Here is a 144,179-nt window from a genome sequence, read left to right as displayed (position 1 = left end):
GCTTGCCTCGGCCTCCGGACCGCTCCAAGGACCCAGGACTCTGCAGCTCTGTCAACCGGCACCTCCCCGTCTCGTCTGGTCTGGCCTGATGGATCAGCTCCCTGCAAGGAAAAGAAAAGGACTGTCAAATACAGTTCGATGCCCCCTGCTGGACAAAGGTTTCTCTCACAATTGGAGGGAAACCCGAGTCCAAGTGCAACATGAGAGCTGGGAGAAGTGAAAGAAATGGCGGCCTCTAGCGGGGATAGCAGGGTCTGGAGGTCTGGAAGGCAGCCACAAGGCATGGTTGGGGCTGGAGGGGGTGCTGGAGGAGTGGACGGGGCCGTGGAGGCCCTAGCAGGTGGAGCCGTGGAGACCTCGGAGGGCGGAGCTGTAGACAGGACCGGGACCGGGACAGGTGGCAGCCGGGACCAGGACCTCTGGCTGGGCGGTGGCGGTGGCTGCCGGGACCTCTGGCATCACTCCCACAGTGAAGGCTGAGCCACTCAACCGAAGAGCCACGTCAATATACATGACCAGAGTCCAGCTACATTTGCCTTCAGGCAGCAAGAAGGATGTATTTGTTTTAACTTGGTAACAAATAATTATCATCCTATTTAATCTATTTTCTAATGTTTATCAAAAGTTGTTAAATAAATCAAGTAAAACTGATTTCTGTTACATTGTCTCCTTTTATAACAAACTGAAGTTTATATGAATGAGATATGAGGGCTAATTAACACAATGAATAACTTTACCTCCAAAATTGGTTTCTCAGTCACTGTTCTGTTTTTCCCTAAAAAAAATAAAAAAGTAATTATAGTTAATAAAATGACAACATGTTAGCCATTTTCTTTCAAAGATACATAATGTTGTAAGTATGGTTTTCAGGGAAATTATTATTTATATTATGACATTAGATGCTAATGTCAAGCTTTTGTTATCATGTATCATATTGTGTTGAAAAGTATCATAGTGCATTGATAAATAATTAATCATCTGTGGAAGAAAAACAATCTTCAATCAGGTTGGAACGTTAGTTGCAATGCCTTTAATACACGCAGTGTGGAGAGGAACAGTGAATCAAGAAGATCCCAAAGTCGCTCTGCCTTCATTTAAAAGTCAGAGGCTTTTATACACAAAAATCAAAGATCTGGTTACAATCACAAAGTCATTACTATATTATCTTAGAGAGTTAGCTAAGCAGAATATATATCATTATAAGACAGAGTTCATAGGTCAACACATGGATTAGGGAGCAGGCAATTCAATCATACTGTTTGACATTGTCTCCAAGATTCTCATCATAAATAACAAACAGAAAACAAGCTACCTTCTGGCCTGTCCTCCTGGCTTAACCTTATCTTTCTTAAGTATACAAGAGAGTAAAATAGATATGAAGGAAAGAATTTCTAACTTTCCTTCCACACATCTAACTTCTTATAATGTACAAGCAATATTGATTTGATGCTTGCCTCCCTTTTCCTTTCTTCGTTTTTATTGTGGCCTTTTCTTGAGGAACCTTTAAAGTCAGATCTACAGAAGAATTGGCAAAATACTGGTATAAAATTCTGACTATGGAAATTCTTGTTTATAGGTTTCATTTCATAGCAGACTACAGACTGTTGCTGGCATTATGAGGCTGTATTATCCAATGAAACATTACCTTCAATTACTTTTATGGTATACACCACAGATAACCAGGCATCATTCTCAAAGTATTGTATAGCCTTTTCTTGTATGGAACTGTCTAGAATAACACTCTTGAATCTGCTAAGTTTTTCTGGTTGAGTTTCACTTCATCTTCAGAAACAAGTGCCCATCCAGAAAAAGCCATATGCTATTGCAAACCCAGAACATTTAGAAGAAATTTTCCGAATCATTTCTAAACTATAGAAAACATGAGGGCCATCATTACAATACCACTCGTGTTTTTTGTTCTTCTTGAACAGTAGGAAATAGGGATATGTGTTTAACTTTAATAAAATTGCTGAAATATTAATTGTATTCCTTTTAAAAACAGAGGAAAGAATTAACAGTTCGTCCATACATAGATGTACACCACCATCTGCCATTATAATTGTTTTTGGAAGATGTGTCACTTTCGTGTTTTTAATAAAGCAATTAGAGTCTGAATTTCCACACTGCAAGCATTTTATTTGGGGGGGCATTTCGTAGTTTGACGAAATATATTCTTCAAATCCGTTTTGATTGATGTTTGGAGAGACTACAACTTGTATTGTTGCTTGTTTTGCATGCGCTACAGGTTCATGTTCACATTTCTTGCATTGAATTACATGTAATATCTGTGTGTGAAGCAAATCTTCTGAAAGACATGTTTCGGAGAAATGGCTATCCATGTAATTACATACCATTTCTACCATATTTTCACTGTCTACGTGATTACTAAAAGAGGGCTTAATAAGGTGGGGGGGTTTGGGTGTTTCTCAATCTTTGCAGACAATGTTTCAATTAGTTATTTAGATTCACTGTCGTTGCATGTTCTAATTGGTGTAATATTTCTTTAATTGCTGTAGTACATTTAAGAAAATTTGAAATGAAAGTAAATATGGGTTCTTTGGTATTTACCTCTGTAGTTGCTGCAGTCTCAACTAAAAGAACATCCATATCTTTAGGGAAATTCGTGCCCTCTTCAACTCCATAGGTACCTGTGCCATTTGAAGTTGCAGCTGGAGTAACGCTGCTTAAATCCCCTATTCTCTCCAAGAAGTAAAAAAATTCCAGTTGTTTCTTCTTGATTGCAGTCTGGAGATTCAGGTGTAATGGAGACATCGTTAGCTTTTATTTTATAGTTGTCATTATTAAAGAGAAGCGCAAAATAATGACCACCTATATATGGCGGTACCTCGGTGACAGATTATTGATTTGAGATAATATTCAATTTCAGCACAGTCTTCCGAATCAAATTTTGTATTGCGAGACGCTGAAACTCTAGTTCGCAATACACCTGCATGCTGTGCCCGTGGTAACTGAATTACAATTAAGTCCTGGAATGATTGAAACACTTGTTTTCTAAATAGCGACCCACCGCAGAGAGAACACATATGTGGAGATTGTTCATCGTACAATTTGTCATTTAAAAGTTGGTTTAAAGATGTGGGCACATTACTTAATTGAACAGTAATCAACACACTAAGATTTTGTGATCCTGTTTCAATTTTTTTTACAAACGGTGCACGTGTCTGTATATGTTGTACCAAAACAATTAACTATGTTAAGGGATCTAGTCCAAGATATGAAAGGTAAGATAAAATCAGCCGGATCTTTTTCTCTTTTAAATGCGAGGGATGGAATGGCACTGCTAATCTCTTTTAAAACAGGACCTAATACATCCCGGGTTTGTTGCTACTGTACACAATAAATTCACCAACCCTCTTGGCATACCAGTCCTCTGTGCAATTAATAATTCAGAACGTGCTTTAAATTTCTGGTGTAATATTTTTATAGTCAAGATATATTGCATAACTGAGTTAAACCAACAGTTATTATATTTATTTGAAAATCTGCAAATGTATTTAACCATTCTTAACGTGGATTTAGGCCCAATTTTAGACTCGCATTTGCTGCTTTGTCCATCTGAATCAATTACATTAGTCATAGAATCTTTCTCATTAAGGTTGAACATTTTGGAATTAGTAGAAGGTGGCTTTTGGAAAGAAGGTTTAAGGTTTTTTGGGAGCGGTTTCTTTTTGTTCCACTGTTCTTCTGCTTCCAGTACTATGCGTTTTCTTTTATGCGTTTTTAATCTAATTTTATCACAGAAGTCTCTTTCTCTGGCCTTATAAAGTATGGATAGATTTTTAACACACTCGTCAATTCGAAATTTTTCATTGTTCAAATATAGGACTTTAATATTTTTAAAATTGACTTCACAAAAAGACGTTGTTTTATCCACATAACAGTTCTGCATTCTGTTATATCTGTATCTACCGAAACTGCCAATCAATAAATCAGACCAAATAGGAAGAACTGGAAGGAACAAAGAGAAAAGCTTTTCTAAAAGAATTGTTCCAAAGTAAAAGTACTTTTTATTTTTTGAAAATGATCGAGGAAAGGTGATTTTACTTTCTCATCCTTTATAAAAATGTCATCTAAAATTGAATTCGACTCTGGAGTTGATTGTGGTTTATTTATGTGTTCTACTCTACTTTTAAGTATACCTATGGTTTGATGTACCAGAGTATTATTGTACTTACAACCCAGAATAATGCAGATTTCATAAACAAATGAAGAGACCTCCTCGAGGCTGGTAGAATTAACTAAAATGCTGAATATATACATTCCAACTCTATAGCGCTCATCCTTCCCACTATATTGTTGTATGCATATTTCACTAGCCTGTTTCATTAAGTGACTTTTACAGGATCTAATGATTGTGAATTTAAGATCGTCTTCGTTTGCTGTTCCATTTACAATTTTCCAGCAACGAGCTAGATACCCTTCCATGTTTTCGCCATTGAATACTTTTGCAGATGCTTGCAGCAGCACTGTAGACCTGTCGCTGTTAATTTGCACAGGTAAAGTGTTATGTTGATAATTTTTTCTTTCATGGTCTCTAATAACCCTTAGGAAATGTTCCATTGCACTTTGTGTGTGCTCTTCACTAATCATAAACGCAATGGGGACAGATACATGGGGTGCAACAGGACTACATATTGATATTTCGTAATATAAAATTATTTTTTTTGCGCATTTGGTTTTAATCATTCTACCTGTTGCATCCCAGAAAGCCGGACTTCTACGAGTAATTTCGTGCAAAGCCTATACCCCCTTCTGTAAAACATATTATTTTAAGTGGTACCGGCTGTATAATTTTTATAAAACCCTTAAAGTAAGTGTTGTTTGCATCCTCCTCTTCCATGTTTTTCTGCAGAATCTGTAGTGAAGTAATTTCGTCTGCATGCATGTATGTATTACTAAGGTGCTCTGATTTAATTTTTCCGAACACAGCAGTGTTTGAACCAATGCCTGTTCTGTTATACGCAGCTAACGAGTTGGTGTCCGCGTTTGCTAAACACTCATTATAACATTTATATGACTTATCGAATTGTAATTGTTTACCCAAATTATATATCTCGGTGCTACTGAATGGCCTGGCCTTCAGGGAATGTGAAGAATGTAGTATCGACCCCCTGTATATTATATTAAAATATAATGTTTTGGGATTTTCAAGAGTTATTTGAAAATTCATTGTACACGATTTGTGTGCGCAATAGCCACATATCTTAAGATGCGCTTTGTTACTTACTCTTTTACGCGCGGTGAGGGTTAGATTCCTTAATTTTATTAGCAAATATACCTTCCCACATGTATTTCGGCAGTTTTGGGAATGGTGACATTAAAATAATCTAATGTCGCCTTTTCCGACAAAATGCATTTTAATGTATCTTGGCTGACTACAGGATTTTCATAATCTTGCTCCTCTACTATGTTTGTATCCTCGAGAAAATCATTCCATTCAACATGTTCTCTGTTATCTACAATATCAGTGCTTAAACTAACATCCGATATTTTAGAGGGGGGGTTAAAATAATCATGATCATTATTGACAGAAATAGATTGTGTGTATTCTGAATTGTTGCTAATGGTATCTGTACTGTCGCCTAATTCGGTCCTTGCGATATAATCATCTAGGTTTATATCTGTTTGCACTGCTGTGTTTATAAATTGTTTGCGTTGGGGTACATGTGGGCTTGTCGTGGGAATGATATCTTTGCATGTTTTAATAAACTTAGAAGTACTTTGCGGGTTCTTGTCTACTATAGTAAACCCTGTCTGTGTTGGGTTTATCTGTACTTTACATGTCTCTGAGCTACAAACAAAGCTTGTTGAATCAATACTGCCTGTGACTGGAATACCAGCGCATTCGAAATGGTACTATTGATTACAAATATCACAGGCCTGCATTGCTCTTTTACTTTTATTAGGGGATTTACAAATACAATGCAATTTCTTTTTTTTTTCTGCGGTTGTGTTATCCACCCTTCACTAATTCTTTTCTTATCAAGTTTTCTTTTCATATTTTGATTTGTAGGCCTAATATGTGATTTATCAGAAATATCTACCAAAACTATGTGTATATTGTCATTTTTACATATTTTTTCGTATTAGTTGTTTGATTGACTATTTTAGCTTTATTAATCTCACCTACTAGTGTTTGTATATTATTTCGATCCTCCTTCCAAATTGTAGACAACATAAGTCTACTTTTTCTTGAAGCTGCAGTTTGTGTGTGTGGCCAGTGTAATATTTTTGCAACAGATTGCCAAAAATCTGCATTATTTATAGAATGTGTGGTGGTTTCCTTAACTTGATTTATTGCAACAGCTATTGCTGCATAATCTAATTTGTTTTGTTTTTTGCCTTTCAATTTCTTATGTTTTACGTGTTCAGTATTTTTTGTTTCACTGCCTCCTTTGAGCTTTAGATGTTCAGTTCCACCTGTGTAAACATGTACCTCAGCTTCTGCCCGTCTCCCTCTCTCTCCAGACTGCCTCCCTGCTGCCTCTCCCTCTCTCTCCAGACTGCCTCCCTGCTGCCTCTCCCTCTCTCTCTCCAGACTGCCTCCCTGCTGCCTGTCTCTCTCTCTCTCCAGACTGCCTCCCTGCTGCCTTACCCTCTCCCTCTCCAGACTGCCTCCCTGCTGCGCCAGACTTTCTACTACCTATCTTGGCCCTCACTGCTTTTCTGCTATTCTTCTTTCCTTTCCCGTTTGTCTTTTCCTTCCCTTCTCTGTTCTCAACCTGTCCCTCAACTTGTCTGTATGCCTTAGGGTAGCACACGCAATCTACATCACTGACATGGCACACATGGCCACCACTGACATCCTGTAAGCAGTTGAAAGGCATACGTCTTTAAATGGAAACTATATAGTGTACCACAGTGAAGTGAGATTATGTATATATTTTTAAGATGCAAACATACAGAAGACAATTAAAGTATACAGAAATAGGATTTTTCCAAATATTTTATTGGTAGTATTTTACATGAGCACATGGACACACACTCAACACAAAACTATCATAATATGGTACGGCTTATTAAATGTGACAGTTTAATATATAAATATATCCATACTTACTCTGTAGAGCTCTCGAAACTGCTCAGCTGCAGCCTTCCTGCTGACTCCACGGCTCACGTCAGACCATTTGAATGGATTTTGTCTCTGTGGTAGTGCAGTTGTCCCTATCACCACAACCCGTAGGGTTACACCTGCATGTGCCTTTCTGGGTGCAGCAGGGGGGGTTATGTTCTCCGGTGGAACACAAAGCTGTACATATGCTGCACACCAGATCAGCTGAGCAAAGATGGGCATGCCAACATTATCGCTCAGGTGAACCCCATCAGCACACCACAGATCTGAGTTCCAAGCAGGGAAGTGTTCCACAGTGGAGAGGTACCTCAAACGTATCCACATGAAATCATGACGAATCGAACTGACTATTTATTTTGTGGTAAAATAATAGAGAAATGGGTGACATAATACACAGGATTTCAGATTCCGCAAAGTTGTTTAAATCAGTGTACTACTGTATAGATTACTCTTTCAGTTTCACTTGGTTTTAGTTAGTGTTATCAGGAAAATAAAACATGTATAAATATATTATTTAAAAATACATCTGATTTTCAATAAAAGCAAAGCAAACAATGATGGTAGAGGGTCATTTTCATTACACAAGAACACAGCACCACTCATATTAAGGTTATTACCTTATTCCATCTGCTCTGCACTGAATGGATAAGGCAGGTGAAATCTTTCCCTGCTTCTTCGATGGTATTGCTCTGTGTGATGTTGTTCCCTGGAGCAATAACACACACCAAGTCTGGCTGTTTGACCATGGTGGTATACAGCGCTTCCTGGCGGAGTATCAACGCACAGGCACCTGGAGTGCAGCTGAATCCAAAGTCAAGGTCACTGTCTGGCATCTTGACATGACCATCGACCAGACTCCTCAGGTGGGAATCTCCAATAACCATCACAAACTGAATTGGGAGAAATATTAATTTGTTGTATATGTGTAAATATAAACATTTCATATATACACTCACCTAAAGGATTATTAGGAACACCTGTTCAATTTCTCATTAATGCAATTATCTAACCAATCAATCACAACCATTTCTAGGGTTTACAAAGAATGGTGTGAAAAGGGAAAAACATCCAGTATGCGGCAGTCCTGTGGGGGCGAAAATGCCTTGATGCTAGAGGTCAGAGGAGAATGGGCCGACTGATTCAAGCTCATAGAAGAGCAACTTTGACTGAAATAACCACTCGTTACAACCGAGGTATGCAGCAAAGCATTTGTGAAGCCACAACACGTACAACCTTGAGGCGGATGGGCTACAACAGCAGAAGACCCCACCGGGTACCACTCATCTCCACTACAAATAGGAAAAAGAGGCTACAATTTGCACAAGTTCACCAAAATTGGACAGTTGAAGACTGGAAAAATGTTGCCTGGTCTGATGAGTCTCGATTTCTGTTGAGATTTCTGTTCAGAATGAGAACATGGATCCATCATGCCTTGTTACCACTGTGCAGGCTGGTGGTAGTGGTGTAATGGTGTGGGGGATGTTTTCTTGGCACACTTTAGGCCCCTTAGTGCCAATTGGGCATCGTTTAAATGCCACGGCCTACCTGAGCATTGTTTCTGACCATGTCCTTCCCTTTATGACCACCATGTACCCATCCTCTGATGGCTACTTCCAGCAGGATAATGCACCATGTCACAAAGGTCGAATCATTTCAAATTGGTTTCTTGAACATGACAATGAGTTCACTGTACTAAACTGGCCCCCACAGTCACCAGATCTCAACCCAATAGAGCATCTTTGGGATGTGGTGGAACAGGAGCTTCGTGCCCTGGATGTGCATCCTACAAATCTCCATTAACTGCAAGATGCTTTCCTATCAATATGGGCCAACATTTCTAAAGAATGCTTTCAGCACCTTGTTGAATCAATGCCACGTAGAATTAAGGCAGTTCTGAAGGCGAAAGGGGGTCAAACACAGTATTAGTATGGTGTTCCTAATAATCCTTTAGGTGAGTGTATATATATACAGTGAGGGAAAAAAGTATTTGATCCCCTGCTGATTTTGTACGTTTTCCCACTGACAAAGAAATGATCAGTCTATAATTTTAATGGTAGGTGTATTTTAACAGTTGAGAGACAGAATAACAGCAAAAAAATCCAGAAAAACGCATTTCAAAAAAGTTATACATTGATTTGCATGTTAATGAGTGGAATAAGTATTTGATCCCCTATCAATCAGCAAGATTTCTGGCTCCCAGGTGTCTTTTATACAGGTAACGAGCTGAGATTAGGAGCACTCTCTTAAAGGGAGTGCTCCTAATCTCAGCTCGTTACCTGTATAAAAGACACCTGTCCACAGAAGCAATCAATCAATCAGATTCCAAACTCTCCACTATGGCCAAGACCAAAGAGCTGTCCAAGGATGTCAGGGTCAAGATTGTAGACCTACACAAGGCTGGAATGGGCTACAAGACCATCGCCAAGCAGCTTGGTGAGAAGGTGACAACAATTGGTGCGATTATTCGCAATTGGAAGAAACACAAAATAACTGTCAGCCTCCCTCTGTCTGGGGCTCCATGCAAGATCTCACCTCAATGATCATGAGAATGGTGAGGAATCAGCCCAGAACTACACGGGAGGATCTTGTTAATGATCTCAAGGCAGCTGGGACCAGTCACCAAGAAAACAATTGGTAACACACTACGCCGTGAAGGACTGAAATCCTGCAGCGCCCGCAAGGTCTCTCTGCTCAAGAAAGCACATGTACAGGCCCATCTGAAGTTTGCCAACATCTGAATGATTCGGAGGAGAACTGGGTGTAAGTGTTGTGGTCAGATGAGACCAAAATCAAGCTCTTTGGCATCATCTCAACTCACTGTGTTTGGAGGAGGAGGAATGACCCCAAGAACACCATCCCAACCGTCAAACATGGAGGTAGAAACATTATGCTTTGGGGGTGTTTTTGTGCTAAGGGGACAGGACAACTGCACCGCATCAAAGGGACGATGGACGGGGCCATGTACTGTCAAATCTTCGGTGAGAACCTCCTTCCCTCAGCCAGGGCATTGAAAATGGGTCGTGGATGGGTATTCCAGCATGACAATGACCCAAAACACACAGCCAAGGCAACAAAGGAGTGGCTCAAGAAGAAGCACATTAAGGTCCTGGAGTGGCCTAGCCAGTCTCCAGACCTTAATCCCATAGAAAATCTGTGGAGGGAGCTGAAGGTTCGAGTTGCCAAACGTCAGCCTCGAAACCTTAATGACTTGGAGAGGATATGCAAAGAGGAGTGGGACAAAATCCCTCCTGAAATGTGTGCAAACCTGGTGGCCAACTACAAGAAACATCTGACCTCTTTGATTGCCAGCAAGGGTTTTTCCACCAAGTACTAAGTCGAAGGGGTCAAATACTTATTTCCCTCATTAACATGCAAATCAATTTATAACTTTTTTTAAATTAATCTTTCTGGATTTTTTTGTTGTTATTCTGTCTCTCACTGTTAAAATACACCTACCATTAAAATTATAGACTGATCATTTCTTTGTCAGTGGGCAAACGTACAAAATCAGCAGGGGATTAAATACTTTTTTCCCCCACTGTATATATATATATATATATATATATATATATATATATATATACACTCACCTAAAGGATTATTAGGAACACCTGTTCAATTTCTCATTAATGCAATTATCTAACCAACCAATAACATGGCAGTTGCTTCAATGCATTTAGGGGTGTGGTCCTGGTCAAGACAATCTCCTGAACTCCAAACTGAATGTCTGAATGGGAAAGAAAGGTGATTTAAGCAATTTTGAGCGTGGCATGGTTGTTGGTGCCAGACGGGCCGGTCTGAGTATTTCACAATCTGCTCAGTTACTGGGATTTTCATGCACAACCATTTCTAGGGTTTACAAAGAATGGTGTGAAAAGGGAAAAACATCCAGTATGCGGCAGTCCTGTGGGCGAAAATGCCTTGTTGATGCTAGAGGTCAGAGGAGAATGGGCCGACTGATTCAAGCTGATAGAAGAGCAACTTTGACTGAAATAACCACTCGTTACAACCGAGGTATGCAGCAAAGCATTTGTGAAGCCACAACACGTACAACCTTGAGGCGGATGGGCTACAACAGCAGAAGACCCCACCGGGTACCACTCATCTCCACTACAAATAGGAAAAGGAGGCTACAATTTGCACAAGCTCACCAAAATTGGACAGTTGAAGACTGGAAAAATGTTGCCTGGTCTGATGAGTCTCGATTTCTGTTGAGACATTCAGATGGTAGAGTCAGAATTTGGCGTAAACAGAATGAGAACATGGATCCATCATGCCTTGTTACCACTGTGCAGGCTGGTGGTGGTGGTGTAATGGTGTGGGGGATGTTTTCTTGGCACACTTTAGGCCCCTTAGTGCCAATTGGGCATCGTTTAAATGCCACGGCCTACCTGAGCATTGTTTCTGACCATGTCCTTCCCTTTATGACCACCATGTACCCATCCTCTGATGGCTACTTCCAGCAGGATAATGCACCATGTCACAAAGGTCGAATCATTTCAAATTGGTTTCTTGAACATGACAATGAGTTCACTGTACTAAACTGGCCCCCACAGTCACCAGATCTCAACCCAATAGAGCATCTTTGGGATGTGGTGGAACGGGAGCTTCGTGCCCTGGATGTGCATCCCACAAATCTCCATCAACTGCAAGATGCTATCCTATCAATATGGGCCAACGTTTCTAAAGAATGCTTTCAGCACCTTGTTGAATCAATGCCACGTAGAATTAAGGCAGTTCTGAAGGCGAAAGGGGGTCAAACACAGTATTAGTATGGTGTTCCTAATAATCCTTTAGATGAGTGTATATATATATATATATATATATACACACACACATATATATATATATATATATATATATATATGTGTGTGTGTGTGTGCATGTGTATATGTATATATATGTTTGTAATAAAATGTATGCATAATATTCTTTACAAATCTTTGAAGTCGCTCCCATGTTGTCTGGAATGATGGTCTTATGGAAACGGTTCATGATGGTTCATCTTGGCCACTTGGAGATTCTGTGTCTCATGCCGGTCCCCCAAAATTGCACATCCATTGCTAAAATAAGTATTATTATTATTATTATTATTATTATTATTATTATTATTATTTTAAGACAAATACTGCTTTGAATAAGGAACACCAAAAGAAACAATAACACATGGAATTTATACATTGGTTACTTTGGATACTTTGCGGTTGGTTTTAACTCGAAAATCTCTAAATAAAACATTGTTGCAGAAGGTATACAATTTAACGCTGTTAAATAAATTATGTATTATGCATGACCCGAAATCAAGCAGGCAGGTTTGCGCCGTGTGTCAAAATATGATATAGCCTACTCAGTATAGTCTATGTGTTTGTCCTTGTAAGTTTAATAATAATAATAATAATAATAATAATAATAATAATAATAATAATTGTATTATATATTATTTTAATAGCGAAAATAATAGATAACCTTGGAAAAAAATATAATATGTAGCCTATAATTGTATATTGTTTATTTAATGGAGAGAAACACCTCTACAAATACCTTTACATACATTACAATGATGTATCATGGGATTTGGGAGACAAGTTTGATTCAACATCACTGACGGGAGTTTTGCACAACCTTCACACTTAATTATCCAACAATTAGCCGAAATGTATTGCATATTCTAAAATGCAGGCACGGGCGGGATATCGATAGGAATATAGGCTATAGATACATAACGAGTGAAAATGTATTTTAAATATCTGCACTTTTTTAAGTTCCGAAAGTTGCAGGCTATAACACGTTACATCAATACAAATATATGTATTTATTGTACACATTCCACCATTATTTTATCAACAGCAACATAAAATTATCAATAATATTTATAATCATCATCATACATCATTGCCACAATCTTAACATATCATTTTTAAATATTTACCTGATAGAAAGTGCAATTACCCAATATAAAAACAATGTTAATCTATAGAAATAGAAAAAATAGAAAGTCAATGTAAACGTATGTTAAAATATATAATCGTTATAATAATCGTCAACAAAAAGCTTCTAAAGTCGCTTCTCTGCTCGAAGTCGTGTCTCTGCTGGTCTGAAAGGACTCTTTGAAGAGTGGGAATGAATGGAAGACTATACAGCACTTCTATTACTGTAAAAGCGGATTGATGCGCAGATAACGGACTCGACTTTTATTTTCAAAAAATATCAGCTTCACCGGAAGTTTGTGTTACCACCGGAAGCCACTAACGTTGCTTAATGTTGCTCGGTTCACTATCCTCACCGGGGCAGCTTGTCCGTTAGGTTACCGGATGTTTCTCTCTCCTTGTGACAGACAGACAAGCTGGAGAAGGAACAGGGGGAGGGAGGCGTGTCGACAACTTGTTACTCCAGGGGCACCTCCACACCAATCAGCGCACCAGACCGTTTATCCGTCGGGCGAGGGGGCCCAATCAGCAGGCATGAGCCCGGAGATAGCCGAACTGAACCGAACGCGGCGGGGCTTAACTTGTTGTTGTGAATACGGCTATAACCCTGAGCAAGAGACCGAAAGAAAGAGTCGCCTAAGATTTAAAACACCGATAACTTTCGGTTTGTTATCGCTTTAAAAGTACAAATCTGATTGTTTTGAATTTCTAAAACGTGCCTGACACACAGTTATGATTCGCTTGGCTGTGTTTCTGACGTTGTGCGTCGCTCTTGGCTCCGGTGTTTTCAGGTTAGTTATCGAAACTGTTTTGTTGTTAGATTGATTGATAGATTGATTGTTTATTTATGTATACATGTACTGATTGAGTGACTGTGCAGTATAACCTGAATTTATTATGTTTTTTAATGTGACTGTTTTCTTCATTTTCCTTGTGGACAGTGATTTCTAACACTTATAACGTAGGTATTTTTCTAATTTCTACTGATGTATTGTTACTGCTGGTGGTATCAAATGTTACCCACTGAATCCAAAATAAAACGGCATGTTATTTAATTTATAACAAGTGTTTATTTAATATTATTATTGCGTTGCTCTTGTACGGCGAAAGTTAGGTAGTTTTCCAACTTCCGTTTTTCGGTTTCCTTCTTGTGACAGTGTACTGTATTGCGTCCAGTGTTTGTTAGTGAGTGTGTGTTGTCCCCTCTCTCTGTCTCAGTCTGTGTGTGAAATTGAGGAAGAGATTTTGAACACTGAGCTGAGCAGTCTTTAGTTCAGGGCTGGGCGGTATACTGTAAACAACTATATACCGGTATTCATTTATTGACCGGTTTGGGCTTTTACTATACCTTCATATCGGTATTTTAAAGTTTTCTATGCTAAATTAAATAATTTACTAATTACTGTGTCATTCAGTCATAGCATTCAGGACTTTGTATTGCACTTATGTTGTAAGTCGCCCTGGATAAGGGCGTCTGCCAAGCAATAATAATAATAATAATACCAATAAACTTGATCGCGTTCGCGTATCCCACCGACTGCTTGAGACTGCTCTGACATGAGACGCATCTGATCAAAGAACGCCGATGGTGTTTTTGTGTAAAGCAAATTTCCGCAGATCTACGCAGATCTGCACGGCTCCACAAATGGGATCGGTGGGATCCTGCAGATCTGCGGTACAAGAACGCGACCACCTTTCTTCAACAAACCCTGCAGAAATCGATGACTTAATTTGTTGTTAATTTTTATGTTATTTTAGTTTTTAATAAAAAAATAGAATTGCCAATCATTTAAGTAACAACTTAATTATTGTGCATCACAGATTTACATTTTTTTTAAATAATTGTAATTATTTAATAAAGCATTGCCAATGCTAAAGCGTTGATCTAGAATTCTATATCTATGGTTTTGACAATGCTGTTCGCAGTAGTAGTTTTCATTCAGTTTAACAAGTCCCTCTTGATTTCTGCATAATCTTACTCGCAGCCACAGCTCGCTTCCTGCTGCAGCTTCTCAGAGCTGTGCTGACTGTGCAGATTTCTGTGGGCGGGGCTTAGTGGCGTCACGCAGAAACGCTTAAACAACACGCATCTCTGAGTCTCTGTGCACTACTTGTTTTGGACGAATGCTGCGTTAGCCAAATATCGAAAATAAATTCCATGTGTTCCATGTTGACATAAATAAACAGACTTGATAAATGCACAGTGAAGACGAGATGGAGGAGAGGAGTGTGGCTGAAACTTCACAGCACAGTGACCCCAGTGAATCTGTCCCGAAGGAAGGTGTGTCGTTGATAGAGTGGACGTGATTTGTTTTTAAGACAACTGACACAGAACGGGGAAACGTCATTCAATGCCAGTTGTGTCCTATTACTTTTGCTTTACAAACAGTTTAAAATGGCCATTAAAAATAGTCATACTGTCAAAAATGTGAAAAATACCGCGATACTGTATTTTGGCCATATCGCCCAGCCCTACTTTAGTTCTCCCTCCTTTTTACATTCTGCGATTTAAAAATGTGTTTTCTGTGGAATTCTACGGAAGTGATTAAGATCAGAAAAAAAAGTTTAATGAAATGAACAATTAAAGGCATAAACCAAGACCATGATGGCTGCTTAAAATTGTAGTGTACAATTTCAATGTCTCAAAATGAGCATGCAACATCATGATTGCCAGTTGGAATGACAATGCTAACATTTGTCGTGACAAATCAATATCGAATCAAATTATTTTAAAATGCATACGATTACATTAAGTTTAAGTGCATAAACATAAATTACTTTTAGATTACATTACTGTAAATGAAAAACTAAATATAATTGTCCACTAAAAAGATTTGATTTGTTTTCTAATCAAATTAATTGTCTATTATAAAATACTCAACTATTCTGACTGCACAATAAAAATACAAAAAACATAAGCTACAGTTTATTTCTCCGATATAGGTATTGTGACCATAATGTTTGTAAATGCCGGCATAACTTCAATATAATTTTAATTAGGTGAGACGTAAGCTTTACAAGTCTACACAGCGATGCATGGAATCCGAAATACTTGGCATCAACCGTAACACACTGATAATGATTTAGCTAAGTTAGGAAAGGAAGGAATCGGTTTGCATTTGTTAACGTTAGGTAGCCGGGCACGTTAACTTTTCTCTCTCTCTTCAGAAGCCACCGTTTTATGTATGGTTTTTGTCAAGGTCCTCTGCCGTTTTAAAATTGTTGATTTTCCTTGTGTGGTCAAGGACTTCGTTACATACCTTACAATATAACTTCCAGCCATCCTTCTGAAGATCTGTGTACTCCCTTGAATAAATTAAATCGCATTTCATTTAAACTATTTCGTTTTGTCCCTCCTATGACAGTAATAGCAGATCAAACAATATAAATAATACATGATGCTTACAAGTGAATGAAATGCAAAATGGGTGCTACACACTTTGTATTGCACTTATGTTGTAAGTCGCCCTGGGCGTCTGCAAAGAAATAAACAATAATAATAATAATAATAATCATAATACTTTATGTAATGTTATTGACAGATAGTGGTTATAGGCCATATGGTACCACTTTTTTAACATTTTTCCATGTCTATCATTTCAAAAGTGTCTTATTCTGCAGGAGAAGTCAAATTTGCAGATTTCTGGAGGGACTATCATCTTAATCAATACAGTGGTGTCCAGTCAGTCAGTGTTATGTACTGTAATGTTCAGTCAGTGTCTGTATTAACCTTCTTTCCTCTCTCTCAGGATTCCTCTGTTGAAGACTCGCTCTGTGCGCAGGATGCTGACGGACAGCGGGCTGACCTCAGAGCAGCTGAGGGACCGGGTCAGCAGTAAGCAGGGGCAGGGCGAGGTGTTTTACCACACCACAGCATCACCCCAGCCCCTCCCCATGGAGAGACTGGACAACTTTATGGATGTCAGTATACTTCCTCTCTCCCTCAGGCCCAGTATTATGGGCTATATTAACTCTCCCCTTCTCTCTCCCCCACAGTACTTTGGGCTGATGGAACTGTGTTAACTAACTCTCTCTCTCTCTCTCTCTCTCTCTGTCTCAGGCACAGTACTATGGGCAGGTGGGGCTGGGCTCCCCTGCTCAGAACTTCACGGTGGTGTTTGATACCGGCTCCTCCAACCTGTGGGTCCCATCCATCAAGTGCTCCTTCCTCAACCTGGCCTGCTGTGAGTGCCAACCTAGTGTATGTGTCCCTGTGTACGTGTCCCTCTCCGTGCCTGTCCTGAGTGTCTATCCCTGTCAGGGTTTAATAACCTGCAGTATCAGACAGTGTCTGTGTTAACTGCCCTCTCTCAGGGCTGCACAGGCGCTATGACTCCAGGAAGTCCAGCTCTCATGTTGAAAACGGGACGCAGTTCCACATCCAGTACGGCCGAGGCAGCCTGAGTGGCTTCCTGAGTCAGGACACCCTGACCGTGAGTACAGATGCACAGACTCTCTGACCATAAGGCCTGGTGCGCAGACACCATGGCCGTGAGGACAGACGGCAGCACAGACACGCTGACCTCGAGGACAGACGGACAAACGGACACCCAAACATGCTGACTGTAAGGACAGACGGACGGTGAGATTTGGACAGTGATATTGTTATGTATGTTACTGTTGTGACCCTCTCTCTGTGTCTCAGCTGGCCGGACTGATGGTCAGTGGTCAGTGTTTTGGGGAGGCAGTTAGAGAGCCGGGTGTGGCTTTTGCCTTTGCTCGATTTGACGGTATCCTGGGCCTGGGGTACCCCTCCATCGCCGTTGCTGCAGCAACGCCCCCCTTCGACCTCATCATGGACCAGAAACTGCTGCCTAGCAATGTATTCTCCTTCTACATCAACAGGTGTGTGTGTGTGTGTGTGTGTGTGTGTGTGTGTTCCTGTCTGTGTGTTGGTTGGTTGGTCAGTGTGAATGTACAGTACTGTCCAATCAGTTAATGCAGTGGTTCTCAAACTGTGCACCCCCAGGTGGTACGCCAGACTACCCTGTAATATGTAGTATGTTGTTGCACAGAATTTTTTTAAATTAAAATTATAATAATAAAATCTATGTAAAATTGTTATTTGTAATGTATTGAATTTGTTTAACAAAGCTTGGGTTTTAATATTTTGTATTTTAATTAAGTTTATTACATCTATTAAGTTCCTGTTCGCTACATCGGCCTGCGCGCACTAATATTCAAGTGTTTATACCACTCTCGAACTCAGAGAGACAGTGTAGCCATATCCGCCTGCAGAACGATTTTAAAATGAATACCTCACAAAATCAACTGTATATCATGGCTGAAAGGAAAAGACTCCAAGAGGACTGATCCCAGCTCCGATAGATCAGACACGCACGTTGAGACGGAGGAGGATAATAAATGGACACTAGCTCTGCTGCTGAACCTACAGACTGCTGGTGTTAGCAAGTGTCGGAAAACGGCAACAAGGCAGTAAAATCCGAAATGATCTAAGTTTGGGATTTACTTACACCGGGGAGGAGGAAGAGCCAAGACCACAGTGTGTCGTTTGCTGTGAGATGCTCAGCAATGAGAGCATGAAGCAGCGCATCTGAGGCGGCACTTCATGCGATTTTGAAGGATTTGAGGCTGTTGATTTTTTTCAGAGGAAACTTCAAAGATCTGAAGCAGCGCACGTCCACCATAAGAAACAGTGCTACTGCAGTTTCCAAAGCCCAAGAAACTTCTTACCATGCTAGTCTGCACATTGCTAAAGCAGGTAAGTCCACACTATTGGTGACGAACTTTGTTTACCATTTTGGCAAAAGAGCTGACTCATTATGTGTGGAGAAAAAGCTGCTAAACAGCTCGACCTGGTGCCCCTTTCACTCGCAAAATTATTGCTATGGTACATGATGCCAGAAGTATGCTGATAGAGCGCATTAAGATGAGCAGATGCTTTTCACTACAATTAGATGAGTCTACTGATGTCGCTGATTTGGCCAATTTGTAGGTTTATATTAGATATGAGTTTGAGCGCATGTCCCATGAGGACTTTCTGTTCTGTAAGCCGCTACCAACAAGAACTATACAGGGCAGCATATTTTTCTTCTGAATGAATTAATTCAATCAAAGAGAATGGCATCGACTGGAAAAAATGTCAGAGTTTGTACAAAGCGATGACAGGCCGACAGCGGTGTAGTTGCCTGGATTAGAGAGGTCGCTGTGGATGTGAAGTGGACGCACCGCAGCATGCACTGCGGCCAGGCACTGGCAGTCGGGAACATGCCTGATTTAAAATCTGTGCTAGACTCTGCTGTCAAAGTAGTGAATTTTATCAAAGCCTGACCAATGAATTCACGTCTGTTCAGTGTGCTTTGTAATGAAATGGGCAGTGAACATGCGCATCTTTTGCTGAAAAAGCTCATGAAGTGAGGCTCATGGGGCTCTGCACTCTGAGGTCCAGATGTTTATGCATATCCAGAAATCTCCTTTGGCAAGTCTATTTGATGATCCATTATGGCTGGTACAATTAACCTACCTGGCTGATATATTCTCACGTTTGAATGAGCTGAATATGGGACTGCAAGGGCTCTCTTTAACAATTTTTGATGTGTCTGACAAGATCACTGCTATGAAGTAAAAGCTGCAGCTTTTGTTAATAAAATCAAGGCAGGCAATGTCTCTGCTTTCCCAACTCTGAAGAACCATCTGCACACATGGTGTAGCATTTGATGCTGCAGTTTGTGATGTGATTGTTGTGCAACTTTTGTCATTGGAAGAACAGTTCGAGTATTTTCAAGTAGAGGCCACACCAAAGTGGATCAGGAACCCTTTATTGTTGATGTCACAGGAATACCTGAGGATCTGTCCTGTGCAGGACAAGTTGCTTGAGTTAACATCTGAGGATACTTTAATGTCAGAATTTAAACAACTTGTCACTGTTGAACTTCGGGATCCAAAGGCAGAGTCACTACCCAGCCCTCTCATTAAAGGCTGTGTGGTTTTTGATGCCTTTTGCTACTACCTATCTTTGCGAGAGAGGTTTCTCTGCTCTCCCTGCAATCAAGACAAAGTCTCGCAACAAAATGAATGCTGATCCAGATCTGGGTTTGAAGCTCACTGCCCTTGTCCCTGACATTGCAAGGCTTTCCTCGGGTAAAAGGGCTCACCCCTCTCGCTAAAAGTGCTCAGTGCTATTTTTATTATTTGTGCATGTGCGTGTGTGTGCTCATGTTGGTCATTGAGATTTTCTGTGGTTCCTATGAGAAGGTGACTTGTAGGTGGTACTTGGATGCTTTGGTTTGATCAGGGGTGGTACTTGGTTAAAAAAGAAGTTAATGTATCTTTAACCTCTCTCCCTCTTTCCCTGCAATATGGCAGTGTGGGTGAGCCAGTATGTTTTACTGTATTCCTTCCCCCTCTCTCCCTCTCTCTAAGGGACACTGCGGGATCTGTGGGGGGGGAACTGGTGCTGGGAGGGGTCGACCCAAATTACTACGATGGAGAGCTGCACTACGTCAACGTGACTCGCAAGGCATACTGGCAGATAGCACTGGATGGGTGAGAGAGGCAAGGGGTTGAGGAGTATTAGGGTCTGTGTCTCTTTGTGTCTCTGCAGTCTGTATTAGAGTTTGTGTTGAACTCTGTTTTTCTCCATTAGTGTTTCTGTAGGTAATCAGCTGTCGCTATGCAAAGGTGGTTGCCAAGCAATCGTTGACACAGGAACCTCTCTGATGGTAGGGCCATCCCAGGAGATCAGAGCTCTGCAGAAAGCCATTGGTGCATACCCACTGCTGATGGGAGAGGTGCGTGTGCATCCGTCTGTGTGCGTGTGTGTCAGTCTTTTGTGTAGCATGTATCATATTGTGTAGTGTATGCCTGTGTATAATGCGTCTGCACCTATGTGGTCTCTGACAAATCCATGATTTATTAATCATTGTGTGTGTGTGTGTGTGTGTGTGTGTGTGTGTCTCTCTCTCTCTCTCTCTCTCTCTCTCTCTCTCTCTCTCTCTCTCTCTCTGTGTCTCTGTCTCAGTATCTGATTGACTGTAAGAAGATCCCCTCCCTGCCTGTCATCACCATCACCATTGGAGGGAAGCCGTTCAACCTCACTGGAGAGGATTACATCCTGAAGGTAAGGACTGTGCCAGTCAATGTGACTGTACTATGGTGTCCAATCAGCCAGTCAGTGTGACTAGACTGTGGTGTCCAGCAAGTCAGTACATTATTTTGAGTCTGTCAGTCTCTGTGACAGGAGAAATGTTAATTTTGATTTAGTCATAGTGTTAGTCAAGTTGAGTCCCATTTTAGCACTTTAATTTTAATAAAAATAAAAAAAATCTTTTACCTTTTGTTCGTTTTAGTCAACTAACATTACATTAATCACATTTCAGTCATGCTATTTAATTTATTCATATTGATCAAAACCTGCATACATTTAATTGGTGGTGGTGGGTGCTGATGGATTCTCGACTGAGTTTTACTGCTGATTTATTCTTGTCTCTATTTTCTCAAACACAACTTCCAAAACCTTGTCATCTTCGATTTCATCTTGGATGATTGTAGTCTGCTTTTTGGTGTCATTAACTATAAGGAAAAACAGTTTGTTGATAAACATTTTCATACATTTCATCAACAAAATGAACACTGGCCAGGAGTGTCTCTTGGGTCTGAATTAGTGTCTGAATATTTTTCTCTCTCTCTGTCCAGGAGTCAATTGCGGGGGTGTCTGTGTGTCTGTCTGGCTTTCTGGCAATGGACATCCCACCCCCCGCTGGGCCACTGTGGATTCTGGGATATAATTTCATTGGCCGATACTACACTGTGTTTGACAGGCAGAACGACAGGGTGGGGTTCGCCCCCTCCAAATGATGGACCGGCACACTGACCCCCCCCACCCACTCACTCGCTGTAGAGGATCAAGCTTTAATCTCTCAATGCCCAACCAGCCTCACAACCCAGTACATGAAATCTAATTTACACTGAAATGCTAATGTGTACACACAGGCAGATAGTTATACTCTAGTGATTGGCACTGGGACTTAATTCTGCCTGCTGCTGCTGCTGCCGCTGCTTCCCTGAAAACTTGTGACCGAACCAATGAAGATGATTTAGGGGAAGCTCACTGGCGCTCCTCCTTTGGAGCTGCCAATGTTTGTTAGGGCCGTGCTCCATGCAATGCCTGTGCTGTAACAGAGGGCGCCTGGGTTACCATTGCAATCTGCATACTTGAAATAAATGTGCTTCCTTATCAAGCCCAGTCAGCGGGGGTCTGTGTGCGTCTCTCAAATTCTGATTTAAAGTGCTTTATTGGCATGACCAGGATAAGTATAGCCAAAGCATTAGTAATATGTCAACAGGTCTCTGTGTTTGTGTGTCTGTCTGTCATGCACACACTCATTCACTTGGTAACTTCACTCTCACAATAACAATCAGAATAGCAATTCAATCCATAACAATAAAAGGTGTTATAATTTCACAACTATGAAATAATAAAATCACATATGAGGAACAAGCCAATCACAGTGCAGCATTTCCACACATTCCTATAACATCTAGATGTTGTATAACCTCTAGATCCTGTGCCAAATTATCACTGTTTTAACATTTCAGTTACTTGCTTTTTAATAAATCATTTCATTACTTTTAGCCAGCATAATCACAACACAGATCGGCTATTGTGTGTCTGTTACACAGGGTCCTGGACTGAACCCTTTTTAGACTGGGAGGGGATTTTCAGTCTGCTTTTCCACCACTGTGATCGACTGTGAGGTCTGTTTGTTGGGGGGTGTGTGCTTCAGTGTCTGTCTATGTGCCATAGCAACCATGCTAATCAGTGCTTAATTTGTAAATCGGAAGGTGCAGGAACGCAAAGCGTATATGAGAGCGGAGGGGTGACAAGGCAGGCGCAGGTCCTGGAACCTTGAACAGTGCTGAAAACAACGTGACAACCAGGGGGGTCGGCAGATTGTGAGAGTGGGGGTGGGGTTACGGTCCAAAACTGTGAGAGTTGGGGGAGTGGGGGGAGTGGGGGGAGTAGGGAGTAACGTGAGTTACCGGATCGGCGCAAATAGGTTCCGGAACACAGACATTCAAAACGCGAGAGGACCTGGATCCTGTTCGGGCAGGATCCAGCACAAATTAAGCACTGGTGCTAATAGAAGCTCCAGAGCATTATGACGGGTAGAGGATCCTGGGACCCTGGACAACTCTGTTCACACTGAACACCCTAGCTGAAATGTGGAAATAAATATTTGTGTATTATCTATTTTTAATAATTTGTGTCTTTCTGACTTGGTGCAAATCCAGAATAAAAAACTTTGCCTGGAAAAAACCAAGACAAAGACAATATTCTAGGGACTAGTATTCAGTCTATCTAAAGTACCATTTCTATGAGGGTGATCAATACACATTAGGGCCGGAGAAAGACATTCGTACTGCGGCCTATGGAGCTCCTGATTTTTTCAGATAACTCCGTTTCTTTTCTCAAACTAGTTTCTCTGAGATGAGTTCGCAGTAATTAAGACAAAAATAAATAATAATGTAAGTGGCCAGAAAGAGTCTGAATTGGATGTGACGATATGATGTCACAGTCATAGCATTTCATACACCGCAGACATGACATTTTATACATAGTGAAGTTATTATTCTCGTTTGTGCACCGAAATGTCAACGCATCTCCTCCTACAGTTTTGCACTGATCCACACCAAACTTGGCCGTCTGCAGGCGCTATGTCCCGAATAGTATGCTATTGTTTTTATAGTGGCTGTGTAGTCTACTTTTGGACCTACGTGCCATATGTTGTGAAAGTGAAAGTAGTATATAACTCTCTAACGGCTGTACATACAGTCATAGTACTTATTGAATGCTTATAGGAAACCTTATGTGCTCTATCAGAATAAACCACTCACCATGACCTGTGACCTTCCTGGACTGAGATACAGCATCTAGGATCTGATGCAAGTGTCATCAGATATTGAACATCTCATTACGTCTTCTAGTATGCTTTAATGGCCAAACATACTATTGAACACTAATACGAACTCCTGTATGAAGTTTCCAAAAATGCTATCGGTTTTCTGCTCAGAGCTATGGATCATGGGATATTGCAAGAAAAAAAAAACCTTTGATGGCTTATAACTGCTTTTGTGTGCCAGATGATGGTGTCTATAGAACACGTATAGGAAACCACATAGCCTCTATCCATGGATGTCCTTGAACTTGACCATGACCTCTCTTTCAAGGTCAAACATGAAATTGTAGGATTGTAGTGTGAAAACACTGCAAAAGCCATAATGGGCACCATGCCACATATAAAGCAGGCCAAATGTGTTCTTTTGAAATAAAATTGAATAAATAAATACAATTTAATTGAGGGTTCAAAGTTCAATTGAATGTTATTTTGCCTTGTAACTGATTACAGGGTACAGATACAGTGACATTTATTATTGGACACGTATAGGAAACCATAAGTGGGCTGTCTAAAAATGTCCTTCATTTTGACCTTTGACCTTTTGGTGGAGGTCAAATTCTCATTATGACTGATTATTGCTCAATAACGCCTAATAGAGTGTAGATAGGGTCAATTTCACTATAGAACATGTAAAGGAAACCCTAAGTGGGCTATCTAAAACTGTCCTTGGTTTTGACCTTCGACCTCTCTTTTCAGGTCAAATTCTCATTTTGAGCGATTTTTGCTCTATAACTCCTAACAGAGAGGAGATAGGCCTTTGGTCAATATAGAGCACATATAAGAAGTCATACATGCACCATCTAAAAATGTCCTTCATTGTGGCCTTTCATCTATCTTTCGAAGTCAAAGTCAATACTTCACTGACTCTGAATATAATTTCACCAAGAAGGAATGTTCACAGCTCCAATCTGACTTCAGATTCTAAAAGAGCATCTTTGGTTTAGTTAAGACATTGACTATCACCTTTGTGCTCTGCATAAGACCCACATATCAACAGACCCACAAATTGGCAAACATGACACTAGTAGAGTAGTACCAATGTGAATCAATCCAAGCTGCTACACATCAGAACATGGTTGTCATGACCAATTAAAAATATCATATGTGATGCGACACACTGCAATTGAGATTGCTTTTCACCAATCACAATAACAGCTTTTCTGTCTGTTATTCAAGATTCTGAATGCAATTTAAAAACGTGTCCACATGATGACATCAGTGGTCTACATAAGAAATATCACTTAATGACTCAAATGAGGCTGGTTGCTCCAACCCTAATCAAACACACCTGATCCAGCTAATCAAGGTCTTCAGGATTACTAGAAATTTCCAAGCAGGTGTGAGTTGGAGCTGGTTGGAGCTAAACTCTGCAGAGCTGTGGCCCTCCAGGAATTGAGTTTGAGACCATTGTTTTAAGCATTTTGAAGCCTTTGATACATACTTTACACTTCTTGAATAGCTCGGTTGGGTTCTTGCAAAGAAAGACAGGCAGGCCTTCCAAAGCAGCAGTCCTCCTGTGATTAACAATGTCTGTTGTTTTGAAAAACATACAAAAGAAACAACCAAATAGCCAAAGTATGAAAACTATTTATTATCAGCCAAAGTAACATAGATAAAACCATCAAAACACTGAAATTGAACTTACCCTTTTATCAAGTCTTTCTAGGAGCGCAACCATGTCCTGACCGAAAGCTCCTTTTCTGGCTCTGTAAAGTTTCAGGAGCTTAGGTGTGTACATGTCAATGGCTGCCATGAAGACTCCCAGAAAGTCTTTGTTGGTGATTCGAAAAAATTCCTCACAAATCTGTTCATAACAAACAATTCAATTGTATTGATGAAACTTATAAAAAATAATGAGTACACATTATTTACTGTGATCTGAAAACCTATTAAGAAAGCAAAAAATATATATATAATTTGATATCATTACCTGTTCTTGATAAAAGAGTGCAGGCCACCTCTCCTGAACCTCTACAATCATTGGTTGATCTTGGACCACTTCTTTTCTCCTGAGGGAAAATGTTAGTTAAATTTTTTCACTGATGTTCCTTCTTGCCTTTTTTGTTTCTTCCACCAATAAAAGTCTTTGCTCTTCAAGTGAAGTGTCAGTGTGGTTGCAAGGATGTTCTGGGACATGATTGACTTCTCCACGCTTTGACTTCTTCAGGGTGAAACCATTTCCATCATCTTTTCACTTCCTGTTCACACTAACTTCATTGCAACCTGCCACTCGCAACTTTGCCCGATAATTGTTTAGCTTGTTCTTTATGCTGATCAACCATCCCTCATAACCCTTTCCTTTGCCAGGCTCCTTAAGGCAAGGGCACTTGGAAATCAGTGCAGATGCAATGGATTCAATTTCCTGATTGTCAGGATATGCCTTTATGTCAAAAACAGCCTGCACAATTTTGTCAAGAATCTCAATTTTCATGTCTCTAGTCACATCAATGCCTATTTTACTTTTTTCATACGTCTCATTCCCTCGTCGTAGCATTAGCTCGACATCAAATGAGAGAGTTGGTATGGGGAATGGCAAGGGCCACACTGAGGCAGTGTAAATACCTTTGTACAGAGACTGCGGGGCTGTGGAAGGACCCTTCAGAGTCGAGACTAGCAGTATCAAGAGATGAGACGGATGCTTGGCTGTTGGTTTCATGAAGTGAGGACTTGGACCACTGAATATGCAAGACTGCTCTTTCACTGGGCAGTTCTGAGATCTCAGACAGGTTGCAAAGTGCATACCCAAAATCAGGGTCCTCAAATTGCAGAAAAAACTGTCTTTGTAGTTGCAGCTTGTCTTGAAGAATACTGATGAGAGAGTCCACTGATTCAGGCACTTCAGCAAGCTGGACTCGCCGGGCTTCAGTGGAGGAAATGACGACTCACAGTAGTAAAGCCTGTAAATCAAGCAGAATCCAGTTTCAATTATTTAATTAAAAAATGTAAAATAAATAAATAAACAAACAAACAAAGTTGCCACATACCATTATAGGTGCATTCAGTGCTGCAGATATGTCCTCAGGGTCACAAACACTTTCTCTCTAAAACTGTATGGAATCAAAGGGTGATAATCATTTAAGTCACCAGGATCCAGGACAACCATGTCAGCATAGTTGCTCTCAAAAAGTTCGTAAGATCTCAAATGCTCTATATACCAGGTGGAGAGTCTTTTTGATAAAAAGGACACTTTGGCAGAACAGAGCAACATGCTCTCTATCTTGAAGAACTCAGGCTGTCCATTGCAGTGTCCTGCAGAAATGAGCATGTTCTTAGCATACTGAGTTCCATGCAGACAAACATCTTTGGACAGCGACACAGTGTGCAAATGTGGAAACTTTCTTTGTACAGCACACCTCAGTGTTGCATCCAACAATGATATGCTAACCACATCCACTTTTTCAACATACAACTCTGATTTTAAAAGGCTTTGTGCATCCAAATGATAGGCAATCATCTGCTGATGTTTCATGGAAAGAGTAAGAAGCACATTTTTCATGTTGTGAGTATCACGCACAACCTTCTTAAAGAAAGAGTGCTTAGACTCAAATCGCATAGTCCACAAACTCACTAAAGGTCCAAAACATCTTGTTAGTTCCGGATAGTGTTCGATAAAGTGGTGCTTCGGCTTTAATTTAAAGTCCGGAAAAGTGGAGGTAAGAAGCAAGCGGTGGTCAGCCAATTTAAATGACAGATAACAGAGAGTTTCTTCAGAGAGACTGTTTGACAACACAATTTCAACAATCTCTTTTAGATCCATTAATATATCCCATGACGGCTCATGTTCTGGGATACAATTCCCGATCATGAGAGGAAGTAACCGCAACAAAGTCAAATTTTCATGGCCATTCCCTCCAATTGATCCTTTAGCAAGGCCTGATTTTAGAATCGTCTTTGGTTTGTTGACCTTGTCGAAGTGCTTATAAGGAAATGTTTTAATGGAGTGATTTAGTCCTTCAAGAGTAATGAAACCTTCCGAAATCAAATCTCTGAGGCACAAAGATAATTCCACCGGTATGACCCCTTCAAAGAAATCATGTAAAATGTCTGGGGGAAATCCAGTAACTGGATGAAAGAATCTTAAGTGTTTACTCAATGCAAATTCACTCTTTATACCATTTAAACTATGGAGAATGTCACTCTACTTAAGCTGTTCCACAAACAAATCATGCTGATCAACAGTCCTCAAAGGGAAGTCACTTGCTTTGATAGATGCGATTTGATCACGACTAATCAAATAGAATCGACAGAACTTATCTATATAAAACATTTCCTGGTGGCCTGCAAGACTGTATTGAAACTTTATTTGTGTACAATTATTTATTATTTATTAAATTATTTACTTGGCAAGTATTGTCATGTAATATAAGCGGGATAATATACTGAATTCGCGCTAGGATCCTGATCACTCAATTGAAATGCTTAAAATAAATGATCTAATTTACCATAATCTGTCTAGAGAACTTTAATGAGTTAATCTTTCTCTGACCAGTGACACAAACATAACAAATGTTAGACCACAAGCCGTTTTTTGTGCATTTAGCCTACATAACACATCTTTGTTGATGGCAACTGTGCTTCCATGATATGTCTTTTAATGTATAATTATAATTATGCCAACATATGAGTTAAGACTTAGTTAAAAAAAACTATACATAAATTATCCGCTGTTAAACAATTCTCATTTTTAACCTTACACAATAATTCCTATATCTAATAACACACCGTCAGCTCAGAAATATGCAATTCATTGCATGCATTACATTAAAAATAATTGTAATACTTACCTAAAGCATCAGGAAGAATCAGCATGAGCAAACTCCAACATGGCACCAATAAAATGAGGAGCTAAAGCACAAAATGGAGAAGGAAACCCTGTGCATTCGGCGCAATTTTCTGGCTCATCACGCATGCGCAAACTATTCAGATCTTACCATTCCTGTTCAACATAAAAATGTTTGTCTAGAAAACTTGGACTAACATGTATTTTTATGTAGATTCACAGTTATTCACAATTCCTAATATATGTGACTCAAAAGCACAGTATGCTGGACAAATGGTAATTTCATTTTTTACAGTGCAGGGCAACAGTGAAGTTTTACTAATAATGGATGGGCAAGCAATTCTCACTCAGGAACCCGACGATATCTCAATGGGCTTTGGCCTTCTGTTGGCAATATATTTCATTTTTAATGCGGAATTTGCACGTGGCTTAAAAAACACACTGCTGTTTTTTCAGAAGTTCATTGTAGGAATAGAGTGTAGGATTCCAGCGACTGTTGTAAAAATGGCTAACTTTATTTTGTTTGGACATTAAAAAAGGTGTGTGCTATGAACTAATTAAAAAAAACTTACATCAGTTCCATACATTTATATTTTCATTAGGTATTTTTAAATTGTAAAAAAAAAAAAGGTTAATTTCCAGGGAGGTAACTTTGCCAAAAACCTTTGAATAAAAATATGTCTGCCCTTTTTAATGTATTTTAATTCTCACACACACTCACAACCTCTATGCCTCTATGTCCTATTCCAGGCCATTTTCTGTTCTGATTTCAAAACGCTTATACTTTTGTTTAATAACAAATACATCAAAAGGAAATTCCATGCAAGGGTGCTTCACTCAGATTTATTACTTACATTATTTTAAACATTTTTGAATGTACATGTTACAGCTTTTAAACCTATCAAAATGTGTTCTGTCATGAAAAGTAGTGTTTGTTTATGTACATTTCTGTGAATAAACAGTTACATTTAAACACTAATCCATCGTGCTCGTTTGGTGTCCATTAATAACCAAGTGATCCAAGGATCCTATCCAGTCTATTTTTACATGTTCCCAAATTTTCAGCTTCAACCACATCACTGGGTAGTTTGTTCCAGATTGTGAGAACTCTCTGTGTGAAGAAGTGTCTCCTGTTTTCCATTTTGAATGCCTTGCAGCCCAATTTCCATTTGTGTCTCTGGGTCCGTGTGTCAGTGCCGATCTGGAAAAGCTCCTCTGGTTTGATGTGGTCAATCCCCTTCATGATTTTGAAGACTTGGATCAAGTCCCCACATAGTCTCCTCTGTTCCAGGGGGAAAATGTTCAGTTCCCTCAGTCTCTCTGAGTAGGACATTCCCTTCAAACCTGGAATAAGTCTGGTTGCTCGCCTCTTAACTGCATCTAGAGCAGCGATATCTTTCTTGAAGTGTGGAGCCCAGAACTGTACACAGTATTTGTTGAACCCTTCTCAGAAATAATTGGAAAAGTTGTTGAGATAAAGCAAATAGAAAGTTTATTAACAAGCTAGCTTGGAAGCACCACGTCGGGGAATTCCTTCAGAGAGAACTTAGTTTTTTACAAACATGAGTGAAGCTTTATAAGAAAATGACACAGAATGTTGTGGCAGTTCATCCAATCAAAAGGTGCAAGCCAGAATCCGTTTATGATCTGTCTTCCCGGGGGAAGATATGGGATCCGGGGAGAGGTGACTTTTTTTGATCTGTGCCAGAGGTCCGGTTCCATGGTCATCTTTTAGAACTGTCCCTCAATCATTAACAAAACAGTTCCTGCTAATCTGGGGAAGCAATAAGTCCACAAACAGACTTTTAACAAACAAACAGCTGTGTGCTATCTCTCTGTTTGGGCTTTCCTATTATCATAATAAACAGAAGTCAAAGTGGAGAGAGGAATGTCTAGATCGGGGTAGTCAATTATTTTGTGTCAGGGTCCAAATTTCGTGGTCAAGGTATAGTCAAGGTCCAGACATGGGGGGTCACACCTTATGGCCTTTTCCAACACACACACAATTCTGTGAATTAGTAATTCACCCCATTGCTTATATTTAGTACATTCATTTGACAAAGTACCAAAATAAAATGTATAAATACTTGTATATATTAGTATTAAAACTGTTTCAGACCACTTACATTTTAATTTGTTAAATATTATTTTAGTCATATAGATAAACATAATAGAAGCTTTCAAGCATTTTGTGCCTTATTAGATTCAAGAATTTAAGATTAGTGTTGAAAAATGAGGGCAAAGACGATTGAGTAATTCAGGTGTCAGGGGGGGTCTGGGGGTCCCCCAGAAGATTTTGACAATTGGAGATCTGAACTGCGCAATTCTGAGTCATTTCGAAGTCAAAAAACAGCTCAAAATCTCCACAAAATCAGTCAGATTTGGACTAAAACATATATTTGCTTCACAACCACACATCACCAGTGAAAAACACATATCAACCAACATTATAATTGCAAACTAGACGCGGTTCTGGTGCTGGTCAATCACAGATGTGTTTTGTTGGGTCTCTGTGATTGAAACGGGTGAGGATGCACTATTCTCGATGTGTCGCTGCTAGAAATACGCGTCTTCATTGGAAATCATTTGTTTTCACCCCTGACTTAGGAGTTTCTAGGTGAACACAAGCTGTGGCACCGTGACCCCCCCCGGTCGTGTGTATGCACTTTTATATTTTAGAGGTGAGGCTGACATATGTCCACACGACAAACGATGCACATTTTAGCTGCTTATGTAAAGAAATCAGGAAAACTGAATACCTGTTTTTGTTTTCTGTTTTTGAGGAATACACAGTGCCGCTCTTGCCCCAGTGCAGAATGCGTGCAGAGACGCCGAACCGGGAATCTGCGAGCAATCAACTCACTGACTAACAAATAGCAGATCTATATTGGACATCCCATATTAATACATCACATCCTATTGGCTAATAACCAGGAATTACTGCGACTAGGTTCCACACTGTAACAAGCACCGAGTGCAACAAACCTCCATAACATTACATTTAATATATATATATGATAATAAGTTAATTAAAATTATTCTCGCGGTCCAGTCAAAAGCGTCTGACGGTCCGGATTTGGCCCGCGGGCCGCTTATTGACGACCCCTGGTCTAGAGGGTATGCCCTGAACAACTGCGTAGTGGCTGTTGCTAGCTTAATACAGTGAATCTACTTTGCTCGGTCTGCATACTATTATTAATATAAAACATAATACAGTCTCTTCAGTATTCCAGATGAGGTCTAACTAGTGCATTGTCTTAACATTACTTCCCTTGTTCTAAATTCTACACTTTTGACAATATACCCTAACATTCTGTTTGCCTTTTTTATTGCTTCCCCACATTATTTGGCTGGAGAAAATGAGGAGTTCACGTAGACTCCTAGATCTTTCTCATGCTTTACTTCTTCTAGTTCTATTCCTCCCATAGTGTAATTGTAGTGGACATTTTTGTTACCTGCATGTAATACCTTGCACTTGTCCACATTGAATTTCATCTGCCAGGTGTCGGCCCACAACTGAATATTATCCATTGAAGTCCCTTTGAATAACCTGTACTGCCGAGATTGTATCTGCTAAGCCACCTATTTTAGTATCATCTACAAAATTGACAAGTTTGCTAACTATCCCAGAGTCCTGATCATTAATATAGATAAGAAAAAGCAAAGGCCCTAATACTGATCCCTGTGGAACTCCACTAATAGTCTCACTCCAGTTCAAAGCAACTCCTCTTATCAACACCCTCTATTTCCTGTACATCAACCAGTTCATCATCCATCTACTTACATTACCCTGAATGCCTACAGCTTCCAATTTGAGGATGAGTCTTTGGTGTGAAACCTTATCAAAAGCTTTCAAAAGTATATCATCTCATATGCTTTCACTTGATCTACAGCTGCAGTTACATGTTTTAAAAAAAGACATGATCTTCCTTGTCTAAACCCATGTTGACTATCTTCAAGAATATGGTTTTCATTAAGATGATCCTCTATTTTCTGTCTAATCATTTTTTCTAACATTTTACAAGTTATGCAGGTGAGACTGATTGGTCTGTAATTTCCTGCCTCAATTTTGTCCCCTTTCTTGTGGATTGGTATGACATTAGTTTTCCAATCATTTGGCATATCCCCTGTTCTAGGTGTCATTTGGAATAGTTTAGTTAGTGGCCTATAAATAATTTCCCTCATTTCTTTAAGTACTGTTGGAAATATACCATCTGGCCCAGGTGATTTGTTAGTTTTTAATTCTGCTAGTCCCTTTAGTACCTCTTCCTCATTTATCCTGATCTCTCTTAGGGTTTGACTGGATTGATTGTTGACCTGTGGCATGTTATCTGTTTTCTCTTTTGTAAAAACCTCTGTGAAACTCATTTAGAACATTTGCTACATCGTGTTCGTTTTCTAAGATACTTCAATTTTTGCCCTTTATCTGTTTCACTTCCTCCTTTATTGACCTCTTGCTGTTGTAGTATTGAAGAAAGCTCTTAGCATTAGTTTTAGCTCCAAGAGCTATGTTTCTATTTCCCTCTTTGCTTTCCTGATCCCTTTCTTAAGATCTCTTTGCAGTTCATCATAGTCTTTGGATTTTGTTTCATCTCTATCCCTTTTGTATGCGCTATACAACATTTTCTTTCTCTTGATATTTTTTTGCATACTTCTATTAAAACATTTTGGCCAATGCTTTTTGGTTCTCAATTTGCTAAGTTTTGGAACAAATTTCTCCTGAGCTTCAAGTAGTATATTCTTAAAATATAACCATCTATTTTCGACTGAATCTGTATCCAGTGTGCTCCAGTCTAACTCTTCTAAGTGCTGTCTCATACCTTCAAGGTTTGTATTTCTAAAATGATTGATCATTGTTTTTGACTTGGTCCTTGTTTTTTGAAAGTATGCCTCAAAGCTAACCATATTGTGATCACAGTTTGCCATTGGTTCTCTAACTAGTGTCCCTCTGACTCGATCTTGGTCATTTGAAAAGATCAAATCAATGCATGCACACTCTCTGGTTGGTTCCCTGACAAATTGAGTTAGAAAGCAGTTGTTTGCCATCTCAATCATTTCTATTTCTGCTTCTGTAGCCCTAACTGGGCTCCCAGTCTATGTTTGGTAAATTGAAATCCTCCATTATAACAGCCACATCCTTGCTACATGCAGTCCTGATTATATTGTACAGTGCAACATCTTTCTGAATATCTGAATTGGGTGTTCTGTAACACACTCCTACCACTAATCCTCCAGATCTTTTATTCAAAAGTTTAACCCACTAAGATTCTGTTTCATTAGCAGGATCTAATTTGAATTCTTCTGCCTCTATGTCATTTCTGACATATAATGCTACCCCACCACCTCTTCGATTATTCCTGTCTCTCCCAAACTGTGTGTATCCTTTTAATTTGTATTAATCCCCATCATTTTCTGTAAGTCAAGTTTCTGTCACTCCTACAACATCATAGTTACATCCCAGCACTGTCATTTCTAGGTCTAACATTTTGTTCCTTATACTCCTGGCATTGAGGTACAAACATTTCAGGACTTGCCTACTAGCAGTTTCCATTTGCTTTCTTTCCTTATTGGTACATGTCCCATTGTCAGAGCTCCCTGCATGCCCCCCTGGTCCCTAGTTTAAATGATTCTCAATTTCACTGCACATAAGCTCTCCCAATGCATTGGCCACCCTTCTGTACAAACCGACCGGTTTGTACCGGTCCCGTCTATCCCAAACGAAAGACCAATGCCCGATAAATGTAAAGCCCTCTTCCCTACACCATGATGTAGCCACGTGATTTTAACCATGTCTCAGTTCGTTTTGTTTCGGTTAGTTTGCCAATTGCAATTTGTTGTTCACATTCTTCTCCAAACGAACCAAACCACACTGAATACGAAACAAACCTTGTGTGAACAAGCCTTTAGACTGCATTACAGTGACACTGATGGTAGTTTGTTTCGAATTATTTAATTTTATATTAATGCAGTAATGTCAAACTTTAAAAAAATGAAAAATAAAATAAGTTTTTTGAGCAATCAATCTGCAGATCTGCAAACCCAGACTTTTGGAAGATTAATGCTTCGGTTCCACTGGCTTAAGTGTCCGTACTGTGCCATGCCATGCCATGCCGGACGCGTCCCAGTGCTTTTTTTGTTAAACCAGGCCGTTGTGAAGTCCGTCCCTCTTATGGGAGGAGCAGAGCGATTGTGGATTTGGTTTGTATTTCGTTTTAAAAACAAAGACAGAACCAGCGATACAGCCTGACGTGGAAAGGACTTTTGTGTCTAATTTTATTCTTTCTGCTTTACATGATTGAAGACAGCATAATAAATACACGTTTCTGTTAAGAGATATTAGGAAGAGCTAAACGTGTATAGACAACATTATATTCAGACAAGTACGTTCCCATAAGAATACGTTTCCATGTGCAACAATAATTACATATTTGCTATTTAGTATTATTATCATCATCATTTGTGCTAGTATATATGTTTTTTAAACGGTACAGCATGACTCCCTTAATTTATTACTCTTTCTGCAGATTTGTAACTGCAAACAATACTTTTTGCCTTATTATTTATAATTTACTTAGCAGACATCCTTAACCAGGGCAAGTTACAGTTGAAACAAAATACACACGTTTCACGATTAATCATCCAGCTACAATATAGCAGGTTATAATTTAACTAAAGTGTGCACGTTTAAGTCATGGCGTTTATGGACACATTTATTAAACCAGTCCTTAATGTTTAAGAGGGAAACCCAGATATGCTGTATTAATTAATTTATTCATTAATTTAACTTGTAAATGTGCACTTTAACTGAATCGTGTTCACCTTCCTACTGACTGTCTCTGTGCGTTGTCCATGCACACCATTCACAGAACGACAGCCTGAAACACTGTCCAGTTGTTCATAAAATATGAATAACATCAGCTGCTACGATCCGATTATTATTGTCAAATTCAAATTCAAATTCAAATTCAAAAAGAGCTTTATTGGCATGACAAGGTTACACCCGTTTTGCCAAAGCAAGTACAGGGGGTTCCACTGCAAAACATAGAACAGTGCAGTGGGCAATAATTCTGTATACATACAATACACACAAGTTTACAGACATTACTTATATTAATATACATCAAACACAACTTTTACAAAACAATTCTGCATGAATTGGTACTATATATGTATACATAGTATACAGTGTCTTTTACAGTGTCTCTCTCAGTTTGTGGCAGGTAAGCACATAGTTGCATCCTCTCCTAACAGGAATTTTATTTTGCCTTCATCACTGAGCTCTTGGAAGCCTGTGACCTGGGCTGAGAATTTCGGAAGGTGTGTGTCCCTGGTTGTGGAGTATTTGGTACAGTGCAGCAGAAAGTATGTCTCGTCCTCCACCTCCCCCTGCTCACACTGTCCACACAGTCTCTCCTCTCAGGGCTTCCAAGTCTGCCTGTGTTGCCCTGTTTCTATTTCCAAGCTGTGGGCACTGAGTCTGTACTGGCTCTGGGTTTTTCTCTGTTTGGGGTCCTTCACTCTCACCAGGTATGGTGCCAAGCTGTAGTCCCTCTGTAGAGAGCGGTAACACTGCAGTTTGTGCTGCTGTTCAGTTTCTGAGTGCCAGCGCTCCAGGTATTGTGCTCTCATCTTCTTGGTGATGTTGTTGATCCTGGTGCCCGCTGTCTGCCCACTGGGGCTGGTGTGGCTCTTCTCAGTGAGGGGCCGTGCCAGGGTACGAATGGTGCCCTGTTTAGGGCCATGCTCCTGGCTCCTCAGTGCTGTGTGGCAGTAGGAGTGAGGGTGGCTGTTATTGAGGTAGACCCAGTATTTCAGTGCCCTCTTTGTGCACAGTGAGCAGCAAGGGAAAGCGGCCCAGTTCAGCTCTGCATGCATTATTGTCCTTCAGTTTATTTTTAACTAGTCAGGGCACTGCACCGGTCCTGTGAAATCCAAGTTTTTAACACACTCGGATATTAACTGTAAGCAGTCATTGTACGTGGATTTCACTCCATGCTGTTAATAAACTTGTAATTTCTTTGTGTTCCCACACGGCATTTGAGATTATTATTATCCTCTGTAGTCCAAAGGAAGTGGGAGGATATTCGTTGAGCTTTGTTCTTTTTGGGCCTGTTTCTGAAGTCCCTAAATCTTCTACCTCTCTGCTTTCCTCGACTAAACCCTCCTCTCTCCTCCCTGAATCATCTGTGATACAAAAGTACAGGTATAGGACATTACTTATTGCACATCTGTTTGTAAACAACTAATTCCTCGGGTACTACAGGATTATTTACACTCACCTAAAGGATTATTAGGAACACCATACTAATACTGTGTTTGACCCCCTTTCGCCTTCAGAACTGCCTTAATTCTACGTGGCATTGATTCAACAAGGTGCTGAAAGCATTCTTTAGAAATGTTGGCCCATATTGATAGGATAGCATCTTGCAGTTGATGGAGATTTGTGGGATGCACATCCAGGGGACGAAGCTCCCGTTCCACCACATCCCAAAGATGCTCTATTGGGTTGAGATCTGGTGACTGTGGGGGCCAGTTTAGTACAGTGAACTCAAGAAAACCAATTTGAAATGATTCGACCTTTGTGACATGGTGCATTATCCTGCTGGAAGTAGCCATCAGAGGATGGGTACATGGTGGTCATAAAGGGATGGACATGGTCAGAAACAATGCTCAGGTAGGCCGTGGCATTTAAACGATGCCCAATTGGCACTAAGGGGCCTAAAGTGTGCCAAGAAAACATCCCCCACACCATTACACCACCACCACCAGCCTGCACAGTGGTAACAAGGCATGATGGATCCATGTTCTCATTCTGTTTACGCCAAATTCTGACTCTACCATCTGAATGTCTCAACAGAAATCGAGACTCATCAGACCAGGCAACATTTTTCCAGTCTTCAACTGTCCAATTTTGGTGAGCTTGTGCAAATTGTAGCCTCTTTTTCCTATTTGTAGTGGAGATGAGTGGTACCCAGTGGGGTCTTCAGCTGTTTTAGCCCATCCGCCTCAAGGTTGTACGTGTTGTGGCTTCACAAATGCTTTGCTGCATACCTCGGTTGTAACGAGTGGTTATTTCAGTCAAAGTTGCTCTTCTATCAGCTTGAATCAGTCGGCCCATTCTCCTCTGACCTCTAGCATCAACAAGGCATTTTCGCCCACAGGACTGCCGCATACTGGATGTTTTTCCCTTTTCACACCATTCTTTGTAAACCCTAGAAATGGTTGTGCGTGAAAATCCCAGTAACTGAGCAGATTGTGAAATACTCAGACCGGCCCGTCTGGCACCAACAACCATGCCACGCTCAAAATTGCTTAAATCACCTTTCTTTCCCATTCAGACATTCAGTTTGGAGTTCAGGAGATTGTCTTGACCAGGACCACACCCCTAAATGCATTGAAGCAACTGCCATGTGATTGGTTGGTTAGGTAATTGCATTAATGAGAAATTGAACAGGTGTTCCTAATAATCCTTTAGGTGAGTGTATGTTTAAACAGACATTAGACAGGGAGAGATCATTCAAAAGTGTAAACCAATGGGATACCAGTTAAGGAGAAAATTTCAATTTAATTTGATGGGAAGAGCAGATAGGTGGGATTGCCTTAAGATCTGTGATGTTTTTTTGATTGGAATTTTCATGTACCTTGTTATACTTACACATTACAAAGTCAAAAGATTTATATTTTTATATATTTTTCAGGAAGTCCAAATAATGTGATTTCAATATCATTTTTTAAAAACTTTTTTGACATAAATTGTCAAAATGGTGTATGGCATGATAAAATGAGCTAAATTAAAACATTTGTTACTTAAGTGTAACTTTAAAAAGTACATTGTGACATTGACCAGTCTATACTGACATTGCAATTGGCAAAATGAATTCCAATGTACAGGCATGATGAGTAGCATTAGCATTTTAGCTAATCAAAATTGCTTAATTCATTAATGACTCTCTCTGACACACAAATACACAAAGTAACACCAAATAGTTGTTACCAGTTTCCATGCCTGACTCTGACTCTTCAGTTTGTAGCTCATCTTTGCTACCCTCTGCAAAACTTAAATTAGACTCATAATAAGATATCATATAACCTAATGCAACATAGATACCTACACTATGTTTTTTTTTACCTACATATTAAAGTACAATGCTGTGACATAACGTTTTTTATTTGTATTATATCTAGCTACATTTTCGTAAAATTCCTGATGAGTGTCGAGAGCTAGTAGCCGGGCGATAATGGGTCCCCTTAGGCTAAATAGCCAGCTAGCCAAACCTTGACCAACAGTTGAACTGACTATGATGATGGTTAACTTTTGGTTGTTTGCCGTTACCATTTTAGTTCGTTTTATGGAAATTTGATTTATTTACGATGAGAGAAACCCAGGCCTGGCGCTATGGGCAGGCCTCAGGGGGCCTTGCGCCCCCCCTAGTTTAGATCCAGTACCCCCCAGTATCCAATTCTAAATTGCCATAAAAAAAAAGCAAAATTAAATTAAATCGCAATTTGGTTCTGTAAAATGTATACGAACTACTACCGGAAATACTGTGTTTCAAAACCAGGGTTGACAGGTTTTTGAATGGCAACAAGCCCTATTAGTTCCCAAAACAATCGACCTCCTACAAACAACCAATCAAACAGAGGGGGCTGTCAACACTTTATGACTGTAGATATAGGGTGCATTTATGACACGCATACTTTTGATATGGTTCTGGATTCAAATTACATCTATAGACAATAATAATAATACCCTCAGTACTACACCTGAATATGTTCCCTGCTTTTCATTTTTGTTATAGGCATAATGCTTTTAGATAGCTAGAAAATGCAAATGTAGGCTAATAATAAACACACCGACGAAGACGAAGCATGCTTGATGGCCAGAAAGCACAGCTCATTCACCTTGCATTTGAAACAGACTTAACCTGCAAGTTTCAGGAAGAATGGAAAGAAACAGTTATGAAGAAATTCAATTTTTTAATATATCCAATTTTCTGTCAGTTGTGAGGCCCTCTCCAACTGTCATTGTAGTAAACTTTACTTAATCTGAACTAGTTTATTTTTTACTTCTATTTTACGTCTGTGTTTTAGTTTATTCTTGCAGTTTATTTAGCCTCACCTCCTCTCTCTTTCTAGTTTAAATGCAGTTTAATTTGTCTCATTTTCTCCTTATTTAGCTTTTACTTTGTTGTGTCATCATTCTACATTTACTGTCTTCTACAGAGCCAGCCATGGAGCGAGTGTGGAGCAGGAGGAGAAGGAAGGTCACAAGGAAGAGGAGGAGGAGGAGATGAGGAGGAGGGGGAAGAGAGGAAGGAGGCAGGGGGTCATTGGTGAGTGAGAAGTGGGGGAGGAGCAACATGGAGTAAAATAGTGCTGTTACAAAGGAGGCTGTAGTAACAGTATAGTACAATTGTGCGGTTACAATAGGAATCTGTAGTAACAGTACAGTAGAATAGTAAACTTTAGCAGCAGTACAGAATTTATGAATTGACTGACACTCTTCCGCTTTTCTCTACTCTCTATCTCTCTCTCCTTCTCCCTAACCCTATCAGGCATTGTGATGAGGCAGAGCGCCCCTTATGGACCAAAGGCCAGAGTGGTACTGGAGAACAGTGAGGAGGAGGAGGAAAGGCTGAGCAAGAGAAGAATAGTGGAGCAATGTTGTCACTTCTACTGCAACTACTATGACCTGGAGAACTACTGCAACACATAGAGACAGAAAGGGAGAGGGTGAGAGAGGGAGAGGGGGGGAAGGAGGGAGAAAGGGAGAGAGAATAAATAATGGGAATGTCTCATTTTATAATCAGCATGAACCACTGTACTGTTCAGTGTTGCTCTGTTGCATCAGCTTGTGTGCTAAAACCATAGCCAAGCAGTCTTCAGTAAGTTATTCAGTATTGATTTACTGAGAGGTTGTACATTGTGTAGTTTGTGTGGGTGTACTGAATAATGTGTGTATAGCTGTAAATATCTGTGTGCAATAAAGTGAATCAAGATCCTTATTGGGAAGTTGATTTCCATTTCCATGTATTCCAGATGTATATATACAATTGACCCATTAGGCCTAGTGGGTCAATTACAAGGAAATTGCAGTTAGTATGGAGCTGCACACAAAATTATCTACTATCTTGGCATCATCCCTAACTGTGTAATAAGTTACTACCCATTCCAAAAAATAAGTGGAACAAAGTTGGAGTATGATACTGAGGACTCTATAGTTTGTTCCGTAAAGTTAAGAGGGATATGTATTTTAAGTAGCATAGGTAGCATAAACCCCATTCCACTGAAACAATTGCAGGCAAGGTCTGGGCACAGTTCTGGGCACCACACTTCAAGAAGGATATTGCTGCTCTAGAGGCAGTTCAGAGGAGAGCCACCAGACTTATTCCAGGTCTGAAGGGAATGTCCTACTTGGAGAGACTGAGGGAACTGAACCTTTTCACCCTGGAACAGAGGAGACTACGTGGGGACTTGATCCAAGTCTTCAAAATCATGAAGGGCATCGACCACATCAAACCAGAGGAGCTTTTCCAGATCAGCAGGGACACACACACCTGGGGACACAAATGGAAATTGGGCTACAGGGCATTCAAAATGGAAAACAGGAGATGCTTCTTTACACAGAGAGTAGTCACAATCTGGAACAAACTCCCCAGCAATGTGGTAGATGCTGAAAATTTGGGAACATTTAAAAATAGACTGGATAGGATCCTTGGATCACTTAGTTATTAATGGACACCAAACGAGTACGATGGGTCGAATAGCCTCCTCTCGTTTGTAAACTTTCTTATGTTCTTAAGGTCTGTGTGAATGGAGCAGGAAAATGATAGCCGCCAAATTCAGCGTCAAGTTCTTGCGTGTCGACGCCAGGGGTGTTGCTAGGATTTGAGGACATCCGAGCTTATATAGACAATAATAATAATACCCTCAGTACTACACCTGAATATGTTCCCTGCTTTTATTTTTTGTTATAGGCATAACGCTTTTAGATAGCTAGAAAATGCAAATGTAGACTAATAATAATTAATGCACCGACTGTCCATAGACGAAGCATGCTTCATGGCCGGAAAGTGCAGCTCATTAACCTTGCATTTGAAACAGACTTAACCTGCAAGTTTTGGGACGAATGGCAAGAAACAGTGATGAAGAAATTCAATTCTAGATTAAACCATCGGTTGCAGCTGTACTGACTTTCAAGAAGGCTGGTTCTGTAAGTTCATTTTTAAAGCATTCTACTGTGAATAATGGGATATTTTTTATAAAATACTACTTTGCCCATATTAATAATTGCATTGAATAATAATGTACGTGACCTGCAGTCCTGTCACTTTTTGAAGGTACCAATAATAGCCTGTTGTCTTTCCATTCAGTATAATTTGCCCAATGAAACAGTTGCGTATAAGGGAATCGGTTTGTTTATGACAGTAAGATCTTTTTTTATGTTCAATTTTGAATAATCAGATGAAAGTAAGCATTATATGTACATTCCTTTATGTACGATAACTTGGTGTATATGTGAACCTGTGTATTGCGCATTGTAGAGAGCCTGCTCACTCTATTTGTTTCAAGTACTCAACTTGACTCAGACGCTACATTGTAGCTAATGCGGCAATAATAACAATAATAATAATAAAATTGGAAGGAACTGTATATAATATTGTATTGTAATCATATGTCATATGATTGATTGTTTCCATTGTTTAATACCATTATAAGGAAGTAAAATGGTAAAGAATATGATTTAATTCATTTTACAAAATGGGCCCCCCCCTAAATAAGTGGATGCCCCCCCAGAGACATCAGGGCTAAGCCCCGGATGTCCTCAAATCCTAGCAATGCCCCTGGGCTGGAGCGACCCTCTTTAATATGCTATCCTCCCTCACACTCGCACTCTGACACTCTCCACACACTGAACTACTCCCCACTTCTAACTCCAACTCCAACTCTCCCCCACCTCTCTGCGCGGGAACCAGCCACCCCTATTTATGCACTCTAGCCCCATGACTGGCTCCTCCAATCACGGCGCCTCCTGTGTTCCCGCGTTGGACTAACACTTAACCCCGGAACTACCCCGCTACACTAACTAACACGCACCACACACGTGCACATCCAAGCACGCACTCACTCCATAAACTGCCCCACCACCCAACACACAGACAGACCCCAAACACACACACACGTGAACATACACCCCCCCACCCCAGATCGCTACAATACACACACATACACTCACCTAAAGGATTATTAGGAACACCATACTAATACTGTGTTTGACCCCCTTTCGCCTTCAGAACTGCCTTAAATCTACGTGGCATTGATTCAACAAGGTGCTGAAAGCATTATTTAGAAATGTTGGCCCATATTGATAGGATAGCATCTTGCAGTTGATGGTGATTTGTGGGATGCACATCCAGGGCACGAAGCTCCCGTTCCACCACATCCCAAAGATGCTCTATTGGGTTGAGATCTAGTGACTGTGGGGGCCAGTTTAGTACAGTGAACTCATTGTCATGTTCAAGAAACCAATTTGAAATGATTCGACCTTTGTGACATGGTGCATTATCCTGCTGGAAGTAGCCATCAGAGGATGGGTACATGGTGGTCATAAAGGGATGGACATGGTCAGAAACAATGCTCAGGTAGGCCGTGGCATTTAAACGATGCCCAATTGGCACTAAGGGGCCTAAAGTGTGCCAAGAAAACATCCCCCACACCATTACACCACCACCACCAGCCTGCACAGTGGTAACAAGGCATGATGGATACATGTTCTCAATCTGTTTACGCCAAATTCTGACTCTACCATCTGAATGTCTCAACAGAAATCGAGACTCATCAGACCAGGCAACATTTTTCCAGTCTTCAACTGTCCAATTTTGGTGAGCTTGTGCAAATTGTAGCCTCTTTTTCCTATTTGTAGTGGAGATGAGTGGTACCCGGTGGGGTCTTCTGCTGTTGTAGCCCATCCGCCTCAAGGTTGTACGTGTTGTGGCTTCACAAATGCTTTGCTGAATACCTCGGTTGTAACGAGTGGTTATTTCAGTCAAAGTTGCTCTTCTATCAGCTTGAATCAGTCGGCCCATTCTCCTCTGACCTCTAGCATCAACAAGGCATTTTCGCCCACAGGACTGCCGCATACTGGATGTTTTTCCCTTTTCACACCATTCTTTGTAAACCCTAGAAATGGTTGTGCGTGAAAATCCCAGTAACTTAGCAGATTGTGAAATACTCAGACCGGCCCGTCTGGCACCAACAACCATGCCACGCTCAAAATTGCTTAAATCACCTTTCTTTCCCATTCAGACATTCAGTTTGGAGTTCAGGAGATTGTCTTGACCAGGACCACACCCCTAAATGCATTGAAGCAACTGGCATGTGATTGGTTGGTTAGATAATTGCATTAATGAGAAATTGAACAGGTGTTCCTAATAATCCTTTAGGCGAGTGTATATATATATCAATAAAATTATATAATTAGAATATATACCATGCCTCGACATCCGCCAGATATTTCAGGTGGCTGTATTGAATGCTGTCAAAATTTAATTATAAAAGAGTAACAATAGTAACGGTAATCTTGCCAGTCATTATCACTACATTTCTTTGTAGCATGATTATACCCCGTGGTCTGTTTTCTGTTTGTATTTATGTGATATAAGAGTTTGTTTTTGTTCGTTTACTTCTATTTTTTGTATTTTTTTTATTTAAGACAGAAGAGTTGTACAGCGAAGGGAAAGGAGAATAATTTGATTCAGCTGCTAAAAGAAAGAAAAGCTTTAAAACGGAAAGCACCACTATATTCAAGTAAAAGCAGACCGCAGTTCCAAAAATTACCTAGAGAGAGAGCACCGAGGCAATCGGAAATTACAGATGGTGACTCTAGTGATGGCGAGATATTTCCCAAAAATATCTACAATGATTTGCAATTTAGGCTGAAAAGAAATATGAAGAAGAACAAGGAAACTGCAGAGGGAATGGAGAGGCTGGAAATAAGAAACACATTCCTGGAAAAGGAAAGAAAAATTAACTTCTCCTTACAACAATAAAGAGCCTGGCTTAAAAACAAATATTGTCAGTCATAGAATAATTATACACCTAAACATGTCTCATTCATCTAAATCATTTTATATCATGTTTTAGATAGACTACAATATTTAACATCGTTCAAAGTTTTGAACAAATTAAAGTTAATTTAAAAATATTACTGTTGATGTTGTAAGCAACATATACTTATACAAAAGTTGTAGTTTGCAATAAGTTGGTGAGATATTATACATAATGTATTATATTTATAGAATGTGGGACAATATATATTACCTATAAATATATGAATTACATTTTTGTATGTATGTTCACCACATAATGAGCACTGCCCAGCCAGGGACAGCACAGAATTTTAGCACCGTCATTCCCACAGCAGCACCCCCTGAAACTGAAATAGCAATACCTCCCCTCTATATTGTCCAAAATGATCAGGTATGCTGTCATACTTTAATTTCTCAGTTGTACTAATTTGCTACCCATTTATTTTTTCTCATGTCAGACTCATGAATCAAGACAACCAGACTAAAGACAACTGTTCATTTATACATCGTCTTTCAATTTGTCAATGTCAACCATGCAATATAACAGATTTTAGCACATTTTGTTTTAATTTTAACATAGGTGCTGTGTTGGAGAATTAAGATAAACACTGTCTTGACAATATTCTACATGTAATATTCAAAGAAAATAAACAAATACCAAAAACAGCAACAATAATAATAATTTATATATACACAGATCAGCCATAACATTATGACCACCTGCCTAATATTGTGTAGGTCCCCATTTTGCCACCAAAACAGCCCTGACCTGTCAAGGTATGGACTCCACTAGACCTCTGAAGGTGTGCTGTGGTATCTGGCACCAAGACGTTAGCAGCAGATCTTGTTAGTCCTGTAAGTTGCGAGGTGGGGCTTCCATGGATTGGACTTGTTTGTCCAGCACATCCCACAGATGCTCGATTGGATTGAGATCTGGGGAATTTGTAGGCCAAGTCAACACCTTGAACTCGTGATTCATCAGACCAGGCCACCTTCCTCCATTGCTCCGTGGTCCAGTTCTGATGCACATGTACCCATTGTAGGTGCTTTCGGCAGTGGACAGGGGTCAGCATGGGCACCCTGACTGGCCTAAATGTACACGCATTTTTTAACTCCTTGCCACTCATTTTTCATTAAGTTATTAAAGTTATAGGGAGATAAAGGAGCTAAGGAGTCTTGAAACAATTTTAAATTAAGCAGATTAAATATATAAAAACTAGCCCTATTACAATGACTGCCAGTAGTCTGGTGCTGTGATGTTAATATGAATTATGGCATGACAATGTGCTACCATAAGTGATGCAATTTGTATTTTGCTTTTACATCGTAAGACGTATTATTTGCAATAACATCATTAAATCAATAGGGACATTATTGTCACATCCATAACGCTAATTTGGGCAATTGTTATTAATAATGGGTAAAAGTTTTTATCCCATAACATAAGTTTTAAAAAAAAGATAGCTTTGCATAGAAAAAAATGTAGTGTAGCATACAACTTTTATACAAACTTTACCAAGAAAACGTTATGGATGTGACATTGGTTTTATTTATAAACACCATTATTTTGAATGGCTGTAAAATAGTTTCCTTTTTTCTGTCAAATGTAATATTATTAACTTGGTATTACATACCCATTGAGTTCCAATTGGGCATATTTACAAATGTATAAATAAAACATGTATCCTATAAATGAAACCTAAAAATGAATGAAAATTAGACTTCTGTAAATGTTGCTTTTTTATTTTTCAACAGTAACTTTAAATGGCTGTAAAGTAAAGAAAAGGCATAAAGTGAACCAAAATAATACAGAATGCATAAATATACACCTTTTAGTAAAAACTTTTTTCATGGCCAGGGTCACTTTATCGTGGAATTGCCCATTATATATATATATATATATACAGATCTGGAAAAAATTAAGAGACCACTCCAAGTTCAGAAATCAATGTTAAATTTTTCCAGATCTGTATATACATAAAAATGTTTCAGTATTGTATTTTCACCCTGTATGGGTATATGTATGTGTGTTTCTGGTCACAAGGCGGTCAGACCAGCAGTAAACCAGCTAAGTTGTTCCAAAACACAACCCTAGCTGGTCACCAGCAAGACCAGCTTAAGCTGGTCAATGCTGGAATTTCCAGCAGGGATTGCAAATTGGCCGAATAATGAGTCATTTTATATTATTATTATTATTATTATTATTTCTTGGCAGATGCCCTTATCCAGGGCGATTTACAACATAAGTGCAATACAAAGTGCAAGAATACAGTTAAGTACAAGGCAAACATTACAAATTCAAATTTACATTAAACAGAGCAATTCAAAATATAAAACATTTTACAACTTCCAATTTACACAGGTAAGTACAGTAAGTGACGTCATACATCCTGGAAAGAAAAAGGTAAGTGCTGTCAAGATGTAGGGTCACAGTCAAGGGCTACGGGAAAGAGAGCAAGGAGGAAATCAATCAATAACACAAGAAGCATGATGAAATGCTGTGAAGTGCTATCTAACGGGGATTAAAAGGACTAATATTACAAGTACTGTCTGAAAAGATGCGTCTTGAGTAAGCACCGGAAGGAGGTCAAAGACTCTGCTGTTTTGACTTCGGTGGGAAGGTCGTTCCACCAATTAGGGGCCAGGGATGAGAAGGAGCGGGCTCTGGAGGAAGGAGAGTGACGAGGAGGCAGAGGTAGTCTTCTGCCACCGGAAGACCGCGCTGGTCTGGAGGGGATGTATGGGGAGACGAGGGACTGACGGTAGCTTGGTGCAGTGTGGTTGAGACAACGGTTGGTGAGGGTCAATGTCTTGAACTGAATGCGTGCTGGTAATGGGAGCCAGTGGAGGGAGCGGAGCAGTGGAGTAGCATATGCAAATCAGGGTAGAGAGAATACCAGACGAGCTTTGCAGGCACTTGCAGGTTCTTGCAGGCAGGCCGGCCAGGAGGGAGTTGCAGTAGTCCAGGCGGGAGAGGACCAGTGACTGGACAAGCAGCTGAGTCGAGTAGTTGGTGAGGAAGGGACGGATTCGGCGTATGTTGCTCAGGAAGAATCTACAGGTGCGTGTCAGCGTGGTGATGTGCTGGGTGTAGGAGAGCGCAGGATCGAGGCAACCTCTTAGATTTATAGCGGAAGAAGAAGTAGAGAGTGTGGTGGATTCCAAGGGGATCGAGATGGAGAGATCAGAATCGGAATCATAAATCGGAATTAATTCATTCTTGGTGAATTTTGGCGGAATAATGAGTCCCAGATAAATGAGAGTGGACCTGTACTATTCAGTATTTAATACTTACAATTGAAACAGGGGTATCTGCCCCTTGTGGATAAATTAAGTATCACACATTACACAGTACAGGGGCTCCAGTGACTGTCACTGCCTGTACTCCAGGCAGGCACATGCACAGGTAAGGCTCAACCCTTTTTCCGTAAGACTTCCAAAGTGCCCTTTTTCCCGAGCACCTGCCTCCCGGACCTTCGGCAGCTCCCCAACCTCCCCCCGGAACCCACTTCGGTAGGCAGCTTCCCTGCATACTTACATACAAACAAACAAACAAAGTACAACTCCCAGACATCCCACAGCAGCGGAAAATGCCGGCTGGTTTCGTGATCCTAGTGCGTCGACAGCCTTTCCGATGCACGATGGGAAATATAGTTTCTGACCGCACAACGAGGCCTTTGACAGCGAGGATGGCTCGAGCGGGAAAACACTACAGTTCCCACAGGGCTATGCGGCACTCCGTGTCTGAGTACTAAAATGGAGGCAGCGGTCGGGCTGGGCCGGTCGCTTTTGTGCACTAAATCTGTGTTGTGAGTTTTAAATGGTGTTTTTAAAATAAACACAACAAAATACCCGAGATTAACGAGGCTCCCGAGACCGGCTCGTCTTTGTCGGTTTGCTTTTTGGAGCGCGTGACTCCGCTACCAACATAAAGAAACGTAAGTTATTACGAAAAATGCGGTAATTTTTTTTTTTTTTAATGAATGCCATGTAGCCCCAATATATAGTATTTCATACTCCCAAACAATGAATATCAAATGTATTATTATTATTTATTGTTATTATTAGTGAGGTTTTAAGTTTCAAACGTTTTTTTTTTTACAGCAGTCTGAACATTAGCATGATTTAGCTAAGTTCGATGCTAATTATAATTATGATGATGATATTCGATATTGCTAATAATAAAACATTGCTTACACACAAGCAAACGATACTGTTAGTGTTACACACCCTCCCGGTACATTACAATATACTGTCTAGTACACTGTACATACACTGAAAATGTAAACAGAAGGTATACTGATATATCTGTACAGGTATCGCTACACTGTCCACAATTTTCTCTGAACTGTGTCCACTATAAACAGTAGCCTATATACTTTAAAATGTACTGACACTATCAATACTGAGCAACGCTGTATTAATATTGTTTTAACTATCAATACAATATTAATACAGCGTTGCTCAGTATTGATAGTGTCAGTACATTTTAAAGTATATAGGCTACTGTTTATAGAGTTTTGATATTGTATAGCCTATACCAGCGGTGTCAAAGCTATTTGGTTGGAGGGCCATTTAAGGTGATTCCAATTTTGTTGTGGGAAGTATTATGAAAAAAAGGCAAATATAGTTTTACCTAATTTGCTATTTCAATCAACAAAATAGTCTAGAGGTTAATATCCATGTGTAGCCTACATATGCACTGTAAAATACCAAGTTCAAATTATACTCTTAATAATAATGCTTTGATCCTCTGAGTTTTGTGTTTAAGAAGATATTCAATAGTTCAGTGAGGTCTAAAAGAAAAGCAAGATCAAGTAGCTATTGTGCGTTTCTGGGTTCACGTACATGTTTCCCTTATTGTCAAGAAGTCCTGTATTATTTAGCAGAAATCAAAGAACTGTTTCAGAACTGCATATCATCATACTGCGATTCCAGCTCATCCAGTAATGCCCAAAACTTTGGCAGACCCCAGCTGTAGATAAAATTCACACACCTGACCACTATTCTACACAATGACTGCTGATGCAAAATGCAATGCAAGAAAATTGGTGCATTTGCAATAATTTACATTTTACTTGACTTTACCTTTCATGGATGGCACATCGTCCGTTGCAATGCCTGTTGGTTTAACCTATGGTAATCCTGCACTTTGCAATGCTTCAGTTCTTAAAAAAAAAAAAAAAAAAAAAAAAAAAAGATATACTTTACTGGTGATGTCATCCATCCATGGTTGATAAACTTAAAAGCTCTTCAAATACAGCAAAACAGTTGTATTATTCTTCTGACAAATATTGCAAGCTGAGCTGTGACAGAAAATTACAAAAAACTCCTTGGCTTTTTTCCCTCATCTGCAGATTTAAGGTCATCTGCCATGTCCGTTTTTCACTCAGCAATTGTGTTTCGAGACCAACTTAGCAAAATGTTAATGATGTTTTTAAAAAATGTATTTAAAATTGCCCTCGAAAATGTAACTTATATAATATGCATGTTAAACATATTGCAGTTCGAATCACAGCCAAAACACGATGTAGGATTTGAAATAGTTGTATAAATATCCTGTATAGTTTCAGTTTAATGCAGCATTGTCTGAGATGTGTCTTTTCACTAATTTTTTTTAGATGTTTCACTGTGATCTGAGCTTGCTTGTTATTTGGAGACAGTTTTTGTTTGCTGATATTCAGTCAACATCTTCAGTGAACATTTACTGTTTTTCTTTATTTGAATTGCTATTGTGAATTTTGAAAAGTGATTTAATTAACTTTTCAGTAAAAATGTGCCTCTATGCCATAGTATACGGTAATCTTCAGTCATGATGAAAATAAACAATCAACAACATGGACACTCAAATGCAGCACAGGTTTCAAAAATAATTTCTACACGGCATTGTTGCCAGATGGGGGAATTTTCCCCCAAAGTCGGTGGATTTTTTAAGTGTCCAGGGAGAAATCTGGTGGGGAGATATGTGATTTGGTGGATTTTTAGGACCAGATTCAGAGGAAATTATGGAGAGGACCTGGCAACACTGATCCACTGCGCTCAGAAGTGTGACGGCGCAGCTGCGCATGAGAATCAGTGTGGCGGCGCAAGCTTCCACCGAAAACTAAAGCACCCATAACTATTTTGAGAGATAATGTTAAATAATTACAATAATGACTGTAAAACCAAAAATCATGTATGTATTTGTCTGATATCTGATGAAGAATTGTATGATAATTTGAAAACGATATTTAGCCAGTAGTTTGAGAAAATATATCGGTGCATTATCGGTGGAATATGTGCCGATACAGATATTTCTGTAAAAGGCCAAAAGCGGACAATATTATCGGTCCTCCGATTGATAGTGTTTATATAGTATTGACTGTCTGCAGTATATGTATGGTTTATACAGTATTTATAGTGTTTATGCAGTATCAAAGGTTTGTACAGTATTGATAGTGTTGATACTGTGCTGTTCAGTAAGTGATGCAGTAGAGCCGTTCCTGGAGAGCCACAATCCTTCAAGTTTTCCAGGTCTCTCTATATCACCAATCATTGGATACCTTGAACACAGGGACATTTTGCCTAATTAAGAACCACAATTGGTTCAACAAGTCCGTTAACAATCTGGATAGAACAAAACCCTGTAGGCCCTGTGGTTCTTCTGGACCAGGGTTAGCCATCCCTGCACTAAAGTATTGACTGTGTGACTCTGCCTCTTTACAGATGAGAGAGGGGGGGATCCACTCTCCAAGCCCTGACACCCCCGAAGATGCCCAACCAACCGACGCAGCCCCCCCCCCCCCAACACAGGTCAGTCCGTCTGTCTGTCTGTGATTGAGTGCTTCTTGTTGCCTCTCTGTGCATCTCTGTTTTCAGTCTGTGTACGAGTGTCTATGAATGTGTATCCGAGTGAGTGACTACTTATCTGTGTAGATCTGTTGGTCTGTTGCCATGATGATTATCGCCTTCATCAACATATTGATTCATATTTGGGGTTGGGCCTGTTGTCTTGGCTACAGACAGTTTGTGACGGAGAAAAGAGGGAGGGGGAAGAGGAAGATGAAGAGATGCAGAACTGGTCTCGGCGCTGCCGTTGGGAGGAGAGCTGGCACAGAGCAACAGAGGAGCGGAGTAGTGCGTACCCCAACTTGGTGAGAGAGAGGGAGGTAAAAAAGGAGAATGTTAATGTTCTCTAGTGCTGTAGCCAGCTAGTCAGTGTCAATGTACTGTGGTTGGGGAATAAAATTTAAAACTCGCCAAATGTGGGTAGATTTAGCCAGTGGCGGGTAAATCTTTCAATCTTACCAGCCACTTTAATGGTTAGCCAGCAAGTATACGGGAACTCAACTTGTTTTAGTTTCTCATACTGTATTGATTGTTATGTTTCAAACTACAAATACATTTGTTGACGTTGTAGTGTTGGTATCTTAGTTGATTTGGAAATCATGTTTTTTGAAAAAAATATGGCATCTGGACAGCCTTTGGTCCAGGAGGACAAATTTTATGGAGAACAATTAAGCAGAAGGAAGTAGCAGTGAGGTAGAGGGAGAGGAGTATGAACAGGGACAATGTTACCATATGTGTCACACCCCTTCTCATGTGTTTAGTGTGTATATACAGATCCCCATTAGCTGCCATTTTATTGCATATGTGATTGATTCATTTGAAAAGGATGCTTCCCCTTCTGTCTCTACTTGCAAGTGTTATAATTCAATAGAATGTAATGTTTTGGTAAAATACCTTATAATACTTGCAAGGAGAAACAGTGTGTTTTTTTTTCTATCCAGATCTATACAGGTGTGCGATTTAGCTTTTGTTATTGTGATTGATTAATCTCCTGAATAAATTTAATCTTTTAAGATGTTAACGACATTTACGCACCCTCATGCTTTTTTTGTGATCTTTGGATGGGAAAAATACAATGTGGCTGGTAAGTTTTTTTTTTTTTTTTTTTCTTCTACCAGACACAGTAGGCTCAGTGTTTCCCCACAGGAGTTTTGGAAACTGGTTGGGGGACCCCACATTCTCTAGGGGGGTCCGGGGGCTTGGTCCCCCATGAGAAAATGTTGTAAATAAACCAATGAATTTATATCAACTTGTAAGACTCTTGAACCTACACTTGAGCCATCAGTGAAATTAAGTAAAAGCTGTCACATGTGTTGTACTGGTGTATTTAAAGTGTTTTCATTCTACTGCAGTCAATTCATGAGAAGAAAACACAAATATACAGGAGGGGGCACACATATCAGTGGTAAAGTTTGAATCCTGCATTTGGACACTTCATTAGCTGTAATGAAGTTTGAAGTGACGGTGGGATTTGTTATTTCTTATCTGTGATTGGCTAAACCAGAACGTAGCGTGGATTTCCGATTTAAGATCTGCATGGCTCCACCAATGGGATCGGTAGAATTCTGAAGATCTGCGCATATCTGGGGACAGCTGCGTTACAAGAACATGAGCAATGGCCTCCTCGTAGAGAAATACTTGGAAATACTTTGACAAAGTAAATTAAAACATTGTTAATTGTATAATATGTGCAGTGCAATTTAACAACCACAAATCTACAGCTGGTACGTTAACCCACATAAAAGACATACACACTTCTGTAATGCTAGCAATAACATAAAAGGAAAGAGGAGCAACAAACAAACTAATATTATTAAGCTACATACACAGCCAGCTTTCGGTACTTAGTTTGTATTCACTGGAACTCGAACACACAGGTATGTTTCCAATCGTAGACCGGCAGTCTGTATCTTGAGTGTGGTTTGGAAATGTGGAAAAGTACATTTGTTAACTAGATTGTATAAATTAGCTAGACAGATCTAATACATTTTGTATTTTGCTGTTATGACTGGAAAACATGCCATAAGGATGCTAATATTCAGGCATTTGCGTTGCAACACATTTGCTGCTGAAGGGGAAGAGGAGAGGCTGACTGGCTGTGAGTGAGAGCTGCTTATTGTTGAAGTGAAGGTGCAAAGCACATAGCAATCTTTTATGTTTATTATGAGAGTAAAAAAATATTCGTCTTCATTCTGAAACTGGCAGGAAGCACTGGTGGCTAGTTGCCAAAAAAGTTAATTTTATCCCCTGACCACCAGTAGTGTAGTGTCCACCAGTCAGTCAGTGTTAATGTGCTGTAGTGTCCAGTCAGTCAATTTTAAAGTACTGTACTGTCCAGTCAGTCAGTCAGTGTTAAAGTCTATATCCCACATAGAGAACATTTTGTTCTCAAAGTTGATGTGTTAGAAGCAGGAAAAATGGGCAAGCATAAGGATGTGAGAGACTTTGACAAGGGCCAAATTGTGATGCCTAGACGACTGGGTCAGAGCATCTCCAAAACTGCAGCTCTTGTGCGGTGCTCCTGGTCTGCAGTGGTCAGTACCTATCAAAAGTGGTTCATGGAAGGGTCATGGGCGGTCAAGGCTCATTGATGCACTTGGGGAGCGAAGGCTGGGCCGTGTGGTCCGATCCAACAGACGAGCTACTGTAGCTGAATTTGCCGAAAAAGTTAATGCTGGTTCTGATAGAAAGGTGTCAGAACACACAGTGCATTGCAGTTTGTTCTGTATGGGGCTGCGTAGCCGCAGACCAGTCAGGGTGCCCATGCTGACCCCTGTCCAATGCCAAAAGCGCCTACAATGGGCACGTGAGCATCAGAACTGGACCATGGAGCAATGGAAGAAGGTGGCCTGGTCTGATGAATCACGTTTTCTTTTACATCACGTGGATGGCCGGGTGCGTGTGCGTCACATGGCACCGGGATGCACTATGGGAGGAATGCAAGCCGGCTGAGGCAGTATGATGCTTTGGGCAATGTTCTGCTGGGAAACCTTGGGTCCTGCCTATCATGCGGATGTCACTTTGACACGTACCACCTACCTAAGCGTTGTTTCAGACCATGTACACCCTTTCATGGAAATAGTATTCCCTATTGGCATTGGCCTCTTTCAGCAGGATAATGCGCCCTGACACAAAGCAAAAATGGTTCAGGAATGGTTTGAGGAACACAACGAGTTCAAGGTGTTGACTTGGCCTCCAAATTCCCCAGATCTCAATCCAATCGAACATCTGTGGGATGTGCTGGACAAACAAGTCCAATCCATGGAAGCCCCACCTCGCAACTTACAGGACTTAAAGGATCTGCTGCTAACGTCTTGGTGCCAGATACCACCGCACACCTTCAGAGGTCTAGTGGAGTCCATGCCTCGATGGGTCAGGGCTGTATTGGCGGCAAAAGGGGGACCTACACAATATTAGGCAGGTGGTCATAATGTTATGGCTGATCAGTGTATATACACACACACACCAGGAATTTGGGCTTTAATGTACTGTAGTGTCCAGTCAGGGTGTACTATATTCTGTATCCTCTCTCTACCGTCCTCTTTCTTTCAGAGTGCAGTGTCCCCTGATGATTCTGTGTCTCTTCTCTCCCTGGTGTCTCTCTACTTCCCCTCCCTCTCCCACCATGCACACACTAACAGGTGAGTGACAGAGAGAGGGAGAGGGGAAGAGGGAATGGTGATCGAGATAGTGGGGGAAATGGGAGTGGAGGAGATAGATGAAGATGGTTAGAAGTAGAAGGGGATGAAGAGGGAATTGGGAAAGGGGTAGTTGGCTTGGGATAGAGTTGGGGTGGGATGGGGGAAAAGTAGATGTTAGAGGGAGATGGGGAAGGGAGAGAAGAAACCTATTTATATTCAGCACTATAGTTTATACCCTCTCATTCACACTTCTCAGTCTAATGATCTACAACACTATTCCCCTTCCCCCTTTTCTTCCATCTCTCTACCTCCCTCTGTCTCTCTTAGTGTTGATTACTATCTGGAGCTCACAGCTGAAGTCAGTGCAGAGGAGGGTGCTTCCCTCTCTTTCTTCCCATCCATCATCCCTCCTTTCCACAGGAAAGCTCCAACTAAACCCAGTAAGTACATTGCAGAAAACTTTTACCCTCAGAGTCATGGAATAAAATTAACACCCGCCAAATGCGGGTAGATTTAGCCAGTAGCGGGTAAATCTGTCAATTTTATCAGCCACTTTGGCGGGTGGCCAACAAGTGTACAGGAACTCAACTTTTAGTTTCTGATAATTTGTCGGTATGTTTCAAAATACTAAGTTTTAGTGTTGGAATGTTATTTGATTTGGCAAACCACAATATCATGTTTTTTGAAAATATATGGCATCTGGACAGTCTCCAGGAGGACATTTTTCATGGAGAGCAATGAAGCAGAAGTAAGGTGGTTAAGGATGTGGAAAAATAATGACTTTTAATTACTTTTCATAGTCATTATTACTGACTTGGACCTGGATCAAATTGTTTCAGAATTATAATATGAAAGAAAAGGAAAGAGTACCGCAACAAACACATTAATACATACACAGCCAGCTATTGCTCTTTATTTTGTATTTGCTGGAACTCGAACACACAGTTATGTTTCTGAACGCAGACCGCCAGTCTTGAGTGTGGTTTAAAGAGGAAAGTCTATCGTTTAGTCAAGTAGATTGTATCAATTAGCTAGCTAGATAGGTCTTATACATTGTGTATTTCACTGTTGTGACCAGAAAACATTGCCACAAGGATGCTAATGTTAAGGCATTTTCATTGCAGCTCATGTTGCTAAACTGGCAATTGAATGAAAATGTATAAAAAATGAAAAATAAAAACATATTGGTCGGTCAATTACAGCTGTAATTGCAAAATATTCCTTTATAAAACAAATAGTCACAACCTTTATAGTTAATTTGAAATTGTGACAATAAAAAGTCGTGATAATATTGGGACAATAATACAAGAGTCTGACACGAGATGCGTGAGAGTTGACAGGTCTGCTGTTATTATGCCATTTCCATACGTCTTCTAATAATATATTTTTACATAGATATTTATTTAACAAAGTTGTTGTGTTAGATAAGTATTCATCAATTGCATCGATTTACAACTTATTAATTTATGGCGAAACGATCTGCGATAGAGACATGCATTTCTTGCTGCGTACCGGAGATTCTGCTGAAGAGAAACGTGCGGTTTTGTTTACATTGCGTCTTTGCTGGAATGCATTGTATTGACCAATGGAAAGGACGTTACTCTGTCATAATTCCTATTGATTATATATTTTTTACCCAACCACAGACCGTGACTCTATGAATATCTAGCCAATCCAATTAAATCCTTTTAATGATGTGCAGAAACCCAGAGAAGGGAGTAGCACTGAAGAGGAGTATGAAGAGCAATAATGTGTCACTATATAACACCCCTTCTCATGTGTTAGTGTGTTTATACAGATCCCCATTAGCTGCCATATTATTGCATATGTGATTGATTCATTTGAAAAAGATGCTCCCGCACAAACTCTACTAGCAAGTGCTATAATTCAATAGAATGAAATGTTTTGAAGTAGAAACTGTGTGGGAGCATGTTTTTTCTATCCAGATCCTTTTCCCTCATACACACCTGTCTAGTCTATACAGGTGTGCAATTAGCTTTTGTTATGGTGATTGATTTAATTACCTAAATAAATGCCACGTTTTAACATTTTCACCACACATTTATGCACCCTCATGCATTTCTGGTGATGTTTGCCTTTGGCTGGTAAAAATACCAAGTGGCTGGTAAGTTTTTTCCTTCTACCAGATACAGTGGCTAGTGGCCAAAAAAGTTAATTTTATCCCCTGTTCAGAGTACTAGGCCCATAGGAGGTGCTCTATGCGTCAAGCCTAGAGCGCTCTCAAAAAATCACAGCCCTTAGCATAGCGCAGCAAATTACTTAATTTTACATAAATACGTATAAGCATAATATGAAACCTATATATCACAAGAAACATAAGACACTGATGTTTTTCATTCTTCTATAATTTGTTTATTTTTGGAATGAATACAGAAATGTGCATTGGCAAAGAAACTTATACAGAAGCCATTTTTATTTTCAAAACAACCTAGTTTTCAGAATTAACCTGGTTTAAAACACTTAAAAAATCATTCATATGAATCCCCAGAATGTTCTTTTTAAAATACATAAAAACACAGATGTTTACAAATACTTGTTCAAGAGATCTAATACATTTTGCAAGTAGCGCACCCGTCTAGAAACTAGTCAGAATTACACCGCAAAACAACAAAAATGAATCTAATCGGATGGTCGGCTTGTGCTGTGTGTTGAATAAATATAATATCTTCAAAATGTACAGATTATTGTTGTTGTTGTCGTTATTACTACCAGTAATATTTAATAATAACTACTACTACTAATAATAATAAATGCAAATTGCTAACTTTGCATTGATTGCAAACGCGTGTGTTCGGCTCGGGGCAGATGTGATCTTTCTCTGTTGCTGAGAAATCGGCTGCTCAGGGTTGCCATGTGGAAATACAGCTCGGACTATTACTACTACTTTTGTGTCAATTTATCTGTTATTTGTGTCGAAAAGCTGATTCTGACATTTAGGTTGACCAGCGGAAATAAACTAGAAACGTTTAATCTGCAGCGTCACTGCCTTGCATTTACATTCCCGTGATAAGCTTCTGCCTCCCCCTCTTCCAAATCGCTGTCATAACTGTGTACAATACTAATCAATGTGCCAAATTAAAAGTTTACAATACTAAAAAGTTTAATTTAGTTTTACCGGTCTCAGAAATAGTAAATTGTTCAAAACATCCCCCATTTGACTCCTTTAAAAGCGCTCTCATGTAGTGAGCATTTTCAGCGTGCCACTATCTTTTCCCGTCTTCTCTAAAATACTTTTTTTTAACCAATTAAAAACCTCTGTTTGTTTTAAAAGGTTTTTTGAATGGTTCATTCTCTCAATAAGCATCTCTGCTATTGGTTAAAACTCTCACTCACTCGTTCCCACCCTCTCATTCTCATTTTCTCTATCATACACTCTTCCTCCCTACCCATCTCCCTCTTTCTTTCTCTTTTTGTATGTCGATTGAGAGCCTGACAGTGATGTACTGATTCAAAGAAATTGATGAAATGTAAAAGTATAGTTTAATAACAAACTCTCTCTCACCCTCTCTCTCCCCCCATCCCCCTGCCCCTCTCCACATCACCCCCTCCTTCTACCTGTTTCTCACTTCCCCTCTTCCTATCTTTCCCCTCCTTATCCCTCTCTTCCCTGACTCTCCCTCTCAATCTTCCATGCCTCTCTCTCTCTCTGTCTTGCTCTCTGCAACAGTGTTCAGCTCCCTCTCCTCTTATTTTCCCGATAATGGCTGGCCCTTGTCACCATGGTCACACTCACCTCTTCCCTTAGCAGAGAGAGGGAGCCAGGGAGGAGGTGGCGGGGGCTGGTGGGGACACCCCTTGGGGTCGCAACTCGGCCTGGGGGCTCCCCCCAAATCCAGCATTTCCCTCCCCTCTACCACCACCTCCTCCTCGTCCTCTTCTTCTTCTACTTCTTCCTCCTCCTCCTCCTCTTCCCCCTCCTCTGTTGCTGCCACCGCCCTCCCCCCCTCCGCCACCAGTTACTGTGGTGGTAGTGGTCTCACCGGGGCGACTGATGGTGTTTCCTCCACCTCTGCAGCAGATTCATCCACAGCACAGAAAGCCCAGCCCCTTTGTACCACATGCACTGAAGGCCAGGGGTCAGAGGTCAAGGAAACTGACATCTACGACCCCTTCCACCCCACTGAGGGGGAGGGGGAGGGGAGAGGAAGGGGGGACCAGGAGGAGGATGAGGATGGAGGAGAGGAAAGAGGGAGAGATCGAGAGGGCAAGGAGAGAGATAGGGGTGCCCAGAAATATGACCCCTTTGACCCCACTGGCTCCCCTCCTCTGAGAGACAGGGAGCAGGAGGAAGAGAGAAGAGGAGAGGGAGGTGAGGAGGGGAGCCTTTCGCGAAGGTCTACAGCTGGAGCCATGACAAGCACACACCCCCCAGACTCCACGGGTACCCCACGGACCCCCTCCTCCTCTCCCTCCTCCTCTCCCTCCCTCCACCCTGCTCCTCCTCCCACTCCTCCTCCCCATCTCCCCCGGCCCCCCTCTCCTTCCCTCTCCTGCAGAAGAGGGGAGAAGAATGAGCAGCGGGATGGCAAGGGGGGCAGGGAGAGGGGGAGGGAAAGGGGCAGAGAGAGAGGCAGGGACACCGACTCTGAGATAGAAGAAGGAGAGATAGTGGCGGGAGGGGAGGAGATAGGTAGAGGGGTAGCGGAGGGGGGCAGATGGAGGAGAGTCCTGCAGCGAGAGAGGGAGGTGGTGATGAGGGAGGAGTACAGAGAGGAGGAGGAAGAGGGTGAGGGAGAAGGGGTGGAGAGGAATTTCTACCCCCTGGCTCCCAAACCAGAATGCATCCTGAGAGTATTGGAGGGGGGTGGGTTTGTCTCGATTAGGACAGAGGGGGTAGGAGGGGCAGGGGCGAGGGGTGGCAGGGGGCCGGGCTGGGTGGGTGCAGGGGCTGTAGAACCTGGGGCAGTTTTGCCTGGAGACCTGCGTCGCAAACTGGCCAACCGACGCAAAGATCGATACCGACCACTCCTGCCACACCCCCCGCCCCCCTCCTCTTCCTCCACCTCTCATCTCCCTCTCCCCCTCTCCACTCCTCCTCCTTCTCCCCCCTCTCTTCCTCTGCCCTCACTCTCTCTCACGGCCCTGGCCCCCAGCAAGGAACGAGAGAAGGAGAGGAAGAGGGTGAAGTCCTCCAGGAGCAAGGGGAAGAGCAAAGAGGGGGAAGAGAAGAGGAAGAAGAGGAGATGCCGGGAGGAGGAGGAGGAGGAAGAGCAGGAAGGAGGAGAGAGCAAGGGAGAAGAGGAGCAGAAGGAGGATAGCAGAAGCTGGAGCCGGGAGAGGGAGGAGAGCGAGCGGAGGAGGTGGAGGAGGAGAAGAAGGCAAGAGGAGGAGGGGGAGCGGGTGAGTGGGGAACGACGGAGGGAGGACAGAGGAGGTGGGAGAGGAGGACTGGAAAGAAGTAATAGCAGTGGCCGACGAAGAGATTACCCTTCCCTCCGTCCGCCTTGCCTCTCTCATGCCTCTCTGGCTGCCCCTCACCTTTCCTCCTCCCGCCGTTGCCACCGTCGCCGTGGTGACCGCCGCTCTCCCTGGTCCAGCCCCTCACCCAGCAATGGAGGGGGGAGGAGGAGGAGGAGGAAGAGAAGAGAAGAAGAAGAAAGGAGAGACCGAGAGAGAGATCGAGACCGACTAAGAGACACGGAGGAAGAGGAGGAGAGGTTAGACAGGAAGAGGAGGAGGAAGTGGAGGAGGAAGGAGGAGCCAATGGGAGAGGAGGAGGAGGAGGAAGAGGAGGCGGGCAGGTCTCCACGGCAACAAGAGAAGCCAGATAAGAGACAGCAGGAGAGAGATAGGGAGAAGGAACGGGAGCGGCAAAAAGAGCGAGAGAGGGAGCAAGAAAGGGAGAGGAGGCGGCAAGAGGGCCGTCCAGTCGTTCCCCCCTCCATCCAAGACCTCAACGGATCCGACCTGTTCGCCATCAAACGCACCATCACCGTGACCACCACTACCACGCACCCCCCAGGACCCCCCCCGCCTCAGTCATCACCCCCATCTGCCTCCAAATCTGAAAACAAGTCAAGTCGAAAGAGAAAGAGGAAACGACGGAAGGAAGAAGAGGAGGAGGGAGTGGAGGAGAGAACGGAAAAAGCGCAGAATGTGAGGCCTAGGTCGTTCTCCCCCCTGCGTTCGTGCCACTATGGAGAGGAAGAAGAGGGGTATGAGGAGGAAGAGGATGCACTCTCTTTGGATGGAGAGGCGCTGGACTCTGACTACCCTTCCTTAGAGGACTCCCCACCCCCCACCCCCCTCCTGCCACTAACCCTAGCCCTGGCCCGCCAATCTCCAGCCCACCATGGGTCCTCCAAAAACGCCCACCACAAGAAGGCCAAGTCTCGCTCTCGCTCCCACTCCCACCACCGCCACTCCCCCTCCCCTCCCCCACCCCCCCCCTTTCTCTCCTCCATTGCCCCCCTGCCCTCCAAGAAGAAGAAGAAGAAAAAGAAGCAGCAGCCACCGTCCATTCCTGCCACTCACCCCATCCTCCCACCTCCTCCTCCTCTTTCATCGGGGCGCCCTGGCAAGAAAGTGGGAAAGGAGGAGAAGGATGGGGACGCAGAGAAGAGGAAGAAGGGATGCACCAAGATCAAACGCCCCCCCTCTTCCTCATCTTCCAACCCCACTCAAGTGCGCAAGGCCAAGCTGCAGTCAAAGGTGTCTGTTCTCATTAGGGATGGTGTGAGTAGTACTACAGGGGGAGGAGGAGGGAGCAAACGGAAGAAGGAGCAGGGAATGGGTGTTGGGGTTGGTGTGGATGGCTCTATCGCTGTAGTTTTCTGCAGAGACAAAGAGAGCCGGTCGCCCTTCCTCAAGCCCACCATGGAGCCACCACAGTCCCTGGGGTCAGTGTGCCTACTAGGGGTCAAGGAGCAAGAGCGGGAGAGAGAGAGGGAGCAGGTGAGGGACAAAGAAAGGAAAGTGAGGCCCAGCAAGGCTCCCCCTCCCCCCCCCACCCCTCCTCCTCCTCCTCCTCCTCCTCCTCTTTCTTCTTTGGCTTCTTCTCTTCCTCTGCCTTCCTCTCTCCCTCCCCCAGCTCCATCTCTTACTAAATCCAAGATGGCCACCAAGAGAGCCAAGCTCAACTCCACTGCCTCGGCCTCCTCCTTCTCTTCCTCCTCCTCCCCCACACCTTCATCCTCCTCCTGCTCCTCCCTCGCTTTGCTGGGGAAAGGGGGGAGGTGCCACAAGCAGGGAGCCAAGAAGGAGCGAAAGAAGAAGAAGAAGAGGAGGAGGAGGAGTGGAGGAGGCACAGGAGAAGGAGATGGCGAAGGAGGAGGAGAGAGGGAGGAAGAGGGTAAGGAGGGCGGTGATGTCATTTTGGGAGCTTCCACTTCCTGGGGATTGTCAGATGCCCATAGCAAGCCCCCTAGCCCACCTCTTCCTCCCTCCTCCTCCTCCTCCTCCTCCACTTCCTCTTCCTCCTCCACTGCCCCCCTACCAGCCCCAGGGTCCCCACAGCTGCCTCTCCCGGTCGCCCCCTCCAAAAGAGACTCCTCCGAAGCTACCCCAGATTCCCAGACAGTAGACAGCAGCTGCAAGACACCAGAAAATCTCTATGTGGGGATGGATCTAGGAGGAGAGGGGCGGTGCCCAGGTGTCTCCCATGCTCAGCCCTTAGGCCCCCCCCACCCCCCAGCCAGCCCACCCCTCCTCCTCCTCCCCTCTCCTTCCTTGGATCCCCAAGATGACTCCAACTTGGAGCCCGCTGCTTCCAGCCCAATCCCCGCTCCTACCCCCTCCTCCTCTACCCCTCCCCTGCCGCCCTCTGTCCTCCTCCTCCTGCCCCCTCCTTCCTCCACCTCTTCCATCATTTCCACCACTGCTGCCCCCCCCACCTCTGGGCCCGATCATCCCATCTCAGCCCACAGCTGCTCCTCCTCCTCCTCCTCCTCCTCCTCCTCCTCCTCCTCTGCTCCTTCCTCCAGGGCCCCACCTCCAAACCCCCCCCCCCCCCCCCCTGCAGAACCAGCTTTCTGGCGCCCCCTCTCTGCCCTGGAGCCTGCAGACAGGAGTGGACTGCACTGCCGGAGGGGTACTGGCCTGTGAGTATAGCATTCACAGTGAGAGTGAGAATGAATGAGCAAGAGAGTGGGACAGGGGAGCGTGTAAATACAGACAAACCTAATTGGTTCCTGGAGAGCCATCATAATGATATATAACATTATAAATTATACTTCCATTGCTGGAAACCAATTTCACACCCTAAAAACACCACAATTGACTACGGGAATGGAGGAAAACTAAATAAAGCATTACTGTATGTATGAACTAAAACTAAACATTTTATTTTTATATATATACATATATACACTACCGGTCAAAAGTTTCAGAACACTTAGGTTACCAAAAACTGAAAAATAAAAATAATAAGTTGGAGTGTTGATACCTATGAGGGAAAGGGGGAGAGAGAGTGCGAGGCTTCAAGACATTTTGACAGAGCTGTGAATATTTGTATAAAACAATGTTTCTCTCTTAGTGACTGCTCTGCTGTTTAGGCGCAGCTGACACTGGTATCCCATGAAAGCTGAGAATCTCAGCTTTCATGGGATACCAAACGTTTGGCAAACAACAGTGAAAATTACACATGGGATTGAGGGTTTGTCAGGTTAAGGGGTTAAATTTAGTAAAAAAATAAATCATGGAATCATTTTATTTATCTCCAATTGTTTATTTGGTCTATGCTTTAATTTCAAAGTCCATCGAGACTGTGTAAATTTCAATAAAAACAGGAAAAATGTAGGTGTTCTAAAACTTTTGAATGGTGTTTTTGTATAATATATACATACACACAGCTCTAAAATGAACATTTGTTTTATTCTGTAAACTACTGACAACATTTCTCCCAAATTACAAATAAAAATATGAATGGAATTGAATGGCTGCCATACATGTAGAGATGCTGATTTAAGAAAAAAAATCCAGTGGTCTCAATTTTTTCCAGAGCTGTGTTTGTATGTATGTGTGAGATATATAAGGATGATATTAGAATGAATAACGTGTTAATATTTAACACAATTGTTTTTCTATTTTGAGTTTTGTGCACAGTTGGATTAATGAATGGCTGTTTCCATTTTAAAACACTTTTGCATGGTTCACTGGACACAAACAGTGAAATGTAATCTCTATAAAGGTGAAAGGTGAAACATCAAATATGAGCAATCACCTAAAAGCCAAACATGCTACTGTTAAAGTGCTAGAAGGCAGTGTACTGTGTCAGTAATAATATAGAATAGAGCAGCATTATCTTCTAAAACATCTTCTTTACAGAGTAGTTTGTCTGAGCAACTGGCTCATTGAAATTAAATTTCTGCAGTACTATAGTTTTAGTTCCTATGTTGAGCCTATGCCTTTAAAATGCACTGGTGCAGATTTTCTTTGAACTTCATTCACTTTTTCAGTTAATCTGATGATCTAACTGCATTTACAGGGACCTTCTTCAGTACATTTATAATGAAGAAGCAGAAAACTCTTTAGACCAGGGGTGGGGAACCTTTTTCCTATCAAGGGCCATTCGAGTGTTCCCAAATGTATTCACGGGCCGCAACCTTTATTAATACACCTACATCAAAACATTAATACAGATTAAACTTACATTTTAATGCAAGAACAAATCACTTTTTTCTAAACGTGCACACTGCAGTCAAAACAAATAACTATATAGCCTACAATAAGCAAAAACAGCATATAATAAGATAATGAAACGAGTGTAAATATAAATATTGGAATAATGCTCAAAAGCAATATTTTATATTTTATTTCAAAAATAACCATTGCATTTATCAAAACATAATTGTACACTAAAGTAAACATTTTAAACACTGTGTAAACTTTGTTTTCAACATATAAAGCTACAGTGAATAAAATCAGTGTATTTCAATAAATTATTTACCCTACTATATATTTAGCCTGCATACCTGACCGCTCGGGACAGTCCACACAGGACACTTTCCCTGCATGATCTTGTACCTTACACTGCATTTTGACAGCCCTCTCCAGGTGAACACTTTTACTCCACGAATATATAGCATTGCAATAAATGCTCCTCTGCTGATAACGTCCGTGAATCATTATTTTGCGTGTGATGTGCCTGTGCTATTGCACTCTACTATGTGCAGTAGCAATCGTATTGATCAGTAGAGTAAAAGCTTTAGACTATGGCAACCTCTTTCTTTTTAAATTTTGTACTAGGTTGCTGGAATTAAAACATTTTCCTTTTGATTATTTTACACCTCATCTGCTAGAATTACTCATAATGTAAATGTTTTATGATTTATCAGAATAATCCAGATTATTATAATATATATATATATATATGTATATAAGATCATTAGAGAGAAAGGGACTCTGCATCTCTTCCTTTTCTCAGACATGGTGAACAGAAACAATAGTTCAAATAATGCAAACTAATAACTAAAGTGAACATATATTTGGCAGAAATGCACTCAGTTCAAGCAGCAGCTACAATCTTATGAGTCTGATGTGCTTTTCCTGTTTTGGGAAGACGAGTCAGGTCTGCATCATACACCGTCATAAATGCAAGTTGCAGAGTTTTAGGGGCTATCTCACCTTAAAAAAATGGTTGTTAGTGGTGGAGGTCATAAGTGGGTGGTTGTCTGAAGCTGAGAGAGAGTATGGAGAGAGTTGGAGTGTTGATACCTATGAGGGAAAGGGGGAGAGAGAGTGCGAGGCTTCAAGACATTTTGACAGAGCTGTGAATATTTGTATAAAACAATGTTTCTCTCTTAGTGACTGCTCTGCTGTTTAAGATGGAGGAGGCTAACCTGGCCAGTCGAGCAAAGGCCCAGGAGTTCATACAGGCCACCAGCCAGGTTAGTCTGTCCAGGGTCTGACATTATTTTTAAATTCTGGTTGCCCAGCAGGGCAGGTGCCTTTTAAATTTTACATGCCTCCCAAAAAATGTACCTGCCAGAATTTTCACTAAGTTATGTATGGTTATAAGCAGTGGTGTCATGTTAGGGGGGAAAAAAAGGTACCAGAATGGCCCCAATTGGAATCATCAACCAGTGGGTTTGGTGGACAGAAACATGTTGAGGAATGCCGAGTGATAATCGGAAATTTATATTTTCCATTCATGCATTTGTTTGGACAGGCTGCACAGATTTTTGGCCTGAATATAGCTACGGAAAACCCTGTCCATGTGTCTCTGTTTCTCTGACACACTGACTGTCTTGACTGTTTGTATGCGATATGTCTGTCTGTAGGTTGTTTGTTTCATTCTCTCTCATCCTTCTGATGCATCTATTCCCCTTTCTAACATTTTCTCTCTCCCTCCATCAGATTCTGTCACAAGCCAATCAGAGCTCTCAGACTGCCATGCCTGCCCCCGCCCCCTCAGGACTGGCCCCACCCTCCACCCAACCTCCCACCCAGTACATCCTGCACAGCTCGTTGCCATTGGGCTGTAGCAAGAGCCCGCCCTCTCATCTTCATGGTGGCCTGTCAATGGCCAGTTGTGCACAGACTCCACCCCCTCCCATGCCCATTGGCTCTTCATCAGGGACTGGGAGCGTGGGGTCAGCAGAGGTCAGCTGGGAGAGTGAGGGGAAAGATCCAGACAAAGTGAGTCACTCTCCCTTTTTTATCTTTTCCCTCTTTCTTTGTGTCTCCCTGTAGTGTCATCAGTTAGTGTCGTCAGTCAGTGTTAATGTCCTGTAGTGTCCAGCAGGGGGTTTGATGATATGAACTGAAGTTAAGATCATTATATTATCCAACATCCGGATGATAACGATATGATGGAGGTAGTTCAGAGGTGAGAAACCAGACTAATTCCAGGTTTGGAGGGAATGTCATATTTGGAAAGACTTGGGGAACTGAACCTTTTAACCCTTGTAAGAAAATGGAACCTCCTGTAGCAGTGACTGGAACTAAGACAGTTCAGGTTCAATGTGATTTATTACAGAGTCCAAAATATAGATCACAATATACAAGTACACTGGGTACCACAAGGCAAAACTGATACAAAGACTTTATGGACAAGTCAGCTTTTATGAGTCCAACTCCACCTTCCAGAGTGACCACCCCACCCACCAGAGTATCCAATGGCAGCTGTGTATTAGCATATCAAGTGACAATGGAGCCCTCACCCCGCTCTTCCACATTCCAGGGTAACGGCTCACCCGTTCCCCCTCACCCATACCTTTCTCGGAGATTATTAACTCACTCTTCCCAACAGAGACCGACTGTCTCCTTACTCGTCCTTATCAATAGCTTTTGATATGCTATTGATACAAGACTGGTAAGCAAACTGTGTCCATATCAGCCTACTGTTCCTATTGATACCAGGGACCCCACCTTTGCTCACCTATCTGCGTTTACCTTCTGTGAATTAGGACAATACCCAAGAACATTTGGGGATTCAACTTTAAACTGGAATTTTATCATGGTGGAATTTGCCCAGCTTCAGCAATTGCATTTTTCCTTACACCCTGGAACGGAGAAGACTATGTGGGGACTTGATTAAAGTCTTAAAAATGATGAAAGGCATCAACCACATCAAACCAGAGGAGATTTTCCAGATCAGCAGAGAAACGGACCTGGGGGAAAAAATGGAAATTGGGCTTCAAGGCATTCAAGACAGAAAACAGGAGACACTTCTTCACACAGAGAGTTGTTACCATCTGGAACAAACTCCCCAGCGATGTGGTTGAAGCTGACAATTTGGCAACATTCAAAAATAGACTGGATAGTATCCTTGGATCAGTTATTAATGGACACCAAACGAGCACAATGAGTCGAATGGCCTCCTCTGGTTTGTAAACTATGTTCTGATGATATCACGATATTTAAAAAAATAATAATAATCTGAAAATTCTTATGAGCCCCTCAAATAATAACAGACAAAAGATTGCTTTTAACTTCATAAAACCTGAAAGAGGCATTGGAGAATGGATTTTTTTATTTTTTTATTTTTTTTATTGTGCACATTTTTTAATTTTCTGTGGCAAGACTGTGCAAACACAACATAAATGTATATGAATTATATAAAGTAAAATTGAATGCAAAAATATTTCAGTTACTCAGAATTTACAATGGAAAGGGAACTTTGAGTATTTGAGAAGAAGGAAAAAAAAGTGCTGTATGTTTTCAGCATAACATTAGTCATTACAATGTAATCTTTTAAAACTGTGCCTTTAAGCTTTGAGGTCGGGTTCTTGTAGCGCAGATCTGCAGAATTCCACTGGTCACATTGGTTGAGCTGCACAGATATGCAGAAATCTACACTACAAGATTGTGACCACAATCTGCAGAAAGTCTGAGCATTCATTTGCTAAATGGTCAGATTCTGTTTAGAATGACGGAAATCTGCGCAATGTGAACGCACCCCATATAAACATGCCGACAGATTGATGCATTCTGGGCATGGTAGTTTTCTGTAGGAAGTCTGCTTACAGGCATCTAGCCAGAGTTATGGATAAAAATGTGTTGAAACTCAGACTATAACTGCCGAGGGTAACTGTAGGATTTAATAAAAGGCTGTTTTGGAAGCGTTGTAGAAGAAGAAGTATTCGATCAAAATCAAAAGAGACTGTAAGTGACCAGATTGTATGTAGCTACGGAATTGAATACGTACTGAATCTTATTTATGATCCATTAATAGCTCTATTTGGGTTTTATTTATATAATTTAAGTGAATATGTACTGTATCTGTTATTTATGATGTATTGTAGCGTTATGTTTTTAGCACAGCTTATGATATATTTTGGCTTTAACTAGTGACCATAAGATAAATCTTGGCATAAGGACCACTTGTTGATCACAGACAGTAAGTGACAAAATTGTGATTAATTGTTTGTGGTGTAAAGTGTGATAAATGGACGGGATACCCATCCGCTCCTGTGAACAAATGGCACAATATTAACGTGCTTCTATTTTTTTTTTCTCTGCTACAGTATGCTTATATTAAAATACAAAAATGTGTAATTATTACAGTATTACTCTATGGAATGCCATTTGAGTCAATATTAAATAAATATGGCTATGAAATAAATCCTGAAATAAATAAATGAGACTATAAATATGTAAATATAAATATGTAAATGAGTCCATATATAAATTATATATATATATTTTTTTCAGAATTGTTTATTTCAAGGCACTTTTATTTCATAATGACACATTTCCATTTGGTATATTCAAATGAATGAGGCATGGTTATCTCAGATCAGACCAAAGCAACAGCACCAGAACAGCATTGAATATATATGCAAGCTGTTGTGCGGACAATATGGAAGACATCAGTGGGCTCCAATATACCATGCTATTCTTAGCAGATCAAATTGATCAACGTGGTTTATCAGCGGATACTATTTTGGCCCGTGTTGAAGGCTTTTTTGAAAACTTGTGTGGATAAGTGCTCTTCAAGACTCAAGACATGGATGTCAAAGTTTTAAATGGTTTGGGACTGATTGAGCACCATGTTCGTGTGGAAGATGTCCAAGTTACTTGAAGCGCAGGTGCAGGGGCGCCTGCCTCTGGATATTGCAGGCGACATGTTCGCTGCCTGTGTGTTGTCTGGGCTGTCAACCCAAGAAATCGCAGATCTGTTCGGTGTGTCACCCAGCGAACGTAAAATCAATGTGCTGTTGAACTGATGTCACAATGACAAGACTGATGGGCAAAAACACTTACACCTATCAGCCATAACATCATGACCACCTGCCTAATATTGTGTGGGTCCCTCTTTTGCTGCCAAAACAGCCCTGACCCTTCGAGGCATGGACTCCACTAGACCTCTGAAGGTGTGCTGTGGTATCTGGCACCAAGATGTTAGCAGCAGATCCTTTAAGTCCTGTAAGTTGCAAGGTGGGGCCTTCCATGGATCGGACTTGTTTGGCCAGCACATCCCACAGATGCTCAAGTGGATTGAGATCTGGGGAACTTGGAGGCCAAGTCAATACCTTGAACTCGTGATTCATCAGACCAGGCCACCTTCTTCCATTGCTCCGTGGTCCAGTTCTGATGTTCACGTGCCCATTTGTAGGCGCTTTCGGCAGTGGACAGGGGTCAGCATGGGCACCCTGACTGGTCTGCAGCTACGCAGCCCCATTCGCAACAAACTGCGATGCACTGTGCGTTCTGACACCTTTCTATCAGAACCAGCATTAACTTTTTCAGCAATTTGAGCTATAGTAGCTCATCTGTTGGATTGGGCCACACGGGCCAGCCTTCGATCCCCACGTGCATCAATGAGCCTTGGCCGCCCATGACCCTGTCGCCGGTTTCCCAGCTTTTCCTTCCTTGGACCACTTTTGATAGGTACTGACCACTGCAGGCTGGGAACACCCCAGAAGAGATGCAATTTTGGAGATGCTCTGACCCAGTCCTATAGCCATCACAATTTGACCCTTGTCAAAGTCACTCCGATCCTTACGCTTGCCCATTTTTCCTGCTTCTAACACATCAACTTTGAGGACTAAATGTTCACTTGCTGCCTAATATATCCCACCCACTGACAGGTGCCATGATAACGAGATTATCAGTGTTATTCACTTCACCTGTCAGTGGTCATAATGTTATGTCTGATCGGTGTATAATACAGGTTGACGCCTAAAGACACGAGGGTCAGTAAACACAATTAAAACATGATTGACATTAAACAATTATACAATCTTGTGTAGCAATATGATATACAAAGAAATGGGAGAAACAGAGTATGAGTGTCATATATTTCCACCAGAATATTGTTATGACAGGAGATAGGTGGATAGCAAAGTTGTTCGTCATCAAAATCTTTACACTTAAACTTTATCAGTCCACAATACATAGTATATACTACTCCCTTAATAGCATCCATCTAATTTATGTTTTCTTCAGTTATTATTTTCATTATTTATTTAATTGACTCAAATGGCATTCCATACTAAACGCCTTATTTCAATGAATGTATAAATTTACCAGCGTCATACGTTCACATTCATACTGGTGTACCGTCCACCCCTAGTGTCCAGTCAGTTTTTCACTGTGTGAACCCCTTGTCCTTCCCTCTCTCTCAGTACTTAAAGAAGCTGCACACTCAGGAGCGGGCAGTCGAGGAGGTGAAGCTAGCCATCAAGCCCTACTACCAGAGGAAGGACATCACCAAGGATGAGTACAAACACATCTTGCGCAAGGCTGTGCACAAGGTACATCTCTCCCCCTCTATCCCTCTCTTCCCCTCACCGCCTCCATCGCACTCCCCCCTCCCCCTCAGTGTGCCAGTCAGTATATCAGTCAAGAGTACCAGTCAGTCCTTATGTATCCTCTCTGTATGCAGATCTGTCACAGCCGCAGTGGGGAGATCAACCCAGTGAAGGTCAGCAACCTGGTGAAGTTGTATGTCCAGAGGTACAAGTACTTCAGGAAACATGGGCGCCGCATGGACGAGGAGGGGGAGAGAGGAGGGGGGGGGGCAGGAGGTGGTGCCGGGGGAGGGATCATGGACATTGGGGCTCTGCAATCTGGACCTTGATTGGTCGAGAGTTCTGGGAGGGAGGATGGGTGCCTACGTAGGTTGGACCATAGCTGTGAGGAAGGCAGGAACAAGTGCTGATTGGAGGAAAAAGATGTGGAGGCTCCCGCACTGATTGGTCAAGACTGGGGGGCAGGGGGTTGATGCGTCCATACTTATTGGATGAGAGATCCTATGTTAGGCCCTTGCCCCTACCTCTTGTTTATCCACCCTTCTCTCTCTGCTACAATTATGTGCAAATGTATCAACAGACCAAACTCTGTAGAAGTACATGTACACCTACACTGTATACTTGCATACATAGAGAGACTATACAGACACAATAGTCCTGCCAGTCAGCCAGAAAAAGCAGACATTCGGACAGTCTGTGGGATACAGACAAGTAAGTCAGTCATTGTATCGGTCAGACAGTATATTGATCAGTCGGTCTCGCAGGCAGTCAGACAGTGTAATTAGTCAATCAGTCAGACGCAGGATCAGTCACACACAGTCAGATCTCAGTGTACAGCATTTCCTTGTACAAATCACAGGTCCAGACTCTGGACTAGTTTACACCGTTTTTTCATTAATTTTATTTTTATTTTATTTTTTGAATAAGTTTCCCTGTAACATTAATAAAAATCATCTTCAAAAATGACTGATTTGCTTCTCTGCTATACAGTCAAAATACTCAGACACTCTCTCACATGCACACACAGTCCCCTTACAGTACACAGAAACTGAGAGACTGTGTGTGTGTATGGTTTCCTTGTATACACAGTTTCCGTTGTTTACCAGTATAAAGCAGGAGTCTCCGTCCCAGCTCCTGGACATCTACCATCCAGTCCAGTACAGCAGGGACATCCAGCCCTGGACCTGGAGAGCTACTCTACCAAAATAGTATTGGCGCTGTCATTTAATCTGTGTTTTGATTTAAGTATTCTTCAGTGATCAACTAATTGTATTTCTGAAAGTGTCTGGTAAATAATATTGACATAAAACATACAACATTAATAATGTGGGAAACTCCATTTAAACTGCAAGTCGTCAAAATATCTGACATCTCGTGCCTCTACAGTCATGGTGTGTGCAGTAACGATGATACAATAACTTTATTTTTGTGCACAGGAGTGGAGGACCATGGTATTACTGAGATTAAAACGCATTAAACATTCTCATTCACTGACAGCTCTGGGCAGCACAGTGCCACTGTCCTCACTTACAATTGGATAATCTAAAGAGACTTTCTGAGATCCATGTCATCAGTTTCAGTTCCACCACTTAGATCTATTTACATTTTTGAGCAGATACAACAGAGATTCACTTTCCTATAACAGGAGAGATTTGAGAGAGAGGGAGAAAAATAATATAGATGGAGAAAGTACAGAAGGACATAAAGAAGTGTAGACAGTAGGGCAGACCAGAGAGAGAAAGAAAGAAGGTAGAGGCAGCCATTAGTGTTAGGCCTTAACTTTGGACCCCCAGAGATTCACTCTCCTAAAACTCTTGGTCACACTAGAGGAGTATTTCTCTCTCTCTACCTCTCTCTCCCATGCCAAAAAGTTTCATTTGTCTTTGTATCATTATTACAATCTTTTTGGCATCATGTTTCAATGTGTGAACCACTCTGTGGCAAACCTTTGCGAAGGGCACTACACAAAATAAAAATGAATTGATGGAGTGAGTGGTACGAATCCAGATGTGTGTGTTAAGTGCCCCACAGAAGAGTAAAGGGGGGTACAGATGTACAGGGAAGAGAGATGGAATCTTTTCCATTTGTCCCGAGGGCTATCTAACTCCATCTTCCAGTCCATCTCTGAGTGCAGACATCACTGGGTGAAACACCAGTCACTCTCTTGCACCCTTCCCTCCCTCTGTCTCTTGTACTCTTGAAGAGGAAAAAAAAGAAAAGACAGGTTTCAAAGAGACAGACTGGACTCTATTGAGTGCTGTTTCTGCCAAAAGTGTTCATTTGTCAATTTGGTAGTTTTCATTCATTTAGAAATTCATCAATTTGGCCATTTAGCCGGCAGTTTTGCCATTGAGTAGTACATTCATCCAGGAATCTGTCATGTAATTTATTAATTTGTGTGATTTGTGTGTCAATTAATCCATAAATACATGTTACTTTATCAACTATGTAATTAATTAATATTACATTACAAACATGAACTTCCAGATGAACAGAGCAATCAATCTCAGTCATGCACTGTGCCAAACCCACTTCAGTCTTTATAGCCAGTAGTAGCAGACACATTTTAATCAATACAAATCCAGTCTCTCATAAAACGCCTTCAGCCATTAATGTTGCAGTTTGTTAGAAAGGGTGTTTCTCTGTCTCTCTGTGTAACCGCGTGGAAATTAAAATCACCATTACATAGGTTGTGTCTTTTATGAGAAGATTAATTGTTAGAATAGGTGAGGCTTAACCACAGCTTTGCATAGAGTAAAATAAGTATTTTGAATCACTATATTTTGTACATGCAGCGTCTTGTATAACAATGTTTTAAAATACTGTCAAAATAAGTGCCAAAGGGGTTATATTTCTTTTTTTTTGTTAAAAAGAAAGGCTTTTAAATATTAAAAGTTTGAAAAAGTTTTAAACTTGTGGGTGTTGTTCCATGTGTCTGTACTAGACACATACCTAAAATATATATTATCTAGAACAGGGGTGGCCAATCCTGTTCTTGGAGAGCCGCAATCCTGCATGTCTTCCAGGTCTCTCTTAATTACCAGTCAATGGATACCTTGAACACATGGACATTTTGCCTAATTAAGACACACAATTCAATTAAGCAATTGATGATCTGGATAGAACAACAACCTGTAGACCCTGTGGCTCTCCAGGACCAGGGTTAGCAACCTCTGACCTAGAATATAATTATTTTACTGGTTTCTGCATTGATGTACGAGCTGTAATAGACAGGCGGATCCATTTCAAAGCGCTTCACATTGTATAAACTATGTATTTCATGTTAATAAAATAAAATGTATAAACTGTTTTATGTTGTAAAATATAACACGTCAATAATTGTGTTTAAACACTCCCCTACTCCCCGTTTCTCTCTCTTGACTAGTTAGATTACAACTTAGAACTAAGGGTGGGTGAAATTAAATAGTACAACTGTCATAACTAGGATTTGACAAGTCTGTTTTGGAATTGTAGGTCATTAAATAATATTCAATCTAAATCAAAAGCGACTTTTGTGTGTAGTTTGCAACTGAATATGCAATGTGCTGATGAATAGCCAAATTGGTGATGAACTGACACTGGTGATGAAATGTACTCCTTGATGAAGTGTGCGTGATGAAATGTAGACCCGTAATGTCAAGCCCACCTCAGCCTCCCCACTAAGAAGAAGCTGGCGATCAAAGATTTAGAAAAATATATAATCCAATGATGCTTGTCCTTCTATGTCACTGAGTAAAGACTGCAAGGACGATTTTATAGCCTGATGGATTTCTGATGAGTGATTTGGATTCATGGTGCAGATTTTCTAATGATGTGGGGGGAACGCTGATCGAGGTGAGAGACAGGGAAACGCCCATTCTAATAAACTGCAATAGTATTGGCTGAAGGTGTTTTATGAGAGGCTGACCAAACTGGGTTTGGTACTGTGAATCATTGACAGTTGGTCTGTTAATCTGGAAATTCATTGGTTTGTCTGTAAGTTTGCTTGGAAGTTGTTCTGTTTGTCTGGAAGTTCATCGGTTCATTCATCTGTTTATTGTAATGACTAGCCACATTAATTCATTACATGGTTGATAAAGTGATGTATGTATTTATGGATTAATTGACACATGAATCAGACACATTAATAAATTCCTTGATGAATTTACTACTCAATGGCCAAACTGCCGGCTGAATGGCCAAGTTGATGAATTTCTGAATGAACTACCAAATGGACGGATTAACACTTTTGGCACAAATGGTGCTCCATAGGATTCTACATTAAACATAATGAACGGGAGTAGCCTCGACTTGCAGGCAGGTTGGGGACCAGGTTTGCATTAAGACAATAGCTGCCTGCAGTTCTCGTTTACAACCAGGTTTGCCGATTCGGACTGCAGACACACAAGTTAGATCTAGCTCCTGTAAGCATCAATAACAAAAGACCCCTGAAACGAAAGGTATGTGGACTCCTGCTATGATGGGAATGTGATGTCTGCCTCAGAAAATGGTCAACCAAGTCAGTATGTTTACATGCTATTTTTCTGTCTCCTCTTACATCAATATCATGATTGGTTGTGATAGATTAGACACTCCCAGCTTCCACCAAGTACAGTGTGTGTGATCCCATTCAATACACCCATGAAAACTACATGTATGTATTTCACTGTTCTGCCATTTCTTTAAGAGTTGCATTATTGCTTCATGAGTGATCAGTGGCTCTTCCCTTGCATGTATTGAATAAAATATGCTGAGCTGATAATCAATCTGAATCCTGAGTCTCTTTGGATAATGTAGAATAAATCCACAGTGTTTATAAATTAACTGTGTTTACCTGTCTCCAGTCCTCTCTATTGTGTCTGTCTCCTGTATTCTTAATTGTCCCTCAATTGTCCCTCACACTCCAGTCCCTCCACCATCGAAAACAAATTACAAAACCCCACTTGTCTTAATCACTGTTCCTTCAGCAGTCTGGGCCCCAGCCCACATTGGCCTTGTGGTGGGTCTGCAGGTGTGCACTGAGAGCCCCAGACTGGCTGAAGCTCTTGCCACACTGGACTAAGTAGTAAGCTCCCTCCCTGGTGTGGGTGCGCTGGTGTATCCTCAAAGCCCCCGAGCCACTGATGCTCTTCCCGCAGTCCCCACAGCAGTAGGGTCTCTCCCCTGTGGGAGTGCATTGGTGCAGCTTCAGAGCCCTGGAGCCACTGAGACTCTTCCTGCAGTCCCCACATCTGTAGGGTCTCTCCTCAGTGTGTGCGCACTGGTGGATGGTTAGCTCCCTCGAGACACTGAAGCTGTTCCAACACTGAGCACAAGGGTATGGCCTGTCCCCCATGTGGATGCGCTGGTGAGTCTCCAGGTCCCCGGCCTGGGTGAAGCTCTTCCCACACTGGGCGCACATGTAGGGACGCTCACCTGGAGGGAGGACACAGAAACTGTATTAAACACACATACATACTACAAACTGTCAACACTGTACTATACACACTACTCTAGGGCCCGACACTTTTCCCTAGCTCTTATAAGCCTATTTAGCCTATGGGAACAAAATTTGTCCCAACATTAACACTCTGTGCACACCAGAATTAAAGACAGATGAAGACCAATATATTATAATTATATATAGGCTAATTATATATTTTTTCTTAGCGTTTCTCAAAAGTCACAACAAATATTATTATTATTTTTATTTCTTGGCAGACGCCCTTATCCAGGGCGACTTACAACATGAGTGCAAACAAAGTGCAAAAATACAGAGAAGTACAAGGTATCAATAATTACAAATTCAATTGAACTAAAACATAGCAATTCAAAATATAATACATTTTACAAATTCCAATTTACACAAGTACAGTAACTGACTTCCTACATCCTGGACGGTGAAAGCTAAGTGCTGTCAAGATGTAGGGTCACAGACAAGGGCTACAGGAAAGGCAGCAAGGAGGAAAACAATCAAGAACACGAGAAGCATAATAAAAACTGTGAAGTGCTATCTAGCAGGGATAGAGGACTAATATTACAAGTACTGTCGGAAAAGATGAGTCGAGTAAGTTTAGGAATGAGGTCAAGGACTCTGCTGTTTTGACTTCGGTGGGCAGGTCGTTCCACCATTTTGGGGCCAGGGATGAGAAGGAGCAGGCTCTGGAGGAAGGAGAGTGGAGAGGAGGCAGAGTTAGTCTTCTGGCACTGGAGGAATGCAGTGGTCTGGAGGGCATGTATGGAGAGACGAGTGACTGAAGGTAGCTTGGTGCAGTGTGGTCAAGACAGCGGTAGGTGAGGGTCAAAGTCTTGAACTGAATGCGTGCCGCTATCGGGAGCCAGTGGAGGAGCATGTGCGAATCGTGGCAGAGAGAATACCAGACGAGCCGCAGAGTTCTGGATAAGCTGGAGGGGGCGGGTAGTAGATGCAGGCAGGCCGGCCAGGAGGAATTTGCAGTAGTCCAGGCGGGAGAGGACCAGTGACTGGACAAGTAGCTGAGTCGAGTAGTTGGTGAGGAAGGGACGGATCCGCGTACGTTGCTCAGGAAGAATCTACAGGTGCGTGTCAGCGTGGTGATGTGCTGGGTGTAGGAGAGCGCAGGATCGAGGGTGACTCCCTAGATTTTTAGCAGAAGAAGAAGGAGTGTGGTGGATTCCAAGGGGATCGAGATGGGGAGGTCAGCAGAAGGTGACGAAGAGTGGGGGAAAAAGAGGAGATCCGATTTGGAGAGGTTGAGCTTGAGGTGGTGCGAGTGCTATTTCCGCCTGGATTCAGACAAATACTTCTAATCAAAGCTTGGTGTTTCACTGTAGGGCCACACAGGTACAACTCACACTACAAACATCCCACTGAAAGTAATCTAAAATCATTATATATTATTACGGATTGTAGTTACCTGTATTGAGGTACTGCACAGGAGAGTACGAGCAGCCAACGGCATGAATATAAGATGAACTGAAGCAGCCACACATGGGATGCAGTCTGGTAATTAGCTCTGTGTACTGTACGTACTGCCCAGTGTTATTCGTTTTCCGGAATTTTGTAACCATAACAAACCAACAAACCAGGACAGGTCACAAGCAAAGTTCTTGTGTTTTCCCCACGTTGTTTGAGAAGCTGTACTGCTAGTTCCGGGTTTGCAGAGCCTGGCACAAGACATGGACCAATCATGGACAATGAGCACATGGTCTGATGTTTTAATGTGTAGCGTTATGTTGGGTGTATTTGGATAAGAGCATTTGGGCTCTGAGCTGAAGCACTGATCTAAAGAAGACCTCTCCCCCCCCAAAGTTATCAGATTTCCTTAGCTCATCAGCTTGGAACTGGTTTGCATCAAAGTGACAGTTTTGGGGAGGATGGCACCGAGAAGAGGCCAAATAGTTTGGAATTCTGCTATGAGATGTCTGGAGAAAGGGGCCTGTAGGTGATAAAAACTCTTTGAAGTGGATGAGAGCTGAAATCCCGACATAGAGCTACGAACCCAGGCCAACCGGCATTTCCAAAAGATGGCATGGATTGACATCAGTCATAAATCAAGCCCCCCTCCAATAGGACACTGGGGGCTGAAACCGAAATCCAATCTCAAGAACTCAGGAACCAATCACCTATCGATCTGACAGACTATAAGGAACAGCGGACAGTCTTTCTTTCTCTCTCTCTCTCTCTCACCTGAACCAGTAACTCGCTGCCACAGCTCAACCTGTAGCTCTGTTGCCAGAACCGGAACCAGAAACCAACCAAGTCTTTGCCGGCAACAGAAGAGTTAAACTGGGAGAAGGAGATTGAGCCGTACGAAGAATTCTTTTAAAGGACTTTATTAAATAAAGAACTTTACAGACTGCGCATGCCCGCCTGTGCCCACCTGATCAGTGGAGTTTTACAGCTGGACAATTGACTAAGTCGACTGAATACGAAAGTGTCAGTCATTTAAATAGCTATTTGAGTCTTAAGAAACTTGACCCTTGGAACAAACAGGGCCCTGCTTTCCTCAAAGACTTTGTCTTCAAATAAGTACGGTGAGAGACCCTGCTTGCCAAGAAGATTTTGTGCACAACCTTGGAGCCTTCAAACCAGTGGAAAATCTGTTTGGAAACGACTCTCCTTTCGCGAAACCCCAACTTCCAGGTGCATCGACTGAGTGGAAGTTCTTGGACAAAGTCGAACCGGACTGCCTTTGTTCCAAACCACACGGACCTCGTGCCGTGTGCTGTTATCTGAGCCCGAAGACAGAGAGGCCTCTCTGCGACGAAGTTCAGATAAGTTTAACAGTTTGGAGTTCATGATTCATGACATTTGAGAAATCAATTAGAAATGTTGATCTGTGATTCATAACTCTAGAATGTGTAATATCATTTAGTTTTCTTAAATATAAATGTGTGTTGCATTAAACTGTTTTGTTGATAATTTTAGAAATAAAATCTGTCAACGCTGAGAAATATCTTCTCATTCCTGTGTAACTGTTTAGTCTGAAATTGACACAAGTTAATAGACATTAGATTATTGGTGGCCCTGCCTATCCTTAATCATTGAATAATAATCAGTTAAGGGAAATTGTGGTAACAAGTAATGATAGGATCTTTCTCGGCACCTAAACGTAAATGAGACTGATATATATATAACGAGAAGTTACCAGACATAAATACTAACCTGCGTAGTTATTTAATGTCTGACTAATAATACTAACGAGAGACTCACCTTCGTCTTACTAACCGGTATTGTAGTCAATGTGTTTATAACCTTTTTTGTTTAACGATTTGTGTGTTATCATATGTGATCCCATGGTCTTTGATTTGGTCACGGAAGTGATTTGTCTTTGATTTGTTGATCTAGAGTTGAATTTTAATTAGTTTTTCCCTTTTGTATAATTAGTGTAGTGCTACATTTAGTCTTTGTTTTTGAATAAATTTGACAATTTATATCTTTGGAATTGGTGTCTGCGTCCAATTATTACAGAAATTGAGTTCTACAAGATTCCAGGATTCGTGATAAGGTGATACTATAAATTCACTTCTTTAATTGAAATTTATAAGTGTACCTTACGCTACATAATTGGTGCCCCGTGTGAGGAATCTTAGACTGAAAATAACTAATTTCTGTAATAGTTATTGGATAGCTTTGTCCAGAAATCCAGATTCCAAAGTTTTGAAACAAGAAAACTTTTGTAGGCACGATACACTGTTTGTACTCTAGAGGGCGCTCAAGAATTGCCCACGTGGTATGTGTATGGTTTCCAAAGTCACAAAAGGTTAAGTCTGTTTTAGTTACTTGTGATAAATTGTTGATATCCTAAGCGTTGGCATTAGAGTCATTAGGTGATTAATCTAGTACTGTTCTGTTGGGTTGTTACTGAAAAGCCAAAACAATGATTACCCAAATGTCCCCATGTGAAGCATTGATTGTTAAGGTACCAGGAACAGAGATTCCTGAATTCCTTGGACGCCTAGGCATTTTGGACTTTGAAGTAGAGTCGAGTCGAACTCAGTTGGTAAACGACACTACGACACAACTCGAAAAAGAGTCGATAGAGGTGGTGAAAGTTATGTCTAGCTTAGCACTTGCGAGCTAAAGGTTAGTGAACTGGAGCATAAGCAAGTTTGAAAAACTGAAAAAGCTAGGAGAAAAGTATGCTAAAGCGAAAGAAGAAAGAGCCAAACTGCATGGAATGGTTTTAGAATTTGAAGGAAAGCTAGATACTTGTGGAAAACAAGTCATTGTGTTGAATGCTGAAAAAGAGGACTTAATTGAACAGAGAGAGCAATTAGGAAATGATTTAAGACAATGTCAAGCTGAATTGGAAACAACTCTGATCCAAGTAAAAGGTCTGCAAAATGACAGATGTAAAGCGGTTGAAAATGAAAGGATAGTTTTGAAGGACCGGGATGTTTTGGAAATGCGTCTTTGCAAAACAGTCAGGGAGAAAGATTTGGGCACTGTAAAAATTGAGATACTCGAAGGCGAGGTCATACATTTAAAAAGGGACAGTGAAGAAATGAGGAGAGTAAATCAGGTGCTTAGGGGAGAACTCAAATCAACTGAAGTTGAAAATGAGCATCTCATGCAACAAAGATGGGCCCTGAAAGCTGCCTCTCGGTGGGCTGCAAAGCTGACACCTGACAGCATAAAGGAACAGCCGGAACCGGCCAATGCACGGAGTTGCACACCGTCTCCACATTTAGGCCCCGGGTTGCCTCGTCCTGATCGTACCCCTCCCTGTAGTCTTTCTCCACCCAGGGTAAGAAGCTCGTCGCACAGACGAACTTCCTCTCCCGAGAGTCCTGACCGAAAGGTTAACATGCGCCAGTTGAGAGAACTGGCTAAAGATTGTGAAACCTTTAACCCAGCAGACAAGGAAGGAAATGTGGAAGCGTATATTAAGGACATTAAGTATGCTTTGCGTTTCTATCCTGAGGCTACGGAGAAGGAAAAGGTTCTCCTAATCCGCAAAACTACCTCTCGCCAAGTCCATTCTTGGATGGAGAGGCAAGGGTCCATGGTCTGCGATAGTTTTCAACGCTTGTGCAGAGCATTAATTAGGGACTATTCCAGGTTCATTGATCTAGTGGCAGCAGTGACTGCCGCACACCAGATCAAACAGGGTAAGCATGAGTCCCCCTGTGATTACTATGAAAAGCTTAGGAAAACCTATTTTGCGGGTCAAGATCGACCCGGGGCCGAGGAAGAGGTGAGCTTTAAAGGGTTATTTGTTGCTAATTTGTTCCCAAAGATTAAGGAAATGATCATATTACATGCAGACGCAACGTATATGAACATAGCCGAAATTCGTAAAATGGCACAGAAAGCTTGGGAAAGCAAGTACAATAGCGCCTCTGATCGTAAAGATTCAAGCACCCAAGTACTGGCAAGGTGCTCTGAGAGACCTAGTTCTCCACTGGAGTTAGAGGGGACAGAGATTCAAAGAAGGAAAGAACCTCCCAAGGATGGAACCCAAGACACCCAGGCTTACAATAAAAAAAAGAAAGAAACTCCTAAGTGGAGTAAAAGTAAAACAAGGTACAAGAAAAAGTATAAAGGAAAGAAATCTGCTCCTAACCCAGTTGGGTTAACTCAGTCTCTGAGCAATGTTGCAGTTTCTGAGCTACTGCTACGCTTAGCTCTGCTCCCTTTGCCCCCTCTTCCCAAACTGGAAGTTAGTAGCCAGGGTAAAGGGCCGGACTCGCCACCTGAGGCATGACTAGCTCTGGAACCACCCCCTGTCCCCGCCTCCGTGTTTTTGATTGGATGTGAGGAACAGCAGGGGGGTTTCTCTGACACATCAGCCCACTGGGACCTCCCAGTGGGGGAAGTTGCCTGCAGGCAAGCTGAACCTTTGGTGATGTTACTGGGTGATCTGACACAGAGAGGCAGAGCCAAGCAAGTTTACATAGAAGTGACCATTAAGAATGTGTGGGAGTGTGAAGCCTTGTTGGACACTGGGGCTGAAATTTGTTTAATGTCTGCCACCACATTTGGCGAACTGAAACAAATTATGGAAACCTCAGACAAACGACTGAAAGTGGAAGCTTGTAGTGTGAACATTACAAGTTACACAGAGACTAAGGCACAGCTCACTCGAAAGGCGTTGTTAGAGTTCACCTTTGGGAAGATTAAGTTGGTTCATCCAGTTTATATTTCCAAATTTGAAACAGAGAAGTTGATCATTGGTCAGGATCTATTGAACAGGTTGTGGGCTCAAGTTCAATCAGCAAAGCAAGTGGAATTGAATGACCGATATGATACAGCCACCAAGGTACAACTTCCCAATGAGACCATTTTTGTGCATGTCCCTAAAGGGGGCACCAGCTTACCATGTAAGCCAACCATTCGAACCCAGGTCCCTACCAACTATTATAGATATAGTGAAGGTCAGGTGCCTGAATAACACTTGAATTCCCAGTTACCTCCCTCTGTTAATCAACTTCCACCTATTGGTTACCGTCAGTAACCTTACTCAATCCTGAGTAATACTAATACCAATAGTTTTTTTGTTTTAATGTACTTGTGTTATAATATGTAACCTGTATATGTGCTAGTATAGGATTGTCAATTTGATTGGAATACATTCTGCTTAAATAATGAACTATTAGTTTGTTTTCTTTGATTTCTCGGGGTCATGAATGGTGAAGTCCACTGTTGAATTCTGTTACATAACTTTGAGATAAATGCTTAACGTCTTATTTTGTCTTGAAGGGGATAACGTCCTAGTCGACCTCAGTCTCATTCAAGAAAGGGGGTATGTAGCGTTATGTTGGGTGTATTTGGATAAGAGCATTTGGGCTCTGAGCTGAAGCACTGATCTAAAGAAGACCTCTCCCCCCCCAAAGTTATCAGATTTCCTTAGCTCATCAGCTTGGAACTGGTTTGCATCAAAGTGACAGTTTTGGGGAGGATGGCACCGAGAAGAGGCCAAATAGTTTGGAATTCTGCTATGAGATGTCTGGAGAAAGGGGCCTGTAGGTGATAAAAACTCTTTGAAGTGGATGAGAGCTGAAATCCCGACATAGAGCTACGAACCCAGGCCAACCGGCATTTCCAAAAGATGGCATGGATTGACATCAGTCATAAATCAAGCCCCCCTCCAATAGGACACTGGGGGCTGAAACCGAAATCCAATCTCAAGAACTCAGGAACCAATCACCTATCAATCTGACAGACTATAAGGAACAGCGGACAGTCTTTCTTTCTCTCTCTCTCTCTCTCACCTGAACCAGTAACTCGCTGCCACAGCTCAACCTGTAGCTCTGTTGCCAGAACCGGAACCAGAAACCAACCAAGTCTTTGCCGGCAACAGAAGAGTTAAACTGGGAGAAGGAGATTGAGCCGTACGAAGAATTCTTTTAAAGGACTTTATTAAATAAAGAACTTTACAGACTGCGCATGCCCGCCTGTGCCCACCTGATCAGTGGAGTTTTACAGCTGGACAATTGACTAAGTCGACTGAATACGAAAGTGTCAGTCATTTAAATAGCTATTTGAGTCTTAAGAAACTTGACCCTTGGAACAAACAGGGCCCTGCTTTCCTCAAAGACTTTGTCTTCAAATAAGTACGGTGAGAGACCCTGCTTGCCAAGAAGATTTTGTGCACAACCTTGGAGCCTTCAAACCAGTGGAAAATCTGTTTGGAAACGACTCTACTTTCGCGAAACCCCAACTTCCAGGTGCATCGACTGAGTGGAAGTTCTTGGACAAAGCCGAACCGGACTGCCTTTGTTCCAAACCACACGGACCTCGTGCCGTGTGCTGTTATCTGAGCCCGAAGACAGAGAGGCCTCTCTGCGACGAAGTTCAGATAAGTTTAACAGTTTGGAGTTCATGATTCATGACATTTGAGAAATCAATTAGAAATGTTGATCTGTGATTCATAACTCTAGAATGTGTAATATCATTTAGTTTTCTTAAATATAAATGTGTGTTGCATTAAACTGTTTTGTTGATAATTTTAGAAATAAAATCTGTCAACGCTGAGAAATATCTTCTCATTCCTGTGTAACTGTTTAGTCTGAAATTGACACAAGTTAATAGACATTAGATTATTGGTGGCCCTGCCTATCCTTAATCATTGAATAATAATCAGTTAAGGGAAATTGTGGTAACAAGTAATGATAGGATCTTTCTCGGCACCTAAACGTAAATGAGACTGATATATATATAACGAGAAGTTATCAGACATAAATACTAACCTGCGTAGTTATTTAATGTCTGACTAATAATACTAACGAGAGACTCACCTTCGTCTTACTAACCGGTATTGTAGTCAATGTGTTTATAACCTTTTTTGTTTAACGATTTGTGTGTTATCATATGTGATCCCATGGTCTTTGATTTGGTCACGGAAGTGATTTGTCTTTGATTTGTTGATCTAGAGTTGAATTTTAATTAGTTTTTCCCTTTTGTATAATTAGTGTAGTGCTACATTTAGTCTTTGTTTTTGAATAAATTTGACAATTTATATCTTTGGAATTGGTGTCTGCGTCCAATTATTACAGAAATTGAGTTCTACAAGATTCCAGGATTCGTGATAAGGCGATACTATAAATTCACTTCTTTCATTGAAATTTATAAGTGTACCTTACGCTACAAATGGATAGTAGGAGTATCGTGGCTGATGCAGTCGATGTGGTCAAAACAAAATTAGTCATGTTTGCATATTGGGTGAGACTATACCAAAGATCCCTTTCAAATCGAAAGACAGCCATTACTAAACGGGTTAGCCAGTAGTGTGGAGTAGTGGTTAGGACTCTGGCCTCTAGAACACAGGCTTGTGGGTTCAATCCCTCTGTCTAAATTGTTCCAGTAAATGCCCAGCTGTAAAAAATAATGTGATGTTTTGTAACAATTGTAAGTCACAAGAAACTGAATTATTATAATAATAAAAGAGCCTGACCTGACCTGCCCAATAGTGGCCCTGCTAGCAGGAAGAAGTCTCTTCCTGACTGCAGCTGCCTGCCATTTCTTTCACCTCCAAGGCTTCGACGAGTGGCCAGGGGAGATCAGCTGGAGGGTCTCCCACTGGCTCTGCAGGGGGGCAAAGCCCACCAATCCCTCAGTCCTCACCACCATGAAGAAGCCCTTCTAGCCCAAGGGGCTCCCAAGCTCAAACTCCATGAACGATATTTCCCCATTGTTCATGACATATGACACCGGATTCATATAATAGACTTCCCTATCTACCATTACAGTGAATTTCAGAAACTTTTCCTGTGGAATTTTGTAGTTGACTGTTCAAAGTGGGCACGTAATTAAATAGCATATTGGCAAACCTGGTGAATCTGACATATTGCACACTACATAAATCGATATTCCCCCATTGTTTGTGACAAATGACACTGCATTCATATAGTAGGGTTCCCTGCCTACCTTTGCTGTGAATTTCTAAAACTTTTACTGTGGAATGCTGTTTTGAAGGCAAAGGGTGGTCACACAAAATATGAATTTGATGTAGATTTTTCTGTTCACTCACTTTGCATTTAGTTAATTGATAAATATAATCTGTTAACATGCATATTTTTGAAAGCATTCTTACATTTTTTCACACCTGCCTAAAACTTTTGCACAGTATTCTATATTTATATATATATATACACACATATTTGCACAATCATACAAACATATTATTAAATGTATAGGAGTATTATAAGAAAAAACAGAACCACCACTGTAATTTAAAATAATTATACACATCATAATACACCATTTCAGCCTGTCAAACAGATTACACTAGTATACAGGTCAATTAATAATTTATTTAGCACCATCCATCATTCCTTCAATTCTGACCAGATTCCAGTCCCTGCCGATGAAAAACATCTCCACAGCATGATGCTGCCACCACCATGCTTTTTTCTAGCCACTCTTCCGTAAAGCCCAGCTCTATGGAGTGTACGGCTTAAAGTGGTCCTATGGACAGATACTCCAATTTCCGCTGTGGAGCTTTGCAGCTCCTTCAGGGTTATCTTTGTTCCTTGTTTCCTCTATTATTAATGCCCTCCTTGCCTGATCTGTTAGTTTTGGTGGGCGGCCCCAGTGGCGTTGTTAGGCCTGGGCTTCCGGGGCTTAATCCCGGGTCTTTTTGTACTAGCCCCGGGTTTTTTGATCCAATTCCAATAATATATTTGTACTCCAATTATTTACCATAACGGCATTTCTGCGTGATTATATACAGACGTCTACTTGTGTGTCTTGCACTCATACGAATGCACCGCTTACTTCGCACGACTCCTCCCTCCCCTGACCAACCGCCCCCCAGCATGCATTTTACACGTGGAAATTGCATTGTGAAATTGTGAACGGGACCATAACTTTATTAATTATCCGAATTTTGCATTAAAACGATATAAATTTAACCGAAGCAGGTTTCCATTCAAATCAGTGCATTTTAATACGAGACCAGCTGTTTACTATGCAATCCGAAATGCAGTTATATTGAGCTGAGCAGTACAATCACAAATGCCAGCATTAGAGGTGACAACTGGGACGATGCAGAAATTAAAGCGCTGTTTACATGTGGATGGAAGATAAAGTTAAAACAGAAACTGCAGGAAGTTTCCAGCCCTGCTGTCTGATATCACTATAGACGCATCACAGTTTGCTTTCGATGCATACGATTGCATACTAATGCATACGATTTATTGTGATTTAATGCAGATGTTCTAAAATGTGCTTTGCTTTCGGGTGAATTGCATAACAGCACTTTTAGACTTGCAGAACTGAAGATAGACATTTGAAAAGTGAAATATATTAATTAGATTCCCCATTGAACCAGCACATTTTTAATTATTTTATAAAGCTTCAGCTGCAAAGGGTTAAGATTACTTTCAAATAAAATATAGAACCGAACAATAGCCAATCGATATTAATAAGTTGTGATTATAAACCCATCGCATACACCTGTAATCAGACGTAATGTCCTGCGTCACTGGTTTGTTTGAGCAGATTTGTTTACTTCCCGGCATGCATTTCATTTAGGCCGCCTTTTCGCCCACATATGTGAACGCACTTAGGCCTCCTAAAACCGGAAGTGTGAACGGGGTGTCTGAAAAAAGCCGGACTAAATTTGAGGCGGCCCAGGGCCGGCCTAATAAGTGTGAACGGGATCTTATTCAGTGACAGCGGGAAGAGAGAGTCAGCAGGAAGAGACTAGACGAGAAATGGCAGAATGTAGACAAAAACAACTGGGTATTTTTTTATTTTTCCAAAAGAGGAGTAAGGGTAAGAATCTAGCTTATGTAGAAACTTTTGAAATTGCCTGTTGATTTATGATATGAATCGGATTCGGCACCTACAATCATGATGAAGAGAAATGTAGCTATAGCTACTGTAACGGGTTAAACTTAACCTTATAGACCATTGTCTTTTAGCAGGGATTTCTCTCGTCGTAAATAAATCAAATTTCCATAAAATTAACTAAAATGGTAACGACTCATTCATTTTACAGGCAAACAAACAAAATTAACCATCGTCATAGTCAGTTCAACTGTTGGTCAAGGTTTGGCTAGCTGGCTATTTAGCCTAAGGGGACCCATTATCGACTGGCTACTAGCTCTCGACACTCGTCAGGAATCTTACGAAAATGTAGATGGAAATAATACAAATATAAAACGTTATGTCACAGCATTTTACTTTAATATGCAGGTAAAAAACATAGTGTAGGCATCTATGTTGCATTAGGTACGTAGGATATCTTATTATGAGTCGAATTTAAGTTTATTTCATGGCTTTGCAGAGGGTAGCAAAGATGAGCTACAAACTGAAGAGTCAGAGTCAGGCATGAAACTGGTAGCAACTATTTGGTGTTACTTTGTGTATTTGTGTGTCAGAGAGAGTCATTAATGAGTGAAGCAATTTTGATTAGCTAAAATGCTAATGCTACTCATCATGCCTGTACATTGGAATTCATCTTGCCAATTGCAATGTCAGTATAGACTGGTCGATGTCACAGCGTACTTTTTAAAGTTACACTGAAGTAACAAATGTTTTAATTTTAGCTAATTTTATCATGTCATACACCATTTTGACAATTTATGTCAAAAAAGTTTTTAAAAAATGATATTGAAATCACATTATTTGGACTTCCTGAAAAATATTTAAAATATATAAAAATATAAATCTTTTGACTTTGTAATGTGTACAGTGCATCCGGGAAGTATTCACAGCGCTTCACTGACTAATGCAGGACTAAGGCAGGGCAGCGAGAACAGCCTAGAGCTGTCTGAGCAGAGCTTCCCTGCCTTAAGAGAGTGGGCAGAGAGAGAGAGAACATAAAAACATAAGAATATAAGAATGTTTACAAATGAGAGGTGGTCGTTCGACCCATCAAGCTCATTTGGTGTCCATTAATAACTTAGTGATCCAAAGATCACATCCAGTCTATTTGTGAGTGTTCTTAAATTGTTGGCTTCAACCACATTACTGTGGAGTTTGTTCCAGATTATAACAACTCTGTTTGAAGACACATCTCCTGTTTTCTTTTTTCTTGAATGCCTTTAAGCCCAATTTACATTTGTGTCCCCGGGTCCGTGTGTCCCTGAAGATCTGGAAAAACTCCTCTGATTTAACGTGGTTCAATGCCTTTCATGATTTTGAAGACTTGAATCAAGTCCCCATGTAGTCTTCTCTGTTCCAGGGTGAAAAGGTTCAGTTCCCTCAGTCTCTCCAGGTGTGACATTCCCTTATATATATATATAGACCTGGAATAAGTCTGGTTGCTCTCCTCTGAACTGCATCTGAAGCAGCGATTTTTTTTTTTTTTTTTTTTTTTTTTTAAGTGTGCTGCCCAGAAATGCACACAGTATTTCACAAGGTCTAACTAGTTCTAGGTCTTAACATTACTTCTCTTCTTTTAAATTCTACACTTTTGACAATATATCCTAGCATTTTGTTTGCCTTTTGTATTGCTTCCCCACATTGTTTAGATGAGGAAAATGATGAGTCCACATAAACTTCTATGTCTTTCTCATATGTTACTTCTTCCATTTCTGTTTCCCTCATTTCTTTAAGTACTTTTGGAAATATACAATCTAGCCTAGGTGATTTGTTCATTTTGCTATTCCCTTTAGTACCGCCTCTTCATTTATCCTGATATCTCTTCAAATGTAGAGAGAAGACTCTTATGCCCCGTTTCCACTGGCCCTGGACGCTTAAACTGGGGTTTCCACTGGCTTAAGTATCCAGGTTTTTGGATGGTTAACGCCCACTAAGGAAATACTTTGCTTTCAGAAGCGGAGATGTGTGCTTGACTACAGACAAGGAAGAGATCAGCTACATTATGTCGGAAGATATAATGTCATGTGCCTGTGGGTTCACAAATAAATTACAGTTTTATTATCACCATGGAGTGAAATCCACATACACAATTACTGCTTACGGTTAATATCCAAGTGTATTAAAAACTTGCCGAACACGGATTTCACAGGACCCCGGTGCAGGGCCCTGACTAGTAAAAAATAAACTGAAGGATAATAATCTGAGCGGTAGCAGCCGATTTTATTAATATTTTATGAATAACTGCATGGTGTTTCAGGCTGTCGTTTTGTGCATGATGTGCACGGACAATCCGCAGACACAGTCAGTAGGAAGGCGAACACGATTCAGTTAACGTGTGCCGGTTTACAAGTTAAATTAATGAATAAATAAATACAGCATATCTGGGTTTCCCTCTAAAAAATTAAGGACTGGTTTAATAAATGCGTCCATAAACGCCACGTGCACACTTTAGTTAAATTATAACCTGCTATATTGTAGCTGGATTGATTGTTTCAATTGTTATTCTTGCCCTGGTTAAGGATGTCTGCTAAGTAAATTATAAATAATACGGCAAAAAGTATTGTTTGCAGTTACAAATCTGCAGAAAGAGTAATAAATTAAGCGAGTCATGCTGTACCGTTTAAAAAACATATATACTATCACAAATGATGATGATAATAATACTAAATAGCAAATATGTAATTATTGTAGCACATGGAAACGTATTCTTATGGGAACGTGCTTGTCTGAATATAATGTTGTCTATACATGTTTAGCTCTTCCTAATATCTCTTAACAGAAACGTGTATTTATTATGCTGTCTTCAATCATGTAAAGCAGAAAGAATAAAATACACAAAAGTCCTTTCCACGTCAGGCTGTATCGCTGGTTCTATGTCTTTGTTTTTAAAACAAAACACAAACCAAACCCACAATCGCTCTGCTCCTCCCATAAGAGGGACGGACTTCACAATGGCCTGGTTTGACAAAAAAAGCTCTGGTACTCATCCGGCACGGCATGGCATGTCACGGCATGGCACGGCACGGACGCTTAAGTCAGTGGAACCAAGGCATTAATCTTCCAAAAGTTTGAGTTTGCAGATCTGCAGATTGATTGCTCAAAAAAACTTATTTTATTATTCTTTTTTTTTAAAGCGTTAAAGCCTTGTACTTAACTGTATTCTTGCACTGTGTATTGCAATTATGTTGTAAGTCACCCTGGATAAAGGCATCTGCCAAGAAATAAAAATAATAATAATATAAAATGACTCGTTAATCGGCCAATTTGCAAACCCTGCTGGAAATTCCAGCGTTGACCATCTTAAGCTGGTCTTGCTGGTGACCAGCTAGGGTTTAGTTTTGGAACAACTTAGCTGGTTTCTGCTGGTCTGACCACCTTGTGACCAGAAACACACAAACATATACCCATACAGGGTAAAAATACAATACTGAAACATTTTTATATATATACAGCTCTTGAAAAAAATAAGAGACCACTTAACATTGATTTCTGAACTTGGAGTGGTCTCTTAATTTTTTCCACAGCTGTGTATATATATATGTGTTTGACCCCCTTTCGCCTTCAGAACTGCCTTAATTCTACGTGGCATTGATTCAACAAGGTGCTGAAAGCATTCTTTAGAAATGTTGGCCCATATTGATAGGATAGAATCTTGCAGTTGATGGTGATTTGTGGGATGCACATCCAGGGCACGAAGCTCCCGTTCCACCACATCCCAAAGATGCTCTATTGGGTTGAGATCTGGTGACTGTGGGGGCCAGTTTAGTACAGTGAACTCATTGTCATGTTCAAGAAACCAATTTGAAATGATTCGACCTTTGTGACATGGTGCATTATCCTGCTGGAAGTAGCCATCAGAGGATGGGTACATGGTGGTCATAAAGGGATGGACATGGTCAGAAACAATGCTCAGGTAGGCCGTGGCATTTAAACGATGCCCAATTGGCACTAAGGGGCCTAAAGTGTGCCAAGAAAACATCCCCCACACCATTACACCACCACCACCAGCCTGCACAGTGGTAACAAGGCATGATGGATCCATGTTCTCATTCTGTTTTCGCCAAATTCTGACTCTACCATCTGAATGTCTCAACAGAAATCGAGACTCATCAGACCAGGCAACATTTTTCCAGTCTTCAACTGTCCAATTTTGGTGAGCTTGTGCAAATTGTAGCCTCTTTTTCCTATTTGTAGTGGAGATGAGTGGTACCCGGTGGGGTCTTCTGCTGTTGTAGCCCATCCGCCTCAAGGTTGTACGTGTTGTGGCTTCACAAATGCTTTGCTGCATACCTCGGTTGTAACGAGTGGTTATTTCAGTCAAAGTTGCTCTTCTATCAGCTTGAATCAGTCGGCCCATTCTCCTCTGACCTCTAGCATCAACAAGGCATTTTCGCCCACAGGACTGCCACATACTGGATGTTTTTCCCTTTTCACACCATTCTTTGTAAACCCTAGAAATGGTTGTGCGTGAAAATCCCAGTAACTGAGCAGATTGTGAAATACTCAGACCGGCCCGTCTGGCACCAACAACCATGCCGCGCTCAAAATTGCTTAAATCACCTTTCTTTCCCATTCAGACATTCAGTTTGGAGTTCAGGAGATTGTCTTGACCAGGACCACACCCCTAAATGCATTGAAGCAACTGGCATGTGATTGGTTGGTTAGATAATTGCATTAATGAGAAATTGAACAGGTGTTCCTAATAATCCTTTAGGTGAGTGTATATGTAATACAATATAAATCATCATTAAAAATGTTGAAGAGGCCCCAAATACCTCAACCGTACATGAGGTTATCAAAGAGCACATAATGAGACCAGCTTCTACCAGTTTGTAACAGATGCATCTCTCTGCAGACACACAATACAAATTTAGTACAGAACGTACGTTCTAGTAAAACCACAAGAAGATGGGGAAGTGGGCACACAACCCCCCTTTGCCTATCTAGACATGCGTTAGATACGTGTGGAATATAAATAACGAAATGGCTACATATGTCTCCATATTTGGGCATAAAATAGAAAACATTGTGTTTAAGCTTAATCAGGAAGATAGTGAGGATATCATAAGATAGGGAGTTGTCTCCCCCTTATTGGTTCAAACTCACCCTGTCCAGGATATCGCAGTATGTATATAACATCATGTAAGCTCTATGATTTTAGGGAAGTAAGGACAGAGACCTGCGTGTCTGTGTGTATTACTTTTCTCCAAGTGGCTTGAATAAAGACTCTGTTTGATTCAATCTACTCTACAGTCTGAGTTTTCTGAGAGCAATTTAAAGGGGATTCTTCAATGTTGTATTACTCTTTTAAGATGTCTGACTGCAGCAACAACAGCTATTCAGTTCTTGGATTTCTGGAGGAGAATACAGTAGAAGTGGTACCATTGACATGGTTGGAGAGAACCAAAGAGGTAATATTATTTCTGGGAAATATGTTCACTTTTTAAATTCATAATTTATTATAATGTTATTATAATGACAATGTTAATAGGTCACAATTTACATGTGTATTTAATATTGTTTACAGGGTGTGTATTGCTATTGGCCCCGCTTTATTGTGCCAGCACGGGTGAGAAAAGGTGAGCTTCCTGACAAAGAAAAGTGGACAAGGCATCCTGTGAAGATTTTCACAAATACAGGTAAGTAGACAATATATGTAATGTAGATGTAATTCAGCATATTTATTTTGTTTTCACATATAGGTAAAAATATGTACCATTGGGTCTATCACATGGCTGGTAACTGCTCGCAATGAACATGCACCTGTAAACAAAAATAAATCACAAACTTTTGAGGGGGTGCGTCCTTACTGAAAGTTATTTTATAGTAAAGCTAAGCTACTAAGGAGCTAAAAAAAAATTGAATAAATAAATTAACAATATAGATAATATGTTTCTTTAGATTTCAATTTGTAGTTTTCACAACCAATCAGTCTCCAGCCATACACTGCTTAGTGTTCTGGTACCTGTGTCCTGGTGATGGCCTTGAATTACTATTTCTTTGTTTTTCTCAATTACTCCATTATTGCTGAAATGTTGTTGGGTTATTCTTACTGGCACATACTGGAATTCATCTTTTATATAAAATGTACTATTAAAACATATTGTTTAACAGACTTCCAGCTGAGAAACTGGATGCCATCTTAGAGAATCAAGCAGAGAAGCTAGCCATGCAGAGACGACAGCTTTCTGCAGGGGCAACAGAGGTCGAAGATGATCTGCTTCAAAGGCCCTGTATACAAAGCAAGGAACTTGAAGAACTCTGCAACCGACTGGAAGATCCAGATTACAGGACAAAAATGGCACTGATATTACATTTTATATTTAGACATTACAAAAAAGAAAAAACATACCACCATTAAAACAGAACATGTTACCCACCCGCTGATCAAAAATTCCAAACCTGGTACCGATGTTTTTTTGTGAGCTGTTGGTTCTGTCCCAAACATAATCCTCTATTAGCATTGGGTTCATAATTAGTGGTGGATGGGTTAGCTACATTTCCATTGCCGTATGAATTAAAAGCTGTCCCAACCACCCCTGGATTTAATTTGTATCTATTAAACATTGCGTGTATCAGTGATGCAAATAATTATGACTTTTGATTAGAGCAGAAGAATGGCTACAATATTTGAATAGAAAAAAAAAGACATCAGCAATGTTAACAGTTACAGCTGAATTATTTTACAGTGAATCCCCAAAATTCTACCCTACATATAACATTGGCTAGGATTAATCTGTCTGTGAAACCAACCCTCAGTGTGTTTTAAATCCAGTGCTCTGTTTACTCATACAGGTGCGGACTGTGTGCCTGTTAGTGAGCCTTCAAAGTGGACACAGAGTCATTTGGTCACCCTATGTATACCCCACATTAAAAACTAATATCGGCAGCGGATTTGTTAAACGTGATTATTTGGTCGGTCAAACTTTTGATTCAAACCTAATGCAAACATACAGTGTACTGCAGTAAAAGGCAATGTGATCACCTTGAACAACAACCGTTATGATTACTGTAGGATATGCATTGATGTGCTCTTGTATTATTTTTAATTTTTTGTATGTTATTTTGTTTTCTAATGTTTTCCAGGTTGAGCAGCAAGTGGATGAGAATGTTATTACCAAGGAATGAAAAATTATTGAAAATGGGGTAACACTTTACATTAAGTGTCCCTCACTACTGTGTATTTACACTGTAATTATATGGTAACTACCAGTGTAATAATGCCTATTTACACTGTATGTACACTGTAATTGTGCATGATTACAATGTATTTACTGTGCTAGGCCTCAGAATGGTATATGTAACTACAAGATCGTAACAGTGAAACTTCAGCATTTTAAATTACAATGTAACTATGTATTCCACAAATCATAATTATTGTTACACACATAATTGCCTGTAAAACCTCACTGTTCCAATTTGCTCATCTTGGGATATGTAATTACTTTTGTAACTGTAGTTACAAAATATAGATAATATACACACAAATGTTTCAGCAATTCCTACACCAATGTTTTACATATTTGTGTTCCTTGTGATGCTTGTGGAGTACAATTTAATTTGATATATAAACTTAAGAAGGTTTTATCACATTTATGTCAACATTATCCTAGGGTGTAACACATGTCAGGAAGAGGAAATACTAAGCTGTGACATTACTGATCATGGGTGCTACACACCAGTCCTGAAGACACACAGGGTCTTGTTTTCATAACATCCAAGCTATTGATAACTTTATTGAGAAAAATTCCCTGGCAAACTTACTGTACGTGTATGTTGTTCACTGACAATTTGACCTAGCAAACCTCATGGGTGTTCATACTTAAAATGAACTTAGAATAGATACTAGCAAACTAAAGTAAGGCTTTCCAGTTCAATTATGAATATAAAATATATTTATGCAAGTGTATGTTGTAAGCACAATGTAAATAGTATGTACTTTCACTGTATTTACATAGGAAGTGCCTACTTAATGTAAAGTGTAACAGTTGTGTAACTACTATGCACTTACACAGGAAGTGCCTACTTAATGTAAAGTGTAACAGTTGTGTAACTACTATGCACTTACACAGAAACTGCCTACTTAATGTAAAGTGTAACAGTTGGGTAACTACTATGCACTTACACAGCAGCTACTGAGGAACCACTCTGATTTCTGAATGACTGCATTCTATCCTAACACAGATTTGTAACTCAAGAGTTGCTATAGCACAATCCAAGAATATTATAAAAGAAGTTTTTTTTTTTTTAATTGAAATAAAGAAAACATATTCACAGCATTACAACAACCTCTGGACAACGTAATCACATTCCTGCCACTCCCCCCCACTAATTGCAATGCAGACAACTATTAATCAAATACAGATTTGTGTATGTATTAGTGGATGGGTCAATGTTTTTATTTAATCCTGGCCTAGGACTAAAAGTACTAATATTGTTTTGGGAAGTTTGAAACTCAAAAAGTATTACTGTGTTCTGACAAAAATAACACAAAATTACATTAAAAAATAAATACACAAAAAATAAGAAATTGTTTGGTTGCCCTAGAACAATCAAAACACCCATCACATTACTTACATTTTGTTACTGTTTGAAACAAAAATTACTCAAGAAGATACTGTACATGAGGCATAAAACTAAATCTAATGATTAATTCCAGAGTTTCCCTATTTTATCCACAGCCATCACAAACTAACCTAAAATAGTACAGTACTGTGTTATGATCAAAATTAAGCAAAATTGCAGAAACTAAACCCAAACACTGTTCACTTACTCAGCTTATATGTAATCGGCAGAAGCTTTTTGTTAGCCTTCATGTCTTTTATTTTTTGTTTAACTTCATTAGTCATACACTGTGCACACCTCTTGGCATATTCAAGAAGTCTTTCTTCCAATGGTTTGAAACTCTCAATCTCCGTCAGAAATTCTGGTGCAGCTAGCATTATCTCAGCCAATGGTGCTGTTAATGCTAGAGTGTTTCTGTCAACTCTCACTCTTTTGAATGCCTTCTGCATGCTACCTTCACATTTGAAATTATGGAGTACCTTCTTGTACCATTTTAGGACATCTTCTGGAGTTTTTGCTGAATACAAAGAAAATAAGAAAATTTTAGTTTGTTGGACCTATACTGTAATAAAATAGAAATACAAGTTTTAAAAAGCTGTTAAGGTACAATGCTTCAGTTGAAGCAACCCTTCGGATTCCCTAGTGAATCAAGCACCCCAGTGAGCGCTTCCAATAACAGATGAGGCTTTTCAACAGGAGACAGGCCCGGGAAGTAAAGTCACTGACACAATGTCTGTTCGTTTATCTTCGTTTATTGAAAGTTTCACACAGCCTTTTAAACATCTACAAGCAATATTTCAAAGGAGGTTTGGGTCCCGAACCTGAATGACATTTTCTTGGCATATGTCCCGGGGCAGTTCCGAGACACGGGAAGAAATAATTGATAAGGTATTCTTTATAATCGGGAAAACAATATTTCATCCAGACATGGAGGCACTGGTACCAAGGACATAGCACACACTGTACTGATTAGAATGTGATATATATATATTTTCAGTTCGTTACCTAAGGAATGTTCACGGCAGTAAACTATCTCTATCTGCCACACAGATAAGTCTGAGCAGAGAAATAAGAACAAAGAAACCCTTATAAGAGCAAGTTTTAACTAGTATCTTACTGGAAAGCAATTTTACCCCAATAGTTGCCCTCTTTAATGAAACATGAACATGTTACATTAATTTCGTAAAATTGCGAAAAGTTGTTTCAACCAAGACATTTTGGACATGTTAATCATAAAGTAAGCCCTCTTGATCAGATTCTGTAAACACAGTGATCCCCTACAATATGGCACACACCTCCTTCCTTAGCAAGGGGCACATCTGAGATCAAGCAATTCTGAGTTCTCATGAGGCGTGTGGCTGTTATTTCAGTGTTAATAGCTTCAAGAGCTGTTATTGTGTCATTGTAAATTGCGCTAATCTATAATGTAAATGTTCAATAATGTGACATTGCTGCACAGTGCCGAAGGAAGAAAAGACAGAGGTCCAGAATCTCCTGGCCCTATATGTGAGGCGATGTTCTTCAGGTATGGCATATACTGATGTGTCAAACAAAGCCCTCTTGTGTCTTTTCATATGATCTGGCCTTTTAGGAGGCCGTCCGTGGTTCTCACCGTCAATTAAGGCAATATAAAGACCATCTGAATAGCAGCGCATACATAACATGATTCATTTGTACATTGTCTAGCAGTGAAGTTACATATCGTCCACCATGCATTTCTTGAATGCAGCAAACGGTCATCAGGCTTTTGTTCTCTCTTCAGGGAGGTGGAGCGGCTGTTATTTGTGTCCCACCATGGGACAGTGGTTGAATTGTTGGCATTCAATTGAGCTGGATCGTTCCAGTAGAGCCGTCAGGGCAATGATCAGAAGGGTGAGGTCGACCTCGGCCATCATCAGGATTCAGCACTGTTCCTCGATTGGGGTTGTAGGTGTTTCTTCTGGTCAGGTGGCTTTGTTGTCGCTGTCGAATCCTCAGTTTGATCATTTGATTCAGTGATCAGTGTAAGTGTTAGTGTCTGTGATGTCAATATGTGGAAGGGGAGAGGTTACTAGCACATCACCCGATATTTGTGGACTCGTGCGTCCGGCTACTCCTTGTGGGCCACTGCTCTGGCCCTGCGCTGGCCTCGTTATCTAGAGGTTGATGATGATGTCAGCTGCTTCTGGACTGATTTCCTCAGTCCACAATGATCCCATTGGCTAGGCACCGAAGACTTCCTTTGGCTGTTATGGCGCAGACGATGGTCCTGCAGGAAGCGAGGAAGAGGATCCAGGAGTAAAGGAGAGCATCCCTCTGGTCTCCACCAGTGTTGTTTCCCTTTGGCACTTCACAGCTGCGTGGGTGGTCAGCAGCACCTGGTAGGACCCTGTCCGCCTGGGCTGCAGGGAGGACTTTCTCTTGTGTGCTTTGATGTACACAGATGAAATTGGTGACAGTCCTGCTGGGCTGGTTCAGTCTGGACAGCTTTTACCTGTGAATGGACAGCTTCAATTGCATGTGTTAATCCCAATCAAAAATAAACAACATAGCATAGAGAGTCTCATAAATCATCCCATAATAATCTCATGCAGAGAAAGAGCTTTTTTTTTTTCTTTTCTTTTTTCGATTTGCTGACAGTCTCTGTCATTAGGGCATCTGGACATTTGAGCCCTGTTTGCACATTTTAGCCAGTTTATTCTTTAGCACCCCTTAACAGTATGTTTGCTACTGTATTGCATCAGCCTTCATACAGAGATAGGCTTCAACCCAATTCAAAACATTTCATATATATATTCATAACCACAACATTTAGACATTTGAACACAATCTTTTAGCATATGAACAAAAACACACCAAGGGGGAAAATTTGCAGTTGGTGTGAACTGTTACTATGAAACCTGGGACATACCAATTTAAAAAGACTGCTTTAGACATCCCCCCCACACATCTCCCCCCCTGCCCGTGTGGCCAACATGCGCCAGACAGGCAAGCCAGGGAAGGAGTGCCCGTGCGGCAACCTTGCCTTGCAGTGGCCAGTTGCAATTTCCTGGAGCTTTTCACAGATTCGCAGATTGTTTTTTATCCTGTCCAAGTCATAAGCGTCAAATATCAGTTTCATCTGGATATGATTCACAATGTGCATATCAGATATATTCATAAGATCTTATTAATATCAGTCATCATTATAGAAACTCCTGAGACAATATAGTTAATAATTATTAGTTCAATATTTGTATTTATTAATCAATTATTATTGTTTCAGTTTGTCTTAAAACACTCCCATAAACATACATTTGTAATTATTTTCATAGTATTAGGAACAATTCCCAATATAATTTTGAATACATTCTTTTTGCATCTAGTTTTTTTCTTATTCGTCTGTATCAACACCAGTGTTATTATTATTAATAATGCAACCATTACTATCTCTCTCTCTCTCTGTCCTCTCAAGCTGCTTGGCAGGCGAGTGGGGGGAGCTGACCCCACAGACACTGTCACTGCCCCCCCCTTCTCTCCTATTCGGTGGGTTTCTAATTTCTCCTGTCTGCTTGATACTTTCTTTACCTGATAACTGCCAAACAGTTTCGTAACTTTGATCTTACTATGACTGTCTCATTGAATTATTTATAAAACATTGCATTAATTTACACCAAGTAAATTCCTTATTTTCCTTCGTATTCTCTGTCAATTACCTTCAGAACCTCGTGTGCTGAAAACAGCAGCACATTATTATTTTTTTCAAAACAAACTCCTTTTCCAGCTACTCAAGCCTTATCAACTCTCAAATTTTTGTCAACGTCCTCAGACCCTCTTCGACTTCCTCAGGCCCTCTTAAACTTTGGTTATCATCGCTCTGCATCCTAACAGCTGTTATATTGATCGATCATAACCATTTTATACATATATTAATTTATTTATTTGTAATTATAACCTGTTTTTTTTAATAGCATTCTGTATAAACACTATAATTTTATTATTATTCATTATTTAAGACTCTCTTAATCTTATTCTGTATCATGCAATACAAAGTACAAATAAACACATACTAATTTATATCCAAAGTAAGTTCGGATACTAGTTTTGTTGGGCATGTTTTGTTGGCCTGCAGTATCTCAAACTACCCTTATTTATAATTATTTATCTATTAATTTCCCACAGTATCTTGAGGACTTTCACTAATACAGAAGACTTATTTTTTTCATTTGTCTTTGGGTCATTCGGCTTAGACTAGATTGTATTTTGCCTTTTTTCTTTTTTTTTTTCCTAATGAATGTTCTAAGTTAGCTAGCTTTAGTTTCTCATTTCTTACCACTGTATATTACTTATAGTTTCGAAGGTTTCGTTTGTGTCCTATACACAGATTGTTTCTTTTCAAAGTCACATTGTTTAACGGATACAGTGTACTATGAGAGATAAACACATTAGCTTCTAGTCTTTCATTTACTTACAATCTTATTTTTCTGTCTTTGGCCATAAGTCAGGCTTCTGTCTTCAGTACACATGTAAAAATCCTGTCTCATGGTACAATTAATCATTCCCACTGATTCTCAGGTACTGCTTATTCAATTCCAGTCATAACATGACATTCCAGTCTCGACACATAAACACAAACAAGAAGAGTGATACACTTACAAACACAAAGATTTCCTGCTTCAGATGCCACACATCAGCACAGCGCAATATTTTAGTACAGCCCTCTAGTCCAGTATATTTTGAATACAATTAGTCAGCAGCTCTTGGTTACAGCACTAGAGCATTTTGAGTTTGTTCACCTAATTGTAACAGCCCTCTAGTCCATCACCCCTGGACTAGGATAACAGTGCTGTCAGTGCAGGATGGTGGATCCTCCGTAGGACACGACTTTAGACACTTTGTTTCTCCTGCATCAAGTCTCAATTGTTACACGCAAGATACAGTATCGTACTTCGATACGTCAACTGTTACGCATAAGATCCAGTATCTTATTTCAATACATTAACTGTTACGCGTAAGATCCAGTATCGTACTTCGATACGTTTAGCCTCAGATTCACACCCAGTGAGCAGTTCTTAGGATACAGCACAAAGGCAATAAAGAGACCACTCACAATTTGCAAGGATACAATCAGGGAGCAGTTCTTAGGGTACAGCACAAAGGCAATTAAGAGACCACTCACCTGATTGTATCCCGGACGAGCCCCCATTTGTTAAGGTACAATGCTTCAGTTGAAGCAACCCTTCGGATTCCCCATTGAATCAGGCAACCCAGTGAGCGCTTCCAATAACAGATGAGGCTTTTCAACAGGAGACAGGCCCGGGAAGTAAAGTCACTGACACAATGTCTGTTAATTTATCTTCGTTTATTGGAAGTTTCACACAGCCTTTTAAACATCTACAAGCAATATTTCAAATGAGGTTCGGGGCAGTCCCAAACCTGAATAACATTTTCTTGGCATTTGTCCCGGGGCAGTTCCGAGACACAGGAAGAAATAATTGATAAGGTATTCTTTATAATCGTGAAAACAATATTTCATCCAGACATGGAGGCACTGGTACCAAGGACACAGCACACACTGTACTGATTAGAATGTGATATATATATATTTTCAGTTCATTACCTAAGGAATGTCCACGGCAGTAAACTATCTCTATCTGCCACACAGATAAGTCTGAGCAGAGAAATAAGAACAAAGAAACCCTTATAAGAGCAAGTTTTAACTAGTATCTTACTGGAAAGCGATTTTAACCCAACAAAAGCTAATACACTTTAAAAATGCATCACATATAAAACATATACAGAAGAGAAATGCTTCCTGTGTTTTTTTCACAGATTTGGACACTAATATTTAATAACTTTCTGCATATTTTATTTAATAATAAACATTTACTTAAAAACCTCATTTTTTTCTTTGAATCTGTTTAGTATCTGAATACGATTACGAGCTAGATGCTTTTATAAAACATCACTGCACAATTTTCTGGTCATGTGTTCACACATTCTTAACATTTTAACAAAGATTCCATTTCAAATGTTTTTCAATTATTTTATGTAGAATTAATGCTTAGACTATACAGTGAGATGTTAACTGCAACCTGTGTTTTTTCATCTCTGTACCATGTCACACCTTAAATGTATAGTTTATGCTGTCATTAGCTTCTGAACAGAGGATAATAAAAATGTACAACTAAATAAATGAATCCTTCATTAAAACAAATCTGAACTGTATTGAAAGCCACCATAACAAATTTGTTTTCTTTCATTCAGATATTGATGTACCTTGTACTGATTAAATTCTACCATGGTGTTTCTCCTTTTTATTCTTTCTTGTTGATGATTTTTTCTTCCTCTTTGTAATGTGTCTTGGACCTTCATCAGATGATGATGATGATGATGAAGAACCTGAGGAACTTGAGGATGAGCTTGAACTTACTTCAGAAGTAATGTTAGGACTGGCCTGCTTAGGTTCCATTGCATCTGATACTGCTGCAGACATAATTAAATGAATGTAATATCTTTATTCATTTGATGATTGCATTATTAATAGTAATGACAAATGGCTTCGGTGTGAACTGTTGTCATTTTCTTAGTCTAATCTCTTTTTACACATAAAATGCATGCATACATGCATAAAACTTTCAAAATGTTCACAATATTACATATAAAAAGAAGACACCAACAAATAGCGCCTTGCATATTCTTGAGTTAAACTTCAGGATATACCTGTCATCAAATGTCCAGTGCCTAGGTTTACTTTAGTTACAGTTTCAACTAATGTGTAAAAAAACACTCATTATAATGGCGGAAAACATCATCAATGTTGTTTTTTCCATTAAATAAGCAGAAATAACTATGATTAGTCACTTACTCTGGGCAGCTGTCGACGTAGGAAATCTCGCTCGTCCTTGGCATTGACCTCATCTTTCGATGTAGAAATCCATTTTCTCTCCTTAGTTGTTGATATAGTACAGTTGCAGTTGGTTCTTTCAACATAAAAAGCACACACACAAAATAACCAATAAACTTAAACTGAATTACTTGAATATTCCAAAAAGTAGTTTATTTCTCTGAAACCAAATTAAATTCCCCCAACAGTATTTATTTAAATTGTAGTATACTGTATGCTGCATATGAGATTGCAATTTAAAAGTTTTGTAATTACCTCAGTTAGTATTAAAATAAAATATATTAAGTTATATATTATATCAGCTCTATTATTAAATCAAATTACAAATACAAAACATAAATTAGATAATGATGTAACTTTTTTGATTGTTACATAGCACTTGTTTCCATTCCAGACAAAAAACTGCTATTAGCATGGGGTGAATATTTTGTGATTAGTGGTACACTTCAAGTTTTTATTTAATCTGGCCCAAACATTACTTTAAGAATGTAACACTTGGTCCTAGATCTGGGACCAAAGGAAACCCCAGATAAATGGCTGAATTACTTCTATCCATTTTTAACTATTCATAATACACCCATACCATACACCACACATGGTTCCTCTGCCAAAGCCTGCGGTTCTGTCCTTGTGGCATCACCCACATCTTCAGTCTAATCTATCTCTTGTGTTGATAACTGCTTTTCCTTTAAATGTTCTCCAAATAAATCCTGTTTTCTTCTTATTGACCTCTGTGGGACCATTTTATGAAGACCTGAGGAGATAAGATAGGAGGAATTTAAGTGGCAAAACCAAAACCTATTTTCTTAATAGTATGTGAAGAGCTGGTATTAAAGTTTTTTATAAATTATATAATGTTATATATTAATACTAGTATTAAAAATAATAGCATATAGATAGATTAAACAAATTAGATATATCAGGTTAAGCAAACGTCAACAAGGTACATTTGTTAGAAATTCCTGTTAATAATAAATAGATCACATAGTGGAGAAATAGCCCACAGCTGCTTGTTAAAAGTCTGTTTGTGGACTTAACTGCTTACCCAGATTGGCAGGAACTGTTTTTGTTAAAGATTGATGGACAGTTGTAAAACATAATCTCTTCCCGGATCCCACATCTCCCCGGGGAAGACCGGAAGATCGTAAACGGACTCAGTACCTTCAGATTGGATGAACGGCCACAACATTCTACGTCATCTTCCTATAAAGCTTCACTCGTGTTTGTAAAATCTAAGTACTCACTGAAGGAAATCCCTGACGTGCTGCTTCCAAGCCGGCTTGTTAATAAAGTTTCTATTTGCTTTATCTCAACAACTTTTCTAATTCGTTCCAAGAAGTGTTCAACAGTATGTTTTACACACACACACATATATATGAATAATCTATTATCAATAAAGGCTTCGGTAATACAGGGTCACGGTGAGTCGGAGCCTAATCCAGCAAGCATAGGGCTCCAGGCACGTACAAGGTGCAAGATGTACAGACGCAGAGCAGTGCGCACACACAACCACACGACCAACACACTGGGCAATACAGGGGAGACGACAAGCCAATCAGCCTTAGCAGCATAATAGTCAACACTTACCATCGCACTACCACATATTACTAATAATAGTTACTAGTTACTATCCCAGCCAGTAACACACAGCTCTACTTTGGCTGCTGCGGCAACACTGTGTGTGAACAGGGATTTAACTCGTGCAACTACAGGCGATTGTTCACTTCCAAAGAAAGAAAACTGAACAAATATTAAAGTGCAATACAAGATGTGCCGAATACGGGTCAATGTCTGTTTCCGAGGACTAAACTAAAATAATAATAATAAAAAAGAAACATCTGGAGGTAAGATTTTATTTTTTAAATGTGAGCTCCTCACATATCAAACCTGTACACTTTTACAAACCGATAGATATCACTTAAAAGAAGGTAATACGTCAATAATGTGTTAATTGCAGAAACAAGATGCATCACATTCCTCACTTGTTGATACTTAAATATAACGCCCTAATTATATTGATTGTTTTCGGTGATGGTAAATTGAAACCGGTGATGACAATAACATGGATAACAATACATGGCGTTTAAATACCCTTTATTATAGCAAGTTGCTTGATCCGTGTATCTTCACAGAACAAAATAAACTGTAGTCTTTATAAGCATTAAACGTACTTACAATTTACAGACAAGGTACCTATTTAAGATTGAAATAAAATATGTTTCACTATTTTATTTATTTATTAGCAGACGCTCTTGTCCAGGGCGACTTACACTATATCAATGATTAGCAGAAAACTGAAACCAACTCCTACATTCAAATAACTGAACGTGATGCACCTTCTTTTGTATCACCGATGATGTGGTACTAATAATAATCAGATGAAGTCGACATGAAAGTAACACGAACTCTTTATTTAACAGCCTTCCTCTATCAGTCTTATTCTCTCTGGCTTCCGCCAGTCTCTCTGTCCCGTACATGCGTCTGTCACGTAACGTCTCTTAAAGGTATACACTTGCTTTAATACAATATGCCACATCCCCTTTATCAAGTAAGAGACTTCAACAGGCAAAATTCAATATGTGATTTATGTAAATCTCTTGCCAGTAATATACAGGTTAGTCCACCTACAGATATACAAAGATCTTAACATGCTAACACCTTACATCCATAGCTTTTCATATTCCCTTTACATTTCTTCCATAAGCCTGTTAAGACCGGTACGTTCTCTGCTTGACCTCCTAAGACTAAACTGGTTGGAGCTGGTTCCTCTAACAGGGGATTCACTTTCAAGTGATTCTTCAGATGGCTGTTAGAGTTACCATTTCTGCTTCCTCCACATCAGTTCCTATTGTTTTGATTTCAGGTACTTTCAACAACTGGCGCCTGTTGCACCTCAATGTGACCCCTTCAGTTGTAACAACGTCAAAGGAACGTGTTGCTACACTGCCGAGCACTCTGGCTTTGATGTCCCACATGTTGCCATCGTGCAATCTGACCCTGTCACCTGACTGTAACCCTGGGAGTTCCCTTGCACCCTGATCATACTGTCTCTTCTGTAAGCTTTTCTCCACCTGTTTGAGTTTGATCTTTTACTGTGTCACTATCAAGTAATGCAGGCATTGTAGTTTTCAGTTTCTGCCCATACTGCCTTGCAGTAAATGTACACATGAAATCTCTCACACCCATACGTTAATGCTAATGCCTCTTTTTCAATTTGTGCATAATTGCACTCGGTCTCTGTCAGTGCCCGTGGGGCATATGCTGAAGCAACACCGCCCCAATGCCTGCTTTAGAGACTTCTGTTGAAATTTTAGTGTTGTGCTTTTCGTCGTAAAATTGAAGTACTGGTGCTTGCATGATGAGAGTTTTTAGCTCCTCAAATTATTGTTGGTGGTTACTGTCCCAGCTCCACTCTGTCTACTTACAGAGCAGGCTTCTTAACAGGCTGGTGTGTGTTGCAAAATTCAGTACAAATTTACCCACGTAATTAACCATACCAAGAAATCTTTGCACCCCCTCAACATCTGTGGCCGGGGGCATGTTTTTAATTGCCGTCCTTTGCTTTGATCGATTAAGACTCCCTCTTGTGTGAGTTTTTCCCCCAAGTAAGTGATTTCAGTTTGCCTGAACTGACATTTTTCTCTGTTCAGCTTCAGACCACTAGCCCTTGCCACCTCTAATGCCAGGTTTAACCTTGAGTCATGTTCTTGTACAGTCCCACCCCAGATCAATATGTCATCAATAATAACCTTAGTGCCTGGCACTCTTTCGAAAATTTGTTGCACTTTCCTAGGGAACACCTCTGGTGCAGAACACAATCCAAAAGGAAGCCTTTTGAAGGAATATTTACCAAAGGGCATGTTGAATGTGCACAAACGTGCACTGTCTTTATCTAGGCAAATCTGCCAAAACCCTGATGATGCATCTACCTTTGAAAAGTATTTAGCACCTGCTAGATCTCCTAGTATTTCACCCCTAGTAGGCAGCTGGGAGTGTTCTCGTTTTCAATACTTGTTGAGCTCTTTAGGGTCAATACACAATCTGAGAGAGCCATCCTTTTTTTCTACAATAACTAATGAGTATTCCCATTCCGTCGGTTCCTCTACCTTTTCAATTATGTCTAAGTTTTCTAACCTCTGTAGCTCTGTTCTCAGCTTTTCTTTTAATGCTAAAGGTATCTTCCTAGGTTCATGGATCGCTGGCCTATTTGGTTATTCTAGTTCAATCCTGTGTTTAAGCCTGAGCTTTCCTATTCCCTGAAACACATCAGTGTATACATCTTCTATGTTGGTTACCTTTTGTTCAGGTGAGTGCCCTTTTGCTTCATATATGCATTTTACCAGACCCAGTGTGTTGCATGTTTTCAGTCCTATAAGGAGTGCCTTGTCACCTCTTGCCACCACAAACTGTACTTTTTGTATTTTTCCACCAATTAGTAATTCTAGGGTGCATATGCCTACCATGGGGATTATAGCTCCATTATAATCTCTAAGATTAATTTTCTCTTTTACATTTACTACAGCGTTTTTCTTTAGCAATGAAAGTACAGTGTCTGGTATTACACTCACCTGTGCACCAGTGTCCAGCTTGAACTCAATGTCCTTGCCATTGGCTGGATTGGTTGCCGTCCAGTCTTCCTCATTCACGGCGCTTCCCATTGCGCCCATGAACAGTTCCGCCCATTCTGATAGGTCACTTCTGTCTGACAGGATGAGCTACCTCAGATTTAAAGTGTTAAAATACAGTAATAGTGTTGAAAAACAGCTGGTAGCCAATTCAGACAGGTCCTTTATGTCTGATGGGATGAGCTGCTTAATGTTTTCAGTCGGGGCAACTCATTCCAACCGGTAACCCATTGTTTTCAGACTAGCGGGCAGCTCATCCTGATAGGGAAGCTCAGTTTGTCAGAACACCGGCACCATGGGGGGCAAAGGGGGGAATATTGTGCCTCCTCACATTATATTTTGATCCAGTTATTAATTGTCCATGTAGAAATATCTTATAGTAATGTGCATTCTTGTTACAAAACAAAATATTGTCTGTAATTTTACTCCCCCCCCCACCACCACCCTTCACCGGCACCATCCACCCCCCCACCCCACCGCACTACGCCCGCACTATCCAAGACCTCAGACACAATTTGAACACTGGCCGCCTACCCCACCCCCTGTTCATCCTGCCGCCGGAACTGATCAAGATACAGTTTCACTGGTTTAAAAATCATACACTACTACACAATGCAAAGTTTAATATGCAAGAGAATTAAACTGACACAAATCTTAATTACCATTTTAATTGTTTGAACTGTGGATACAAATAAACAATTTCAAGCCGTCATCCATATTAGAATGTGTAGTACATTTTGTTTCACTTCTTGAACTCAGCTGCTTTTGTTTTTTAATAAAGAAAAAAAAAGTATTCCAAAAGTAATCTGAAAGTATTCTGATTATGTTACTGACTTGGAGTAATATATCTGATTAGGTTACAGATTATTTTCAAAACAAGGTAATCAGTATTTTTTAACGGAATACTTTTTAAAAGTAACCCTCCCAACCCTGTATATATATATATATACAGTGAGGGAAAAAAGTATTTGATCCCCTGCCGATTTTGTACATTTGCCCACTGACAAAGAAATGATCAGTCTATAATTTTAATGGTAGGTGTATTTTAACAGTGAGAGACAGAATAACAACAACAAAATCCAGAAAAACGCATTTCAAAAAAGTTATAAAGTGATTTGCATGTTAATGAAGGAAATAAGTATTTGACCCCTTTGACTTAGTACTTGGTGGCAAAACCCTTGTTGGCAATCACAGAGGTCAGACGTTTCTTGTAGTTGGCCACCAGGTTTGCACACATCACAGGAGGGATTTTGTCCCACTCCTCTTTGCAGATCCTCTCCAAGTCATTAAGGTTTCGAGGCTGACGTTTGGCAACTCGAACCTTCAGCTCCCTCCACAGATTTTCTATGGGATTAAGGTCTGGAGACTGGCTAGGCCACTCCAGGACCTTAATGTGCTTCTTCTTGAGCCACTCCTTTGTTGCCTTGGCTGTGTGTTTTGGGTCATTGTCATGCTGGAATACCCATTGTAAGAGAATTTGGAATGCTTGGTTTTTTTAGTCAATCTAAATAAATAGTTGAACTGAAACCTCATAGGTCAATTGGTTTCTCTTTTAAGATTATTTTTAGAGGGAAGATGCGGTCAAGTCACAGATGTGCAATAATCATTTATTTTGACAAAAATAGGAAACTAATATCATTCAATTATATTACTGAAAATAAGTAATATTAAGCTTCTGCTGGATTACAGTAAGAAACAGATAATACCCATTTTCTTCTTTCTTCTCACAGTACAGCTTATAGGCCAGTCTGGTCAGGCAGGAAGCAGTGTGTCTCTCTCTGTCTCTCCTCTCCAGCTCTGTCTTGTCAAATTCTCTTTGTTTTCCCTTTTATAAGGTTTCCTTCCAACCAATAGCATTTTGCCACCACCATGACTTGGGTGCCTTATGCTAAAGTAATTTAGAAGTGGGGGTCATTTTGAATTTGGCTAGGAGCCAATCAGAGGACAGGTCCCTTTTGGTGTCTGGTCATAAAGATAGGGTTACCAGGGCTACCAGGGGCTACCAGGGAACTTAGATAAAACGGAGGAGGTCTGTTTCCTCTACCAAACCAGATGGTATAGAATTTCCCATAGAAAAATATATTCTAACAAATAATATCTTACACCATCCACGACCCATTTTCAATGCCCTGGCTGAGGGAAGGAGGTTCTCACCCAAGATTTGACAGTACATGGCCACGTCCATTGTCCCTTTGATGCGGTGCAGTTGTCCTGTCCCCTTAGCAGAAAAACACCCCCAAAGCATAATGTTTCCACCTCCATGTTTGACGGTGGGGATGGTGTTCTTGGGGTCAAGAAATCAAAAGACTATCAAGGCATGGCAGATCATGGGTCCTCCAGCAGGATAATGACCCCGAAACATACCTCAGAAAGCACCCAAGAATGGATGAGAAGAAAACATTGGACCGTTCCGAAGTGGTCTTCTATGAGTCCTGATCTAAATCACATTTAACATCTGTGGAAAGAGCTGCAACTCGCAGTTGGGAAAAGGAAAGTGTAGAAATCTGATTCAGAGCTACAGACAGTGCTTGATTGCAGTTATTGTCAGTAGTGATATAGGGTGCTTTAGGGCAAAGGGGGATTTGACCTTTGACCTTAAACTTGGGGTAAACAAACACGTCACTGAATAATTAGCATTTTTGTGGGTGGGATTGACAGGGCACTGAAATTATAATATTAGAGGGCAGAGTTGACAGGGCACTGAAGAAATAACTGTAGCGTAAGGTACACTTATAAATTTCAATTAAAGAAGTGAATTTATAGTATCACCTTATCACGAATCCTGGAATCTTGTAGAACTACATTTCTGTAATAATTGGATGCAGACACCAATTCCAAAGATATAAATTGTCAAATTTATTCAAAACAAAGACTAAATGTAGCACTACACTAATTATACAAAAGGGAAAAACTAATTAAAATTCAACTCTAGATCAACAAATCAAAGACAAATCACTTCCGTGACCAAATCAAAGACCATGGGATCGCATATGATATCACACAAATCGTTAAACAAAAAAGGTTATAAACACATTGACTACAATACCGGTTAGTAAGACGAAGGTGAGTCTCTCATTAGTATTGTTAGTCAGACATTAAATAACAACACAGGTTAGTATTTATGTCAGGTAACTTCTCGTTATATATATATCAGTCTCATTTACGTTTAGGTGCCGAGAAAGATCCTATCATTACTTGTTACCACAATTTCCCTTAACTGATTATTATTCAATGATTAAGGATAGGCAGGGCCACCAATAATCTAATGTCTATTAACTTGTGTCAATTTCAGACTAAACAGTTAAACAGGAATGAGAAGATATTTCTCGGCGTTGACAGATTTTATTTCTAAAATTATCAACAAAACAGTTTAATGCAACACACTAATGCAAGAAAACTAAATTATATTACACATTCTAGAGTTATGAATCACAGATTAACATTTCTAATTGATTTCTCAAATGTCATGAATCATGAACTCCAAACTGTTAAACTTATCTGAACTTCGTCGCAGAGAGGCCTCTCTGGCTTTGGGTTCAGATAACAGCACACGGCACGAGGTCCGTGTGGTTGGAACAAAGGCAGTCTGGTTTGGCTTTGTCCAAAAACTTCCACTCAGTCGATGCACCTGGAAGTTGGGGTTTCGCGAATGTAGAGTCTTTTCCAAACAGATTTTCCACTGGTTTGAAGGCTCCATGGTTGTGCACAAAATCTTCTTTGTAAGCAGGGTTTCCACCGTAGTTACCTGAAGACAAAGTCTTTGAGGAAAGCAGGGCCGTGTTTGTTCCAAGGGTCAAGTTTCTTAAGACTCAAATAGCTGTTTAAATGACTGACACTTTCGTATACAGTCGACTTAGTCAATTGTCCAGCTGTAAAACTCCACTGATCAGGTGGGCACAGGCGGGCATGCGCAGTCTGTAAAGTTCTTTATTTAATAAAGTCCTTTAAAATAATTCTTCGTACGGCTCAATCTCCTTCTCCCAGTTTAACTCTTCTGTTGCCGGCAAAGACTTGGTTGGTTTCTGGTTCCGGTTCGGGTAACAGAGCTACAGATTGAGCTGTGGTAGCGAGTTTCTGGTTCAGGTGAGAGAGAGAGAGAGAAAGAGACTGTGCGCTGTTCTTTATAGTCTGTCAGATCAATAGGTGATTGGTTCTTGAGTTTTTGAGATTGGATTTCGGTTTCAGCCCCCAGTGTCCTATTGGAGGGGGGCTTGATTTATGACTCGTTCGTAGCTCTATGTCGGGATTTCGGCTCTCGTCCACTTCAAAGAGTTTTTTTATTACCTACAGGCCCCTTTCTCCAGACATCTCATAGCAGGATTCCAAACTATTTGGCCTATTCTCGGTGCCATCCTCCCCAAAACTGTCATTTTGATGTAAACCAGTTCCAAGCTGATGAGTTAAGGAAATCTGATAACTTTGGGGGGGAGAGGTCTTCTTTAGATCAGTGCTTCAGCTCAGAGCCCAAATGCTCTTATCCAAATACACCCAACATAACGCTACATAACGTATCAGAGTTTCGGATGTCTACGCCTTTTGTAACCTTGGGTCTTGAGGTGACATTTGAGGTGATGTGACAGGGCCCATTTAGAGTGGAATGTGCTGAGAGATAACGCTCTGTAGAAGCAGTGGGGGCTGTGGGTAGTGGCTGAGGGAACAAGTAATTTTCCCCAGACAGATTGTATTAGGAACGTCCAAAGACCCAGATCTCAACCGGCCAAGTATAAAATGTTAAAATAATAAGAAATAACAACATATATAAAGAATGAAAAATAAATCTGGTTCCTTAGGAAGAAAAGAAAGAAAGAAAGAAAGAAAGAAAGAAAGAAAGAAAGAAAGAAAGAAAGAAAGAAAAGTGAAACTATTAAACAATTTCTTCACACAGAGCTACTTAGTAATAATGAGAAATGTCTAGAGATCTCGACTGTTTTACAAGGGCTCTTCTCACCAAGAGGCGGAGTAAAACATATGTGCCCAGATACCCTGAACATAGATGAAATGGAAAGAGAAATAAACAATATAATTGTTAAGCAGGTGTACCAGAGGTACAGCAGGGATGTGGATTCAAATGCGGACAAGGCCAGAGGATGAGACTATAGTCGTAGTAGGGGTCACAAGCAGGAGGTCAATCGCTCAGATTAACAGACTAGACAAGGGAAATCCAAAAGGCAGGTCACGAGAGAATAGCTAAAGGTCACAAAACAGGTAGTCAGAACAAAACTAGGGCTTGGTAGTGCAGCTAAGAGGCAGACAATACTTCGCGAGGAGGTAAAGGAGCAAAGGGCTATATATACTGTGGGGAGTAAACTAGGGCAATGAGGAAGAGGTGGAGATGATTAAGTGATTAAGACAGGAGTGAATGATGATGAGCGGAGATCTGGACACGTCTTCGGAAGGGTAAGGGAGACGATCTAGTGGTAGAAATGAGAAGTGCTTATGAGGGGAATGTCACAATAATCAATATAATCTACTACTATACAATACAATGAATTTCCAGAGTTACAGACAATATCAAATGCCTTATTTAAAGAAAAATTGAATGTAAAAATACTGTTTATTAGGTGAAAGTATTTTACATTTTACAGATAAAAACATTCAAAATTTTAATACTTGTGATTAAAAATTTTTTAAATCAATTACTAGAATCACTTAAAAAAAATTTAATCTCAAAGTGATTAAATTCAAAATAACTGAACATGTGCATAAAAAGAAAAACAAATGTGCTAAAAGCAAACCTGCTAACCAACAAAAAATGTCAAATACTTTGAAAATAACTGAAAATGAATCGGACAAATCAAAAAAATAAATAAAACAAGAAAAATAAAAAACAAACCAAAACAGTCCAATTCATTTAAAATTAAAACCAAACGGCCAATGCATTTGACAAAGAAATATAACAAAACAACCCAAAAAACCAATCAAACTAGTGTTTTTAAAAACAACTAAATCTTTAAAAACAATTAAAATTCATTTTTAAATATAATCTTTCATTAAAAGAATTGAAAGATCTTGGCTCGGGCTCCAGCAGGGGGAGATGGTCGTCCCCGGAGGTGGGTCCCATCAAGGGATCCTAAGCTCCCCCAGATCTTTTATGTGCCAGATCTTGTAGGCTTCCTCCATGCCCCTCTGGTGGACCTCCAGATTGACATACTCACGAATGAGTACCATGCCCCTCCGTGCGGTGACAATCGGGTCCAGCTACTGCTTATTAAAGCAGATGTTCCGTCCCTCCCACAGGGCCTGCTTCACTGCGCAGACGACACGCCACCAGCACCTCAGGGAGGGAGATGTTATTCCTTTGGCAGGGCCATTAAGGATCCGCTGGGCAGTCGTCCGCACAGGAACGGCAAACCTGCGGAGGAACGGGAAAAACAGGAGCCAGACCCTGCAGGCGGAGGGGCAATCCCTAAAGATATGAGCCTCCATCTCCTTCCCCAGGCAACCCTTATAGGGGCAGGTGTCATAAGGAGCTATGCCCCTTCTGTACATGAACACTCGGGTGGGGAGACACCGACTCACAGCCATCCAGGAGACATCTTTCTGTGTATTCGTGAGGCAAACATGCGTAGCGTTAGCCCAGATAAACCGGCAGGTTTCGGGAGGGAAATCTTCTATCCGGCTGGTCTCCTGGGTAGATCTCATCTGGCTACAGATGGTCTTATAATCCCAGGAGGCCAGCACGACTTTATGGAGGCCTACTTCGAGCGCAAAGGCTCGGAGCGCCCTGTAGAACGGTGGGGGATCCCACGAGTGCGGCCTGGTGTTATCCATGGCCCAGAGGACGAATGGTCTCAGGCTGCTGGCAAAATAAAAGCGGTTCATAAAACTCACTTTCTTGCCAGCAGCCTGGATGTTCTTGACCACATAGGCCAGCCCCTGCGCCTTTATCAGCCGCACAACGTCCGGGACCCCCCTGCCTCCATCCAGGGTACCCTTCACCATCTGCACTCTTTTCAGCCTCTCCATTTTGCTCCCCCAGACAAACCGAAATATAATTCGGGTCACTAGTTTTGCGATGACCTTGTCTGGGGGGAAGATCATTCCTATGTAGAGGAGTATCGGGAAGAGGATGGCCTTTACAACCAGCACCTTACCAGCCATCGTCAAGGTCCTTGTGCTCCAGCCGTGGATTTTCTTTTGGACCTTAGATATGGCCTCCTCCCAGCTCCGGGTTCCCGTGTTGGTCCCGTCGATCGTGATCCCGACAGGCCATGCCCTGGAGAGGTAGACCTCACTCTTGGCCTTGTTGACAGCGGCCCCCGTTGCCCTGCAGAAGCCGTCCAGCAGTTCCTCGACCCTGGCCACGTCGTCCATGTAGGCCAGGGCCTTCAGTTGCTCTCCGCCGGAACCCGGGAGATGGAAACCTGTCACCCGGACGTCCCGGCGGATCGCCTGCATGAACGGCTCCAGACAGAGGACGTACAGCAGGGCCGACAGGGGACAACCCTGCTGGACCCCCGACCTGACCGGAAATGGTTCGGTCAGGTGGCGGTTCACAAGGACCCTGCTGCTTAGACCACTGTAAATGATCTTAACCCATTTCCTCAGGCCAAGAGCGAGACCCATCCTCTCCATGACGAGCTGCAGGTATTCGTGGCCCACTCTGTCGAAGGCTTTCTCCTGGTCCAAGCTGATTAGGACCATGGGGAAGCCCTCTCTCGTTCGAGTAGGCCACGACATCCCTGAGCAGCATGGCGTTGTCGGCTGCCGATCTCCACCGGGCACCACAGACCTGGTCGGGACCCACGACTTGAGGGAGTGGCCGCTGCAGCCGGAGCGTCAGTGCTTTGGCCAGTATCTTGTAGTCGGTGCACAGGAGGCTGACCGGCCGCCAGTTCCTCAGATCTTTTTGGTCTCCCTTCTTGTGAAGAAGGGAGAGGATACTCTTCTTCATAGAAGGGGCCAATCTACCCTCTCTGTACATCGACCCCAAGACCTGGGCCAGATCTTCTTTAAGCACCTCCCAAAAGATCTTATAGAACTCAGCAGGGATCCCATCGGGACCCGGTGTCCTTCCAGAGTTAAGACTCTTTATCACCTGGGAGAGTTCAGTGGTGGTGATCTCTGGATCCTCCTCCTCCTCCTCGTCCCCCTCATTGCGGGACTCCAACAGAGACAGAAAGTGATGGATCAGATTTTGATCCACCACCTTCTGATCATACAACTCCCTGTAGAAATCCCGCACCACTGTCTCAACAGCCTCTCTGCCCTCCACCTCTTGCCCTGAGGAGTCGATCATGGAGGACATTGCAGGCCGCCTCTCCTTCGTTTTCTTGAAGAAGAAGCGGCTGCATTTCTCATCGTCCTCCATGATGCGGACCCTGGAAAGGACCTTGATCTTCTCTTGCTCCTCCCGATAGAGGGCGGAGAGACTCAGTTTGACCCGAGCCACCTCCTCAGCTAGGTCGAAGCCTCTGAGCTGTAAAAGACTCAGGCGCTGGAGGCGGGCGTTTAGATGGGAATATCTCACCCGCCTCTCACGAGCTTTCCATTTCCCTATCTGAATGAAGTAGCCCTTGGTCCTTTTCTTCACCATCTCCCACCACTCTATGGGAGAATCAAAAAGGTCCTTGAGGGTCCTCCACTCCTCGAGGCGTCTGCTAAAGGTCTTAATAACACGAGAGTCATCGAGCAGGGAGGTGTTGAGCTTCCAGACCCCAGGCCCCGACTCCCGTGTGCTCGGGATGAGCACCTCTGTCGTCAGGAGCCTGTGGTCTTAAAAGAAGACCGCCTCCGAAGACATGGCGGTCCTCTCCAGTGGCTTACTGAGGAGGACGAGATCTATCCTGGAGAAGGAGGAGCCAGAAGAACTCACCCAGGTGAACAAGGGGACCAGGTCCCGACCTGCGTCGCAGAGTTCAAAGTCCTCCACGAATGCAGCGAGGTCCCTGCTGGATCTATCATTGCGGGGCTTACTCCGGTCTACATCCCTCAGAGCACAGTTGAAATCACCTGAAATGATAACTGGTAAGGTGCCGATCAGGAGCGGGCGTAGCTGAGGGAGAAAGATGTAAAGCTTGAATAAATACAATGATCAAGTATATGTGTGTGTGTGTGTGTGTGTGTGTGTGTGTGTGTGTGTTGTGTGTGTATTCACACCACCATGGGATGTAAATGAAATGTAACATTACTAAGTTCACTTAAGAAATCCTTAAATATAGAAGAACCATAGAATATATATATGTTATATAAGAAGCATAGAATATATATGTAGAAACTGGGAAATTTCAATAAAAGCAGTGTTTGTAATAATATTAGTAACAAAACAAATTATTTTTAAATAAATATCTAATGTAGTCCAGTCATGCAATTAGGTTAAGTAAATACACTCAATATGATTTAAGCAAAAACCTATGTGTGTATGTATATTTACATAATTTACACATTACAATAGCTTGGGGGTGCAGTCTGAAGACCTTAATGGCCTTGGTTGTATTGACAGTAAGACATTTGAACAGCCTTCAGTACAACTAACTAGTAACATTCTTACAGGCATAAAGAATGAAAACACAATTTTAATAATTTCTCCCCTGACAGTAAGTAAATTAAACTAAACCACACTTATTTAACTTAAGAAATACAGTATATAATTGACATTTAAATGAGCACAGCTGTCTTTGTTAGTTAGATAACTATCCAAGGTCAAACAGAAGCCTTATAGTTTTAACTTTCTTACAGAAATAAAGAATGAACCCCATGATGTTAAGAAACAATAACATTAAAAAATACTGAAGTAACTTTAGACATATTAAATATGTAGAAATAATGAAGTATGTGTCTATTAAAAAAAAAGTCATGAGGCCCCTGCCACGATCGCACTGGCAGTAGAGGGGCTTTAGAAACAGGACGTCCTGCTCTCAGCACCGCGGTCGGGGTTTTGCAGGGGGCTGTATGGTTCTATCAAGCAACACAAAACTAGACCCCCTAATGACTGAAATTGTATCATCAGAAATCCTGTACTAATCCAGCGGTCAGACACTTCTACCCTGTCTGAGAAATGCAATTCAGTAACATCTCTAAATTATATTCTGTATAAATTCTCTGAAGTTCTTAACTGGGTGTCTGACTTTAAGTCTTCCTTTTTATGGTTTTACACCATTTTTGCAAATAAATGACTCTTGTAGTACAAGTGTGAGAACCACTTCTGATTTTCCAATTTGTCAAAAGATCCTTTAAGAACCTTCAAATAAAGAGTTAAAAATGTCTGCGTTAATCATGCCTAATAAACAGATACAGATATGCGAGACACCAGCTGTATTTCACTTCAAATGTTTAGATTTGCAAACTGCTTTGTAAGACTCATTGTCTATATCTAAATCATTTACAATTGTGTTGAAACATGCACAGTACACTTATATCGATTTGATTTGACTATTTCGCTACAAATGCTGAAATTTGGGAAATGCTTCATAAAATGTATTTTCTATATCCAAGTCAATTTCAGTTGTAACAAAACATACACAGCAAACAGAAATAGGGTCTACATTATATTCATATTTCACAATCCTTCATGAATTGTGTAAAATACTTTGTGGGCTTATTGCATATATCAGAGTAATTGTATTACTCCTAGGTCTCCTCAAGAGGAGTTTAAGTGGCTCTGTATGGGTTGGGGGTCTGAGCTCAGGCATCTCCAGAAACCTCTTAATGCCCTTCTCTGTTTCAAGAGCAAAGTTTAGCCATTTTGGCTCCCTTTTTAACTGTACGCAGTCTGTTGATAACATAAAGCTATTTGTTTGTTTGTTTTTTAACAAATAGTGAAGGTGCTGACAGACACAGCATCACCCTGAACAAATCTGTCAAATCAACAGCTAGGACATAACAGCATATAACTGGTCTAGTCATCTAGGATTTAAAACTGCATTGCAGATTCTCATTCACCCTGTCTATAGTTTACTGATTATCTTTGAAACGTGAGCAGTACAGGACCAGCGCAGTTCAGATATATTTTCTATACAGTGGTCTGATGTAGCACACTTTCCTTCCTTTCCACCTTGTGTATGTTATTAACAATAAAAAGAGCAGTTCATAAAATAGATACATCTCTGATTCTTATTTTGTACAAAAATATGTTCTTACCGGCTTGCATCTCTCTCTGCTAAATCTGACTTTCTCTTTACTGTACAACTCATACCCCAAATAACATTCAAAATAGTTAAAAAGACAAATGTTATGGACATCAAACTGTTTTCAGTTCGACATGTCCCTGTATACAAATTAAATAAGTATTGTTTTAATTACCTCCTAGACTTCTTAACATTCTGAGTCATTTAAGTTTTGTTAAAAAGGTCTGATCTGATCGCACTGGGTAGATTTCGGGGTGGAGTCCAGCAAAAAAAAAAGAAAGAAAGAAAAAAAAAAAAGTCTGGCCTCTGTCAAGACCAGCCGGTCCAGACCAAAAGATTAAAAGCTGTGAGGAATCCGGCCCCATACATTCACAGCTTAACATGACATAGATCCTTCAGAGTAGACCAGAAAGTACAATGTAACATTAAAACAGTAAAAATGCAGGGTGTCTGTCTAGTTAAGACTATTCAGAAACACGTGAGAACTGTAAGGTCTTGATGATTTTATTTTTGTTTTCTAAAGTATTATCATTTCTATACAGGATCAGTAAACTAAAGGAAAGTAAAATAAAATGTCTGTGCTTTAAAAGATTAATTTCACTTTACATTTGTATTGATTTTTATTACAAATTACTTAAAGAAGACCTTAACTGACCACCCACCACCGCCTGTTCAGGAAGAAAGGTTTCTCTGAGCGTGCTAAAGACACTTTCCAAATAGCGACATTTAAAATAAACTAAGTTGAAAGTGTAAAGATTGCATCTAAGAGGGGGTTAAAATTAAATTAATACAAGATTTAACCGATTAGTAATTGTAAGAATAAGTAGCTTCTTAATGGTTACCTTGAATTCATGGTGACACAGTTAATGAACTGGCATGGCTATTAAGACCGGTTGAACATTATTCAAAATACAACACCAGTCATTGTCTGGAGTGTTACACAAATTGGGGGACAGGATTTCTCAACAACATGCTATACACACATTAGTATAAAATATGGCAAAGAAAAGGTCAAGTTTAAGAATGGGAAATTTTTTCATAGGCTATACATGGGAATATAAATATATATATATATATATATATATTGTTTTCATTTGATCTATTTAAGGCTATAATCCATCTCATACATACCGCCTATAGTGCAATTCTAAATGTTACAATTAATTCTACTGTCTGACTTTCCTCTATTATAACTATTTGTGTTTTTATTTTATGTATTTTGAGTGTAAGGATATTTTAAATTACACATATAGTAAATAATGCAACTAAACAAAAAAGCACCCCTACTACCTATGGCCTCGGTCTGTGCTACAAACCAGAGGTGCTCTTAGAAGTGCCCTGCTCTGCCCCTGAAGGGGTTTTGATGAGCGGCTACCCTGGTATGGGGGCCCCTAGCCTGTGACTGATGGTTATTACCGATCGCTGTGTTCAGAGCTCTCTCATATCAAGCCCCTGATCTGATATGTATGTACAGTTCTTTTCAGGATGCTAAACCAGAAAGAAAACTGTAAAGAAAATAAATAAATAAATACATAGTAATTCAAGCTTATGTAATGAGACCGAGTTTTCGCAATCATGTATCGTGAATTTTTAACACACAGACACAGTTAGATCACTTCCACCCAGGCTGTGGTCACCTGCTATTCAGTTTACTTATTTGAATGACGCACGTTTTGTTGTTTCTAAGCATTTATTAGGTTTCTGTTTTAGGGAGTCAACTTAGTTTTCTTTATTGACGCAAATGAGTAGAATGTGTTTTTATTTTGAAAGTTACACATTTGTTTCTTTTATCTTACTTTGAAAACCTTTTTCAGTTGACTAATGTCATAAAGACGGACAATCTTATTCAGTCTAGTTATTTGTAATGACATACTAATCTAAAGCAGATTCCCCCTGAGCATTTGATATAGGATCCCTGTTTGTATTCAGCATTGTGATTTACACTCACCTAAAGGATTATTAGGAACACCATACTAATACTGTGTTTGACCCCCTTTCGCCTTCAGAACTGCCTTAATTCTACGTGGCATTGATTCAACAAGGTGCTGAAAGCATTCTTTAGAAATGTTGGCCCATATTGATAGGATAGCATCTTGCAGTTGATGGAGATTTGTGGGATGCACATCCAGGGCACGAAGCTCCCGTTCCACCACATCCCAAAGATGCTCTATTGGGTTGAGATCTGGAGACTGTGGGGGCCAGTTTAGTACAGTGAACTCATTGTCATGTTCAAGAAACCAATTTGAAATGATTCAACCTTTGTGACATGGTGCATTATCCTGCTGGAAGTAGCCATCATAGGATGGGTACATGGTGGTCATAAAGGGATGGACATGGTCAGAAACAATGCTCAGGTAGGCCGTGGCATTTAAACGATGCCCAGTTGGCACTAAGGGGCCTAAAGTGTGCCAAGAAAACATCCCCCACACCATTACACCACCACCACCAGCCTGCACAGTGGTAACAAGGCATGATGGATCCATGTTCTCATTCTGTTTACGCCAAATTCTGACTCTACCATCTGAATGTCTCAACAGAAATCGAGACTCATCAGACCAGGCAACATTTTTCCAGTCTTCAACTGTCCAATTTTGGTGAGCTTGTGCAAATTGTAGCCTCTTTTTCCTATTTGTAGTGGAGATGAGTGGTACCCGGTGAGGTCTTCTGCTTTTGTAGCCCATCCGCCTCAAGGTTGTACGTGTTGTGGCTTCACAAATGCTTTGCTGCATAACTCGGTTGTAACGAGTGATTATTTCAGTCAAAGTTGCTCTTCTATCAGCTTGAATCAGTCGGCCCATTCTCCTCTGACCTCTAGCATCAACAAGGCATTTTCGCACACAGGACTGCCGCATACTGGATGTTTTTCCCTTTTCACACCATTCTTTGTAAACCCTAGAAATGGTTGTGCGTGAAAATCTCAGTAACTGAGCAGATTGTGAAATACTCAGACCGGCCCGTCTGGCACCAACAACCATGCCACACTCAAAATTGCTTAAATCACCTTTCTTTCCCATTCAGACATTCAGTTTGGAGTTCAGGAGATTGTCTTGACCAGGACCACACCCCTAAATGCATTGAAGCAACTGCCATGTGATTGGTTGATTAGAAAATTGCATTAATGAGAAATTGAACAGGTGTTCCTAATAATCCTTTAGGTGAGTGTATAATAATGCATTTGATTACGGTTGAATGATAATTTTAATGGTAGGTGTATTTTAACAGTGAGAGACAGAATAACAACACAAAAATCCAGAACAACGCATTTCAAAAAAGTTATACATTGATTTGCATGTTAATGAGGGAAATAAGTATTTGACACCTTTGACTTAGTACTTTGTGGCAAAACCCTTGTTGGCAATCACAGAGGTCAGACATTTCTTGTAGTTGGCCACCAGGTTTGCACACATCACAGGAGGGATTTTGTCCCACTCCTCTTTGCAGATCCTCTCCAAGTCATTAAGGTTTCGAGGCTGACGTTTGGCAACTCGAACCTTCAGCTCCCTCCACAGATTGTCTATGGGATTAAGGTCTGGAGACTGGCTAGGCCACTCCAGGACCTTAATGTGCTTCTTCTTGAGCCACTCCTTTGTTGCCTTGGCTGTGTGTTTTGGGTCATTGCCATGCTGGAATACCCATCCACAACCCATTTTCAATGCCCTGGCTGAGGGAAGGAGGTTCTCACCCAAGATTTGACAGTACATTGCCCTGTCCATCATCCCTTTGATGCGGTGCAGTTGTCCTGTCCCCTTAGCAGAAAAACACCCCCAAAGCATAATGTTTCCACCTCCATGTTTGACGGTGGGGATGATGTTCTTGGGGTCATTCCTCCTCCTCCAAACACGGAGGTTGAGTTGATGCCAAGAGCTCGAATTTGGTCTCATCTGACCACAACACTTTCACCCAGTTCTCCTCTGAATCATTCAGATGTTCATTGGCAAACTTCAGATGGGCCTGTACATGTGCTTTCTTGAGCAGGGGGACCTTGCGGGCACTGCAGGATTTCAGTCCTTCACGGCGTATTGTGTTACCAATTGTTTTCTTGGTGACTATGGTCCCAGCTGCCTTGAGATCATTAACAAGATCCTCCCGTGTAGTTCTGGGCTGATTCCTCACCATTCTCATGATCATTGAAACTCCATGAGGTGAGATCTTGCATGGAGCCCCAGACCGAGGGAGACTGACAGTTATTTTGTGTTTCTTCCATTTGTGAATAATCGCACCAACTGTTGTCACCTTCTCACCAAACTACTTGGTGATGGTCTTGTAGCCCATTCCAGCCTTGTGGAGGTCTACAATCTTGTCCCTGACATCCTTGGACAGCTCTTTGGTCTTGGCCATGGTGGAGAGTTTGGAATCTGATTGATTGATTGTTCCTGTAGACAGGTGTCTTTTATACAGGTAACGAGCTGAGATTAGGAGCACTCCCTTTAAGAGAGTGCTCCTAATCTCAGCTCGTTACCTGTATAAAAGACACCTGGGAGCCAGAAATCTTTCTGATTGATAGGGGATCAAATACTTATTTCCTTCATTAACATGCAAATCAATTTATAACTTTTTTGAAATGCGTTTTTCTGGAATTTGTTGTTATTCTGTCTCTCACTGTTAAAATACACCTACCATTAAAATTATAGACTGATCATTTCTTTGTCAGTGGGCAAATGTACAAAATCGGCAGGGGATCAAATACTTTTTTCCCCTCACTGGTAATTAAGATTTGTGTCAGTTTAATTATCTTGCATATTAAACTTTGCATTGTATAGTAGTGTATGATTTTTAAACCAGTGAAACTGTATCTTGATCAGTCCCGGCGGCAGGATGAACAGGGGGTGGGGTAGGCGGCCAGTGTTCAAATTGTGTCTGAGGTCTTGGATGGTGTGGGCGTAGTGCGGTGGGGTGGAGGGGTGGATGGTGCTGGTGAAGTGCGGTGGTGGGGGGGGAGTAAAATTACAGACAATATTTTGTTTTGTAACAAGAATGCACATTACTATAAGACATTTCTACATGGACAATTAATAACTGGATCAAAATATAATGTGAGGAGGCACAATATTCCCCCCTTTGCCCCCCATAGCGCTAGTGTTCTGACAAACTGAGCTTCCCTATAAGGATGAGCTGCCCGCTAGTCTGAAAACAATGGGCTACCGGTTGGAATGAGCTGCCCCGACTGAAAACTTTAAGCAGCTCATCCCGTCAGACATAAAGGACCTGTCTGAATTGGCTACCAGCTGTTTGCAAACGTACAAAATCAGCAGGAGATCAAATACTTTTTTCCCTCACTGTACAAAATAAAAAAAATCTTGATCTTTGTTAAAATGAGCCTTTGTGTTTAGCGGGTCCATAACAATTCATGCCCGCCAATTCGCCCCGGCGATAATTGGTCCCACTGATAATTGGTCCCCCTGATAATTGGTCCCCGCGGTAATTCCTATAACAATTCGTCCCCTCTGCAATTCGTCCCCATCATAAGTAGTATACTACTTGTTTCACAACAAAGCTAACATGTCTGGTGGTGAAAGCAGTGCACTATAAGCTAAATGTTCTGAGTTTGAATCCAGGTGAGGGACTGTTATTTCTTATGTTAGGCTTGCAGGTTGTTGTTTTTTTAAATATATAATTATATATGAAACCTAAATGTTTAAATGTATTTCACTCACATATTAAATGTTACGGAAGCATATTGCTGCCACACGAAAAAAAAAAAAAACGTTTACCACAGACAAAAACAAACAACAACAAAAAAATCCGTATTTTGGGGGTGTGTTGCTGCCAGTTTTTTTTTTTTTTACAGGTATTTTTTGCTGTCAGGGAAAAAAAAAATTGTTCAAGAACATTTGTAGTTCTTATTGGTAACCTCGTGATATGACAGAACTGGATAGGAAGGATAGAAACTTAATAAACTTACTAAGATATTAATTGTGAGACATTGTAACACGACTCCTTCAGGATCCAGTGTGTGAAGAAGGCGTCTGGTGGCTTGAGTTTCCACAAAGCCCTGTTGAATGCATTTAAGGTGCATCATTTTATACCCATGTAGCTTCCTGTGTTTACCTTTTTCTGCCATAGCAAACAATGCTACTTCAAGTAAAGCGGACATGTTTTTCTATTAAAACCCTTCTGAATGTTCTCATACTGAGCACAGTCCCGTATGCTTTAGATCAAGGTTAAAGTGAAAGTGGACAATGTCTGAAACACTTACAATTCCTGTTTAGCTAGTGAAATGGGGCTCATATGATATATGAGCACGTTACAAATGACTTAACCACTCATCAAAAAGTCAGTACAATGTTAATTCATGTTGTGAAAGCAGGTTACTAGGTGTAGTGGACTTGCGGTGCTGGAGTGGCTTTTTCTTTTAAACGTTTTTCTTTTTTCGTGTGGCAGCAATATGCTTCCGTAACATTTAATATGTGAGTGAAATACATATATAATATATAATTCTATATTTAAAAAAAAAACACCTGAAAACCTAACATAAGAAATGACAGTCCCTCACCTGGATTGGAACTCAGAACATCTAGCTTATAGTGCACTGCCTTTAACCGTCACACGTTAGCTTTGCTGTGAAACAAGTAGTATACTACTTTAGCCAACTGTCCAGATTGGTTATTTACGATTGAGCTATTGGTGTTAGCATCAAATAAATTGTATGTGTGTGTGTGTGTGTGCATGTATGTATGTGTGTGTATATAGGCTATACATATATATAAATGTAATGTTTGTATGTTCTATGGCTCTACAATAAGTGAATGCACTCATGGTTACGAATGCTCATGTGGAGAACGTATGATGGGGACGAAATGCTGAGGGGACGAATTGTTATAGGAGCGAATTATCGTGGGCACCAATTATCAGTGGGACCAATTATCGCGGGGACCAATTATTGCTGGGGCGATTTTGTCGGGGACGAATTGAGGTGCTCCCGTCTTTAGTATGTATTTTACTGGTAAGTCAAATCCTGCTTAAAAAAATTGCTTTAACATCGGGCCCAAAAGCCAAATATGCCCACCAGTATAAAAAACAAAAACAAATCACAGACACAGGAAAGTACAGGTGAGAGGCAGCCATCTTGTTGTTTGACTAGATTCAGACCAGTCTTAGCATTGCTCATTTTGTTTTAAGTTTGCCTTAATTGAAGATAGCATTGTCTGTAGTTTGCCTAAATTGAAGTCAATTCAGTTCACCTGCTGAGTTGGTGAAAGTAAACAGGTTGTAGAAGGGAGATTTTGTCTAGGACTAGCAGGAATTCTGTTGCAGGAGGAGCCAGGTGTGGCCAGTTAGGTGTGAATTGGGGGTAGGTAGACAAGCTTAAAGCAGCTGTTGAGAAAGAGCTGCGCTGTTTCTTGGTCACAAAAGTTAAGCAGTTGACTAGGCAACAGGACCCAAGAGACATAATAATTTTTTTTTAAACTAACATTTAGAAGCATGTGGCCACTACAGTGTCAGGTTTGCCGAATGATTGCCTTCCTGGATGAACTCATCCAAGAAGGTTTTGATCCTAGATCCCTGCCTGGGGGCATCCAATAAAGTACATAGTTCTGAGATTAAATCTTATACAAACAAAATGAATAGTTATCCTATTAAAACAGTAATTTGTGCAACAGGCTGCTGGGGGGGGGGCTGGCCACCATCTACTGCACAGACCTGCACCTATCTACTAAGCCATTAGACAGCTTCACATCTTTTGAAATTCACCAGGTAGATCTTAGGCTTAATCCACCTCTTCAGCTTATAGCTATTTATAGGCCACCAGGCCCCTATTCCTTTTTTTTTTACCAAATTTAGCAATCTCTTATCTGACATACATTATGAAAAACTCATTATTTTGGGGGACTTTAACATACATATTGACATTAAAGACGACCCCCTCACTGTTAGTTTCTTGTCCCTATTGGAGTCTGTAGGCTTCAGTCAGCATGTGTCTGGACCCACACATCGTCACAATCACACACTAGATCTAGTTATTACCCGTGGGGTACAGATTCACAACCTAATAATATCACCCCAAAACCAGACGATTTCCGACCACTGCCTTATTACATTTGAGCTGCCTGGAGTAGAATTAGACACACAGGAGAGGAACATAGAAACTCACTGCCTAAATCCCACTGCTATTCATAAATTCACTACCCTGTTGCCAAATGCTAGCTTTATCAAAACAGGATCTGCTGATGAATTATTAAATAATTTCAACAATACACTAAGCATTGCTTTAGATACAGTAGCCCCATTAAGGACACGACAAATTAACAAAACACTCACCATGGTTTGACGAACACACTCGTTCACTTAAAACAGAATGCTGTAGATGTGAGCGTAAATGGAGAGAAACAAAACTAGAGGTCTTCCATATGTCATGGAATGACTGTATAATAATATACAAGCAGGCCCTGTCCTCTGCTGGGTCTGCCTACTACTCCAATTTAATAGAGACACATAAGAATAACCCGCGTTTTCTTTTTAATACAATAGCGACACTTACTAACCAGCAGGTAAAGCCTTCAGAGGTTATCCCCCCCAATTTCACCTGCAGTGACTTCATGGATCATTTCAATAGCAAAGTTAACAGCATTAGAAAACAGATAGAACAGGAAACATACACAGATACTATAGCCGACACATGCAGTCCTTCACAGCCCCTGCCTACCTTGGACTCATTTAACGTAGTAAATCACCAGGAATCGGTCTCCTTAATTACTAAAATGAAAACAACAACCTGCACACTAGACCCTATACCCACTAAACTGCTAAAACAATCTCTGCCATTAATTATTCACAGAATACACAATATTATTAATGTCTCTTTATCCTCAGGATCTGTTCCTGAATCGTTTAAAATAGCTGTAATTAAACCACTTCTTAAGAAACCAGTGCCGACCCTAACCAACTTAAACACTATCGACCTATCTCAAACTTTCCCTATCTGTCAGTAAATCCTAACAATACCATAGACCTAGAAAAACTAGGTCTGCTGTCTGCTGTCTGTCTGAGATTAAAACATGGATGACAAAAAAAATCTTATGCTTAATTCTGACAAAACAGAAGTCATAATTTTATAATGCACTAACAAAACTGAGTAATGATAACTTTAATTTCTCCCCTAAGGAGATGGCATGAAACCTGGGTGTCATCTGTTATCATAATCTATCCTTTGAATCACACATTCAGAATGTGTCGAGATCTTCCTTCCTCCAGCTTAGAAAGATTGCTAGACTAAGACAATTCCTCTCGTTACAGGACAATGAGAAATTGATACACACATTTGTTACATCTAGATTGGATTACTGTAATGCCATTCTGTCAGGCAGCACAAACAGAGCTTTTTCTGCACTTCAGTTAGTCCAAAATGCTGCTGCAAGAATCCTAACAAGAACAAAAAAACATGAACATATCACTTCAGTATTGGCTTCTCTTCACTGGCTGCCCGTGCACTACAGGATAGATTTTAAAGTGCTCTTATTAAAATTTAAAGCACTAAAGGGACTGGCACATCCCTACCTAAAAGATCTCCTTATTGAATACACTCCAGGTCGGCCATTGAGATCACAGGAAGCCGGTTACTTAGTGCTCCCTAAAATACACAAGAAAACCGCAGGTGGTAGAACATTCAGTTATAGGGCCGCGAATCTGTGGAATGATCTTCCAGCCAATGTAAGAGATGTCCCCTATGTCTTAGCCTTTAAATCAGGCTGAAGACTCATCTGTTTAGTCTCTGTTTTTCTAGCCCATAGTGCCACCGGTGTGCCATGGACATGCAATTGCACAACTGTCTTTGGAAATGTCCTGCACTGCATGACCAGTATCTGAGCATGACTGCCTTCTTGTCTTCCAGCAACAGCCCCCTCCGAGGGTCCAGCGAGGCACCTCGTCCCCCACCATGGAAGTCTGATGAGGCACAACCACCCCAGAGGCACCTCACCACGGGGGGTCAACGGGGCATCCACACCCAATGCCTGACGAGCCATCGCAACCCGAAGTCTGTTGATGGTCCAACCCCCCCCACCCCCAATGGCCAGCGAGAGGCCTCCTCCAGAGGGAAGACCACAGCCAGCAGCACCGATAAAGAACTTTCTGATCTCCTTGCTGCTGTAATAACCATTCTGCCTGGAGGGGAGGCGACCATTAGGCCTAGGCCCTAAGCTGTGGACCCCCAGAGATTCATTTTCTCCTACATGCCATCCATAGGAGTTTTTTGTTTTTCTCTCCTCCATGCCTAAATGGTTTATTTACTTAAATGTTCACTCACTTTATTCTAGATCATGTAAAATGTTTACAGGTCTATATTTTATTTTATTGTATTTATGTATTTTATTTTACTGTACGTTTGTTGTATGTTTACCAGTCTGTAAAGTGCTCTGTGGCTACCCTGCAAAGGGCGCTTTACAAATAAAAATTGATTAATAGATTGATTGATTTGTGAACGTTGTCGGCAGGTTGAAATCCTAGAGATCTTGAGGCTCAGCTTGTCGATCTGCGCTGTATTAGGGATATAGAAGAATTGGTCAATCAGCCCATGAGAAAAATGGTGTGCACGCCAAAACCTAGGAGAGTTGAGACCTCAGAGCAGGACAGCATAGAGAACTGCTGGGTTACAGTAGGTCGTAACCACAGAAAAGGGCGTGCACAACCCCTAGAACACCCCAAGAGCTAGAATTGCCCAACAGGTTCCAACTGCTGGACACCGAGTTGTACAGTGACAGCTCAGAGGGTGATGGGGGGGCAGCTGAGCACCAGAACACCATGGTGCCCACTCCCCCCCAGAAGAGGGAGGTAGTTATAGTAGGAGACTCAATTCTTAGAGGCGTAGATCACACAGTGTGTTCTAGTGATAAGGAGACCCGCATGGTATCTTGCCTGCCTGGTGCTCAGGTTGCAGATCTCCCTAAACTAGTAGACGGGCTACTGGCCAAAGCCATGGTCATGGTCCACATTGGAATCAATGACATAGGAAAAGGTAGGACAGAGGTTGTGCAAGACAAATTTAAAGAGTTAGGAACAAAACTAAAGAGCAGAACCTCCATGGTAGTTTTTTCATAAATACTTCCGGTACCACGTGCATGGCCAGGGAGACAGGCAGAGATTAGAAAGTTTAACACGTGGTTGAAATCTTGGTGTAGGGAAGAGGGGTTTAGGTTTATGGAGCATTGGTCTTTCTTCTGGGATAGATGGGACCTGTACAAACTGGACGGTCTACATCTAAACAGAAGGGGGGCTAATGCATTGGGAGAGCATATGTGCAGAGAAATTGAGAATCTATTAAACTAGGGACCAGGAGGGCAGGGAGCTGTGACAATGGGAGATGTTCCTGTAACGAAAGAAAACAAAGGGAACCTGCTAGTAGGAAAGTCCTGAAATGTTTGTACCTCAATGCCAGGAGTATAAGGAACAGGATGTTGGACTTAGAAGCCACAGTGCTGGCATGTGATTATGATGTTGTAGGAGTGACGGGAACATGGCTTACTGAAAACGATGGGGATAAATACAAATTGGAAGGATACACACAGTTTAGGAGAGACAGGCAAAATCGAAGATGGGGTGGAGTAGCATTATATGTGAAAAATTACATTGAGGCAGAAGATCTCATATTAGATCCCAATAACGGAACAGAATCTTTGTGGGTGAAACTTTTGGACAAGAGATCTGGAGGATTAGTGGTAGGAGTGTGTTACAGACTACCCAACTCAGATATTCATCAAGATGTTGCATTGTACATTGTAATCAGGACTGCATGTAGCAAGGATGTGGCTGTTATAATGGGGGATTTCAATTTCCCAAACATAGACTGGGAAAGCCCAGTTGGGACTACAGAAGCAGAAATAGAAATGGTTGAGATGGTAAATGACTGCTTTCTAACTCAATTTGCCAGGGAACCAACCAGGGAGAGTGCATGCATTGACTTGATCTTTTCAAATGACCAGGATAGAGTCAGAGGGAGACTAGTTAGAGAACTAATGGCAAATTGTGATCACAATATGGTTAGCTTTGAGGCATTCTTTCAAAAAACAAGGTCCAAGTCTAAAACAATGGTCTACAATTTCAGAAAAGCAAACCTTGGTGTGAGGCAGCACTTAGAAGAGGTAGACTGGAGTGCACTGGATACAGATTCAGTTGAAAATGGATGATTATATTTTAATAATATACTAATTGAGGCTCAGGAGCAATTTGTACCAAAACTTAGCAAATTGAGGACAAAAAAACAGTGGCCAAAATGGTTTAATAGAGGTATGCAAAAAAATATCAAGAGGAAAAAAATGTTGTATAGCGCATACAAAAGGGACAGAGATTAAACAAAATACATAGAATATGTTGAGCTGCAAAGAGATCTTAAGAAAGGGATCACGAAAGCAAAGAGGGAAATAGAAAGAAACATAGCTCTTGAAGCTAAAACTAATGCAAAGAGCTATAACAGCAAGAGGTCAGTAAAGGAGGAAGTGAAACAGCTAAAGGGCAAAAATGGAAGTATCTTGGAAAATGAACAAGATGTGGCAAATGTTCTAAATGAGTATTTCACAGAGGTTTTTACAAAAGAAAATACAGATAACATGCCACAGGTTAACAACCAGTCCAGTCAAACCCTAAGAGAGATCAGGATAAATGAGGAGGAGGTACTAAAGGGACTAGCAGAATTGAAAACAAACAAATCACCTGGGCCAGATGGTATATTTCCAAAGTACTTAAAGAAATGAGGGAAATTATTTATAGGCCGCTAACTCAAATATTCCAAATGACACTTAGAACAGGGGATGTGCCAACTGACTGGAAGACAGCAAATGTCATACCAATCCACAGGAAAGGGGACAAAACTGAGCCAGGAAATTACAGACCAATCAGTCTCACCTACATCACTTGTAATATGTTGGAAAAAATGATTAGACAGAAAATAGAGGAGCATCTTAATGAAAACCATATTCTTTGAGATAGTCAACATGGGTTTAGACGAGGCAGATCGTGTCTTACTAATTTATTAGAGTTTTTTTGAACATGCAACTGCAGCTATAGATCACGTGAAAGCATATGATATGATATACTTAGATTTTCAGAAAGCTTTTGATAAGGTTCCACACCAAAGACTGATCTTCAAATTGAAAGCTGTAGGCATTCAGGGTAATGTAAGTAGATGGATTATGAACTGGCTGATGTATAGGGAACAGAGGGTGTCGATTAGAGGAGTTGCTTCTAACTGGAGTGAGGTTGTTAGTGGAGTTCCACAGGGAACAGTACTAGGGCCTTTGCTTTTTCTAATCTTTATTAATGATCTGGACTCTGGGATAGTTAGCAAACTTGTCAAATTTGCAGATGATACTAAAATAGGTGGCTCAGCAGATACAGTCTCGGCAGCACAGGCTATTCAAAGGAACTTGGATAACATTCAGTTGTGGGCCAACACCTGGCAGATTAAATTCAATGTGGACAAGTGCAAGGCAATACATGCAGGTAACAAAAATGTCCACTATAATTACACTATGGGAGGAATAGAACTAGATGAAGTATAGCATGAGAAAGACCTAGGAGTCTATGTGGACTCCTCACTTTCTCCATCCAAAACAATGTGGGGAAGCAATAAAAAAGGCAAACAGAATGCTAGGGTATATTGTCAAAAGTGTAGAATTTAAAAGGGAAGTAATATTAAGACTGTACAATGCACTAGTTAGACCTCATCTGGAATACTGTGTACAGTTCTAGGCACCACACTTCAAGAAGGATATTGCTGCTCTAGAGGCAGTTCAGAGGAGAGCAACCAGACTTATTCCAGGTCTGAAGGGATTTTCCTACTCGGAGAGACTGAGGGAACTGAACCTTTTCACCCTGGAACAGAGGAGACTACGTGGGGACTTGATCCAAGTCTTCAAAATCATGAAGGACATCGACCACATCAAACCAGAGAAGCTTTTCCAGATCAGCAAGGACACACGCACCCGGGGACACAAATGGAAATTCAAGGCATTCAAAACGTAAAACGAGAGACACTTCTTCACACAGAGAGTAGTCACAATCTGGAACAAACTCCCCAACAATGTGGTAGATGCTGAAAATTTGGGAACATTTGAAAACAGGCTGGATAGGATCCTTGGATCACTCAGTTATTAATGGACACCAAACGAGCACGATGGGTCGAATGGCCTCCTCTCATTTGTAAACTTTCTTATGTTCTTATTAAGTTTTAATTAATCATGTTGTTAAAAAGCAATACATGTGGCACCATACTTCTTGAGAGACCAGAAAAAGTTATGTCTGTACTTTTAATTTCAGGGGTAATGTAGATAGATGATGTATGAACGTAAGTGTCCTATGCTGTGGAATGTTTGACGATGGTTCAATCTCCTTAAAGCCTCAGAAATCCTGTCCCCCAATTTGTGTAACACTCCAGACAATGACTGGTGTTGTATTTTGAATAATGTTCAACCGGTCTTAATAGCCATGCCAGTTCATTAACTGTGTCACCATGAATTCAAGGTAACCATTAAGATGCTACTTATTCTTACAATTACTAATCTGTTAAATCTTGTATTAATTTAATTTTAACCCCCTCTTAGATGCAATCTTTACACTTTCAATTTAGTTTATTTTAAATGTCGCTATTTGGAAAGTGTCTTTAGCACGCTCAGAGAAACCTTTCTTCCTGAACAGGCAGTGGTGGGTGGTCAGTTAAGGTCTTCTTTAAGTAATTTGTAATAAAAATCAATACAAATGTAAAGTGAAATTAATCTTTTAAAGCACAGACATTTTATTTTAGCCAGACTTTTTTTTCTTTCTTTCTTTCTTTTTTTTAAGCTGGACTCCACCCCGAATTCTACCCAGTGCGATCAGATCAGACCTTTTTAACAAAACTTAAATGACTCAGAATGTTAAGAAGTCTGGGAGGTAATTAAAACAATACTTATTTAATTTGTATACAGGGACATGTCGAACTGAAAACAGTTTGATTATTTTGAACGTTATTTGGGGTATGAGTTGTACAGTAAAGAGAAAGTCAGATTTAGCAGAGAGAGATGCAAGCCGGTAAGAACATATTTTTGTACAAAATAAGAATCAGAGATGTATCTATTTTATGAACTGCTCTTTTTATTGTTAATAACATACACAAGGTGGAAAGGAAGGAAAGTGTGCTACATCAGATCACTGTATAGAAAATATATCTGAACTGCGCTGGTCCTGTACTGCTCATGTTTCAAAGATAATCAGTAAACTATCGACAGGGTGAATGAGAATCTGCAATGCAGTTTTAAATCCTAGATGACTAGACCAGCTATATGCTGTTATGTCCTAGCTGTTGATTTGACAGATTTGTTCAGGGTGATGCTGTGTCTGTCAGCACCTTCACTATTTGTTAAAAAAACAAACAAACAAACAGCTTTATGTTATCAACAGACTGCGTACAGTTAAAAAGGGAAACAAAATGGCTATACTTTGCTCTTGAAACAGAGAAGGGCATTAAGAGGCTTCTGGAGATGCCAACCCATACAGAGCCACTTAAACTCCTCCTGAGGAGACCTAGGAGTAATAAAATTACTCTGATATATGCAATAAGCCCACAACGTATTTTGCACAGTACACTGAAATACATGACATTATATCGATGTGATAGATTTGACTATTTTGCTACAAATGCTGAAATTTGGGAAATGCTTCATAAAATGTATTTTCCATATCCAAGTCAATTCCAGTTGTAACAAAACATACACAGCAAACAGAAATAGGGTCTACATTATATTCATATTTCACAATTCTTCATGAATTGTGTATGTTTCAACACAATTGTAAATGATTTAGATATAGACAATGAGTCTTACAAAGCAGTTTGCAAATCTAAACATTTGAAGTGAAATACAGCTGGTGTCTCGCATATCTGTATCTGTTTATTAGGCATGATTAACGCAGACATTTTTAACTCTTTATTTGAAGGTTCTTAAAGGATCTTTTGACAAATTGGAAAATCAGAAGTGGTTCTCACAACTACTACAAGAGTCATTTATTTGCAAAAATGCTGTAAAACCATAAAAAGGAAGACTTAAAATTAGACACCCAGTTAAGAACTTCAGAGAATTTATACAGAATATCATTTAGAGATGTTACTGAATTGCATTACTCAGACAGGGTAGAAGTGTCTGACCGCTGGATTAGTACAGGATTTCTGATGATACAATTTCAGTCATTAGGGGGTCTAGTTTAGTGTTGCTTGATAGAACCATACAGCCCCCTGCAAAACCCAGACCGCGGTGCTGAGAGCAGGACGTCCTGCTTCTAAAGCCCCTCTACTGCCAGTGCAATCGTGTCAGGGGCCTCATGACTCTTGTCTTTTGGAATGACTATGTAAACTGTTTGGGGAAGTAAATTCATAATAAAACGTTCAAATATTCGACTGTGTCGGTTTGGTCTTTATAACTCACCCTGTTATTATGGTTATTTTATTTATTTATTTATTTATTTATCAGTTTTCTCTATTTCTAGCCCATCTTTCTTTTTCTGTGCCTGATTGTTTTGGGTTAGCCCTATCTCACTAAAGACCTGCTTGATTTATGCATGATCAAGTGTAACTCGAGAGTGACTGCTGCTCCTTCTTGAATCTGTCTTTATTCTGTTTATGTGTGCTGCTAGGTAGGTCTAACTCCAAGAGATGCTGAGACTGGAGATTATTTAATTAGAAAAAGTATAAATATACTGTTTTAATAGACACATACTTCATTATTTCTACATATTTAATATGTCTAAAGTTACTTCAGTATTTTTTAATGTTATTGTTTCTTAACATCATGGGGTTCATTCTTTATTTCTGTAAGAAAGTTACTACTATAAGGCTTCTGTTTGACCTTGGAGAGTTATCTGACTAACAAAGACAGCTGTGCTAATTTAAATGTCAATTATATACTGTATTTCTTAAGTTAAATAAGTGTGGTTTAGTTTAATTTACTTACTGTCAAGGGAGAAATTATTAAAATTGTGTTTTCATTCTTTATGCCTGTAAGAATGTTACTAGTTAGTTGTACTGAAGGCTGTTCAAATGTCTTACTGTCAATACAACCAAGGCCATTAAGGTCTTCAGACTGCACCCCCAAGCTATTGTAATGTGTAAATTATGTAAATATACATACACACATAGGTTTTTGCTTAAATCGTATTGAGTGTATTTACTTAACCTTATTGCATGACTGGACTATATTAGATATTTATTTAAAATAATTTGTTTTGTTACTAATATTTTTACAAACACTGCTTTTATTGAAATTTCCCAGTTTCTACATATATATTCTATGCTTCTTATATAACATATATATTCTATGGTTCTTCTATATTTAAGGATTTCTTAAGTAAACTTAGTAATGTTACATTTCATTTACATCACATGGTGGTGTGAATATACACACACACACACACACATATACTTGATCATTGTATTTATTCATGCTTTACATTCATTTTTTCTTTAAATAAGGCATTTGATATTGTCAGTAACTGTGGAAATTCATTGTATTGTATAGTTGTAGATTATATTGATTATTGTGACATTCCCCTCATAAGCACTTCTCATTTCTGCCACTAGATCGTCTCCCTTACCCTTCCGAAGCCGTGTCCAGATCTCCGCTCATCATCATTCACTCCTGTCTCAATCACTTAATCATCTCCACTTCTTCCTCATTGCCCTAGTTTACTCCCCACAGTATATATATAACCCTTTGTTCCTTTACCTCCTCGCGAAGTATTTTCTGCCTCTTAGCTACACTACCAAGCCCTAGTTTCATTCTGACTACCTGTTTTGTGACCTTTAGCTATTCTCTCGTGATCTGCCTTTTGGATTTCCCATTTCTAGTCTGTTCGTCTGATCGATTGACCTCCTGCTTGTGACCCCTACTACGACTATAGTTTCATCCTCTGGCTTTGTCCACATTTGAATCCACATCTCTGCTGTACCTCTGGTACACCTGCTTAACAATTATATTGTTTATTTCTCTTTCCATTTCTTTTCATTTCATCTATGTTCAGGGTAACTGGGCACATATGTTTTACACTGCCTCTTGGTGAGAAGAGCCCTTGTAAAACAGTCGAGATCTCTAGACATTTCTCATTATTACTAAGTAGCTCTGTGTGAAGAAATTGTTTAATAGTTTCACTTTTCTTTCTTTCTTTCTTTTCTTCCTAAGGAACCTGATTTATTTTTCATTCTTTATATATGTTGTTATTTCTTATTATTTTAACATTTTATACTTGGCCGGTTGAGATCTGGGTCTTTGGAAGTTCCTAATATAATCTGTTTGGGGAAAGTTACTTGTTCCCACAGCCCCCACCGCTTCTACAGAGCGCTATCTCTCAGCACATTCCACTCTAAATGGTCCCTGTCCACATCACCTCAAATGTCACCTCAAGACCCGAGGTTACAAAAAGCGTAGACATCCCAAACTCTACCCTGATACGTTATTTCTTCAGTGCCCTGTCAACTCCACCCATAAATATACTAATTCTTCACTGACCCAAGGTTACAAAAGGTGTAGACATCCCAAACTCTACCCTGGTACGTTATTTCTTCAGTGCCCTGTCAACTCCACCCACAAATATACAAAATCATCACTGACCCAAGGTTCCAAAAGGCGTAGACATCTCCTCACTATCCCACTAGCTCAGAAAGCATTACACAGACATAACCCTTATCCATTTGAAAGTGGTAACCCCTTTGACCCTGTTGAAGAGACAGCCTCGAAGCTCTCGCATAGGGACAAATATGTATTTTACTAATAATCAGGAGGGCTTAAATAGAACTCTTTTGGAGGGTTTGAAAAACAGTTGAAGACCCCCACCATCCTGTACATTCCTTTGGTGCCCTGTCAACCCCACCCACAAATATTCTAATTTCAGTGCCCTGTCAATCCCACCCACACATATGCTAATTATTCAGTGATGTGTTTGTTTACCTCAAAGTTATATGTTTCATCATAAATCAAAAGTGAAAGACCTGAGGTCTTGTCAGATTTAAATACAATAAATGACATATCAGCTCTGCATAAATATTCAAGTGTATATGATATATATATATATATATATATATATATATATATATATATATATATATATATATATATATATATATATATATATACACACTCACCTAAAGGATTATTAGGAACACCTGTTCAATTTCTCATTAATGCAATTATCTAACCAACCAATCACATGGTAGTTGCTTCAATGCATTTAGGGGTGTGGTCCTGGTCAAGACAATCTCCTGAACTCCAAACTGAATGTCTGAATGGGAAAGAAAGGTGATTTAAGCAGTTTTGAGCGTGGCATGGTTGTTGGTGCCAGACGGGCCGGTCTGAGTATTTCACAATCTGCTCAGTTACTGGGATTTTCATGCACAACCATTTCTAGGGTTTACAAAGAATGGTGTGAAAAGGGAAAAACATCCAGTATGCGGCAGTCCTGTGGGCGAAAATGCCTTGTTGATGCTAGAGGTCAGAGGAGAACGGGCCGACTGATTCAAGCTGATAGAAGAGCAACTTTGACTGAAATAACCACTCGTTACAACCGAGGTATGCAGCAAAGCATTTGTGAAGCCACAACACGTACAACCTTGAGGCGGATGGGCTACAACAGCAGAAGACCCCACCGGGTACCACTCATCTCCACTACAAATAGGAAAAAGAGGCTACAATTTGCACAAGCTCACCAAAATTGGACAGTTGAAGACTGGAAAAATGTTGCCTGGTCTGATGAGTCTCGATTTCTGTTGAGACATTCAGATGGTAGTCAGAATTTGGCGTAAACAGAATGAGAACATGGATCCATCATGCCTTGTTACCACTGTGCAGGCTGCTGGTGGTGGTGTAATGGTGTGGGGGATGTTTTCTTAGCACACTTTAGGCCCCTTAGTGCCAATTGGGCATCGTTTAAATGCCACGGCCTACCTGAGCATTGTTTCTGACCATGTCCATCCCTTTATGACCACCATGTACCCATCCTCTGATGGCTACTTCCAGCAGGATAATGCACCATGTCACAAAGGTCGAATCATTTCAAATTGGTTTCTTGAACATGACAATGAGTTTACTGTACTAAACTGGCCCCCACAGTCACCAGATCTCAACCCAATAGAGTATCTTTGGGATGTGGTGGAACGGGAGCTTCGTGCCCTGGATGTGCATCCCACAAATCTCCATCAACTGCAAAATGCTATCCTATCAATATGGGCCAACATTTCTAAAGAATGCTTTCAGCACCTTGTTGAATCAATGCCACGTAAAATTAAGGGAGTTCTGAAGGCGAAAGGGGGTCAAACACAGTATTAGTATGGTGTTCCTAATAATCCTTTAGGTGAGTGTATATATATATATATATATATATATATATATATTGAATGGAATATGTCAAATGTTGTTGTATAGTTCTGTCTGTCTGTCTCTCTCCCCCTGCACACCCACTTTTCTGGTCCACATGTAAAACATGTTGAACCAATCTCCCCTCTCCCTGCAGCCACTTTTCTCTTTGTCTGGTTCCACGTACAAAAAACACGTCGAACCACTCTCTCCCCCACAGTCGTTTGTGCATCCCAGAATGCTTTGCGAAGGAAGCAAACTGTTTAGAACTGTATAAAAATGCAAACCCGGAAGATATCTGTAAGAAAAGCTGTTTGAACCCGAGACTGTTCTTCCGGGCCGGCCTGAATAAAATAAAACACAACTCCTGCATTGCCGTTCTCGTCAATTTAAGAGGGTTTCTTCAAAAAGCCATGTTTCTGTTCTATATAATTTGAAATAAAGAATGGTGGATACCAAATACATTTGTCAATTTCTGTTAGTTCAGAGAAAATGTTGAGTTTTTTTTTTAAAGTGTAAGGGTAACAATACTTTTGGCCAAGTTGGTCTATTACTATTTCTTTATTGGCAGACCCTTATTCTGGATGACTTACAATTTACATGAGCTTTACAAAAGTACAGTGGTACAAATCAATACAAAATACAATTTAAGCATTACAAAACTGACTGTGTGTGTGTGACTGTCTGCAGAGTGTGATTTGTTAAAAAAACTAGATGGGTGGAATAAATATGCAAGAGCCGGCGGGCTTTGAGGGGTATTAAATGGGGGTTTGAGTATGTATGCAAATATACCTACTGGAAACCATTAAATAAAATATATTATTAACTGAAAAAATTCACCAATTAGTCAACTAAATTTGTACCTATTATTAAGCCTTGTTTAATGAACACACTTCCGTCTAGTATAAGCATGCACAAAAACCTCCTAACTCATAAGCCTAGGCTACTGTTTTTGAAAAACTATTGGTTGTTAACTAATGACTGGCATCTCTAAAGACTTAAATTCTCCAATCGGGGAGGTTTTATTTCATTAGTGCTTTCAAAATTCCTGAAGGGAAAGTTCAGGTGAGATGGCAGGTTTAAAATGACAGTGAATGGGGATATGAAGCAAAGGGTGATTGAGTGACAGGGGCGGGTCACAGCACAGCGCTACAGCACAAAAAATGAATCACTGACAAATACAGTTAATACGATCATTTATATTTTACTGTACTGGTTTTATGTAAGATTTGGGAAATAACTTATTAAAATCTGGGACTGAATGCACAAATGCATATCAGAAGTGGGGATATACCAGGCGTCAGGCCCAGCGGCAGCTTAAACACTCTGGAGGGGCATCCATTTATTTAGAGGGGGCCCATTTTGTAAAATGAATTAAATCATATTCTTTACCATTTTACTTCCTTATAATGGCATTAAACAATGGAAACAATCAATCATATGACATATGATTACAATACAATATTATATACAGTTCCTTATGATTTTATTATTATTATTATTGTTATTATTACCGCATTATTACCGCATTATTATTATTATTATTATTATTTTTATTTCTTGGCAGACACCCTTATCCAGGGCGACTTACAACATAAGTGTAATACAAAGTGCAAGAATACAGTTAAGTACAAGGCATCAATCATTACATATTCAATTTAACTAAAACATAGCAATTCAAAATACATTTTACAAATTCCAATTTACAATTTACACAAGTACAGTAAGTGAGGTCCTACATCCTGGACGGTGAAAGCTAAGTGCTGTCAAGGTCACAGTCAAGGGCTACAGGAAAGGGAGCAAGGAGGAAAACAATCAAGAATGCAAGAAGCATAATAAAACTGTGAAGTGCTATCTAGCAGGGATAAAAGGACTAATATTACAAGTACTGTCGAAAAAGATGCGTCTTGAGTAAGCGCTGGAATGAGGTCAAGGAATCTGCTGTTTTGACTTCGGTGGGCAGGTCGTTCCACCATTTAGGGGCCAGGGATGAGAAGGAGCGGGCTCTGGAGGTAGGAGAGTGGAGAGGAGGTAGAGTTAGTCATCTGGCACTGGAGGAGCGCAGTGGTCTGGAGGGGATGTATGGAGAGATGAGTGACTGAAGGTAGCTTGGTGCAGTGTGGTCGAGACAGCGGTAGGTGAGGGTCAATGTCTTGAACTGAATGCAAGCTGGTATCGGGAGCCAGTGGAGGGAGCGGAGCAGTGGAGTAGCGTGTGCAAAGCGGGGCAGAGAGAATATCAGACGAGCCGCAGAGTTCTGGATGAGCTGGAGTGGCCGGGTAGTAGATGCAGGCAGGCCGGCCAGGAGGGAGTTGCAGTAGTCCAGGAGAGGACCAGTGACTGGACGAGCAGCTGAGTGGAGTAGTCGGTGAGGAAGGGACCGATCCGGCGTATGTTGCTCAGGAAGAATCTGCAGGTGCGTGTCAGCAGGGTGATGTGCTGGGTGTAGGAGAGCGCAGGATCGAGGGTGACTCCTAGATTTTTAACGGAAGAAGGAGAGTGTGGTGGATTCCAAGGGGATTGAGATGAGGAGGTCAGCAGAAGGTGAGGAAGAGTGGGGGAAAAACAGGAGATCCGATTTGGAGAGGTTGAGCTTGAGGTGGTGCGAGTGCATCCAGGCGGAAATAGCAGATAAGCAGGAAGAGATGCGAGAGGGTATGAGAGAGTCGGAAGAGGGAAAAGACAGGAAGATCTGGGAATCATCAGCGTAGTAGTGGTAGGAGAAACCATGGGATGCGATGAGGGGGCCCAGGGAGCGAGTGTAGAGAGAGAACAGGAGCGGGCCCAGGACGAAGCCTTGGGGAACGCCTGTGAAGAGAGGTTGGGGGGTGGATGAGGAGCCTCGCCATGTCACTTGGTAGGACCGGTCGCTGAGGTAGGAGGAGAACCAGATCAGAGCAGTCCCAGAGATTCCAAGGTCAGCGAGGCAGGAGAGGAGGATGGAGTGATCAACGGTGTCAAATGCTCCGGAGAGGTCAAGGAGGATGAGGACTGAGGAGAAGGAGGCCGCTCGATAACAGCTGAGGGAGTAAGAGACTGCCAGGAGAGCCGTCTCAGAGGATCAAGGAGATGAAGGAGAGAAGATCAGGAGCAGTCGCTTGGAAGAGGCGAGAAGGGAGAGGGTCCAGGGCACACGTTGTAGGTTGGTGAGGGAGGAGAACAAAGAGGAGGTAGCACAGTTGACAGATAGATGGGAAAAACAGTCAATGGAAGGTAAGAGGGTGAGGGCAGTGGAGGCAAGGGTGGAGGGGGAGACAGAGCGGAAGGTGACAGAGGGAGTGGGTGGAGTGGGGAGGGAGGGGATAGAAAGGGAGAAGGAGATGAAGTGGTGGTCCGAGAAGTCCATGGGTGTCACAGAGAGTAGGGGAGCAGCCTCTAGAGAAGATGAGGTCTAGCTGGCAGCCAGCCCTGTGAGTGGGGGGAGACGGGGAGAGAGAGAAGTTAAAGGAGTGAAGGAGAGGAAGAATTACGGCACAGTGGGAAGGATTGGAGAGGTGGATGTTGAAGTCTCCCAGGAGGATGGTAGGTGAGGGGAGGGAGGGGAGGGAGGAGAGAAGAAAGTTGAGTTCATCCAGGAAGGAGGTGAGTGGACTAGGTGGACGGTAGAGAACTAGAAGGAAGAGGTAAGAGGAGGAGGTGATTTCCACTGCATGGAATTCAAAGCTGTGGGTCGAGATAGAGGAGAGAGAGGGGGGGACAGAGAAGAGGAGAGAAGGGGAGAGCAGGAGCCCTGTTCCTCCTCCCCACCCGGTAAGACGAGGGAAGTGGGACAGGACGAACAGAGAGGATAAGGCAGCAGGGGTGGTTGAGTTATCTGGGGAGATCCATGTCTCGGTGAGAGCGAGGAAATCCAGAGACTGGTGGGAGGCGAAAGCAGAGATGAAGTCGGCCTTGTTGGAAGCTGAGTGGCAGTTCCACAGGCCTCCAGAGAGTGGATTAGAGGGGAGGGAGGAGGAGGGGGGAGGCAGAGAGATGAGGTTGGAGGGATTAGGGAAACAATGGCGCGCAGGTGCACGCTGAAAAGACGGAGAGAGCAGGACGGGAATCGGAGAGATCGTCATGGTTGCCTGTTGTTGCTGTGCAGCGTCTCCTCGCTGGAGTCCCCGCAGCTAGAGTCCCTGCCCTTTGTAAGTGGGGCCCTTTGGAAGGGGGCACTGAAGGCTGCTGGCGCTGACTGCTGGCGCAGAGGGGTAGGGGGCGGTTAAATACGACACCTGTAACTAATTAGGACAAACACCTGTATTGCGTTGAATGACACAAGGCTGGTCAGGATGGCCCTCCCTCCCACGCAGGACTGCTAATAGCACAATTAATGGCCGCTTAATATCTGAATACAGACAAAGACAGTGCCAGATACACGCAGTTACACTGAACAATAGCTCGTAGTAATGTTAAACATGCTAAATAATCACAGCCTACACAGTGTAATGCTTCTGATTGCAGACAGGGCATGTCGAGTGCGCTAGTTACTTGCTAAATTCACTAACAAACAGTCGCTGCTCTTACTACAAAACAGGTGCAAGATATACAATTCGTAGCTAAACAACAAACCACATAAACAGTCAATGTAACTTAACTAAACGAGGAAATGCGAGAGAAAAAGCGATA

General features: G+C 40.8%; 3 protein-coding genes and 4 long non-coding RNA genes across 8 annotated transcripts; 4 read left to right on the top strand and 3 right to left on the bottom strand.

Annotated features, from left to right (window-relative positions):
* Positions 1–13,555: 13,555 nt before the first annotated feature.
* LOC136753017 (cathepsin D) lies at positions 13,556–22,225 on the top strand. Its single transcript, XM_066708792.1, has 9 exons — positions 13,556–13,811; positions 16,770–16,941; positions 17,081–17,204; positions 17,335–17,453; positions 17,666–17,865; positions 20,404–20,526; positions 20,627–20,771; positions 21,002–21,100; positions 21,676–22,225. Exons 1-9 carry the CDS (start codon positions 13,753–13,755, stop codon positions 21,835–21,837), a joined length of 1,203 nt encoding a protein of 400 aa, XP_066564889.1. The 5' UTR covers positions 13,556–13,752; the 3' UTR covers positions 21,838–22,225.
* A 25,171-nt stretch (positions 22,226–47,396) lies between these two features.
* scaf1 (SR-related CTD-associated factor 1) lies at positions 47,397–76,178 on the top strand. The gene is given in 11 exon segments (XM_066708791.1): positions 47,397–47,868; positions 51,513–51,599; positions 51,809–51,955; positions 55,188–55,276; positions 55,604–55,716; positions 58,965–63,271; positions 63,273–63,336; positions 66,041–66,123; positions 66,593–66,874; positions 71,308–71,436; positions 71,568–76,178. Coding segments are annotated over 11 exon segments (5,520 nt in total). The 5' UTR covers positions 47,397–47,844; the 3' UTR covers positions 71,763–76,178.
* A 197-nt stretch (positions 76,179–76,375) lies between these two features.
* LOC136753842 (zinc finger protein 239-like) lies at positions 76,376–78,363 on the bottom strand. Its single transcript, XM_066710227.1, has 2 exons — positions 78,288–78,363; positions 76,376–76,827 (listed from the first exon to the last, which is right to left on the bottom strand). The coding sequence occupies exons 1-2, from the start codon at positions 78,361–78,363 to the stop codon at positions 76,376–76,378; spliced, it is 528 nt and encodes a 175-aa protein (XP_066566324.1).
* A 14,732-nt stretch (positions 78,364–93,095) lies between these two features.
* Positions 93,096–96,907, top strand: LOC136753013 (uncharacterized). Its single transcript, XR_010817376.1, has 3 exons — positions 93,096–93,561; positions 93,678–93,789; positions 94,265–96,907. It is a non-coding gene; the product is annotated as an uncharacterized LOC136753013 (long non-coding RNA).
* A 544-nt stretch (positions 96,908–97,451) lies between these two features.
* LOC136753012 (uncharacterized) lies at positions 97,452–101,960 on the bottom strand. 2 transcript variants are annotated; one of them, XR_010817374.1, is made up of 2 exons: positions 101,146–101,960; positions 97,452–99,202 (listed from the first exon to the last, which is right to left on the bottom strand). It is a non-coding gene; the product is annotated as an uncharacterized LOC136753012 (long non-coding RNA). The 2 variants fall into 2 exon arrangements; XR_010817375.1 differs by having other exon boundaries at positions 97,452–99,188.
* Positions 101,961–102,018: 58 nt separating this feature from the next.
* Positions 102,019–104,834, bottom strand: LOC136753014 (uncharacterized). The gene is made up of 4 exons (XR_010817377.1): positions 104,626–104,834; positions 104,164–104,334; positions 103,542–103,656; positions 102,019–103,159 (listed from the first exon to the last, which is right to left on the bottom strand). It is a non-coding gene; the product is annotated as an uncharacterized LOC136753014 (long non-coding RNA).
* Positions 104,835–105,336: 502 nt separating this feature from the next.
* Positions 105,337–129,671, top strand: LOC136753015 (uncharacterized). The gene is made up of 2 exons (XR_010817378.1): positions 105,337–105,424; positions 129,101–129,671. It is a non-coding gene; the product is annotated as an uncharacterized LOC136753015 (long non-coding RNA).
* Positions 129,672–144,179: the final 14,508 nt, after the last annotated feature.

The sequence above is a fragment of the Amia ocellicauda genome, chromosome 7 (genome assembly GCF_036373705.1).
Source record: "Amia ocellicauda isolate fAmiCal2 chromosome 7, fAmiCal2.hap1, whole genome shotgun sequence".
Classification (NCBI taxonomy): domain Eukaryota; kingdom Metazoa; phylum Chordata; class Actinopteri; order Amiiformes; family Amiidae; genus Amia; species Amia ocellicauda.
This window is presented reverse-complemented; position numbering and strand designations above follow the sequence as displayed.

Coding starts and splice junctions, on each gene's coding strand:
- LOC136753017 (XM_066708792.1), top strand. CDS start 13,753: ATGATTCGCTTGGCTGTGTTTCTGACGTTGTGCGTCGCTCTTGGCTCC. Junction 17,205..17,334: donor CTTCCTCAACCTGGCCTGCT/GTGAGTGCCAAC, acceptor GCCCTCTCTCAG/GGCTGCACAGGCGCTATGAC. Junction 17,454..17,665: donor TGAGTCAGGACACCCTGACC/GTGAGTACAGAT, acceptor TCTGTGTCTCAG/CTGGCCGGACTGATGGTCAG.
- LOC136753842 (XM_066710227.1), bottom strand. CDS start 78,363: ATGTGTGGCTGCTTCAGTTCATCTTATATTCATGCCGTTGGCTGCTCG. Junction 76,828..78,287: donor TGTGCAGTACCTCAATACAG/GTAACTACAATC, acceptor TCCTCCCTCCAG/GTGAGCGTCCCTACATGTGC.